General features: G+C 61.5%; 4 protein-coding genes across 9 annotated transcripts; 2 read left to right on the forward strand and 2 right to left on the reverse strand.

Moving 5' to 3' along the window:
- The first annotated feature begins 49186 nt into the window (after window positions 1-49186).
- TTC34 (tetratricopeptide repeat domain 34) lies at window positions 49187-65433 on the forward strand. The gene is made up of 8 exons (XM_046017281.1): window positions 49187-49967; window positions 53913-54771; window positions 56160-56385; window positions 57812-58016; window positions 59206-59372; window positions 60222-60492; window positions 61297-61502; window positions 64103-65433. Exons 1-8 carry the CDS (start codon window positions 49187-49189, stop codon window positions 64640-64642), a joined length of 3255 nt encoding a protein of 1084 aa, XP_045873237.1. The 3' UTR covers window positions 64643-65433.
- Window positions 65434-66189: 756 nt separating this feature from the next.
- MMEL1 (membrane metalloendopeptidase like 1) lies at window positions 66190-97135 on the forward strand. The gene is made up of 26 exons (XM_045985051.1): window positions 66190-66456; window positions 68218-68268; window positions 71083-71207; window positions 71324-71487; window positions 80798-80875; window positions 81543-81602; window positions 82543-82704; window positions 82971-83051; window positions 84322-84417; window positions 84750-84868; window positions 85367-85432; window positions 86769-86903; window positions 86984-87073; window positions 90133-90269; window positions 90622-90715; window positions 91971-92099; window positions 92557-92655; window positions 93111-93194; window positions 93498-93601; window positions 93871-93929; window positions 94314-94433; window positions 95334-95467; window positions 95585-95650; window positions 96124-96219; window positions 96626-96702; window positions 96790-97135. Exons 1-26 carry the CDS (start codon window positions 66190-66192, stop codon window positions 96887-96889), a joined length of 2793 nt encoding a protein of 930 aa, XP_045841007.1. The 3' UTR covers window positions 96890-97135.
- Window positions 97136-98206: 1071 nt separating this feature from the next.
- On the reverse strand, window positions 98207-101157 carry PRXL2B (peroxiredoxin like 2B). Its single transcript, XM_045980153.1, has 7 exons — window positions 101012-101157; window positions 100639-100843; window positions 100019-100070; window positions 99443-99506; window positions 99283-99358; window positions 98885-99003; window positions 98207-98384 (listed from the first exon to the last, which is right to left on the reverse strand). Exons 1-7 carry the CDS (start codon window positions 101072-101074, stop codon window positions 98358-98360), a joined length of 606 nt encoding a protein of 201 aa, XP_045836109.1. The 5' UTR covers window positions 101075-101157; the 3' UTR covers window positions 98207-98357.
- A 12678-nt stretch (window positions 101158-113835) lies between these two features.
- Window positions 113836-119881, reverse strand: TNFRSF14 (TNF receptor superfamily member 14). 6 transcript variants are annotated; one of them, XM_046015607.1, is made up of 8 exons: window positions 119548-119876; window positions 118706-118814; window positions 118168-118293; window positions 116782-116937; window positions 116500-116590; window positions 115701-115782; window positions 114559-114623; window positions 113836-114335 (listed from the first exon to the last, which is right to left on the reverse strand). In XM_046015607.1, exons 1-8 carry the CDS (start codon window positions 119614-119616, stop codon window positions 114197-114199), a joined length of 837 nt encoding a protein of 278 aa, XP_045871563.1. In that variant the 5' UTR covers window positions 119617-119876; the 3' UTR covers window positions 113836-114196. The 6 variants fall into 6 exon arrangements, with proteins under 6 accessions (XP_045871563.1, XP_045871583.1, XP_045871556.1 ...); XM_046015627.1 differs by having other exon boundaries at window positions 114592-114623; window positions 119548-119872; XM_046015600.1 differs by having other exon boundaries at window positions 115619-115782; window positions 119548-119869.
- Between the last annotated feature and the right edge of the window lie 2015 nt (window positions 119882-121896).

Below are 121896 nucleotides of genomic sequence, written 5' to 3' on the forward strand. Positions count from 1 at the left end.
GAGCGGCAAGTGTCCCCGTCCCCGGATGGCCCGAGCCCCGCCCCATCTCTGCGACGTGCAGTCTGCCGGACACAGGCTGGAAGCCAGCTGTCACTTGCCGGTCACTCCAAGACCAGCTGGAGGGCCCGAAACCACGATGTCACAGAACTCTGGGGATTCAGGAACCCCTCACCCTGTGCCCCCACTACCCGCGTCACTCACTCCGCCTGGACCTGTGAAGTGACCCGTGGGGCCGGGCCGTCCACAGGGCCCCGTCCTGGCACCCGTTCCAACAGGATGACCCGATGTGCGTCTCCCGTCGCCTTCCTCACCTGCATGTCCGAGCTTTGCCCACAAGGGTAGCGAAGGGCCCTCCCTCGTCACCCCGGGCTCACGCGTCCTGAGGGAGGAGACGCAGCAGACAGTGCAGAAGGAAATATCTAGGCCGCTCCTGAGCTCCAATGCTGCCTCCTCCAAGAAGCCCCCCTGGTTTCACAGCACCAAGCCTGACCCCTCGTTCCTACCGCGAGTTACTCTGTGCCTTGTCACTTACTCCTCTGTGGCCCTGCCGCGCCGTCACCCCCGCCCGTCCCTGGCACACAGAAGGTGCACCCCACGGGGCCTGCCATCTTCCAAAGGAAAGTGTTTAATGCATTTTTAGAATAAAATAACCAGGATGAAACATCTCTGTCTTTGTCACAGGAAGCTCTGCGCCGACTCACGGGCGTCCTGCCAGGCCGCGCGTCCCCTGCCACAGAACCGACGTCGCCCCGTCCGGAGCTCGGACCACACCAGGCTTCCAGGTCCCGACTCCGTGACTCTGGCAAACTCCCCAGTGCGGGTCACCCACTTCCATCTTCCGAGGTCTTCCCAGTCTCCGGGGGCCCCTCGTGTGAGCTCTCACGGCGCCCGCAGCAGCGCGGAGAAGGGCTTCCGTGTCCCCATCGCAGACAGGCTGGAGACGGCGCGGGCCCAGCGGGCTCTTGGGGATTAAGCAGGGCGTGCTGGCGGCCGTGAGCCCCGTCGTAGGCGTGGGCGAGCTGTCAGCCCGATGGCTGCCCCCTGAACCCCAGAGGCTCACATGCCCCCAGTCACCCCTCTACCCTCATACCCAGGCCTAGGGGGCTGGAAGGGAGTGACCACCCCTGTCCTCCCCGTGTAGGCAGCCCGGGAGCAGCAGAGAGGGGGTTGGCCCTCACCCCCAGGGGATTCGCAGCCCTGTGGGGACTCAGAGAGGAAGTCTGGTCCGGTCTCAAGGCTGCTGGGAGGGCTTCCTGGAGGGGGTGTCCTCACAAGGATAATCCTCCTGGAATAGGAACCCTGAGCACCTCCCCCCGACAACTCCAGGACAGGAAGAGACTCCAACCCCAGGCTCTGCCCCAGAAAGAGGGACTGGCAGACAGATGGACAGACAGAGAGCATGGATGCGTCCAGGGTACGGCTGGGCCACCAGAGGGCAAGGCCAAGGCATGGGTATAGGGAGGATGGGGAGGATGGGGAATATGGGGAAGATAGGGAGGATGAGGGATGGAGGGATGAGGGGATGGGGGGATGGCGGAGAGGGAGGTTAGGGTTAGGGGGATGGGGATAGGGAGGATGGGGAGGATGGGGAGGATTGGGGTGGGGGGATTGGGCAGATGGAGGATGGGGGGATTGGGCAGATGGAGGATGGGGAGAGGGAGGTTAGAGGGATGGGGGACGGAGGGCATGGGGCGGACCCTTGAGCTCCCCCCAGGGCAGAACAGCAGCCTAGAAGCCAAGTTTTCTATTGTCATGCCACCCTGGGAATAAAACTGAGATTTGGGACATTTTTCAAGACCAAAAACCTCTGCAGGGCGGTCAGCTGGGGGAATGTCCCAGGGAAACCGGCTGATGTTGAGGTGGGGTCTCAGCACCTGGGAGGGCCCGGGTAGCCCCTTGAACCTGCTTCCAGGCCAAGAACACTTCCAAAGCAAACACAAGTATGGTCAGGCTTGACCTTGACCCTTCCCTCCAGACAGGCTGTGCTCCCAGGGCCTGAGGAGGAAGGCAGCGTGCCGGGCCCCACCGGGCGCCTCTCCATCCAGCAGAGGTCACACACCGTGGGAGGAATGAGCTCAGTTAGGGAAACCGGGCGCAGGGCCAGCATCAGCATCAGGAACACCTTGGCCTCCGCGTCCCTGATTTGCAGGTGGGTCGTGGCTCAAGAGAAGCCTGTGCAGAGCCCCTTACCCCTGCCCCCAAAGACCTGCCCCTCCCAGCCTGGCTGCAGCCTCCTCCGAGAGACTTCCCTGGGAGAACCCTCTGGGGGCCACTCTCCCGTCGCCCCACCTCCATGTCCCCACCTTGTCCCTCGGCGCCTGCGACTTGCATGGGGGAAAGCCTCCTTGCATGGTCTTGGCTCACCCTCTTGGCACCTGGTCAGCCTCACAGAGGAACCCCAGGCCGTGACCAGGGTGGGAGCCCCCAAAAAGCTTGTCCAGGATGGGGATCTTCTAAGAGAGGTAGACCCTGTAATTTCTTGGAGATGTCTCAGAACTAACTCAGCCTCATGGGATCAGGGAAGGCTTCTTGGAGGAAGAGGCATTTAACTGGAGCAAGAGCACAGCTGGCTGGGCCCACGGGAGCAGGGGAGGGAGGGAGGAGGGCGGTCAGCCTCCAGAAGCCTGGAAAACCCAGGGAGGGCCAGCGCCAGAAACAGCTGGACATGGGGGCAGGTGGGGGACCGGCAGGTCCGCACAAGGCCCTACAGCCTCCTAGCAGGTGGGGGCCGGGTCTCACCTCCCCTAGAAAGGGGTCGTCCGGGATGGAGCAGAGTTGAGCCCAGCATGCAGCAGACACACAGAGAACACTTGTTGGAGGGAAATAGGGACCCTCCTGGGTGAGAGCCGGGCTGGGGGCTTCACACACACAGAGGAAGGGCCCCCGGCCCCGTTCCCTGGGCCTCGTTTCCAAGGCTCCTCACGCCCCACGTTCCTCCGCACTCCCCCCAGGTCTGCCCGCTCCCCCCCCGGGGTCTGCCCACGCTCAGGGCAGCAGGTGGGCTCTCCGCACGTCCAGGTACACGGGGTGGGCTGAGCCCTCTGTGGGTTCTGAGGGTAGAGCCCCAGTTGCCCCCTGCGGCCCAGTCCTTGGACATCGTTTTCAGCAGTAAGGAGCGGGCCCTGGGACCCCGGCCTGATGGGCCCTGAGCTCGCCAGAGCCCCCTGCTCGGCTGAACATCCCTCCCACGGCCGTTTTCCTGCGGTGAGGCACCGCGCTGACGGTGACGGCTGAGGTGACTACTTGCGGGAGGTCCTGGGCAGAGAATTAATGAGCTCCTGCCGCGCGGGGGGCCTCCACCTCTTGCCCCTCTGAGCAAGAGGACAGCACGGCCCCCGCGAGGCCAGCTTGGGCCCCAGGAGCTCACCCTAGCCTGTAGGAAAGCGGGGGCCGGAGGGGGGCATGGTTTGAGCAGAGGGAGGCCCTCAGGCCCCGGGGGAGGCTCACAGCCCGTGACCAGCTCTTTCACACTCTGCACCAGGCCTAGCTCTCGGGGCTGAGAACTCGAAAAGAAGCAAGGAAGCTGTCCCTGGGGCACAGAGAAGCTCCGGGGCACGCCCGCCCCTGCTCGCCCCACGCCTGCTCCGGCTCTGCACGACGCCCCGCCTCCAGCCCCTTCGGCAACTCCCTGGGGCTCAGGCCCAGCTTCTCCGCCTGCACCCAGACGCCCACCTCCCAGGGCTCCGCGACCCCCACCCCCTTCCACTCACAGACCCCTACCCGCCCACGCTCCTGGGATCCCCACGCTGTTTCTAGACTCAGGCCTTTGTCCACTCCTGTCTGGGCCGCCCTGGCTCCCTCAGCCCCAGGGAGAAGCAGGCTCCACTCCAGGCCCAACCCGGAGCAGCGGCACCAAGGCGGGTCCACACAGACACACAGAGCTGGAGGCGCTCCCCGGCCACATCCGCTCCCACCCCTGCTCCCCATACCACTCCCCAGGGCGCCTTCTCCCTGGGGCTGGGGGGCTGCGCAACCTGCAGGCCCGTGTCCCCAGCCGTGAGAGCCTGCCGGCAGGCCCAGGGTCCAGGCCCAGGGTCCAGGGCAGGGGTCCAGGGTTTTGTCGATGAGCCGCTCCGTAAGCTCGGCAAGCTCTGTCAAAATATTTTTAGCATTTGTTCTGTTTAAAAACCCTGAGGTATTAGAGTGCACTAATCTTTAAAAAGGTTAATTTATTCATAGAGATTTTGACAGAGATGTATGGCGCGGTGCAGCCGTGCCCGTTCCCGGGGGGAGCGCGCTCCAGAGCAGCCGAGCGGGCGCAGGTAGCCGCCCCCACACAGCCCCCACTCAGCACCGCGCCCCCCCACCCACCCTGGCTCCGCCCCGCTCAGGGGGAGGGGCTCGGGCCACATCTCCTCCATAAAGGCCAGGCCCCCATGCAGGCTCAGGCCCAGGGGTCCACATCCAGCCAAAAAGGCCTTGTGGCCTCGAGGTTGAAGGGCTGCAGGCCCCCGCCCCTTCCTGTGATCCAAGGGCCACCAGGGACCCCCTTCCCCACAACAGTCCTCCATCAGCCCCCGTTGCCGCCTGGGCCCCACCAGGATATCCATGGCTCGTGGACCTAGCAAAGGCCCATCCTCCTCCCTGGCCAGACCCCCGCGGGGGCAGCCAGGGGTCTGAGGGAGTCCCCAGGAGCAACCACAGGCATGCTGGACCCCGTCACCCGTGATGAACAGCTAGATGGAGCCCCCCCGCCCTGCAATCAGGGCTGCGACTCCAGGTCTGGGAACATGGGGCTCTAGGCTTCGTGTGTTTTCAATACTCCGGGGAAACTGTTTTCCTCCAGCACCAAGATAAGTCCCACCCCAGGCCTTGTACACGCCTGCGCAGACCTTCCCATGCACCAATGCCGCCTCCTCCGGGAAGCCCTTCTTGACCACCACCCAACCCAGGCCCCAGCATTTCCCTGTCTGCTTTCCTTCCACCACCCTCTGAAAGGTGTGGGTCCGCCCATCCTTCGCATGCTTGCTGTGTGCCTGGTCCTGTCGGCCCCCCGCAGAGGGCCAGCCTCGGGCCGTGCCCTGCAGGGGGCCCAGCACCAGTGTGGAATCCACAGGCAGAATCGCATGTCCACACTGCTGCGCGGCCCCTGGAAGGCCCCTCTGATGCCCAGCTGACCCCGGCCCCGATGGCCCGCAGGGGAGTCACCAGGGCCCTCAGACGGGGCTACGGCGTGTTTCGGCTAACTGCCTCCTGCTGGCTCCGTTGCGCAATCTCCCCCCATCCCGTGTATCCCCTGCCCCCCGCGCCTGAGTGGCGCGACGACGACGCTGAGTTGGCTGCACCTTCTGAGCCATCCGGCCCGGGCCGGAATCCGGCTCTGGTGCGTGACTCTGAGGGAGGGGCTCTCCTTTCTGCAGAAGCTGCTGCCCACCACACATCCTCGGCGCGGGCGGCCCAGAGCCCCGAGCACGGGGCACGCTCAGGGTAAGCTGTGGGGGGCAGGGGGGGCTGCTTTCACCGCCCTTGCCCGGCCCCCACCTGCCCCTCTCCTTCCCCACCCGGTGAGGCTGGGAGGCTGTGCGGGAGCCGAGCCCCCTCCTGCTGCTCTTGGGGCACCCGGAGGCCTGGCCGCACCCCACATCCAGAAGGGAGCCCGCATGGGCCTCCCCAGCCGAGCTCAGCCCCCCCGTGCCCCCCACCCCGGAAACCTCCCTGCTGTCCTTGAACCGAGGGCAGCGGCGGCAGGGGCGTTGCAGGAGACAGATGTGCGCGCGGCCCGTAAACAAGGCGGGAGAGGGCGGGGATTGGGTTACGCCGGTGAAGTATCATAAAATAAATACAAGGACGGTTGGTATACTTCAGGTAAATTAGCCTGATTCAAGCTGTCAGCTTTAGGAAAAGTCTAAATAAACAGAGCTTGCCGTCTCTCCCCAGCATAGGAAGGGGCGAGGACACCGAGCCAGGCCAGGCAGCCCTGCTAATCTGTCAACCTGCAGGCGGGCCCGCGGGCCAGTGACCTTGGCCCCAAGGACTGAGGGCACGGCAGTCCCCCCCAACCACAGAGGCACCATCTCGGGGAGCCGACCCTGGGGATGCCGCAGGCGGCTTCCAAGTGCATCCTGGGGCCTCTCCGAGCCGCCACCTTCCCCTCTGCAAGGCGGGCGTGGCGGTGTCCTGGGGCGCCGTGCGGTGGGATGGCTTCGGTGTCCCCACTCCCAACTCCGTGTCAGAGGACCAGTGTGATGCTGCCCCCAGCCGGGCGGCCAGCAGGTCTAGGCCTGGATGGGGCGGGGCTGGCCGAGGCCCCCAGACCCCTTCCCACCTCACCACCGCCTCCCCGCAGTTAGATGTGGGGGTCCACCCTCTCCCGGGGAAGCCCCAGCCGCAGCCCCCGACGAGGCGGGTGAACCCCAGGGCTGGGCAACCCTGAACGAGGGTCCTAGAACCACTGTCCGGGCAGCCTCCTTCCCTGCCCTTTCCTGTCTGCCTCCCCTCGGACCGTGGCCGTGCTCCAGCTCGCACGTCCGTCAGCCACGGGCACACCCGAGGTGAAGGTCAGCCTGGCATCACTCCCACGCGGTCTTGGGGGGTCACCCCTTTCTCCCGAGTCCTGCATGAGTCATGAGAAGGACCCTCTGCAGTGTCCCATGCACACAGCCCCTTCCGGGGCCAGTCAAGACGGAGCCCACTGTCCTCATCCTCCCGGGTCCTCAGTGGGTGGCCATTCTCCCCTCCCTCACCTCGGCCTGTCCCCAGGGTCCCCCGGGTGGGAGATGCAAGCCCTCTGCCACACTGACAACACGGGTCCAGGGGTGCCTCTTCGTCCTGCTCAGAACCCCGGGCCCGAGGGGTCGAGCGGCGGTAGGTGCCCCCTGCCCCGTCCCTGGAGCTCCGCATACAGAGGTGGGGCCTGGTTTGGCCAAGCTCACTGGGCCCAGGAGGAGACCTGGGAGCCCTCCTCCAGGCCAAGGGAGGCGTGTGAGTGGGTGGAGCGTCTTGGGTCGGGCCCACGCCCCCCCAGGACCCCGCCAGCACCCTGCTCTGACTTGTGTCGGGGACGCCCTTACAACACGAGCACCCCCGGCGGGGTGTGCCTTCCACACTCCCCACTCGCCAGCTTTCAAACAGGGCCCTGGCCTGACGGGCAACCGGAAGTACCCTGCCCCGCACCCCCACAGGTGACGCGCGTGTCCAGGAAGCAGACAAGATCCGAGTCCCCTGGCTTCGGATCCCTGCGTGTCTGTGAGGGACGGCCTGGACCCCTGGGAACCGCACGCCCAGGGACAGTGACAGCCCCCACAGCGCCCGGTGCCGAGAGTGGGAACACAGAGTCCAGCGGAGCTCAGTCAGGCCTTTCCCAGGCCGGGTCTTCAGAAACCCCCGCCCCCGCGATGGACGTGACCCTGGCTCCAGCCCACTCGCGGGGACCCCACACACTGGCCGTAGGAGAAAGGAGGGCTGGGCCGGCTCCCTTACCTACCCCCCGCACGCAGGGCTGAGAGGCCAGGGGCACACAGGCTGGGGGCAGGGGCCGGTCGGAGGAGGCAAGAGATCCTTGGGGCCAGCGGGAGGAAGCGGTTTGATCTTCGGGGAAGTTTGTTGATATCCATTTCCCTTCCTGGAGAAACTGCAGTCCCTCTGAATTCAGGGAAACAGGCTAGAGTCAGCAGCCCGGCCCTCACCCCCCAAGTGGTTCAAAGCCAAGGTGGGGGGGGCTTTGGGTGAGGCGCAGGAAGGCCCCTCCACGAGACCCCAGGGGCTTTGCCCACCTCAGCGGGCCCAATTAAGTTCCATGGGGCCATGCCCTGCCCCCAGCCCCACCCACGCCCTCCTAAAACCCGGCACCTCCGGGCCCCCGACCCCTGAAATGGGGTACACACTCCTGTGCCCTTATTAGGTTGGCATTTTATTTTCAGAGCCGTTCAGACCATTTTCCCTATCGCCTCTAGGACTCAGGTTCTGCTCTTGTCCAGTCCCACCCCGCTGAAGGGAGCCACGTGTCCTCAGCCGGGTCCTGGCTGCCCACTTGTAGAAGGCAGGTCACAACCAGGGTGGCCTGGCCAGGGGCCACAGACCTGGCCTTGGCCGAGCCCCAGCTCGGGGAAGGGGCGTCCCCGGGGACGGGATACCCAAAGGCAGGCCCTCCATCTGTAGGGGCTGGCCTCCCGCAGCCGGTCTGGCCGCAGCCCGATGGGAAACCACCTTCCAAACACCCCGACGGCATCCCGTCACCTAGGAAGTGGGGCGCAGGGCATGGGGCGGGGAGGCTGGACCTCCAAAGTCATCTGGCCAGATGGGGAAGCGGGCATTTCCTCAGGCTACCGTTAACCAAGTGAGCATTGCTGCATTGACTTTAAAGAATTCGCAGCTCAAAGCCTGACATGCTCTTGTTTCAGCCTCCAACGAACAGAACCTTTAAAATCACTGATCGATCGCACCTGAAAGTTGACACTAAATTGAACAAATGAAATCGGCTCCAGTCCAGCGCGCCCGTGGACGGCGAGGGCCCTCCGGGCAGCAGCCCTGGCGGGCGCCGCAATCACACCCCAAAGTGTACTGGGGTCAGCCCCGTGCTCAGACGTCTCCGGTGCGAGTCCGGGCTCCGGCCGCAGCACCCACGGCCCCGGTGGGAGGCTCTCGTATCTCGTTTCTACCTGATAAAGAAATCAATGTCCCCCCATTTGGACACTGGCTGGGGCTCCCAGACAAGGCAGCTCCAGCCTCTCGAGCCCACGTTTATGGAGAGTGAATGAACACGGGGTTGTTGCCCCAGAAAACATCTGTCCTGGAGGCTCTCTGCCCGCGTCCTCTGACCCGTGCGCGGATACGGGCAGGCCCCCGCCGCTCCCAGCTGCCCACGCCCAGGCTGCCATTAACCAAGCCGCAGGTGGGGAGGGGCAGGTGAGTGGGTCTTCATCTGGGCTCACCCCCTCTCCAGCTGGCCCCCAGCTCCAGCAAGATGGACCGGGATGGTCCTAGGACGGGGAGTGGTGAGTGAAGGCTGGGCAGGCAAATCAGAGGACAGGCCCTACCTGCCCGGCAGCAAGGCTGGCCTTCGGGGGAGGGGAGCTGGCACGCAGAGTCCAAGTGGCGGGCTCTGGACTGGCTTGCGGCCCCCCCGGCAAGACAGCCAGCAGACCCCAAAGCAGCTCCTTCCACCAGCTCCCCGGGAAGCCAGGGGGGTTTCTCATGCTGTCCGTCTCTGCAGGCACTGACTGTCAGGAGTAGGATGTCTTTGGCCTAAGGAGGGTCTCCTGAGAGCCAGAGCCCTGAGCGAGCCCCAGCATCCACCCAGGGAAGGGGTTTCCTGGGCCTGGCTGTGACTCCCAGAAGAAAGGACCACTGTCACTAAGCATGGGGGGAGGGGGTCCTAGACCTCACGGAGCCCATATCTGGAAACCCCACACCTCCCTCCGGGGAGACCTCGCCCTGGACCAGGCCTGGCCTTCTGGAAGTTCCTTATTGGCTCTCCTGGGTCACCGGCCTGTCCCCTGAGCCGGCCGCTCCCAAAGGCCACGGTGGGCAGCCATGCCCGGGCTCTGTACCCCAATGTCAGCCTGCCCCCCCTCCCCAGATTGGGAAATAGCCCCTGGCACAAGGAACGCTGCCCGTGCCCAAATAAAAGAAAAAAGAAAAACCAAGCTCTTTGACACGCAGAGACGGTGACAACTTGGCAGCCACCCATGTCCCAAACACGAGCACACCAAGCACCTGGTTTGCTTTAACAGATTTTCAAGATCTCTGAGAAATGAGACTCCGAGAAAGCGCTTCGTCGGTCAGCTAGAAGAGGGCATGTTCCGGGGCCACCGTCAGTCCGAGAGGCGGAGCCAGGTGTCCGTGGGTCCCTGTTCCTGACCGTCCTGGCCTCGCCACCAGGAAGAACTCTGAGGGAGCCGCATCCACCCTGGTCTGGGGTGGAAGTCGTGGTTCTGGTGATTTCCCAGACACAGCAGAAAATGTGCCGGTCACTGCGAGCATCTCACAGCGTCCCCTCTGCCCCCACGCACCCTGGGCGAGACACGGTCCACAGGGGAGCGCTGGGGCCGAGGCGTAGATCCCCGCTCCCAGCTGCGTGGCTGCCTCCTCTGGGCCCCTTCCCAGGGCTAGACAATGTGACCAGTGGGGGCCAGGCTTTCCCGGACCCTGTCCCTGTACGGACCTTCTCCTCCCTCCCCGGACAGACAACGGTGGGACACGCCTTCACTCCCTTTGCAAAACTGCTGTTGATGCCGTTACTTTGTGTCAACGTGAACACATCCCCGTGTTTCAAAGACCCTGCCCCGGGCTCTGCCCCGCTGTGCCCCTGGCTGCCTTGTGGGCGGGTGGAACAAGCAGCAGCATGGCGGCATGTGGATGAGGAAACCAGGCAGACACATGTCCCACAGCCCATCTAAGGTTGCCCGGGGAGCAAGGGGCCAAGCCAGGACCCCAGCTGAGGCCCCCGACTCAGGACCGTGCCCCCCAGCCCCGCATCCGGGTGGTCCCTGGGCTCTGGAGGCGCTAGTCACAGGCCAGACCCAGAATGACAGGGTATCGCCCTGCGCACAGGAAATCTGCGAGCTGCAGACGCTGAAGGAAGGAGCCAGAGCCCTGTGGTCAGTGGCCGGATGGGGCAGAGGGACTGCCAGACGACTTGCTGCATCACCCCAGCCAGGCAACTGTCTCAGGGCTCTGTAATTGTCCCCACTGTGGCCTGGTGGCTGTGTCTGACGAGACAGTGGCCCTGAGCATTGCCTGCTGGGTGCTCAGTCTGGAAACCACTGTTGTCCCTGCTGGCGAGAGGAGGGGCAGGGGGTCCAGGCAGATGCCTGATGGGCTCTGAACACCAAGGGAGACCAACAGAAGTCAGCCTGCTGCCCCTTGCCCCAAGGACCTGGGCCCCGACCCCTGGGCCCCCGTGGGCCAAGTCGAGGGCTCCTCTGTGGGAAGCCTGCTTCTTCCCCCCTGTCGTCCTGTCGGGCTAACGAGGACCTTTTGGCCTCCCACCTCAGCCCCTCCCCACCCCAGCGGCTCCCCCAGGACCAGGGCAGTGCCCGGCCTGGGACAGCAGTGAGCCTTCCTGAGCCGGGGTGTCCCACCCCCGTACCCAGGCTTGAGCCACGTCTAGTTTGTGTCCCACGGCCGTCCACTCACTGACCTCCCGATGGTCTTCCTGGTCCCGGCCCTCCCCCTCCCCCTCCCCAGATCCCCCATCACACCTGCCTCACCCTCCCCACCCACCCTGAAGGGTCCGCTTAAACCCGCCACCTGCGAAGTCACCCCTGGCCCCCGACGCCACCGGCCTCCCCACCCTGCACCCTGTCATGCGCGACAGCGTCTTTGCCCCCAGTGCCCTCGGGCAGACCCAGTCCCTTGTGGACCTTTTAAACCGCAGCCCGGTGGCCACAGGCATGCGTGCATTTACGGGTTACTGTGCACACGCCTACATACGCGGGTCCACACACGTGTGCGTGGCCGGACCCACAGGTGCACGTGTTAGCGCCGCATGCATGTGAACAGCTGCACACGGGCGGGTCAACACACACATGCGTGTGACTTACGGTGCGCACATGTGTGTGCACGGACTGGTGTCCGCTGGTGTTGCAACCAGCCTGGGCTGAGAGGCGCAGCTGGGACGCCCCAGCAGCGACGACCCCCCCCGCCCCCCCGATCTTCTAATTCGGGTTCCCGGTTAAGGAGCCAGGACTCCGTGGAGGGAGCCTGGGGGGAAACACGAGGGGTGCCTGGAGTGCCTCTGGGTGCCAGAGAGAGGGAAGGGGCTCCTAGCAAGGACAGGCGCGTCCAAGGGACACAGGGGTCAGACTGACAGCCAACTGGAGGTAACATGGTAGGGATCACAACGCAGCGTGTAGAATAAACATGCACGGGTTCGAGCGGATATCAAGGAACCATCGAGGGAAGGCTGGGCGGGAGGGACAGACTTTCTTGCTGAAAGACAGCCATACAGACACCACCTACAGGACGCTGGATCTTCCCCGCCCCCGAGGAGCCCTACGGAGGAGCAACCCTGGGATGCCACCTGAGCCAGGTGACCCAGCACGACGTCCCTGCGATGTCATACAGGCCCCAGGGGCCCCTGTATGATGTGACAGAGGGGACCCTCACCTCGAGGTTGTCCTTTCCCAAACCCACAGCCCAAATCTAACCATGAGAAAAACTTCAGACGAACCCGGAGTGGGGACATTTTCCGGGAGACCTGGCCATTCCCCCTCAAGACTGCCAAGGTCAGAAAACCAAGGAAACCCAGAGGAGACCAGAGGCTTCATGCCCCATGGCCCCGGGCTGGCATCCTGAGACAGAGGACAGCAGCAGGTGCGTCAGAGCAGAGCGAGGCGCTGGGGACCCGTGGCAGGCCCTGCCGTGTCCTCTGGCATCTGCTCAAGGTGACGGTAACAAAGGAGCTGCTGGGCACGGGGCGTGAGGACGGCCTCCAGGAAGACTGACCAGGTGTCCCAGAGAAGGTCCCCAATCTGGGCTAGTCTGATGTTTCTCTCAAGATGACCCTGGAATTACAGGGTTTGGGAAAGAATCCGGAGAAGGAGGAAGTATAGGGACACTCTGTTCTCTCTTTGCAGCTTTTCTGTTCATCTAAAATTATTCCAAAATGAAAAGTTTATTTTAAAAATCACCCTAACACAATGCCTTAATAGAGCCAATGTTCAAATCTAGAAGCTGCCTAATGGCCCATCGCTGATTCATTCCATCTAATCTCGGAGCACATACTATGTACCAGCAGAGACCATGAGGCCGGGACCCACAGTGGCCCTGGATTCAAAGGACACCGAGGCCCCTGGCCACAGGTCGGTGAGCACCCCGCAGACACTAGGACAGTGAAGGCCTGTCCCCTGGTAGGGAACCAGGTGTCACCAGGACTACAATGTCCTGACTCCTGAGACAGTGGTGGCTCTCAGCTACCGGGGCGGGGGGGCAGAGTGTCCCTGAAAATCAGAGCCCCGCACATACCCAAACACAGTGACCTCGAGGTGCCCTATAGTTAGCTCAGCCCTTGGCCCCCAGCAAGGAGGCTCCCCAAGTATGGTGTAGAGATGAATGATGGGTCCCATTTCAAACGAATCCCGCTAATGACTGTTTAGCACGCCCATAACTTCCCCAACAAAACTCAGCCTGCGAATCCCCAACGAGGCCGGGTCCTTGATTAATGCTAATGGCTTTTCTCACCAGCTGTGAAAATGCATTTTCCATAATTTAGCTGTCATTACAATGGGAAGGATTTATAAAACACACGCACACACTACGTGCTTGAAGGGCCTGGAGGGGAACGGCCCGAGGAGGGGCCTGAAAGCAGCGGGCTCTACACCCCCCAAGTGCAGGCGTGGGCTCGCGGCCACCGTCCAGGCCACCTGGACGCCGGCCTGGCTCCCAGACCTGGATGCACTGCTGGGCGCCTTGCCGTCCAGAGCCTCTGCCTGGGCCAGGCTGGAGTGGAGGGACCCACTGGCTGGGAACAGGATGTCCCCCCTCTCCTGGAAGGAAGGAAGGAAGGGAAGGTGCACCCCTAGTTCTCAGTCCTGGTGCAGCTTCCATGCTCCCCCACACCTGGGGTCCAGGCCCCAGGAAGAAACGGAGGACCCCAGGCCTGGCAGCGCCCAGAATCCCCTTTAAAGACACAAGTGAGACCTCTCTGGGGCATGGGCTGTGGGAGGGCTGGCACCAAAGCCAGAAAGCGACCCCAACTCCATGGTCTGGGTCACAAGGTGGCCCCGGCCAAGGACAAGAGCCCCAGGTGAGGGGCCCGGCGGCCAGCAAGGGCGAACCACTGACCATGGCCCCAACCCAGCCCCCCAAGCGCACATCTAGAAAGGGCAGGGGGGTCGGGGTGGCAGGGGACAGCCCAAAGCAAAGCCAGCGACGAATCAATTAGCGCTCGGCCTTCCGAGCCCCCAGCACGCTTCGCTTCAGTGAGCGGGTCCCGGCGGCCGCGGCAGGCCCAGACCCCACCGCCGCGGAGACTTTCTCCTTCTTGTTTTAATCTTGCACCGAGCCCGGCCTTTCGCCTCCAGCCCGTCTAATTGAAACTAATCTTCGCGGGCAAGGCCTGTCTCTTCCCCCTAATCCTCCTCGGAGGAAGTTCACATGGTCCCAATTACAGCCACACCGGCCCTTTCATTCCCGGCCGCGCCTCCCTCTGCCGGCCTCCGTTCTTGAAAGTCTGCGTTATTAACTCCATGCTTGCGAGTTCCTGCCTGTCACGGGGCCGCGAGATGCTATCGCGGGCTGCCACGGATAAGGTTACCACGAAGGCATTTTACGGATTACATTTCGCACAAAGGCGATAGAGGGCATGATAGCGCAGAACCGGTGAGCTCCGCGGGCGGGGGCGGGCGGCTGGCTGGGGGCCCGGGCTCTCCCGCTGGCAGCCCGAGGGCCAGAGTCGAGGGGGGTTCGGGAAGCTTCTGGGGGCAGAGGGGAACAGAAGGGGAGCAGCTGCGCGGCCTCAGCTGACCCCCGACGAGGGCGGCCGCGAGCGGGAGATGGGGGCCCTGGAGCCAGCCTCCGTAAGGCCACAAGCCAAACGGAAATCCTACATTTCCAGGCTGTCGAGAACGTCAAGTTTCCGTGCTCAGAGCAGGAAGCCCATCGCCGTGCGGGCACGCTGGTGACTGTGGTCCATCAGACCTCGGTCTGGCAGAAGGGACGTCGCTGATTAGTTTTTTGTTTTGTTTTGTTTTTAAGAGAAACTAAAATAATCACTAGTTAAAGAGAGCAGTGTTGTGGCTTTTTGTATTTTGTTTGTTTGTTTTTTTCAAGTCTGCAAACCCAGAGACGGCGGGGGGAGGGGGGGAGGGGGGGAGGGGACACAAGGACAAGGCGTCCCCAAGTTCTGCCCACTGCCTTGCAGGGTCTCTGGCAAGGGTCTGTCGTCCTTGACTTTGACTTAGGGCCTGCCGCTAGTTGGGGGCTGAAAGCTAGAGATGCGTGAATCACTCCCCCCTTCATCTCCAGCCACAGCTTTTCTAGAACAGTCCATGGACAGGGAAGGAACTCTCCATGGGAAAGTCCCAACCAAGGCACCACTGGGTGGGACCCTCCCGGCACACATGCCCCCCCAGAACTTCCACACGTCTCTGTCCCCTGAGTCAGGATGCAGAGGCCTGTGTTACAGGTGGCTGTGGGCCCATCCCTCAAAGTTCTGGCTCGTGGGCTGAGCTGTGGGACAGCCACAAGGTGAGCCCCAGCCAGGCGGCACACCCAGAAGCAGAGACCTTTCTCAGTCTCGGGCACCCAGTGCCCCCATCGGCCCTGGACCCCAGCCCCAGCCAGCTGGCTCTGCCTGATGTCACCTTCCTGCGGCCTCTTCTCCAGAAGTCCCCAGGCCCACCCAGACAGCGGCTCCAGGTCTGGCTTTCCCACCTGCGGTGTGAACTGTCCCTCTCAGCCCAGAAGGGTGACAGCAAGATCAGAGAGGGTCTGCCATGCCGCCGAGCCCTGGGCCTGAGCCGGACGTGTGTTGTCCCAAAGAAGTCACTCCCCTCCTCCGATGTCTGTCAGAGACCTTTGCTGAATTTGGGCTCAGCATCCTGCCTGCCTCCTCCGGGCAGCCCCTCAAGAAGGAGTGGGAGTCCAGCCCCCCAGCCGGGAGTGAGCCCCCAGCAGCAGGACCAGACCCCCAGCTCCGGCCGCGTCTCAGGCCCCTGCCCTTGCCCAGAGCTTCCCCGGCCTGGAGGGGCGGGAGGGGGCGGGGCGGGTGGCGAGGAGGCCAGACGCGAAGGCGCAGGAAACCACGGAGGTCCTGCTCAAAAGCAGAATCACGAAATAAAGGGACACAACGTAACATCAGGATGACGGACGAGAAAGAGGCTGAGGACGGCCAGTGCCGGCAAGGGTGAGGAGCGTCTGCGGTTCACCGCGGCGGGGACAGACATTCTGGAAAATGCTTGGGGGGTTCCTTTAAAGTTAGACCTAAACATACCACAGACCCCGCCGTTCCACTTGTAGGTGTCCCCCCAAGAAACGAACACGTGTGTCCACCCAGAGACATGTCAGTTAACGTCCCGAACAACTGAGGTCATGTAACCCCACAGAGCGAGCCACCCAGACGCCCGTCCCCAGGGCACAAATCAGCGCCCCGCGTGCTGCCCCCGCGCAGCCGACCCTGAACGACGGGGCTGTGAACTGTGCGGATCCACTTAAATGCGGGTTTTTTTCTGTAAATACAGTGCAGTCCTAGAACGCACTTTCTCTTCCTTGTGATTTTCCCAGTAACACGTTCTTCCCTCTATAGCTTCCTTTGTTGTAAGATCACGGTATATCACACACACTACAGAGAAAACACGTGTTAACCGACTGTTACCAGTAGGGCTTCTGTAAGTTTTGGGGGGAGTCAAAAGTCATACACAGATCTCCAGCCATGCAGGAGGTACGTGCCCCCCAAGCCCTGCCTGGTTCAAGGCTCAACTACAATGGATATAATGTATTAATATTCACAGCGTACATGCGCGGTGGATACAATGTAGTCATGTCTGCAATGGGTACTGCGATAGATACGCTGTATCAGTATTCACCGTGGGTATGTGCGATGGATGCAACGTAGTCATGTCTACAATGGACGGGCGCTGGATACAATGCATGGATCCATTCAGCCCCCCACTAGCCAGCAGTGCAAAGGGCCGGCATGGGTTACAAGGTTAATAGGCCAAGGGACAGAAGCCAGATGGAACAGGACGGGACTGTGCTGCACTCACCGATGGTGAGAGGAACCAGATCCTAGTGCCTTGGAGGCTGAGGGCCGTGGTCTGCAAAGGACGGGAGAGAACTTTCGGGGGGCCGTGCTGTGCGCCAGCGTGACCTGGCCAGGTGCTCATATGGTTATACATTTGTCAAAACTCATCTAACTGGACACTTCGACTGGGTATGTTTTCTTTCTTTTTTTTTTTTTTTAAGATTTACTTACTTATCTTGGGAGAGAGAACGTGTGCGTGTGTGTCCGCGGCGGCGGGGGACGGGGAGAGGGAGAATCTCAAGCAGATCCCTGGCCGAGTGCAGAGCCCAATGTGGGGCTCGATCCCGCAACCCTGAGATCATGACCTGAGCTGAAACCCAGAGTTGACGCTTAACTGACTGAGGCCCCAGGAGCCCCAACTGGGTACATTTTCTAATTGCACTAAAATATACACAGCTTAAAATCTACTATTTAAACCATTTTAAGTGTACAGTTCAGTGGCATCAAGCACATACAACTTAGGCGAACTCCCCCGCAGTCCATATCCGCAACTTTCCACCTCCACAAACGGAAACTCTGTCCCCGTTAAACACTAACCTCCATTCTCCTCCCCCAGCCCGTGGCGCCCCTCTTCTACTGTCTGTTTCTGTGAATTTGATGACTCCAGGGACCTCGTGAGAATGGAATCCTATAGGATTTGTCTTTTTGGGACTGGTTGGTTTCACTCAGTGTGATGTCCTCAAGGTTCCCCCATGCTGAGGCCCAGGTCCGGATTTCCTTCCCGCTGAGGGATACGCAGCAGCCATTGTACGGGACGCCGCAGCTGGCTTAGCCGTTCGTCCTTCAGGGAGCGCTTCACTTGTTCCCGCGTTCTAACTCCTGCGGGCCACGCTGTCATGAACACGGGTGTGCAAGTGTCTGTCCCGGTGCCTGCTTTTGAGCCTCTGAGTGTCCACCCAGAAGCGGATGTGCTGGGTCGTGGGGCAATCCCATCTCTAACGTCTTCGGAGGAGGCGCGATGCTGTCCGGGCGCCCCGACGGCTCTGTTCTACGTTCCCACCGGCGCGAGCGCACGAGCCGACCAGCTTCTCCACATCCCCGCCGGCACTTGCTGTGCGTCGTTCTAGAACAGCCATCCTAATAAAACCCATCCTGATGGACCCGTTCTAGCAGACACAAGCTACGCCTTGTGATCTAAAATTTGTGAAATGAAAGAGACGCGATGAAACCACTGTCTTCTGTCCCTGCGCGCCAAGAGGAGGGTGGGTGTCAGAATGCGCTGGTCGCATGGAAGCCCGGGGCCCCGGATGCAGAGGAGCGGGGGAATCCAGGCGCCACCGTGGGCGCCTTCCTCAGAGAAGCTGGGCGGCCGGCTGCCTCCTCTGGGTCCCCTTCCTCCTCTCAACACTCAGCCCTGTTGAGACTTTTCTCTGGGAACCGCCCCCGCCCCGGGAACCGCCACCCCCCGCAACCACCAGTGCTCAGAGGAGACTTTCCAGTGGGACTGGGTAGGCAGCTGCAGAAATGAGGCTGACTGGCACTCCGTGCCCGTCCGTGTTGGACCATGGGGCCCTACACCAAGCATTCAAGACCACTGCCAGGCACAGCTCGGCTCGGCAGACGGGGGTGGAGGGCTGCTCCGATGGAGAGACCCCTCCTCCGCACCAGAGACATGGGGCAAAGGGCAGCACCCAGGGGTGGTGGGGACAGCACCTTGGACCCCACAGCATTTGAAATAGAGGATTGTGGCGTTCCCGAACATATCTCCCCCTAAATTAACGATGAAGGTCCTGGGTTATGCGTACCCCACTGTGTGCCAACGAGACTGCTGTTCTGCGGAAGTCGTGAGCCTTGTCCTGGAGAAGCCAAGCCTCACTCAGGCAGGTGTCCCGGGAGGGGACCGGCGCGTCTGGGGGAGGTGAGACCACAGCAGCAAGTTGGCGCCACGGCTCTGCCCCAGGGAAACGCCGGGCCTGCGACCACCTGCCTGCTTCCTGTTTTTAAAAATGAAACCGTCACAAGGGTGCGATGAAGCAAGTTTTGGGAGCGCCTCGTCCTGCGCAAGGTTGGGGAGGCTCCAGGCAGGAGACGGCGGGACCCAGGCGTCCCACCAGGGGGCTCCCAGGTTTCCAATATTTAAGATCTCTTTCGTAATGAACAATGTCTACGGCTTTTTTTTCCGTTGTGGAACAGACAAAAGCATGACGAGCGTCCCATGATGCTGCCGCTGAGGCCATGTACTCTGGTGGCTGTGCCGTGGCCCTGATGTGTGTTGTTAGTCTGCTAAGGCATCACAGCCAAGTACCCAGACGGAGAGGCTTAGACAACAGACATTTCTCCTCTCACACTCGGGAGGCTGGACGTCCGAGACCCAGGTGTGGGCAGGGCTGGTCTCTCCTGAGGCCTCTCTCCTTGGCCTGCAGACGGTGGTCCCCTCTCTGTGTCCTCACGCCGTTATCCCTCTGTATGGGCCTGTGTCCTGATCGCATCTCCTTTTTTTTCTTTTGAGAGAGAGAGAGTGAGCACACGGCCGGGACGGAGCAGGTGGGGGCAGAGGGAGAGGGAGAGAGAGCACCGAGCAGGCTCTCCGCCCAGCGTGGAGCCCAATGCGGGTTCAGTCTCACGACCTGAGATCATGACCTGAGCTGAAATCAAGAGTCGGACGCTCAACCATCAGGCCACCAATCCCTTCCGCTCATAAGGACGCTTGTCCTATTGGGTCATGACCCACCTGACGACCTCATTTTGACTTAATGACCCCTTGGAAAGACCCCGTCTCCAAACACAGCCCCATACAGAGGTGCGGGGCTCAGGACTCCAACACAGGAGGGTGGGGCGGAGGCCACAGTTCAGCGTCCACCTCGAAAAACTATGATTATAGTTTTTCTCTTTCTTCCTGGAACCTGGAAACACACTCTCTTGCCTCCTCTGCCCATTTCTATCATTGTACCAGAGCAGCCCTTCCTGTGTTAAAAAGCCCAAAGCAAAAAGTGGCAGAAACTGCCACCAAACCTCCCATCCTGGGACCCCCATCTCCCAGCCCACATGCCAAGCCGGTCACATGACTGGGTCGATCAAAACCCAAGAGGCGTGAGGTCATTGAAAGCCAGTGACCTGGACCGTGCCTAGAAGCCACGTGCCTGGGTCGTGTGTTGCAGAAGGAAGCAGACTGGGTCCCTGAGACACCCCCTGGGGACACCCATTAAGGGGCCCTCCTGCCCCCCCAGATCTCGTAAGACTGAGACATGAACGAGGAACAAACCTCGCCTGTGGTAAGCCGTGAGAGTTTAGGGCTTACTTTGTTCATCTTCGGTAGCCAGCTGATGCAGAATGATACCCAGACTTAAACTTTACATAAAAAGAAAGAAAGAAAGAAATATTAAGGGATTCTTCCCAACCAGCTCTGAGATTAGACCCTAGATGCCACTCCCCTGTCCCGGACGCTTCTGAAAGCATCGTGGTGGAGAATCTGGGTATCGTCCGCTCAGGCTGAAAAGAAAGAAACTGGCCTGTGTGAGCGAAAACCAAGCCCCACGTGGGACCCTCTCCGGGGATTCGGTTTCAGCTCTGTTCTCCACGATACAAACTCCCGACGGACCCTGATTAAGTCTATGTCTAGACCGTAAAGCTCTCGTGTGGTCGAAACTATTGCTAAGGTAGAATGATAAGTGAGAGGTGAAGTCATTAGTGGAGCAGGTGCGGAGGGGGGAGGGGGTCAGCCGGGGGCAGTTCAGCGAGAGCTGGTGGCGTGCAGGGCAGCCGGGCGCATGGGGGACACTGCCGGTGCGTGGGTGCCCAGCACGGCCTGGACGGAGGCGTGCCTTACAAGGTTTCTGTCTTTATTTCCACGAAATCAGAAATTCGTCCTCAGGCCGCCGGTCATCAGGATTGATAGCTACACTTGGTGGTTCTGAAGGAAAGTTCTGGACTTTCAGACAAAAAGAGGACCTAGAATGTTGCCGAAACTGCCGGCTACCTTTTACAGGGCGCTTCCCGAGTGTGGAGACCCCGTTCTACAAAGGTTTTGCACACACTCAGCCCCCACAGGAGCCCTGAGAAGCAGGACCGTGGTCATTCCCAGCTCAGAGCTGAGGAGGCGGAAGCCCGGTCAGTCATGCAGGAGAGGCCGTGGCATCCAGACCCCGTGCCCACTGTGAGTGCCTGCGTCGCACTGTGCGCGATGCGGCGTTTGAAAGAGGCAGGTGAAACCATTCCCAACTCTGCCTCTGCCCCGAGGCTCTCAGCGTGTCTCTCCACACACTGCCTCGGGTCATAGACGCGTTCGTAAAATACACCAGGGGCCTGTCGTCAACTTAGTCCTCAGACAACTGAAGATACCGGAGATCGACCTTTGGTACTTGCATTGTTTGTACCGCAGCTCAATTTTGTAAATGACTCTTTCATACTCAGCATTAAAGTACTTTTAATTTTGCTAGACTGTTACTGTGTGTTACGGTACGTCCCCCCTTCCCTGTAGCTTCAGCAGACGAAGCCCCCCGACACAGATCTGAAAACTGCAGTGTATATATTTGAGACGCCCAAGAAGGTGAGTCGTGGACATGACCATGATCGGAGATCAGAGAGATGCGGCCACAAACCAAAGAAAGCTGAAGGACACGAGGAAAGAAATACCCCCAGAGCCTCCGGAGAAATGCGCCCTGACGACACCTTGGCTTGGGGCTTCTGATCTTCCAAATGAAGGTTCTGCTCCCGTAAGCCCCAGGCCGTGGTGACTTGTGACACTAAGACGTTAGGCCACCCAAAAGAGGAAAAATAAGCACAGACCATAGAAACAGACCCACAGACGATCCAGACACCAGCTTTCTCAGGAAAGGCTAAACAAAGGCATATTTCAGAAAAGAGAAAGTTTCGCCAGAAATCTGAAATCTGTGAAAAATAATCAATGGAAATTTCAGAACTGAAAAAAAAAATGTCTTCAAAAGAGCAGTAATACGGACAAAGCATTTCTCAACAGACATGACAGAAGCCAAGACATCGAGATGTTCTATCTCAGGGGTTGGAATAAAGGAACGGTCGACTTAGCACTCTGACGCAAGGGGGAAACTTCAAACATAAAGACCAGTGCTTCCTCAAAATGTGAAACACAGATCACGTGCGTGACCAAAAATTCCACTCCTGGGTATACTCCCACGATAAATGAGAACTTTTGTCCATGGGAGAATTTATACACAAACGTTTATAGCAGCTTTATACCCAAAAGCCAAAAAGAAGGGATGACCCAAATGTCCATCAATTGCTGAGGTGAGTAAATGCGGTCTCTCTGGACAGTGGGACATTAAGCCATCAAAGTGCCAGTGCATGCTACAAAATGGATAAACCTCAAAAGCCGCACTGAAAAACCCAGACACAAAAGAACACATATCATTGTACAAAATGTCCAAACCGTCAAATGTATAGAGACACAACGTAGATTAGTAGTTGCCTACGGCTGGGGTGGGAAAGGAGGAGGGACTTGAAACAGGCAGGAGGTCTCTTTTTTGGGTGATGGAAATATTATAAAATTAGACTGTGGTGGTGGTGGTTGTATAATCCTGCAAATATACCAAAACCCAGTCACACCATGAATTTAATAGTGTGTAAATAAAGCTTAATAAGGTTGTTTTTAATGAAGACCAAAAAAAAACATTTGCGGACAAATAAAAACTGAGAAAACTGACATGGCGGCAACCCATCACACACCACGACACACACCATCACGTACACACCATCACACATACACACACATCGATATTAAAAAGAGTTCTCAAGCAGAAAGAAAACTGATCCAAACTGAAGAAATGAAATTAGGTACAGAGACGATTAAATACAGAGAAAAGTTAAGCAGTTGAATAAATATACATGAATCTTGACGATATAAAACCACAGTAGCATTTTATCGGGCTTTGTATATATGGTGGGATTAACGTGTATCACAGCAAAAACACAAAACGCAAGAGGGGATAAATGGAATAAGATGTTTATTCTAAGGTGTTCCCACGGACTTAGGAGGGAGAAGTACTCAACTGTGGCAGATTTAACAAATCTAGCATGCATGTTTTAATCTTTAGGGTAAAGACTAAAAGCAGAAGAAAACATCTATATCTAACAAGGTAATAGAGAGGGAAAAGAAGAAAACAACAGGAAATAAAAAGGAAAGAGAAAAACAGATTTGCTCCATAGAAAAACAACGTAGTCACGCGGTAGAATTTAAACTCCAAAATATAAGTAATTACATGTAAAAGTACTAAGTGTTCCAATTAAAAGATAAAGAATGCCATACTGTACTTAAAAAAAAAAAAAGACCATGCATGCTGCTTGTGATACACTTTAACTATAAAGACGTGCAAAAATTGAAACAAAAAGGATGGAAAGGGGGCACCTGGGTAGCTCAGTGTTAAGCCTCTGCCTTTGGCTCAGGTCATGATCTCAGGGTCCTGGGATCAAGCCCCACATCTGGCTCTCTGCTCAGCGGGGAGCCTGCTCCCCCCCCTCCGCCTGCCTCTCTGCCTACTTGTGATCTTTGTCTGTCAAATAAATAAATAAAATCATTTAAAAAAGGGGGGAGGGATGGAAAAATCCGTGACTTATAAAACTAGCCAAGAGGAAATTCAAGTTTTGATACAGTAATATCAAACAATGCAGCTCCAGAGGGAAGCAGCTGTGCTCGAAATCAAGGAGATGGTCAGTGAAGGTACAACGGTCCCCCTTTCAGGAAAATACAATAATTTCAAATTTGTATGCATCTAATAATACAACTTCAAAACGTATAAGGGAACATTGACAGATACAAGGGAGAAATGAACAAAATTTTAACGATAATGGGAAATTCTTTACCTGCCTCAGCCTGCAACTGAAAGAACCAATAGGCAGAAATTCACGAAGAATATATGAGTCTGAAAATGTAATTAAAATGAGGCCTGGTGTACAGATATACACCACCATACCCAAAAACTGCATGATACACATTCTTTTCAAGCACATAAAGAATATTAACCAAAGTTTATCATATTTGGAGAGAAAAGAGACCTCACAAGTATCAAGGCAGGGCCAGGATGAGGATCACAAAGACAAAAAAGGTGAGGAGACATTGACTCCCGGTTTCTTGCAAATACAGAGTGAGCACTGGTCCGTGGAATTAAGCTGGAAATCAGTTTATGAAGATACTAGAATATAGGGAAAAATTATCATAAGGAAAAAATTCTCAGAAAATAATAGAAGGGACTTCCTTAGTCTGACAGAGAGCAAAAAGCTTAGATCACATATTGGGGAAGCACTGGTGAGGCATTGAAAGCTTTCCCCCCGAGATTAGAAATGAAACAAAGACTTCTGCTCCTCCTGCCTCACACGGAGATCCTAGCCAGTGTAATACGGCAAGAAAAAAAAAATAACAAAATGCATTTGATTGGAAAGGAGGAAATAAAACTTCCATTCATGACTTGATGTATAAAACATCTCTAAGAATCCACAGGAAAACAATGATTTTAATGACCAAATAAATTCGGTCTGGTGTCTGGATGCAAGGCTGATACGTGAAAGCTGGTCACATCCCCGCATGCTTGTGTTGTGGTCGGCACACGATTAGAAGCGAGACGGATCACCCCACCCCATGTAAAGTCTTCTTCAGATGTCCATACTGATTACCCCCTACACACACACCCAAGAGAATACGAGAAGGGTTACGACTCCCACAGTGAGACTCTGCAGAGAGGGAGGTCCTGGCTCAGCTGTCTGAGAATGGCTTGAAGGGGCTTGGAGAGGAGACGGGTCCGGGTTTCTACGCTGGTTCGGCCGTGGGAGGCGGAAGAGCTCCCACATATGGGCTGGGGGTCACATGCACAAAGAGCAGTTAGACAGTAAAACAACCAAAAGTGGAATGACATCAGTGACATTAAAAAAATCAAATACCTAAGAGTAAGTTTAAAATGTGCCCTGCCTCGCACAGAACGCTACAAGACCCGACTTTGCAAAGGTCACACGGAACCTAAAGAATCAGGATTATGCCGTGTTTGTGTGAAAATACAGCATCGTCAGGTGTCTCTGAATTAATCATGGAGTCAATATTAATTTTTTATTTGCAACAGGCTTTTATTGGCGGAAGGTGACAAGCCAGGTTTTTTAAAGGTTTTATTTATTTGTTTGAGAACAAGAGAGCACAAGCCAGAGGAGGGAGAGGGAAAGACTCCAAGCAGAGCGCAGAGCCTGGGGCGGGCCTCCGACCCACCACCCTGAGATCGTGACCTGAGCTACAATCAAGAGTTGGACACTCCACCGAGTGAGCCCCCCAGGCACCCCGGCGACAAGCCAGATTTAAAGCCTCCATGAAAATGGGCCAGGATCAGGAATAGCCAAGACAATCTTACAGGAGAACAAAGAAAAAGGACCGGCCCCACCAGACACCAACGTTTATTATGAAGCTCCAGTAAGTCAGGAGCAGTGACATTGGCACAAGGACAGACAAACGGACCCATGAAATAGACAGACACATGAACGGCCACTTGGTGTGGGTCCAATGCCATATTGCAGGGCAGCAGGGGACTATCGCCTCTTGGAGGAATAGTGCTGGGTCATCTGGATACGGAGAAGAAACCCAGACGGCCACATCACACCATCCATAAGCATCGGTTCCTAGGACAATGTGAGCTCTAAATGTGAGAAGTCGAACAACAAACTCCCAGGAGAAGCACAGGAGAAAATCCGCACGCGTCCGAGGCAGGCCAGTATTTCCTGAACAGAATTCGCAAACACCGGCCATAAGGCAGAAAGTAAAAAGGCAAACTGTGGACTGAAAGCAAGTAACAGACTCACATCCAAAACGCACACGGGTCATCTACAAGCCAGCAAGAGCCGAAGGCAGCCTAATAATTAATAATTAAAATGTGAGTAGGACTTGAACAGGTTTTTCATGAACCCCCGTGTTGGTGAGCACTCCGGCCTGCAGTGCCCCAGAAGGCGCGTACAGCAGCGTCCAAGTAGCACGACCAGCTGCAGCCCCGGGGCGGGGGGTGGGGAACGCCATCCTAATGTCCCTCGGCAGTAGATGCTAAGCCGTGGTCTAGAAACGACGGGACACCGCGTAGCAGGAAGGGTGGCAGATTACAGCTCCATGGGCCGTGGGTTTATGTCACAAACAACGCTGAGCACAAGGGTCCAGGTACACAGAGGCCACGCCTGGGACTCCGTGCATATTTATCAGGTTCAGAAAGGGGCCGCTGCAGGGCGTCAAATGATGTCTGCTTCGGGGAGGAACGCGGAGGAGTGACTGGGAGTGGACCCTGGGGCCAGGTTGGGGGGCGGGGTGCTCCGTCTCCTGATTTGGGCACCCATGCCTTGGTTTACACTAGCAGACGTGGGACCAACGTCGTCCGTTTTTACCCCTCGTGAACAGGTCCGCCGAGCCCCCTGCTAGGACCGAGTTCCTCGGGTTTGTTTACGTGACTGGTGTCATTACTCCTGTCCCGCCCCTCAGTCCACGCAGATCCCCGGGATCCCCCCCCGCCGTGTGGGTGACTGCATGCCGTGGGCCCTTTGTGTCTCCGAGTTCTGGCCGAGAAGGAACACGCCTCATCGCCGCGCGTGGTCACATTTGGGTTTTTCGGGTGCGTCTTCAGCTCTGCAGAGAGGCCCGACGGGCTGCTGCCTCTCTCCTCCGCACACAAACCAACGTGTCCACCGGGTTCCAGGGCTGCCTCTGGCCTCTGCCCGGGGGCACCCGAAACTGACTGGTCCAGTAGCGGCATTTCCGAAACGACAAGGAGTAAGTGAACCCCCTCCCGCCGGCGACGCCAAGGCGTTAGCCACAAGAGCACGGACAGCAGTTAGGAAGTCTCTGGATAATGCTGGCCGGCTCCAGCGCAGGGCGAGGCTACCCCGGGAGGCTCGTGCGCGGGAGCCCCTCGGCACCTGCCTTGGACGGCGCTAATGGCAGCTCTGGGCTTTGTCCCACGACCGCGTTGCCAATAAGGCACGGGACTTATTTTGTGCAGTTTTGATCTCTTCTCAGCCTTTAGCAACAAACACTTCCGCTTAAATCTGCAAAAGCTTTCTGCAGTTGTTCAGGGCAAGAAGCACACACATACAATCGGTTTCATCCAGAGGTCCCCGCGCTTTCTCTGGAAAAGGCGCAAACGCAGTAGGGCTCCAAGCCTGTATTTGACAAAGTCTCATAAAGACAATGCCCTGGGGTTGTGGAGACAGATCTCTGAGCCCTGCAGGCCTCCAGGCCCTGTAGAAGGAAATGATTATTATTTGCATAATGGAATTTCTGTGGAAATCATAATTAATCTTAAACTTCATACTAGCGGATGTTTGCGGACCGTTTGCTCCCCCCACGGTTTCATCCAATGCCCCCTCGCCGCCCGACGGCCCTTTGAGGAGGTGGGGCTGTGCGTGGCCCATGGCCAGGCCCCCAGGAAGCCCCAGGGAGAGGCTGGCAGGGCCCAGGGGAGGACGCCAGTGGTTTTCCATGCAGGGCCCAGGGTGGCAGAACCCGCACCCGGGCTTCCGCGTGGCCCAGGCTGGCAGGGCGGCAGCCAGGCCAAGTGTGGGACCACAGCGGAAGGACCCGTGATGGTGCGATGACCTGGAAAGCGCCTCTCCTGATGTTTCACGCCCTGAGGGAACATTTAAAGGGCTAAGGGAGCTGAACCCGTCCTGGTTGGGGCCGCTTGATTCTTCCCAGATGACTGCACCGTTGGGGACTCCCTGTCCCCCGCCTCCGCCACAGTCCAGCTCCAGCTCCGTCCTCCTCCCTCACCCAACGGTCAGGCCCCCTAGGGCTCAGCCCTAAAACCTGGACTCCAAACCCTCAAGTCTGGAAATTGGAGCCCCCAGAACTCCCAGGCTGCACGTCCCAGTCGCACAGCCCGGCCCGGCCAGAAGGCCGAGCTTCTGGAAGGCTCCGGGCGGTGGAATGCAGGGTGGGAGCCACGTGCGGCCAGGGCAGGGCGGTGCCTGGTTCGGGGAGAGGGCGGTGCGCACAAAGCCCCCATTCTCCTCGCTGCTGCCCTCCTAGCCAGGGAAGGGAGAGCCGGGCCAGATTTCCCCGTGAAGGTTTTCTGTCGCTGCTCGGGCACCTCCCCCCAACAAAGCCTCTTTGTCCCCCTGCTTCCTGGCCGGCCTCCATCTCTATAAACACCTCAAGCACTCGAGGTCTGGGGTCCTTCTCCCGGCCAGCACCAGCCTGCAGGCCTGGGGCGGGGGTGCCTCCTCCCGCTCTCTCTGCCCAAGACAGGCGGGCATTTGGGGGAAGCAGAAACAAATCGGTCTTGGGAGGGTGGGGCAAGGACATGGACTTGACCCCTCCGTCCCTGCCCAGGGGCCTCATCTCTAAGGCAGAATCAGAGTGTCTCCTTGGAGGTCATCGGAGGGTCCCTGTTCCAGGGAGGCATCCGGTTGGGGGTGGGGGTTGACTGACTCTGCTGGACGACCGTCCCTCCCTGGTGCGTGTGTCCCGTCACCCACCCGCGGCAGCCACACTCGGCACACAGGGGACCGTCTGAACGCAGTGAACCACGGAGGAGAACCACACGGCGCTGAACGTTCCACCTCCGAGACCACGTCCACCACCTGAGCAGAAGCAGGCAATGCGTTCCCAGCCACCTGCTCACTCCAAGCGCGCACGGAGTTCCACGAGTACTGGTTTGGGGGCCACGGGAACTGTCAGCAAGGAGGTGAACTTGCGAACGGAGCGCCCGTGGAGAATGACGGTCGGCTGCGCTAAAAACCACTGGCTCGTCCGCTCGAAGCGGCGGATTGTATCCGAGGAGACTTCCATCTGCTACAAGACAACCAAAGGAAAAGAAAGCCATGTCTGGGAGAAAGGAAACCTCCCCGTGGCGAGAATGCTCATGCTGGCGGCACGGGTCCCACAGCGCCTGCCGGTCACCCCAGACCCACAGGCTTCAGGGAGGTCCTCCTCCTGGACGGCCCCTCGGACACGCACTATCCCAGCCAACATCGAAGGGGGCCCTGCCCTCTCAGGACCGTCCCAGGCTGGACAAACCAGGATCAGCACCCTCTCGCGTGGACAGCAGGTCACAGTCCAGCTTGGCGACGGTGCAGGAGGGATGGGCACAGGGGTCTTTTCTCAGAAGGTGGGCTTTGGCACAGACACCAGCTCACTCCGCACCAGAGGCCACTGCTGCGCTCACAAAGGCTGGAAGGAGCTTGGTGCTGCGAGGGGAGAGAGGGGCCAGGGGCGCCCGGGGAGCTGCCCCTGGGCCCTGCCCCCACGCCCAGCCGGGCAGGGAGAGTGCAGAGGACGGTCACCCAGGGGCCATCCTCCCGCTGGCTCGCTGCAGCCTCGGCTAGCTCTATTAGGGAAAGTATGTTTTATTAATATTGGATATTAAAGTTTAATAGTGTGATTACAGCGGAAAAATGGGACTTCACCTTCGAGGAGTATTAGAGGATCCCGAGGAGAGCCTGTGCGTGAGAGGGACATCCGTCACGGCCTCGCAGGACGGCTGCCTCCATCCATCACGCCCCGGGCGCCCCTCCGCAGCTGGTCGGCTGGCCGCACTGTGAATGCCCCGTGGTGCCAGCTTCCAGCCCAGGAGCTCTGAGACCCCCAGGATGGTCGGAGGGTGATGTGGGCTCCCCGAGACCCCCCAAAGAAGGGGCTCCCGCTCAGCACCCTGCGCCTCGCTGCCCACCCTGGCCACCCTCCCAGACACTCCTCCTCCACTTTCTCAGTGCGAAAAACCCTGGCGTGACATGGGGGCCTCTCGGACCCTTCTTCAGGGCCCCTTGTGCAGGTGCGAGGACCAGAGGGCAAGGGGAGCGGAGGGTTCCGGGACGTGGAGGGCACAGCTGAGCCCCAGGATCCCTCCTGCCCCCGCACCCCGGGCAGCTCAGAGGCTGGTCAGCACAGCGCGGCCTGGACCTGGCAGCCCCTTCGGCTCCCGTGCTCGCCACACCTGCCGTGACACCTGCTGCTCTCCGCCGGGCACCACAGCGGCCCCACCCACCTGTCCCCTCCGGGACTCCAGGCACCCAGCCCCTCTGACCCAACGCGCACCCAGCTTCCTTCTGCACAAGATGCTGCTGGACGCGTGTTGGGGGGGTGGGAAAGTTAATGAACACTTTGGGCAGACGCCGCGGGTGATGGACAGATCTGGTGACCGTGGGCTGGCCAGGAGGTCGGGGTCCCGGCAGCACCCACACTCCCCAACTGAACACCCAAGGGCCAGGAGGGCTGGGAAACGGCCGCGTGGCAGAGGGCGGACCCCGGCCCCTGGTGCTCACTCCCCAGCCCGTGCGGATACCACTAACAGACTGTCTGTCCCCAGCCATCCCCGCTGCACCCAACCCGGGCAACCAAGAGTGATCAGAGCCGCACTTGAAGGAAATGCGGGCCGCGGCGCAGGGCGGGGCAGTCCGGAGTTCCCGGGTCCCCCCAAAAGGGAGAGAACCCAGATCTCACTCACCGCCCTGCTCTTGGCTGAGCTCAGGGTTTAGCACGGGGCTGGCACAGAGCAAAGGTTTAATGCATGATCTTGAAAGGCCACTCTGAACCAGAAAGGCCCCTTTGGGCTCAGCACCCAAGAGAACAAAGAAAAGCGGCTACAGTAAGGACCCCACCAGGCCTCCCTGGAGAGCTGAGGTCACCTCGGGGCAGGAGCAGCTCATCCCGGCTCCTCTGGGGAGGGCCGGACAGAGCGACGGAGAAGCCGCCCAGTAGCCTCCCAGACAGGAGCCATTTGCAGGGCTGCTGGGCCCTTCCTGGGAAGGAGTTAGTGGGAAAGTGGCAGAAGAAGTGACTGGGAACGGACCCTCCTGGCAACGTGCCCCACGGCACGTGGGGCCCCACCCAGAGGTGACCACTTGGCCACCGCGCGTGGATGGGTGGAGACCCCACCAGGGGGCCCATCCTGTGCCCAGCTGGGGAGGGTCCTGAGAGCCTGGACCCTCCAGGGCAGAGCCAAGGTGGGGCGGGGGAGGGGGCAAGTGTGAGGATGGGCGCAGCCGGCATCACCCTCCAAGGGGTCCGGGGCGGGCGTCGCAGGCCTCACCCCAGCAGCTTTCCACGGCACAGCGGCCCTGGGCCTCGGTCAGCCCTAGAGGGGACTCCACAGCCCCAGAGCCCAGAGGCAGACAGAATGGGGGGTACACACCCAGGAACGCCTGGAGAAACCCCACGAGGCCTCAGACTGTGCCCCCGTTCCTGGGTGCACCCCCATGGGAGGTGATAGGGACGCACGGGAAGATGTTAGCTGACCGCCTGATTCCTCTGTACTGGGGTCCCGCGGGATAGTCCAGGAGGACTAGAACCATGGGCACCTGCACCCCTGCTTTGTGACTCTTGGGGGTGAGGGGGGACTCAGGGCTGGGGAGCAGCTGGCGGCCAGGCAGGGGGGGACCTTGTTTCTTCCCAGATACCGTTGTACATTCTGAACCTCCTATTAAGTTAATATTTTCCAATCAAAGGTAAATATCTTCACGCGTGTCTGACCATATCTGTCTCTCGCCCAAGAAACGCTATTCTCCCCCAAAACGGAGGAGGGCATGTGCGTTGCAGAGACACGGGGGTGGGGGTTCCTCTCTGGGTTGGAAGAGTGTATCGGACTCCTGATGATGTCGCGAGAATCTCAAACACTGCTGTGCAACACGGTGGCCACTGGCCAGAAGGACGATTTCAATTTAAATAAATTAAAATAAACAAGATTTAGAGTCCAGCTCCCAAGTCACACTAGTTACATCTCAAATGCTCAACATGCACACGGGGCCACCCCCGGACCACACAGGTGTGGGACACTCCCAGCATCGCAGAATGCTCCGAGGCAGGGCTCCGGACACCCTCAGCCTCCGAGGCAGGCCGTGCGCGCCGCGGCCTCCAGCCGGATCTCCTCAGGCTCTCCCGAGCACAGAAGGACGTCAATAAACGCTCAGAGAACGGCGTCCTCATTTGTACCCAGAGCTGGGCACAGTGAGATGTGGCAAGGAGGGGCTGGTCGGGGAGGGCTTCCTGGAAGAAGTGGAGCATCCGGCAGCAGGGTGAGCAGGGACTTGAGGAAGGACTCAGGAGCACAGTGGAGGCACCGGGTCAGGGACCACAGCGCAGACCTTGGAGGAGGTGGAAGCCCTCCTACGGGACAGCACGGACGACGCTGGTGGGGACACAGACCGGGGACGCGGGCGCCCCAGAGAGGTCTCCATGCCCCACACCTCCCGGCCGGCAGCCTTCCCCAGGGTTCTGATGAGCAGAAACGCCTTCTTCAGGGAGGCTTGGACCCCACGGAACTTGGAGGGGAGGAGTCGGCGCCGGCCACAGGGCAGTCCGGGCCTCGTGGGGCCGCGCGCGCAGCATGGCCCTGGTGGGGGGCGTCTCGGGGCCTCGGGGTCTCGTGCTGCCACACTTCCTCCGCCCCGAGACCCCGGGCACAACCCCCCCCCCCCCCCGGCGCGAGCCTAGTGACGGTTACTTAAAGCTCGAGGAGAAAATAATGCACCCAAAGAAACTCCTTTCCTCATGTTGTGTTTTTTATTTAATTTTCCAACGAACACCCTCTTTTATCATCCAAAACCGTGAAAGTAAATTAAGAAGAAATGGGTTTCTTTCAATTAGGCTCAGCGTTGCTTTGAGTAACTGCCTATAATTCTATTTAATGAAAAAATAAAATCATTATTCCACGTCTCCCCCTGCCCTGTCACAGGCCCACAGACGGGCTCCCTTAGCATGCACCGTAGATTTATTTAATTAGAAAAATATTTTGTTTTCTCTGATTCTTTGGGAAAAGAAAAAAAAAAACCCTCCAGGCACAAAATTAATCAAATCTGTTACCTGGTGGTTAATGGCTCCTGCGCGGGCATCTCTCTGTCCACGCAGCAACTCCCACCCTTGGGTCTCCCCCCGAATCTGGCCGCGCACCACCCACGGGTCCCACCACGCCCGCCTGCTGCGTCTGGCAAACTCCGATGCCAAGACCGTTGCTGCGGGGTGGGGAGCCCCCCCCACGGCGGTCACACAGGGAAAGGAGCCAAATTCTGCAGTCGCCGAACGCCAGTCCTCTGGGCGAGCGCGGCGCGCAGGAAGCCGGAGCCCGGACGCACACGTGCTGCTCGTTAAGCCAGGGCCCCTGTGACCGCCCCGTCCCAGCCTGGCCCACCAGAGGCTCATCCGGTCCCCGGGGGCCCGCACGGCGTCCAGAGCTGCCAGAGGAGCGGGGACAGGGACCTGCCAACCAAACACAAGAACCTCCCACTCCAGGAGACTAATGACCCCACAGGGTGACCCCCCACCCCGCACCTCAGTGCCCTCGACTGCCCAGCAGGAGCGTATCCTGCAGGACATGTCCCTCTCCCCGAGGCAGGCCAGCACCTGTGTCCCTGAGGCCTCGGGGCCCCCTGACCTCTGTCTAGGCTCTCGTGCCCTCACAGGGCTCCAGCTTCTCACGACTGATGTGCTGGGTCCCCTGCCCAGCCTGTGGGGCCACCTCTTGGGCTCTGTCCATCCTGAGTGGACAGGAGGGGGCCTACTCACGGGTCGCGCAGTGCAGACCCCGACTTTAGAGCACTGGTTCCTGCGGGAGAGACCTGTGTGATCGGAAAACCCAGCCTCTGCGGTTTGTAGTCAGACCAGCCCCATCCCAACCCCCACACTTAGAACCGGCCCGGGCTACCAGCTCAGGCTCCTGTCCAAGAACCGTGGGAGCAGCAAGCCATGTGGCCCTCTGCCCCCCTACCTGCCTCAGTCTCCCCTCCCACACTACGGAGCAGCTTGAGGGGCCCAAATACCTTGGTGTACATCGGCCCCCAGCCCAAGCTCGGGAGAACCAAGCATAGATGCTAAGAAGGCGGCTAGCGGGGAAAGCAGGGCGGGCAGCCCGTCACCCACAGCCCTCACCCCCGTCCACGATGACATTCTTAGAGCCCAAGCCCAGGTCCCCACCTCCCAGGCCCCCACCTCCCAGGCCCTGCAGATGGCTGAGATCCTGCCCTTTCGAGGCCTGAGGGCTCCAGCCCCCGCCCTCCTGGACACACCTGGGAGGGGGCCTCCCCGGCGAAAGACCAGGCTGTGTGTGGAACGCGGCCTCCCTCTGCTGGCGGCTGCATGCAATGACCACAGGAGGTAATCCCGGGAGGCCACTCAGGCAGGGGAGGTTGAGGGCTACGGGGGGCTGAGAAAGCGGGCGTTCTCCACCCTCCCTACAAGGGCTGGTCTGGCTGTGGCAGGCAGAGCCGGCACCTGCTGAGCACAGACCGTGAACTGGCAGGCCCTGGGCCCTGGGCTGCCCCAGGCAACGGTCTCCCTGATCCCCACCAGCCCAAATCATTGGGAAGAAAACTGAGGCCCAGACAAGGTCAGTGATCTGTAGGTGAGGTCACGCTCGGGGAAGAGCCCTGCCTCTCATAGGTCACTCCCCCCCGAACAGAGTCCTCCCCCACTGACCAGACAGGAAGCTGAGACACGAAGAACCAGGGTCCTCACTGGCCTTTCCTACCCCCCTTTGCTCTGCAGGCTGCCCAGGGCTGGGCTGTCTTGACTGCAGAGCCCTCGAGGGCAGTGCCTGGCAATGGAAGGGATCTCAGACGCAGGCCCCGCTGCTGCCTGCCCAGCCCACGAGACCTCCTTCCAGAGCAGCTGGGGGCGGGAGGCCGGGAGGGGCGGTGAGCCAGAGGCTCCAGGAGCATCTGGAGTTGGACCCGGCCCAGGGGTCCTCCCTCCTGCACACTGCTGCCCCCCCCCCGGTCCCAGCTCCCCACCCTGCCCACCCTTCATCAGCCCAAGGCCTGACTTCACCAGCGGCCAGAGTCCACACCCCAACTCACACACTCCCAGACCTGGCCTCTGGCCCCCAACAGCACCCCTTCCCTGGTGCCCCAGGGCCTGGCCATTCCTTCCTGGAGCTGAAGGCCAAGCCTGGCTCAGAGGTTACGGCTTCTGGGTCCCCCCGCACCGCCCCCCACTCTGCTGCCCCCTGCCCCCCGGCAGGAACCAGAGCCCGGGCAGATGAAGGGCTTCTCTCATCACCACCGCGAGCGGCTGCCCCACTCCAGGGCCCGGCCGTCTCGGCAGGAATAAACAGCAGCCCGACTGTTTATCTGTCCTGACGGCAAAGGCTGGGACATTTCTGTCCACGGGGCTGTCGCTCCTGGGAGGCTGCGGGCTGTAGCAGGAAGCTGGCTGGAGCTGGGCCAGACCCCGAACCCAAGGCAGGGCTCACCGCGGCCCGGCCCAGCTCGCTGGGAGCGTGGGGTCGCCACCCCTGCAGGCCTCCTGACCCTGACCCTCAGCCCCCAGTTCCGGCTGGGCCCACGCCGGGACAGAAAGACCCTCGGGGAGGAGACGGCGTCGGTCCCAGGCCCCACCGGCACCTCCGGGGAAAGCCAGGTGGGGCTGTGGCGGCCCTTGAGCCGGCCCTCCGGGGAGAGCGCGCAGCAGTCGGCGCAGAGCACGGCCTCTCCTGGTGACCCCGCGCCACCCTGGGCTCCCCGGCCTCAGCTCTGCAACTGGGAGTGGGGGCGCCGGGGGTCCAGGCTTTGCCGGCCCAAAGCTTCTCCGTGCGCTCCACGTGGGAAGAAAGACTAGAGAAGGAGGCAGAGTGTGCGGGGGAGACCCCGCAGGCTCAAAGGGCCGCACGCCTGTCAGCGCGTGGGCAGGACTGGACAGGCCCCAGCCCTTACCGCATGCCTGGGGCACACGCCTGCGCCTGTATGACTCACATGTGCGCCCGTGTGTCAACACGCGGGCGTGCATTGCACATGCCATCCTAATGCTTCACGTGCGTGTGCCCACGAACCTGAGCGCACACCCACACACCGATGCGAGCGAGCTCTCACACCCACACGCATGCACGCACTCCCACACGTGGCGTGTGCCTGCACACACAGACACGGGCACGCGCACACGCACTCACGGGAGCTCCTGTATTCCCAACACTCCGAAAAGCTCGGGGCATCCCGGCTAGGAGGCAGGAAGGGGCTCACGGGAGGGGGGCTGTGGGGTCGGAACCTGCTGGAGGCAGTGCCCGTCTCCCCCAGGGCACCCCGGGAGGGAGGGCAGCACAGAGGCTTGGTGGGTGGGCTGGGTCTCTGCGGTCTCAGCTGTGAACAGGAGCCCCTCGGCCCACAGCCCGGGGCTGGTCGGGGCAGGAGGGCTGCAGCGAGCGGGGCCCCCACCCCTGCCCACACCCCTTACCCGTCTCAGGAAGGGCCTGGGGCCAGAGGGCCTTCGGCAACAGCTTCTGAGGGAGGGAGGCCTCAGGGAAGACGGACACCGAGTCCCCCGCCAGCTCAGACAAGCTCGAGAGGTGGTTTTGTTTGAGTCCAAGAATAAAAGGCTTCAGATGGTTCTGATGCTCCCCAGTGTTGCGGGGTCAAGGTCAGAGCGCCGGCAGCTGGCCAGGGGCCCTCAGGGCGGAGTGTGTGCCCTGTCCCCGGGGTCATGGGAAGGAATGGGGTGGGGCTTCTCAGGGAGACAACCGCTCACAGAATGGGGGCTTCGGGAACCCACAGACTCTGGCCAAGCAAGGCAACACGCTTTCCGGAACTCCCGTGCCCTGGTACCCATGACATCCCAGGATCTTCAGCTTCAACCTCGGAAGGGCTCCAGCGCAGCGCCACGGTACCAGCATTTCTCCAAATCCGGATCTCACCGATTACATCCTGAGATCAGGGTCAGTGATTCCTTCGCTCGGTTCATCTAGAAAGACAGACCCGCGCGCTGCTGCCAGGAGTCTGGGCGGCCCGCCGGCGCGAGCCACGGCCACAGCCACGGCCGCCGACACGGCCACCGCCACGGCTGCAGACGCTTCTTGCCAGGAGCAACTCCACTCCCTCGCCACCGATTTCCAGAAAGACGGAACGGGCTCTGGATGGCCGGGGGTTGAGAAGTCTGTACTCGCGCTAGAAACCAGGGACAGCCCACGACCAAGGCAAACAGGGCGGTCCCTCAACAAATTATTTAGAAAGAGCCCCTCACAGCGCACAGTGGTGGGGCCTTCGCCCCTCGGTCCACGGCACCGTCCATGAGGCGGATGGGGTCTCTGAATCCGGGCTGGCCGGCGGAATCCAGCAGCTGCGCTCCCGGGGGCCAGCGTGTTCTGTGCTTTGTCTCCGAACAAACTCGGCCCGCGTGTGGCAGGGTGAGACCCGGGTGCCCTGGCCTGCAGCCAGCCAGGCCCCAGACACGGAAGCCCCCGCGGGACCTGCAGCCCCTCCCAGACCCACGGCTGCGCAAGGACGCGCGAACCGCGGCCCGACCGGATCGTTTCCAGCTTCTGGGGCAGTTTGTTACGTGGCTGTAGCTCCCGAGGGCCGCGGGGATGGCCACGAGACAGAGCGGTGGGAGGCAGATATTCGGGGACGAGAATGCCCTCACTGCTTTCTAACATACTGAGACTCCGAACAGCTTTCATGTTCTTCTATGGCGTTTCTGGAGTTCATTTATCTGCCGTACCTCGTTTGGGGACAACAGTGTCTGTCTTTGCTCACTTTTGTAATATGCATGAACATTTCTGGATCTCAAATGTGGGAAATATTTCATTCCTTCGATTTTCCTGTACATGAAACGTGGACGCCATTCAACGCTGCGCTGTCTCGGCGCTGCGGGGAACAAAAACGAGGCCGTGGGACGGCCCTTCGGCTGTGGCTTTGTGGCCGCTGCTCTCCCAGCCCCGACAACACTCCAAACCGAGAACAAATCCCGGGCTGGTGTTGTGCCCGACTCGGACTCCCGGTCCTCCCACCTGGCCTGGGGGCACAGGCTGCCCCGGGATCCCCGGGGTCCAAGCTATGTGATCAGACCCATTCATCTGACCTCTGGGCAGAGATCGAAGCCCGGGACAGGCTGGCAAGGGAAGGGTCACCACGTCCTCCAGTCCAGGACACCAGTGGCAACCAGGGTCCGGGTAGAGACACCTGCCACCAGCTTCCCTGACTCAGAAAACCCATCTCCCTCCTGCTGCCCCCGGGCCCCACTTGCTTCCAAAGGGTGTTGCCCCTTACAAAGTTAAAAGCCCGGCTCTTTTCAAGCTGTTGGTAACACAGAAATCACACTATTCTTTCTTTATTTTCAAATTGCAACCATCCTTTTTTAAAGCAGGAAGAGTCATTAAATTCACCTCAACATTTTAGACATTTATAAGAACTAAATTTTATTTCCTTTTTAAATTCTTCCACTCTGTGATGAAACAAACCTCCCCAAGTACTTGTTAAACTCTCCCAATTCTAACGAATTAAACTGACGAACACAGAAAATTCTTGAAATTATCTTCCAATGCCAGGGCTGCTCACACACTCAGCAAAGTCCCACTCAACTCAAAGTTCCAGGTCTAGATCATCCGTTAACATGTTCACACGAGATGCCTGAGGCTCGTCTGTCAGATCACGTAATATGCCAAACTCTCTTAAATTTGCAAGCACTTAAAATACCAAACACAGAGCGCCGGTTTCTAAATTCAGCAACACGACGCGCACAGGACGGCCTTGTTTCTGGTGTCATCTCTTTGCCTGACAGCCTTTCTCAAGGGGACAGAGATGGCCCCTCCGCAGGGAAGGAGGACTTGTGGGACCCCGCCTCCCTGCCCGTGACATTTCTCATGACCCACACAGCCGAGCTTTTTATAACCGCCGCGCAATGGACACCAGACCTAAAAAGGGCTGCTCTCACAGTCGGAGCCCGTGCGTTTAAATCGGTCAGCACTGAGTGCCCCTCGGGAAGCCGGCCACCCTCGTTCAGGCACGAGCCGCAGAGCCCGGCAGGGCTGCAGTCACGCTCTGGACCTCATGCACGTTGGCCAAGAGATGAGTGGTGGTCGTAAGCCCCCGAGATTCTGGGTTTGGTTGTTCCAGCCCCGAACGCTGACTAGCACACTTCTCTTTGCTGGAAACTTCTTCCCAGCTGGCGCTGTGGATGCTTAATGCCGTCCGTGCTGTGGGTCGGCCCCGTGCGACTCTCAGATGTGGTCCTTCCCGTCTTCCCTTTGTGGGATAGGACCGTGGCCCCTACAGGTAACAGGACAGCTTCGAATCCTGCCTCTGCCCTCGGCTTAGAGTCCAGCTGACCGTGGCCGGTTAACTCTCCAGCGACAGGCAGTCGTTTAACAACCACACACCGTACGTGACAGCAAGGTCTCACACACGGGCTCCAGAGCACGGAGATCTAGGAGTCGGGGACCGGAGGTGTTTGGGACCGGCTGTGCTCAGGAATCCCAGCACCTCCACTTTGTCAAGAGACGAGAACGGGACGGGGTATTTGACCCTGCGTGTTTCCAAACTGGTCACACGGTTCCATGCAGCCACTGCCGAGGACCTTAGCATCTGACCACAACCCTCCCCAAGCCCCGCAGCAGGCAGAGCTTCTCCGGCATCCCGACGTTGGGTTCAGCCGGTGGATCGGTGGGCCGTGCTCGGGCGAGAGCACGAGAGAGCGGCTTCTGCCCGCCAGCACCAGCAGAGCCCACCAGCTGCGACCCCAAGTGACCGGCTGCTGTGAACAGAGATGCTGGGCTCATTAGCTCCTGCAGCAAAAGCTGCCCGACATGGACAGGTCCTGCTCCAGCCAGGACGGCCTGGGGACGTTGGTTTTGGGGGAGAGAAAGCTCTCAGGAGGCTAGAAGCGTGGGACCCATGTCACAACACAGCACAGTAGTTCCTAAAACGGTGGCTGAGACGACTGGGAAGGCAGATTTGCTTCGAAAGAACACGCGTCGCTGGGGGAGGAGGGTCCTTGGTGGCCAGGTGGCCCTGACTGGCTACGTGTGCCCCAAGAACCCGTGTCTGCTCACGAGCGGGCAAGGTGGGGACAGGGCATCCAGAGATCCTCGGACGGCAGGGTCAGAAGATGCCTCCTCGGGGCAGAAGTAGGAGACGTCAGACGAAGACCCAGCTGGGGACACAGACCAAGTCGAGGAAGGGGCTTTGCGCGTTTGGTGAGGCCGCTGGCAGGTGCAGGTGGCCGCGGCCAGCTCTACGGAGGGAGCGCATCTGGGAGAGGATGGTGGGTGAGGCTTCCGGAATGGGAAGCTACCTCAACCCCGAACACACTTCTCTCAAAGACTTAAGACAGAAGGACTGGCCAGAAGGCCACCAGCCTGGACTGACCGTTAAGGATAAAATACAACCCTTTGCTCCTACCTTTCCGCAGGCAGGGACCAGGCAAGCAAGTCTCCTTGGCCACCAAAGAGGTGATCCTCTCAAGTTCCCTCCGACATGGGCCCGGGCGCCCAGCTGGCTCGGCCCTTAGCCTCCGACTTTGGTGCAGGGCCCTGGCGTCCAGCGCCTTGCTCGGTGGGGATCGGTTTCTCCCTCCCCCTCTGCCTCGCCCCACTCCTGCTCACGAGCTCACTCTCAAGTAAATAAAACCTTTCTAACAATGAATACAAAATTTAAAAATCATTTTAAAAAACAGGGCCCTCTCCCCAGGGAGGAAGCAAGGGCCCAGCGCGCACCAGCCCTGTCTCGGTGCCTGTGCTCCATCTGGCCGGCCCATCTCTCCCTCGGGGGCTCGCCCCCGGGTCTCTGGGTCGGGAGCCACAGCCAGACAAAAGGCTCATCCGGAGATCTTGCCTGACGGCTCTCAGGGGTTGGAGAGAGAAGCAAACATTTCTGACCAAACACGGGGACAAGTGGTGTCCCCACCATGGCTGGCTCCCTCCTACGCACACCCCACTCCCCATGGGAGAGGCTCCTGGCCCAGACCGCAGGTGCAGCCACGTGACCTTGGGGGTGGAGCACACCTGCGCCCCCCCCAGCCCCAGTGGCTGCCGCTGAACCTCACCAGGACGGGCTCTGCCCTCTGGTTCCCCCCCACCCCCCTTTATCCGTCTCCTGAAGCTGCGCAAAAACAACGGTCACAAACATAATGGCTTAAAACAATCAAAATGCGTTCTTTTACCATTGCGGGGCCCGAAGTCCAAAACGGGTCTCACAGACGCCATCCGGGCCGGCTCCTTCCTGAGGCTCCGGGGCGAGTCTGGGCCTGCCTCCCCCCGCATCCGGAAGCATCTGTGTCCCTCGGCTTGTGGGCTCACCTCCGCCACCATGGGCGGCCACGCTCTCGTCTCAGACCCGGACCCCGCTGCCCCCGAAGACCTTGTCGTGACCTTGGCCCACCTGTGTAAGCCACGACGTCCCTCCTCCCGAGGTCCTTCACCCGATGCCAGATGCCAAGTCCCCTTGGCCGTGGAAGGGCACACACTCGCCGGTTCTGGGGAGCGGCCTGCGGGCACGCTTGGGGCTCCCTACTCTGCCCGCTGCACCCCACGGGAAAGCGTCATGGCCCGGGAGGAGGCCGCACCTTCCGCCTGGGGTCTGGAGCGAGAAGGCCAGGAGCTGCCCCTGGCTGAGCGGGGCTGACCTCAGAAGAGCGCAGAAGAGCCGTAGGCACGGGGCGGCCATCTGTCTGCGGCGTCTGTCCCCGCAGGAGAAGCTGGCTGGTACGTCACGGCCACGGTGAGCTGAAGAAATGCTTTTATTTTAAAATATTGTTAAATGTTGAAGTTCTTTGAGTGGAAACCCCACATCATAGAACATTACACCCCGCAGTCCCCTCCTGACACTCAGGAAAGGGGCTGAAGAACCCCAAGGCCTCTCCCCACCCCCCCAGAGGCCCGTGGGGATGACAGTCACAAACACTGTCATTAATGGGGCGGGCCCCTCGACATGAGTCAGGCCAGAAGGCTAGGGTCCCCGTGTCCTGGGGGGAGGGCAAGAGCTTTCTGCACACCACCCAGCAGCGACTGCAGCCCCCAGATCGTCACCTGTCCGGCTCTCTGGAGGGAACCTCTTCTGTCCTCCCCAGATCTGCAGAGCTGAGAGCTGGAGCCGGGCCCTGGGCCGGGAGGCTGCGTCTGGCCTGGAGACTTCCGGCAGGGGCCTTGGATCCCCTGCGGGGTCTGAGGCTCTGAGCCACACTTGTCCCATGGCTGTACCCTCCCTGGCCTGCGAGGACTGGGAGCCCACACCCGCCCACCCTGCCCGAGACCAGGTGCTTCTCCTCGGTCCTGCTGAGCCCACCCCTCTGGGCTGGAGAAGTGGGCGCAGAACTTGTCTCCAGGGCCCGTGGGGACCCATAGTGGCCCTTACAGGAGGAGGGTGACCTGCCCAGCAGAGCAGAGGGCGGGGAGGCTGTGCAGAGGTGGGGCCTGGGACCCATCTGGGCCTCCAAGGGTTTCAGGTGGGATGACAGGGACAGCCCGGGGTTTGGTGAGAAGCAGAGGGAGGGTTCTCCAGGTGGGCCCCATATCTTAAGGACCCCTGACCCGCATACCCGTGTGGTGTCCTCCCCAGGGGGAGCCAGAAGTGTGCCGGATCTAGCTGGAAATGGTGAACCTCCCTAAATTCATCAATAAGCCCCCTCAAATACATTGTGTAGCTTCTTATTGGAACCCATCAGATTCTAAAGTTCATATGGAAAAGAAAACCTGAAAGACGGGCCGACTCTCGTCCAGCGGGTCACACGACCGAGCCAACTAACGATGGTTTCTTCAGCTTGTGATGGTTGGAAACTCTAACGACTAGAATTTTGTGACACGTGGAAATGATGAGATGTAACTGTCAGCGGCCATAAATAAAGCTTTATTGGCACACAGCCACCCCCACTGGTTCCCTCTCATTGGTGTTGAGCCCGAGGGACAGAGCCAGGCTGGCCGGCAATGTAAGCTCTTACTCTTGGGGTCCCCCTTGCTTTGGACCAGCACACGACCAGACTTCGCCCGCTCCCCAGGGCTTGCTGGGTCCTGCTGTGCGCTGGGCTTCTCCCGGCCCGGAAGATGGTGGGCAAGCGGACGTGTCCCTTCCCTGGTGAGCTGACATTCCGGAAGGGGGACAGACAGGAAAATGCAAGACCGGGTGGGCTTTGGATGGGTGGCCAGGGAGCCCCTCCGAAGGGCAGACTCCGGACACAGAGCTGAGTTCACTTGCCAGGCACGCGGGTCCTGGAGGAAGGCACTTCGGGAGGTGGGAGGGGCAGATGCCAAGCCCCCCGGGACAGAAACCACCTGGAGTCCAGTGCAGTCGAGAGGGGACCCAGGGCTCAGCCCACAGCATGTGGCCGCCTCACGGGGCCATTCTGCAGGAGCGGGGAGGGGTAAGGTGGGAGAAGCTAGCACGGAGCATGGCACGGGGGCGGGGCAGGCGCAGGCCGGGTGGGTCCAGGGCGGGGCAGGTGCCAGCACCAACGCTCTGCACGTGGCGGTCACAGGCTCCTTGACCCGCCATCAGTCGGGCTCCCGGGGCCTTCCCCTGCACTGGCCTCGTTCCTGGAGCCTGCCCTCAGCCTGCACGGTGCCGGGGCCAAGCAAGACCCCCTGCCCCTGCTGTCTCCTCTCACTCACCGTCTGCCCCATGAGCGCCCCAGCCCTTTTCCTGGCTATCCTCCGGCCTCACCCGGGCTGCGCGCACACCTGCCGGGATCTCGTCCCCCGCCGCAGCAGTCCGGGATAAAGTCTTCCTCGCCGTGTCAACAGCGCGGAATGATTCTGCTCTTACAGTGACCCGGGTCTCGCCCGGCCAGGCCCGACTTGGCTCCTCCCGTCCATCCCCAGACCACTGTCCGAGCGGGAGGGGGAGGCTCTCTCCCCAGACGGCACTGGGCGGCCTGAGCCTTCAGCCTCACGGGGGGGATGGCTCTCCGGGCACGCCGCCCATCTGCCGCACGGCATGAAGGCACGCGGCGACCCCTGCTAGCGCCCTGCTGGCCGACGTCACCCAGGCCGCGGAGGCCGCTGCGTGGCGGGCACCCCCGTCCCAGGAGGGGCAGCTCCGCCTGACTTCATTAATCTGACGCTGGCTCACGTGTCAAAGTGCACGCGATTTCTTGTAAAAATGATCTGGCCGCTAATTAGGCTGTTTATAACTTGTTCCCTGGTCACTAATGATAATCAACATGCAAATTAGCTTGGGGAGGGGAGGCTCTCGGGCCCCAGTTCATTACCCCGTTAATTACTGTTTGCATACTTAAACATCACAGATATAAATGGCGGCATTTAGTGTAATGGGCAGGATGATAATTACACCAACGACATTTCGAAAAGTCATTTCACTGTGTTATTTTTCTGTGTGATTAATGATTCTGTGCCTGGTTGATAAACTTGGCTTGTTCAAACCAATACAGACTCCGTACACAAACCAGCAGGCAGGCTCAGCCCATTCATCTCCGCGCTCCTCCCTGTTGGCTCCAAAGTTTCAGAGGAAGGGAGAGGCAAAGGAGAAAGTTGAGCTGCTCTGGGGAAAGAAACTTTCCAAACTTCTCCTTCCCTCCTCCCTCCCTTCCCTCCTCCTTCCCCTCCCTCCCCTCCCTCCTCCCTCCTCCCCTCTCTGTCAAGTTCCCTCTGGACAATGGCAACCCAACCCAACCCTGCTCTCCTGAAGCCAACATCCCAAAGAAAAAAGCCAACAACAGACAGGTGCAGGACGCCGGGTGTGAGGCAGGTGAAGAGGCAGAGAAAACCGGGGAGCTGTTTTCGATGAGGGGATCAGGGAAGGTCTCTCCAAGGAGGGACCAGTGAGCTCAAACCTGAAGGAAACAAGGGAGGAAGGGTAGGGGAAGAGGGGCGGGCTGTGCAAAGGCCCAGGGGCAGGAACAGGCTTGTGGAGGAACAGGTGGGGTTGGGTACAGCAAGGGGGCCAGGATGGCTGGGCTGAGGGATGGGCAGGAGACAGTGGGGCAGAAGCTCGTCATGTATGGACACCCCAGCAGCGTCCCTGATAGGAACATCTGAGGAAGAACCATTTCCATTGACATTACTCCAACGTGCTCCTCCCTAAACCAAAGATTCCCCCACAAGAGCACCCCCAATGCAGGGTGGCCCTGGGCAAGCCACCACGTCTGCACCTGAGATTAAAGCAACACAGGGCGACAGGTGGGCAGATGGGTGACGGGAATGGCAGGGGCGCTCCTCCCCTCCCCCGCCCATTGCATTATTGATCGGGAGATCCAATAGGAGGAGCCAACCTGGTGACAGGTGCGGTGCCTGCCTGCCAGGCTGAGGGAGGGGTCCAGGCCTGTGGGTGGTCCGCAGCGAGGAGGAAGGGCCCTGAGAGGAGGGGGCCTCCCCACACAGCCTCCAGGCTCCAGGGGACGGTGCGACTCCGTCGAGTCCTGCCGGTCTGGCCACAGGGACAAGAGGCTGAAATTTCACCTGGTGACAACCAGGTCCCCAGCCACTGCTGTCCCAGATCCCTGCCACTGTCTGGCTACTGCGGCCACAGGTGAGCCTCTCGGGGTGACAGAGCGGATCCTCAGAGTCCTGAGGGAGTCCCAGGCCCGGCAGCCAGGGGGCTCTGGGTGGGCTCCCACACCCTGGGTGACAGGATGGTGGGTGGATGCTGATCCCAGAGAAGTAACCAGAGCCTCGAATGGCTTCCTAGCCAGGGGGCACCCTGGAGAGAGCCCACAATCACCTTTTGGGGGCATTGGGTATCGTCACAGGCTGTTGCTAAGGGATTTCCCTCTCTAATTGGGGTTGGCTGAGACAGAATGTGTCTGCCTTCCGGCTGGGCACCCGGGGGAGGGGTAAGGGGCCCGGCGGCCCCAGGGAACCCCAGGGAGACAGTGCCATCACTGAGTGGATGCTTGGGCCTGGCCGTGTTGGCCTCCCCCCCCTCATGTGCCAGGAGGGCAGGGCCTAGCCAGCTTGCCTGCAGGGTCATGCCAAGGGTCCCCACCTGGGACCCCTGCCCTGGGCTCTGGCTGTGGTGGCAGCTCCTGGGCACCTGGGAAGCCCAGACGTCTCTCCTCACTGGGAGGGAGCCGCCTTCCAAGGCCCCAGCAGGGTCTGCAGCCAGGGCCGCAGGGGTGGGGCAGCAGGACAGGGCACGGCCCCCACTTTCTGCACTGGGACCTCCCCTGGGGGAGCACTTGGGTCTCTGGAGGGCAGGGGACGGGCAAGCGTGAGTAAAGCACTCCTTTTACGAAGAGGACTCCGAGCCTCGGGGCTTTCGTGGCCCAGAAAACAGCCTGGGCAAAAGGTTTGGGAAATTTCCTAATGAAATCGCCGCCTGCCGGAGCTGGGAGAACAGACAGTGGGGGCCGGACGGGAGACCTCGCAGCCGCCCACAGACAGGGCGCAGGGACACCCCGCCAGCCGCGCCGCCCACGAGGCAGAGGCCACGACACCGCAGGGTCAACCCCAAGGCCGAAGCCGACAGTCCACACCCCTAAACTCCTGTTTGCAGCTTCGCTGTTGTCCTTCGGCTCAAACCCAAGAACATTGTGGTAAGGCCTCAGAGCTCCCTGTCCAGCTGGTGGGGCTTCAGCCCAGAGTTGGGAGTGACTGGGATGACATCTAGAGCAGGACCCCGCGCTCCTGCTGGGGCCACAACACAGGTGCCCAGGTCCCTTAGAGCTCCCACTCATGGCTGTTTCGGTCTGCACAAGGCGTCCCGCAGGGGCACGCCCGTCCCTCCCTAAACCCAGCAGGTCTGACAGCATAAACCAGAGCCACCTCTGGGGCGGGAGGAGCAGCCCCTGGGGGCCCGGGCTTCACACGCAGCGGTGCGGGTTACACCACAGGGAGACCCCATCTTCCCTAAAGCTGTGGATGAGCCATGGACCCCCCCAAAGACCACCTGTGCCGTCCCGTCAAGGTCTGCTGGGCACAGCGGCGCAAAGGCACCATTCAGCACCCCTGCCACCTGATACGGCTCAGAAACGGCAAGAAACCGTTTGTGTAGGAAGTCCGCTTCCTTTTGAATGGGGATCACAGCAAGGTCTGATCAACACACGTCTGTGTCCATGAGACCTGCTCGTGGTCCTGCATCCTGAAACGTCCACCCTGGGGTTCCCTGCATCTGCCGGTGCTGCGCTCAGGTGGAGGCCGGGACCACAGGTGGTGACCCACGGAGACCACCGGCCCATCTGGCCTGCGCTGCGGGTCTGTGGGCACCGTGTGCTGGGCACAGAGGCGGGGGCCCATCAGGGCTAATGCGATGTGAATGTCAGGCAGCCCTCCCTCCTGCATGCCCCGGGCCTCCCTACAGCCCCGTGGGGCAGCCCTGCTCCATTATGGCTTTTGCCTAATTAGGGTTTTTGAGTGAAAGTGATCAGAACCACAGGAGAGCTCTTAACAAACTGTCACCACCACGCTCACTGCTCGGGTGTTGTGCCCTTGTGAAAGTCAGGGAGCCGGAGCCTGCCCCCTGCACCCCTGGATCCCAGACTCTGCCTCTGTGCCTGGTGCCCCCTCAATGGGCCAACTGGCCACAGTCCGCGTCCCAGGAGACCTGGACCCTGGGGAGGACATCGCAGATGCGGCAGCCCTTACTGCTGGAGCCTCCTACCCGCCCTGTCTCAGGGCACCCGTGTTGCCCCCACTCTGCCACCAGCCACTCCCGCCGTTTCCCTGAGCCCTCGGAGGAATGAGGGCTTACTGGGCATCTGGGCGCCTTGGCAGCTTGAACTGGAAGGGGCCCTCCCCCAAGGCAAGAACCATCTCTCCAGGGACATGCATGACCTTGCCCAGACCCCCCCACCCCCACTCGCTGCCGGTGGGAGGCTCAGCATCTCAGCCCTAACCGCAAAGCCCCTGCCCGCTGAGGCCTCCGGCCGCCTTTGCTTCTCGCTGCTGCTGCTGCGTGGGTCGGGGTGGCAGGAGATGGGGTTCCCAAAACAGTCACCGGACGCTGCACCTCGGCTACAGCGAGGGTAACCCCCGGCCAGCAGTCTCACGTCACAGCCCCTCAGAGCCACCTTCTGGGCCGTGTCCCAAGGAAGGCCGGCCTCTGCTCCAGACAGGTCGCCCCGACCGGAGCGAGCAAGTCAGCAGGAAGAGGCTGGACGTGTGGAAACGTCCACCTGCCGGGGGGTGGGCAGGAGCCCGTGGCGGGGGGAGACCCACGGAGGGGGGGCGGTCGGAGAGACCCACAGGAGTCCGGGCGGAGGGGTGGCCTGGGGCGGCCAGTTTCCCCGGAAACAACCGGCAGGAAGAGGGCTGGCGAGGAAGGGCCCCGACCAGGCAGAGCTCAGGAAGGGCCGGGCCCAGGGCTTCTCCCCCACGGAGCTCCCTCCTCACCTGTGCGGGTGCGGAGAGGACGCGGTGAGGGCTGGCCTCGGCCGGGAGCGGCCCCGAGACCCCCACAAACTCGGGGTCTCTCTCCCCCGCAGCTCCGCCTTCTTCCTCCCCGACCCTTCCCCAGCGAGGGCCTGCGGCAGGGAAGCGGGGTCCGGACCGGCCGGGGCGAGGTCGGGGCGGGGCGGGGCAGGGCGGGAGCAGGAGCCGGGACGGGACGGGGCAGGGGTGGGGCCGCACGGGGCGGGGGCCGGGGCGGGAGGAGGATTCGGGCGGAGCGGGGGGACGGGGCAGGTCAGGAGCGGGGCCGGGGGCGGGGTCCGCACGGGGCGAGCTCCGGGACAGGGCGGGGGCCGGACGGGGGTGGGGGGGGTGGGGAACGGGATTCGGGATGGGGCGGGGCCGGGGCGGGGAGGGGCGGGGTCAGAACGGCGCGGAGTCCGCATGGGGCGGGGCCGGGGTGGGGCGGGGGCCGGGGCGGGGAATGGGATTCGGGCCGGGGCGGGGCGGGGGCGGGGTCAGGACGGCGCGGAGTCCGCATGGGGCGGGGCCCGGGCGGAGCGAGGGCCGGGGCGGGGCGGCCGGGGCGGGGAATGGGATTCGGGCCGGGGCGGGGCATGGGGCGGGGCCGGGGCGGGGAAGGGGCGGGGTCCGGACGGCGCGGAGTCCGCATGGGGCGGGGCCGGGGCGGGGCGGGGGCCAGGCAGGGAATGGGATTCGGGCCGGGCCGGGGCGGGGCCGGGCCGGGGCAGGGGCGGGGCAGGGGCGGGGCAGGGGCCGAGCCTGGCGGGGTGTTGACGGTCTCCCGGGAAACCGAGCCCCGGACGGAGCCGCACCCACCGCCGCTCCCCAGCGCCCGCCGCACACACCCCGCACGGCCTGGGAGCGCAGGCGAGTGCGCGTGTCTGAGTGCACGGGCGTGAGCGTGTGTGAGCGTGTGCGCCTGCGAGCGTGTGCGGGCGTGGGCCGTCTCTGGGCGCTGGTGCGGGCGTCGGTCTCACGGGGCGTGCGCTGGGCAGGCCTGGGTGCCGGCGCTTCGGGACCCTACAGATGGTCCCCGAGCAGGGCAGTTCGTACTGAAGACCCGGTTTGGGGAAGGGGAAGGGAGTGGCAGCGGCTGGTCCCCAGGACCAGTCTCAGCGACCCCCTGTCCTGGGCCAACGAGGCTCCCCACCCCCGGCCAGGAGCCAGGCAAGGGCGCCGCGGTCGCCGCAGCCCCGCGCTCCCCCCGGAACGGCGGGCAGTGGGAGGTGGGCCGAGGCCGGGCCCTGACTTTGCGCGGATCTCCGGAGCCTCGGAGCTCGGAGAAGGCGCCTGTGTGACTTGGACGTTCCCGTGGGGTCGTCTGCTGGCGGTGGTGTGGGGAGCAAGGGCCTGGACCCCCTGACCCCGCAGGCCACCCGGCTCCTGCGTGGGCCGCCCAGCGGGGTAAGGGTCGCGTTCTGCAGGGGACCCTGGCCGATGCGCCAGCCCCACCGGGCTCTTCGCTCCAGGGCGCTCTGCGCTGGTCTGGGGTCTCCGCGGGGAGAGGTGGGGACTAACCACGCCCCCCCCCCCCCCGCCCCAGGTGCCCGCGAGGACGGGACATGGACCCGTCAGGGGCGCAGCCGTAATGTCGGCGCGGAAGCTTGTGGCCAGCCTCTGCCGGGAAGGAGACCAGCGCCTGGCCCTGGGAGAGCTCCCCTTGGCCACCGCCTTCTACCTGGCGGCCTTCAGCTGCCACGCCCCCTCGGCCGTGCGGAGCGTCAGAACCGCCCTGGCTGAGGCCCGAGGGGCACCGGTGCTGGCCACCCTGGAGGCCTGGTGCCGCGGAGACAGCCAGATCCCCGCCATCCACTGGGACGGCATGGCGGTTGTCTCCCTGACGGGGACCCTGGCCTCCGCGTTCCTGGCCACCCTCTGCCCGGACCACCCCGCCGCGGTCCTGCACTCCCTGGCCAGTCTGCTGGCTCAGGGGCGCCACCAGGAGGCGGCTCAGCGCTGCAGCGCCTTGCTGGATGCACGCTCCCAGCAAGCCCTGGAGCTCCAGCTGACCCGCGCCCTGGCCCGCGTGCTGTCGGGGGTGCAGGTGGACGCCGGCGTGGCAGACTACCTGCAGGCCTTTGCCTCCAGTGCAGACCGCACGGTGGCCTTCGTTCGCACCCACCAGCAGCCCCATCTCCCCGTGCTGATAAGCACCCTGCAGGACCATATCTCAGGGCGACGGGAGGCTGAGGACAGCATCGGCCAGCAGGAGGCCGGCTGCCAGGGACTCTTGGCAGCCCTGGACCCCGAAGGCACCTGGAGCGATGCCCTGTCACCAGAAGCCCTGCTCCGCAGTGGCCGGTATGAGGACTGCCGGGCGGTGTGCAGCCGGGCCCTTGAGTCTGACCTGACAGGCAGCAGACTCCCAGGTAAGAGTGAGGCCAGGGTGAACGTCACTCCCGTCGTGGCTTCACAGCATGCTTAAGTCCTGGTTATGGTAGGGTGGGGGGTTGTTCCTGGGCTGGAGACACCACAGTGACAAGATGGACAAGCCCTGTCCTTACAGAGCACCCAAGTAAAGGAACAAACAAAATATATGCTTTGAAAAATGGACCCTGCCAGGTGCTGCTCTAGCTGGGTGGTCAGGGAAGACTTCTTGGAGGAGGTGTCACTTGAGTTAAGGCTAAAGGATTCCCAGCAGCAGAAACAGAACACATGAGGTCCCTAAGAAAGAACTTGGGGTGTCCTTTCCAGTGAATGGAACCATAGTGGCTACTGGGGGCCAGGAGCAGAGGAAGATGACGAGGCATGGAAGAAACAGATGTGGCTAAGCCCTGCTTACCCCCAGAACAGCGAGGAGCCATGGGAGGGTTTTGCTCTAGAGCACCTCTGGAGTGAGGTTCTCTGGGTTGTATTTCTAGTTTCTTCTGTCTGCTGTGTGCAAAGTGTGCCAGGAAGTCAGAGTGATGACAGGAGCTGCTGAGAGCCTGGGAGGCTGGGAGGCCGGGAGGCTGAGAGCCTGGAGGCCAGAAGAGCAGTCCTGGAGAGACAGCAGAGGCCCACGTGGAGGAAGAAGGAGGGTCAGGAATGATTTCAGGAGTTGGACCACTGGATTGCCAAGGGCAGGGGAGAAGCAAACAGGGAAAGGGAGTCAACAGGGGCTTTAGACACACCTGGTTTGGGCTACTGCTCCTGTGTGGTCCCTTTACGGAGTCCTCCTTCCCATGAGTGGGCGGCGAGCCAGAAGCCACACGCCAGCCTACTGCAGACACCCCAAGATCCCTCCTGGCCCGGCGGCCCTCTCTGGGCTGCTTCCCCACGTGGACGTGGCGATCGGGGCTATACCCACTCCTGAACGCGCTGTTGTGATCTCAGTGAACGTGTGTATCAAACCCTTAAAGTGTTGTCGCCCACAAAGTGTTCAAAAAGACGTCCTTGAGCCGATCGTGTGGACATGTCACTGGGCAGCTGAACACATGAGCCTTGAGGTGAGAGGGGACCTGGTTTGAGGAAGGGATTGCAGAATCCAAACCCACAAAGAAGAGAGTCAGAGTCAAGGGTTTAGATGCGGAGGGAGTGGGCAGCCACACACCCGGAGGTGGGGAACGGCCGTGCGCACAGCACTCCCCGGGTACGAGGCGGGCAAAGCGTCATAGCGCTCATGTGCATTCAGCGAGGTTGGACGCAGCTTCCACGCGCCACCGCCTCGGGCGCCTGGAGTGTTCGTGTAGGCTCCTAACCACCCACCACACTGCCCCCACGAGGGAGGACCCAGCAAAGCGGACAAGAGGACAGGCAGAAGGAGGGAAATGGGGAGCCTGCAGGGTGCTGACGAGAGCCAGAAGACACAGGAGTTTGCAAGAGGCTAAGGCACGCGAAGCCATGTGCATGACGAGAGGACAGACGGTGTCTGTTTTCTGTGCACATGGGGTTTGCTGGTGACCCTAGTGTGTGTGTGTTGGGGAGGCAGGGATCAGACAGAGAGAACCGAAAAGTGAGTGGGCAAATTTGTTTCTGGAAATAAGCTAGATCAGTAGCCCGAAGTCCTCCTACTATAAAAGGTACAAACAGGCTCAGCAGAGTCACCAAGAATCCTGAGCTCATGAGAAAGTAGGGTACCCTCCATGCCCCACGCATAAATGTGCAGTGGCCTGTGAGCGGGGATACTGAGGCTAGGGCACCAGCAACTCCCAGGGGAGAGGGGCCCTCCACCAGAACGACCGGCAGAGACCCCCATGGAGACCAGAACTCCCAAGGCTACAACCTCAGGGAGCCAGTGTGCTGGGTAAGCCCTTCCCGCCCCACCCCCCAACTCCAGGAAGCTTGTCTGGGCTGCCTTGGCTCCGCAGCGGACAGGACACTCTCCCTAAGAGTCGCTGCATTAATTAGACCCAAGTCACTTATGTCACAGGGAGTCAGCTTATTGCCACAGCAGCACAAACGTGGCTCACAACATGACTAAGTAAATGGCCTCTGACCGACTTTAACAAACACAATTTCCTGTAACAAGTGTATTCTAATCCCAGGGTTATTTATCAGGGTCCTTGAAAACACGGAAGAAACCCCGTGTATTTGAGAAAGTGCTCTGCCCTTCTCCGCAAGCAGACATTCAGGGACACTCTGCATGAAGACAAGGATAAGTACAGTTTTAACTCGCATCTCCCATGGGTAAGCGTCCAGGCACCACGGCTCCCTCGGTGCCCGGGACAGCCATAGCTCCTTCATTCAAGGTCCTTCATTAGGAGCTGCTGCCGTAGTGGAAAGCATGGCCCTGGTCGTTTTGGGATCCTTCCAGCAAGGGGGCAAACTGGCTTGGCCTCCAGACATGCTGGGGTCAATGAAAGAGTGGGGTAGACGTGATGCCGTGTGATCCTGAATTAAAGATTGTGACAGATACGGGAGGACAAAAAATGTATCCCATTGTTCCGCTGTTGTTTTAATTTTAATCTTCCTGATTACTAGTGAGGACAAGTTATTAAATTAAATTAATTTAATTTAAACATTTTTCCAATCTGGTGGGTGGGAAGTGGTGTCTCATTGTTTTAATTTGCATCATTACTGTGATGCTGAACATTTGTCCCATCTCTTTGCCATCTGTGTCTTCTCTTACGGGAAATGCTTTTGCCAGTTCTCCTACTGGATTTTTTTTTTTATTGATATGTAGGAATTCTTCAAATGCTCTGAGTATTAATCTTTTGCCCATTGTATGTTTTGTATATATTTTCTGCATATTTGCTCTACTGGTTGTTACGAAGCTGTACTGCCCAATGCAGAAGGCTGCTGACTTAAGGCATTGATAGGAAGACCAATAAAACAGATTAGAAAGGCCGGAGACAGATCCATAGGCATCCAGAACTTAATATGTGAGAGAGAGCATCACAGATCGGTAGAGAAAGGAAAGGACCATTATTCAGTGGATGGTTCTGACTCTGGGAGAAAAAAATTAATTCCAAGTGGATTGTGTGATAGTTAAGTTCTATAGTTTCTAAAGAAAATATGAGAGAATCTCATTAAGATTTCTGTGGACAGCTGGACTTCTTAAGATACAAAAAGTGGATAGAGTAAAGGGAAATTTGTAGTATTTGATGGAATTAAGATTTTTAGACTTCCACGTCGCCCATAACTACAGAAAGCCCCCATCCTCACGAGCACACTCAGACAGCAAGTGTGAGGAGGTGGGATGATGCTGTTGCTGATGGGACCCCCCGAGGAAAAGACCCCCGGGCCCTGTTCCAAGCACTAGATGAGCATTGATCCATTTCCTCCTCATGGCCCTGTGAGCGCAGACCATTTTAAACCGCATCATAAAACAGAAAAGGAAACTGAGGCACAGTGAGACCCGGTAATCGGCCCAAGCCCCCGTCGTGTAAGCAGCAGTGGGTGTGCCTTTCCCGCTTTCCTGCACCTGAGGGCGTTCCCTGTTTCAGAGGGTAGCGCTGGGCCCCAAGAAGGCCAGAAGCAAAGATGCTGGGGTAGCAGCCAGCCCCTCCCAAGGTCACAGGGTCAGAACCTCAGCACTGACCTGGGGGCACTGATCCCAGAAGAGGGAACTCACTCCCCAAATCCATCATTAAAAAGTAAGGAGGTTTCGAAACTAAATTTCCTTGTTGGCCAACCGGTGAGGCTGACCTTGAGCCCACGGGACATAGCGCTGTTGGGTCGGTATGTGTACCACACCCGCCCCGGCTGTCCCTTCTGATCTGCAGTCGCTGAGGGTCTAGCATCATGATGCAATGTCCTGGGCTACTGGGACACTCTAGGGAGATGCCCTGCCATGCTTCAGAGGGTCCAAAGCGCTGGACCGTCGCGGCTGCAGGTGGTATCCGGGAGAATGTGGGCCTAGAGGCAGGACCGGAGCCTGTTTCTCTCCCCAGGTGAGCGTCGGGCTGCTCTGCTGGTCACCCGCGCAGCTGCGGCCTTATTCCTGGACAGTGGGGGCCGGAACCTGCTTCAGGACCTGCACGAGGCCTTCCACCAGAGCCCGTCAGAGGCGCGGAGGCAGTTTGAGGCGGTGCTCTCCGCAGAGGACCGGGAGCGCGTGCGGGCCCAGGCACAGGAAGCAGCGGACATGGGCTTCGCCCACTTCCAGGAGGCCGTGCGGAGCCGCGCTGAGCTCCGTGAAAACTCGGGCCGCGAGCTGCTGGCCCCAGTGACCCGCGCACTCCGTGTCCTGCTGCGCATTGCACCGCCCGGGGTGCGCCCGGCACTGGGCACTCGCTTGGCCGAGTGCCTGCTGCTGGCTGGGGATGCAGCGGGCGCCTGGGCGCTGTGCGAGCGCTTGCTGCGGCCTGTGCGTCCTGGGCACCGGACGGACTACCGCGTCGGCGCCCACACCATGGACCGTGCGCCCCTGTTGGTGCTGCGTGGCTTCTGCGCGCTGCACACCAGCGACGCGGGGCGCGCCCGGGAGGACTTCCAGGAGGTGGTGGAGCACGAGCCGCCTCACCTGGGCAGCTGCGTGCGCGCTCTGTGTGGCCGCGGGCTGCTGAGGGTGCTGGAGGGTAGCACGTTCCTGGGAGCGCTGGACTATGTCACGGCCTGCCGGCTGCAGCCCGAGGAGGCACTGCTCATCGCCAAGGCCTACGTCCCCTGGAACCAGAGGGGCCTCCTGCTGACCGTGCTGCGAGAGGAAGGCCGCAGGATGCTGCAGCGGAGGCCGGACCTGGGACTCACGGGCGCACCGGGCCGCCGGAGTAAGGCCGTGGAGATGGACAGCCCCGAGGCGCAGGAAGGGTAAAAACTAGCCCCATGCACCCCTGGGGCCACTGCTTCATTCTGGTCTCCCGCGAGGTAGCTAGGGGCGCGTGTCTTCCTTTTTTACAGATAAGTAAACTGAGGCAGGAAACGGCTGGGTATTTCCCTGAATCGTGGACAGCAGGTTTAGCGCTGGAGCCTGCTTCTTAGGACTCTCAGTCACAAACAGTGTGCTGCTTTGTGGGCCTAATTATCATAGAAAATTAAGAACTTAAAAAGGAATGAAAAAATACAACCTTCCAATCACCCACAGGTAGCATTCCCTTCTGGTTGTTTCTCTCTGCACATAGGAGCTAAACTGAGTGTGAGCTCTATGGGCAATGTATGACCCACTTTTTTCACTCAGTAGATCACAAACATTTCCTTTGCCTCTGGATTCCTCCTCGGGCAGCCCAATCTATAGCCTGCCCAGTGAACCTGCCATCATTCCTTGTCCATTCCGAGAGCCTTGCCCTCTGTTAGAGCACGAGCGCCTCCACGATGTTCTGCTCTGAGTGTGGACACAGAGGTGGTGTTTCCGGGTCATGGAGCACAGGCCTCTGTTAGGTCCTTGACTTCCTCACCTGTCCGTCCACCTGTCTAGCCACACGCCCAACCCTGATGTTCACTGGAATTTCTCTCGCAGCCTGATGGGTGCCCCTGTTTGGATTTGCACTTCTCTGGCTGCCAAGAGGTGACAGGAAGTGTTTTAGCAAAGTTCAAAGCACTGAACGGTGGGGTGGGGGGGCGTGCTTGACGTCAGCTCCCCACCCTGCATGTGCACACTTGTACGCGCGCACACACACACACACACACACACACTTCCTCTGCCTGCAGGTTGCACAATTCAAATTGCTTTGATGTGCAGGTGAGGAGGATTTCATGTGCGAGATGGGTTCCTTTCTACTCTTTTTCTCCGGGGGGCTGCAGTCCCTCTCCCAGGGGGAGTCGTTCGCTCTCCCAGCGCACCGGGAGCGTCCAAGTGAAGCCAGTGTGTTCTCTAACTCTGCCTACAGCACACCCCTGAACCCTACAAGGCCAACACTCTTGTCCCACTTCTACAGAAAGGGAAACTGAGGCAGGGTTGGCTTGTGGCCAGCCCACAGCTTCCACCTCCAACTGCAAAATGGTTGCCACACGGGGCAGTAGGAGGATGGGCTGGAGAGTGAGCGCCGAGGGACCAATGTCAGAGAAGGCAGCTGTGGCTTCTGGAGACGGCGTGTGTGAGGGTCTCTCAGCAGACCCCAGGGCTCTGTGGTTGGATGGGAAGGGAGCTGCCCGGACCAGGTGCCCGGGGATAGAACTTTCCTGGGGCTCACCTTCCTGGGCCACTGAAAGGGGTGCAGACAAGGGCCAGGCTGGCTATCCCCCAGCTACTCTCTCCACAGGGATGCCCACGGCGTGTACCAGCTGGCTATGCTCCTGATGGAACTGGACCGGGAAGATGAGGCTTCAGGCCTCCTGGCAGCTGATGCCCTGTACCGCCTGGGCCGTCTGGAGGACACCCACAAGGCCCTGCTGCTGGCCCTCTCCCGGAGGCCCCAGGCGGCCCCTGTGCTCGTGCGACTGGCCCTGCTGCAGCTGCGGAGGGGTTTCCTCTATGACGCAAACCAGGTGAGGACACCGGGGGTGGGGGGGGGGGGTGCAGCTTGGCAGATGGAGAAGGGCCACAGCCCTGTGGAGGGCACAGGCCTCTGGGCCCCTCACTCTGCACCCCACAGCCTGGACTTTGGAGCAGGTCAAACTTGTCCCAGCCCCGGGCTCTGCCACCTCCAGCAAGGCCCCCCTCACTTCCCTGACCCTCAGTCTCTTTGTCTGTGCCCGGCCCTTGTGGGCTGTCCTGAACTAGCTGGAGCAGGTACCCCAGGACCCAGCAGGCCTCCAGCACGCAGTAATCCCTTCATATTTGCTTTCCATGTGTTACGAAGGAAAAGGGCCAACAGTCCGGTGTGGACTGAGCTCCGTCCCAAATCTCCCAAGTAAACTAGGCTTGGAGGTGACCCTGCCCAGGGAGGGGGGATGACAGAGGGGTCCCCGGGTCCTCAGGTCCTGCTTGCCTCATCTCTCCACTCTGCTCCCAGGAAAAGCAGAACTTCAACCGGATGTTAGGAGACCATCCGGTTGGAACCCGGGTCAGAAGGTTATGTTCCAGGGGAAGATGTCGGGCTTTGGGGTCTTTCAGCTTCCTGCTGTGCTCGGATTTGGGTTCCTGGTCTCCCTGCGCAGGCGCAGGTGGGAGAGGGGAGGATGCCCGGAACCGGCCGGTCCTTCTGCTCTGGGACCCGTGTCTTCAACGAGGGGCCAGCAGGGGCAGCATCGGGTCCCTGTGGGACCGAGCCGCTCGGAGAGCCGAGGGTGTGTCCCCCCGGGGTCTCGCTCCACCCAGACCAGGCACTGGTACCAGCGCATTTGCTCCTCGCGCGGTGCCCTCGGTCGCCCTATAATTTGAAAGCCTTCTTTCCCCGCGCTTCTCCTTGGGTCTGCAGCGTGCAGGCCGGCGAAGCGAGATCTCCACCTCCAGGCCACGGAGGAGGTCCTCCGGCTCCGGGACACTGGGATCCCCCACCCCAGGCCACCCCCAGCCCAGACGAGCTGCCAGACGCAAGCTCATACCTCCCGCCCTCAGCCGTCCGGGGCTCAGCGCCCGCGACGCGCACCCTGTCCCTGAACTCACCACCCCCTAGCCCCGCCCCGAGCCCCGCCCCCGAGCACTGCCCCAGCACCGCCCCGAGCACCGCCCCGAGCACCGCCCCAGCACCGCCCCCAGCACCGCCCCCTGAGCACCGCCCCGAGCCCCGTCCCTGAGCACCGCCCCTGAACACCGCCCCCGAGCCCCGCCCCTGTTCCCCGCCCCTGTTCCCCGCCCCTGAACACCGCCCCCGAGCACCGCCCCTAAGCGCGCCGCCCCTGAGCCCCGCCCACGGACGCCCAGCTCGTGGGCCACGCCCCGTGGGCCACGCCCCCTCAAGGGGGAATGAGGGTAGGATGGTCTGGGCGTCCGGCACAGGGAGGAACCGGGTGACTGCCGTGCCCCTTGCAGCTGGTGAAGAAGGTGGTCCAGTCCGGGGACACGGCGTGCCTCCAGCCCACCTTGGACGTCTTCCGCCCCGAGGACCGGCAGCTGCTGCGGGGCCACTGCCACGCTCGCGCCCTGGCCATCCTGCGGGCGAGGCCCAGTGGGGCCGAGGGCACAGCCCACACCAGGGAGGCCATCGCCTACCTCTCTCTGGCCATCTTCGCTGCAGGTAGGAGCTGCCCGCCGGCCTCCGGGGCTCCCACCCTGTGCCAGGTACCTAGGGGCAAGAGAAGCCATGCGGGGCTCAGGGACCTGGGGATCCACGCCCACCCTCCGGTCACGCGACTGTGCGTGCGCCGGGGCCCCTCGCGGAGTCCGCCTTGCCCCGAGCGAGGCCCTCGCTGTCCAGGTGAGTGTGCTAAAGCGGAGAGGGGCCAGACCAGCTGAGACCTGAACTGGGATCCTCCTGGCACGCTGGCCTGCCATCCCACACCCCCTGGCCCTGTGGGTAGGAGGGCCACACTTGACGGAGGCCTCTCCTAGCTTGGCCCCCTCCACCCAGGAGAGGCCGTGGTTCCCCTAAACACTTCCTGGGAATAGTGGGGTGTCTCTGTATGGTGTCCCCATGTGCCCAGCCGACCCCCCAGCACCATCCTGGGTGACAGAGCCTCCTGGAGTTGGGCCTTCTCAGCATGGGGTCATAGGGCACCGAGCTGGAGGGAAGGGACTTTCCCAAGGACGCACCGGATCTCCTGGGGTGCGTGGGATTCAGAGTGCGTGCTTTGGATGGAAACACCAGGCGGACTCCAGGCCCTCCGCTTACTGAGCAGCTCCTTGCTTGCCTTTCTCAGAGTGGGTGACCGAGACGCCGGCGAGGGGTGGGAGTGAGGATCCCGTGAGCTAGTTCACGGACAGCGCGGGGCTCGTGCCTGGGGCGGAGCTCACGCCTGCACACATGAGTGGGGAGGCGGGCACGACCCAGAGTGTGCGCTGTCCTGTCCGTCACGGGTCAGACACCAGAGGGAGCGGGGTGGCGCTGTCCTGGGGGAGGGACCTCTGTGCCCAGCATTCAGAGAGCTCCTCCCGGCCCACCTGGAAACTTCCCACCTTCACCCGTTCCCTGTCCAGCCCCAAGGAACCGGCCCCTCCTCCGGCCTCACCCCAGATGCCCCTGCCGTGGCCTCTCCTCTTGGAACCCCTCTCTGACTGCCCACCAGCCTAGATGCCGCCCTCACGGTTGGACTCCCTGTTTCCCACGGCCAGTGCCCCCAGGTGAACCCCAGCTGCCCTCCAAGGCTGTGTCTTGGCTTGTCTGTAAGCTCCCCAAGGTGGCCTCGAATGCCGAATGAGGGCAGACGCAGGGCACCCACCGAGGCCCAGCAGCGGTCACGTCCCCATGCCCCACCCCCTTCCTGCAGGGAGTCGGGCCGTTGATTCCCTGCTCACCCGTGCCCGCTGCTACGGGCTCCTGGGCCAGAAGAAGACGGCCATGTTCGACTTCAACACCGTGCTGCGCGCTGAGCCCAAGAACGCACAGGCGCTGTGTGGTCGGGCGCTTCTGCACCTGGCCCTGGGCCAGCAGAAGGTACCGGGGCCGCCCGCCCCACCTGGGATGGGCAAGAGGGTTAGGGGAACAGTGATTTAGGGGAAGAACCAGCACGGCCTCCTTCCCTCTCAGCTGGAGCACAGAGAGAGCAGGGCCGGGCCGTCCTGAGTGTGGGACCCACTGAAACCCTTTCTGCTCAGACCTTTCACGGGAAGAGGCTTGCTGATGCCCGGACTCGGCAGGGACTGCGCAAACCCTGGGGGCTACTAGACGCCCCCTCCCCCCCCTTGTTACTTAAAATAACAAGACCCTGGCTGCCTTTTGGGTACGACCCCCAGAGCTGTCTGCGCGGAGCCGGTGGATTCACGCGGTCGGCTTGCAGGGACAGGAGTGGGAGGGGACCTGCACTGTCCAGCCGCAGGCAGGCGCTTTTCACCGAGCAGGCGGCCACAGCTGCACAGCTGCCCAGGGGCCCTTCTCAGCCAAGAGCAAGGTCACAGGCAAGTGGCTGAAGCTGAGTGTCTGCCCTGAGGCCCTGCACACAGAGGTGACCTGCCTGCCCGGTCTCTTAATGACATAAGGGCCAGAGTGCGAGGGAGTGAAGACAATGGGTCTCGGGTGCTGCTGAGGCGGGGTGGTGTCTGTGGGCGCCGGCGGCCTCATTTCTCTCCCAGCCCGTCGCGGGTTCTTTCTCAGTGCGAGCCCTTGGGTGCGGCCAACGCTCCCTTCCCACAACTCCAGCACCCTGGCCGCACACAGCTCACCAGGCTGTGCCTCCTGTCGTGGAGGGCAAGAACTGGGCCATCTGCCTCTTCTGGTGTCCCCAACACCCAGGCAGATGCCCAGCGGGGACAATTCTGCCGCCCACCCGGCCCTCCTCCCCCCCAGGAGGCTGTGGACGACATCCTCTCAGCTCTGAAGCTCGACCCTGGGACGGTGGTCCCTGAGGTTCGCTCTCTGAAGCCAGAGGCCCAGGCCCTCATCACCCAGGGCCTCTGGTCCCGCTGCCGGGCCCTGCTGAGCGACGCAGGGGACACCGGGGCCCCCCTCAGTGACGAGGACGCCCGGGGCCTCCTAGCTGTGGGGGAAGCGCTGACCAAAATCGATGCCAGAGAGCCGAGCGGACACATCCTGCAGGCAGACGTGCTCACTGCCATGGGTATGCCTGGCCCGGGTGTCGGCCCTTGCCCCTCCCACCCTCGATTCTGTCCTGTAAAATGGAAGAGAGACACCCTACATTCAGTGCCCCCTGGTGTCCTTTCCACCCCAAGTGCTGGTCCCTGTGACCTGGTCCCGATGTGGGGCCGGGGGTGCTAGTGTCTTGAGCTTTCGTCCACCTGTGTGCTTTTGCCTGCAGGGAAGACACATAAAGGAGCAACTTGGGGTTCCTAAAAGGACCCAGATGCTTGGGGCTTCTCATAAACTCATGCATTTACTCAACAGCTGTTTACGGAATGCCTGTGGACAGCAGGCCAGGCTGTAGGTGGGCTTGTGTCAAGCCCCCATGTGCCAAAACCCTGAGAATATTCCAGTACTTATGTGAAAGGGGAGGGCTCTGGGCAGCCTGCATTTCCCTGGCCTGTCCCTGTCGCCTCCAAGCCTGCGGAGCACCCCTGGCAAGGCCTACGCTGCCCAGCAGCCGAGCACATGTTCACGCAGGTGCTCAGGGCAGCCCCTCGTGGTGACCTCAGTGAGTGTGCTCAGAGCCGTGCTGCTCAACCTGGGGTCATGCAGCTTAGTGACACCCACCCCCTTGACGGGGTCAACAGGCAAGCTGGGACTGGCGTGGCGTCACCGTGTCCCTCTGCTCCCGGGGCCAAGCCCCTCCCCCTGCTGGCCTCTCCCTGAGCCAACACCGAGCAATAGAGGCTCTGGCTGGCTTCCCAGTGTGGTGGCCAGTGTCCCCTCTCTCCTGCCACCAGCCCCAGCAGCCCCCTGACTGTCCTTCCCGGATCATGGACAGGCAGCTACGAGGAAGCTGGAGACTGCCTGCGGAACACCCCGCAGCCCACCCCGGGGTCCCGCGCCCGGCAAGGCCTGCTCCGGCTCAAGAAGGGAGACGTGCCCGCCGCTGCGAGGGACCTGCAGTGCCTGGCCGAGACGGACGCCCAGGACCTCTCCTTCCTGCTGCAGCGCCTGGAGGCCTCAGAGCGGCAGAGCCTCAGCCAGGTGTGCTCCCGGGTCCCACCGTGCTCAGGGCTGCTCCACCCTCCCCGATGCCCTGGTTTCAGTTGCGGGTCTGGGGGACAAGCCAGTCTGGCCGTCATAAACCCCAGCAACCTCCCAGCTTCTTTGCAGGAGGCATCCCACAGGTGACAGGACCTGGGAGACAGGGCAGACCCCTTCTCAGACCCGGCTGAGCCAGTCAGGAGCACCTGCCCTTGCAGGAAGCCCACACCCACCCTCAGGTCAGGCAGAGAGAGGCACCCAACACCCCACAGCGAGAGCACGGCAGGAAGGCAGCGGGCCACCGCATCGGGCTGGCTGACTTTTCGTTCCGCTGTCTGTTCGGCAAGAACACGCTGACCACCTTCCACCAGTCACTAGGGAGCCGCTGCTCTAGCCTGTGGGCCTCGTCTCCGGGGAGACAGGGTGAGGGTGCCCCTCTGAGTGTCCTGGTATGGAGAAGACCCTAAATCAGGGCAGTAAGGAAACGAGCCAGCACTCAAGGCGAAACCATGATGGGACAGACAGGCCAGGGTGAAGGCCTGGGGGAGGACGAGAGTTCAGAAAGCTCAAGAACCGGGCAGAACGTCGGTGCAGCTGGTGTGGATGGAGGAGGGGTGGGACGGGGGACAGAGGCCTCTGGGCCCAACATGACAGACCAGGAAGAGTGGGGGAGGACGGGGGCAGGAGCTCCAGCACTGGGGAGGAGAGGGGATTTCCCTGAAGTGGCTGCGTTTCACCTGTGCGCAGGGGCGGGAAGGGACCAGCAGGAAGAGGCAGCCACCAGCACAAACCCACCTCGGAGTCGGGGCTACTCAGAATCAAACCCCCTGTGGTTTGGGGCAAGCCCCCTACCTCCTCGCGCTGGCATGTGCCCAGGACTCTAGGGGGTCTTCTGGGGACCCCCCGCAGAACAGAAACCACGCTGGTGTTCGAGCCACGGAGTTTAATAGAGCAGGTGGCTGCACAGGCCTTGGGGGCCGAAAGAGCCAAGACAGCCCTGGGTAATGCAGGGAGACCGGCTCCCACCAAGGGGAACGGGTCATCAGGACCTGGTGCTCAGAGGAGCAGAGCCCTGCGGAGGGGACTGGCTGGGGTCTCCGGGATGGTCTGGTTCACAGCACCAGTTGGGTGGAGTCTCAGCCCTTATGGGCGGGGCGGGGGCGGAGACAGGAGGAGGGGCGGAGCGGGGCCAGAGACAGGAGGAGGGGGCGGGGCGGGGGCGGAGACAGGAGGCGGAGCGGGGCGGAGACAGGATGAGGGGGCGTGGCGGGGGCGGAGACAGGAGGAGGGGCGGGGCGGGGCCAGAGACAGGAGGAGGGGCGGGGAGGGGCGGAGACAGGAGGAGGAGCGGGGCGGGGCGGAGACAGGAGGGGGCGGGGCGGGGCGGGGGCGGAGACAGGAGGAGGGGTGGGGCGGGGTCTCCGAGCGGAGAGGGGGCGCCGGCGGGAACGCGGGCTTAGCCGGGGCGGCGCGCAGGGTGGTTTCCGCGCGGTTGAGACCCGCCGGGCCGTTGCCGGGCGACGCGGGCCGACCCGGAAGTCACCCGGAGAGGTCACGCCCCGCTTCCGGCGCGCGCCCCGCCCCTCCGTCCTCACTGCGCTTGCTCCGCGGCGGCTCCCTCCGCGATCTGGCGGCGCTCGGTGGTCCGAGGGGTGCGGGGACCCGCTCGTCCGGCCTGCGGGCGCCCGAGGCTCGGCGCTCCTGCCGGGGACCGGGCGCGAGTGCGACCCGCCGCAGGGCGGAGGGACAGGCACAGCGGGGAGGCCGGCCCCGGGACCTCGTCCGGCAGCGGGGAGCGGAGCGGGCGCCGGAGACCCGGGGTCGTCCGAGCGGCTGCGGGAGGGGGCGGCCGCCATCCCCGGCAGAGGAAGTGAGCCTGGGCCAGAGGCCAGTGGGCTGCGCCGCGCCGACGGGGTCCGGCAGCCCCCCGGGAGGGAAGGGCGAGGTCGGACGGTGCCCGCTGACCTGGGACTCCGCCCTGCGGCTTCCTCGGAGGCCGGGACTGGGGGGCGCCCCCACAGCCCTCAGCCGCCGGTCCGGGGCGCGAGCACAGCGATCCCGGGCCCCGGAGGTCGTGCTGGCAGATGCTGGGCGGGTGGCCCGTCGGCGGCGCCGCCTCTCCCCGCCGCTCCGCTCTGCGGGGTCTTCCGCTCCCTGCCCTGAGACCCAGCCGTGCTCCGCGGACCCTGCCCTCCGGACCTCAGGCGGAGGAGAGGGTCCAGGGACCGAGCTGGGCGGAGGCGGTGCTGGCTCCTGCCCTCAGGGCCAGGGCAGCCTTGGCAGCTGCCCATCCGTGGGCCTCTGAGGAAGGCAACCGCAGGGAAGGGCAGAGACAGGGAGGACAGAGGGAGGAGGTCACCGGATGACAAGCAGTAGGGCTGGGGGGGCAGTGAGGAGGAGAGGGGAGTGCATTGGGACCCCGGCAGGGCTGGGCTTCCAGGGTGGTGGGGCTGCAGGGCGTGCCCTCTACCCTGTACTTCCATCCCTCCGAGGAAGTGGGCAGCGCCCTGCACGGTCAGGAACAGAGGCCAGCTGGCAGGGGAGGGGCCTGTGTCTCTCTGGGCTGACCCACCCTGCGTGGCTCTGTCCCCTCCGCGCAGGCTGCAGCCCAGGAAGCCAACACCCTCCTGAAATCGGGGCAGCCGGAGCAAGCTCTGGGCTACTGCTCACTGGCGGTCCTCGCCGGGAGCAACAGTGCCCATCACCTGCGCCTGAGGGCCACCTGTCTGGCTGAGCTGCGGGAGTTTGACCGGGCACTGAAGGACCTGGACCAGGTCCTCCGGGGAGACGTGCGGGACCGCGACCTCCCACCCTCCACCGCGACGCAGGTGGAGGACCTGTGCTCCCAGGGCTGCCTGCTCCTGAGCCTGGGGGATGGGGCCAGGGCCACAGGGGCCTTTGCCCAGGCTCTCAAGCTGTCACCCACCCTAGCCCAGAGCAGCCTGTGGGAGCGGCCAGGTCGGGGCCCCACTGCCAAGGCGTTTCTGTGCCATGGCCAGACCTGCCTGGAGGAGCAGCGCTATGCAGAGGCCTGGACGGCAGTGGAGAGTGGCCTACTGGCAGATCCCGAGCACAGTGGCCTGAGGAGGCTGAAGGTGAGACTCCAGAGGGAGGCATCCTTGGGCTGCCGGCTCCACTGACCCCGTGCTCTCAAGGCCCAGACGTGGGCCCCCGGCCATTCCACCCTGGATGGGCTCCTGAGCCGCGGCATACAGTGGGCCTGATGTAGCTCAGACTCAGCGGAGAAGAGAGACACCAAGAAGCGTTGATGGTCGTGTATAGATCGTGTTACCTCTTCTCACGACAACAAAGCTATAAATCAGTCTTGTAGGGTTCCCTGCATGTGAAACGGCTCTGGGGTCCAAGAGGAGATCGCAGCTGAAGTCAAAGAAGGCTGAAAATCTAATCATAACAAAACCCACACAGAGAAGCACTTGTGGGACGCTGCCCTGGCGGGTCCGGCCCCAAGCGATGGAAAGAAAAAAGTACATGTTCAGTTCCAGAAGTTGGAGAGAGACAGGAACACTAAGGAAATCCGGAGATAGGAATTGAGGATAAAAGCAGAAATTAATAAGTTAGGAACAAAAGAAGAATAAATACAAAATCTGGTTCTTCAGAAATAAAGTAGATGAACCAACAGCGACTCTCTTGAGAAAGCACCGGGGCCGTCGTGTTCACCGCAGTGAGCCCCGTGCGCCTCCCGACGGGCAGATGGCACGGCTGTGCCGGCTCTCAGGGCAGCCGGTGCCCTGGGGGAAAAGGTCTACGCTCCCACGTCTGGAGGGTCCCCAGCGGGCTCGGGGCCGCACAGCCCGTGACAGGAGAGACCGTGAACCTGGCGTTCAGCCTTTAGTAGGTCTCAGGGTGGGGTCTCTGGGGTTTTGCGGGTCACTCTTGATTGGCTAGCTTGAAGCAGAAGAGTGGGAATGGGGTCTCGGAGAGCAGAGGCAGGGTCCTCCAAGCAGTCCGTTACCGAGATAGCCGAGGGCTTTCTGAGGGGGCACCTCACGGGTGTGGGCGGCCCACTTCCTTCTCTGGTCGTTTTGCTAACAGCCGTGTCCTACAGCTGGCGACACACGTTTTCCAGATGGGATGTTGTTTGAAGCGGACACCCTGGCAATCAGAAGCTTGATGTCAGGCACAGCAGAGAGACACAGTTTCGAAGTGACAAGGACAAAGTAACAGAAACAGGAAATTAAAAACATAAGAAATTATGTTTCTCTGAGCAAATAAATTTTGAGGCCTGGATGAAATGAATTGGCTCCTAGACAAATATTTAACTAAACTGATCAGAATAGGCCTAAAACTTACGCAGGACAGTTGCAAGGGAGGAAAAGAGAAGGTTGTCCAGGAGCTTCCCTGAAAGCAGGCTCAGTTCCAGATGGAAAAACCTGTCAGCCTTTAAGGAACAGTCAATTCCCAATGTCTCTAAACCCCTCCAGGCCGAGAAAAAGAAGCTTCTAAGTTCTTTGCGGAGGAGAGCATAATCCCAACCAAAAGGAAGCTACAACCAGTTTACGCGGGTCAGGCAGCATGTTAGTGACACCCAGAGCAGCACACCCAGGAAAGCAGGGATGGATGGCCCAGGAGCAGGACACGCAGCCCTGCAGCTCACCACAACCAGAAGCTGGAGAAATACGTCCCGTGATCCCTCGCGGGGGCTGCGGGGTGGGGGGTGCACCGTCGCATGGGAGAGATCCTCCCTGCACCTTTGGGTGCTGCTCTGCTCTGCTCGGGAGGCTCCGGCAACCGAAGTTCGTTCACGGTAGACGCCGGTGCGGAGGGCACGCAGCCCCGTGGCCTGGTGGCGTCACTGCCAGCCACTGTGCACCGGCGCGTTAGCTCCAGCGTCCGCGGTGGGCGTACCCCCAGCCCAGAGCGGTACCCCCCGACTCCGTTCCCGCACACAGTTCGCAGGTCCCAGTGCGGATTAGCCGAATCCTGCCGTCACGGGGTGCGTGTGCCGGTTCCTGCAGGGCCAGGCTTCGCGCCTGAGCCCCTCGCCCCGAAGACGCGGAGATGAGATCCCTTCTGGGGGTCCAGAGTCGGTGGGTGGAGGAGGGGCATGGAGGTTGGACAGAGCCAGCACCCTCCTTCCTAAGCCCTTGAGGCTCTCCGGACTTACAGAGAAAGAAAAGGCAAGTCACCAGCTGTGCCAGCTGCACCCTCCGCAGAGGGGCTTGGAGGACTCGGCGGCTCAGGTTCTCCGCTTCCTCTGAGCCCCTCCGAGGTCCAGGGTCCCGTCGCATGTCAGTGCCCCAGTCTTTCATTAGAAAGTTGGCGAGGCTCTAAGTGCAGCCGACCTCGTCACTGCACGGCTCACGGCGTTAAATGCCGTGTTTGAGCCCGCACCACAGCCCTGTGCCTGTCACGGAATTCTCGGGGGCCACGGAGCCCTCTGACTCCCGGGCCACGACCCGAGCTGGCTATTCCCTTCCTGTGTGTGCTCCAGGACGTGTGGGAGAGCCCGCCCCACGCCGCGGCTCCTGCGGCCCCTGCCACTGCCTGAACAGCCACGTGCGGCGGCACCTGAGCTCCCACAGCCCCTGATTCGGTGGGTGCGCCACAGCCCCCGTGGGGAGATCACCCCACACCGTGACTCTCCCTTCCCAATGAACACAGCCCTGCAGCCAGACCCCAGATCCATCTTCCAGCGTCTGGCGGTGGGGACCGCGCTTGGTACATCAGACGCATCAGTCGGGCGCGTGGAGATGGACCACACCAGTGATTGAGGTAGTGACGGTTTAATAGACTCGCTCGTCAGCCTCGAAGGTGTCGGTTAGGTACCGGGAGAAGGAACTCCAGGGACCGCGGAAGTGGCGACGAGAGAGGTGGAAGTCGGGTCAGACAGCCGCCAGCCGTCACCGACGTCCCTCCGCGTGGTGGCCGAGCTCCGCTGTCTGCCCTTGCCCCACGTGGTACTTCCTGGCCACACTTTCGTGCCTGACACCGTGCCTCCCTTCTCTCATCTGACTGGGGTTGGCTTGGGGGCTCAGGGACAGTCAGACCACCCCAGCCCCTTCCCTCCTTGCCAGGATACCCAAGGCCCAACATGAGGAAGCAGGTATTGGGAAGGTGCGTAGAGGGGGGACTCCCACGGGCCAGACTCTCGCCCCAGCTCTCTGAGTGTTCCGGAGATGTCCAACTTCCTCTAGCCTTTCCCTTCTCTGAGCCGGGCCCCCGATGCCTGCCTGCGGCACGGATGGGCAGACCCAAGGAGAGACCTGAACCCTGCCCTGCAGAGGCCCAGAGACACCTGCCGGATGGGGCTGGCCTCCGTGCAGAGGACAGCAGATGGCCCACGACCGTCCTGCCCGGCAGAAGAGGGGTTGGCCCAGCAGTCGGGGGCAGGTGTCTGCCGGGCCTGAGAAGAGCCCCCTGCCCATAGCAGCAGTGACCAGGGCTAACTCCTAGACCTGCCCTGGTCTCAAGGTTGTTAAGGGAGGTGGTCCCCCCTTCCCCCCCATGCTGGGCCTCCGCCTTCACACCTCACATCTTTTGTCCAAGCAACAGGGAGGGGTGAGCAGGGAGCGTCCACCAACCTCGAGCTCACCTAGAAGGAAGGATTAAAACCCACCCTCCAGAGTGTCCCAGGCAGCAGTGGGGCTGGGACTCACTGCATCCAGGGACCTGACTGGGGCTGGGGGTCTGGAGCTCCTTCGCTGGTTTCTCTCGGCCGCCAGGTGTCTGAGTGCTGCCTTGCTTGGTCCCACAGGAGAATGGGCAAGCCCAGCACCCCGGCTCGCTGGGCCCTCGCTTGCTCACAGTGAGCCTTGCGCTACAGCCCTGAGCAGGGCTGGGGCGCGAGAAGCAGGCTGAGCTCCAGCCCTCCCCCGGCATCTGCCTCCAGGCAGGCTTGTGGCGGCATAAGGAGAGGCGCTCTGGCCGGCCTGAGCTGCCTGCGGAGTCGGGGGCCACCACGCCCCACGGAGCAGCTTTTGGCTGGCCAGGCTGGTCCCTGGCCCGCCCCAAGCTCCCCAGGAAGAGCCGTCCTGGCCTCTTACTCCCCCAACCTCGACTTCCTCCCATTCCAGGCCAGCAGCCCAGGCAGCCTCCAGGCCAGGCTACCAGCTCCTCGCTCTGGGTGGGGTTCCCAACCTTCGGGTGGGGTGGGTGCCAGGAGGCAGACAGCGGGCTGGGGCTCCTGTCTGGTAACTGCCCCCGCAGAGCTGTCTTCCTCAGGGTGGGGCCAAAAGGACAGGCTGCCTGAGCAGGGTCTGGGCACCGTCGACCCTACCCTGTCACCCTTCCAGAGCCCCGGGGGCCTGGGGGGACCGCTTGTTCCGTGGGGTTCTGAAACAGGAGCAGAACTGCGCTGATACGCAAGTCGGGCCTGAAGAAGGGAAACCTGGCTTCTGGCCGGACCTGCTCTGCCCGGAGTCCCCAGCCCCCATCAGCAGGGCACCTGATTCACTCCCCGAAGCACTGGGATGCTTCTGTGCCCAGAAGGGTCTCTCCCAACCCTCACCTCTTCCAAAACTTCCACCTGGCATGGCCCCTGGAGCCCACCAGTCTCCCTAGAGAGGGAAGTGATGGGATCCCCTGGCAGGGGCTTTGCAATCCCTGTGGCCAGTGTAGCTCTCTGGTCCCTGGGTCTCAGGTAGGGTGGGGAGAAGGGTCTGGCTTTCCTTCCCAGCGCCCCTGCGGCCCCTTTGGACTGTGGAATCGAGGAGGGAGGAGGGGTCGGGACCGCAGGGAGCCCCGTGCTCCCTCCCCCGACACCAAACCCAGATGGAACTCCCCACCTATGCGTGGACATGTTCCCCGCCTCCAGGGAACCCACGCCTGCATCACAAAGGAGGCCGGAAGCCTCAGTGGGGCCCCACCTGAAGCCACTGCACTCCCGCCCCTGGGAGCCCTCCCACCTGGCCCCCCCAGCTCACCAAAGCCCTTGGCCACCCCGACGCAGCCTTCCGAGACCTGCCCGTGGGGGGCGGCCGTTCCTGAGTGACCCGGAGGTGAGCTGAGTGTGGGTCCAGCTCACGGGCCAGCTTCCCTAGGGAGCACCGGGGTGCTCCCCGCAAGCACCCAGCCTGTGCCCCGGGGGGCCGGGCAGAGTGTTTTCGGGGCAGTCCGGACCCTGGGGCAGGCATCCCCACACACACGGCGTTCTCCTCCCCGAAGGAACCCCCTTTCCTGGCCGGCCACCACAGACCCCTTTCCTGATTCTCTAGCGCTGGGCTGGGCGCTCAGCCCTTGGGAGGAGATAGCGTGCGCACCTCTCAGCCTTAGCGGGTCCCTGGAGGCCCGCAGGACAGGAGTGAGGGAGTCCACGAGTTCTGATGGGAGAAAGACCTCACTGGTGAGGCCGCGGATGGCCAGGCCAAAGCCCACACCCGTCCGGCTGGATTGATTCAGCCAGCAGATGGTGGTGGGCAGCTCGCAGGCTCCACTCTGGGTGCTGGGGACCTGGGAAGGCCGAGCCCCCCGTCCCCATGACCCAGACATTCCCCTCGGGGAGGGGACAACAGGGACAGAAGAGGCACAGAGGCTGAATCGCCCATCCAGTGGCAAAACCGCCATCAGTCCTGGGGTCAGCCTGGCTCCCGTGAATACGGACCCAGGGAAGGCTTCACTGGGAAGGTGACCTTGAGCAAGGACTTTTGGAGAGTGAGGGGAGAGCAGACAGGAGGCTGGGGGAAGGGCGAAACCCTTGAGGCGGGGTGGGTCTGGGGGTGGGCTGGGCAGAGAGGGGCTGCAGAAGCCGGCCCTCCTGACCCCTGGGGTTGGCAGGGAGGAACCTCTCCTCTCCCCCTCCCAGGCAGGACTGGGGTTGTTTTCCTCAGGCTTCTCCCCAACTCCCCGCCCAGCCTGGTGCAGGTTAGGCGCTGGGACTCCATAGCAGAGCTGTGGTGGGTTCGAGGACCCGGAGTCTGCCACGGGGAGGGGCAGCCCCTGTTCTCCGGCCCCAGAAGCAGCTGTCTGGGACGGGGCTCTGCACAGCGGCACGGAGGCGAGCGCACACACATGCACACACAAGCACAGGCCGGTGCGTGCACTCACTCACGTAAGGGAGAACACCCAGACCCCAGAGCCTGTCCCACAAGCAGCAAGCCCCCTCTGCACACCGTGGCAGCCCTGAGCGTCCAGCACCAACACCCACCTCCTGGCGTGGTCCCTCAAAGGACCAGGCAGGGGAGGGTGGGAAAGGGAGGCACGGGAGCGGCACACCCCCCAGGTGACCGCTAGGGCTGGTCCTGCCTGTTCCTGCCTGGCCTTCTGGTCACTGCCTGCGTGGATGCAGGTCCTTCTGGTCTCCCGCCCCCCGTTTCCTGGGCTCTAGGCAGGGAAGGTGGGCAGGGGGCCCAGAGGCCCACACCACCTCCCAGAGGGTTTTCCTGACCCGGTGCCCAGGGCCGTAGCTCCAGGACCCCCTCCCCCAGCCCCGGGCAGGCTCCACAGCAGTAGCCATTGGCAAGCATGGGAGCCGGGCTGGCTGGGCCCCTAGGGCCCCCCTCCAGCTGTGGCAGAGGGGTCCCCGGGCCTCCCTCTAGCTGACCTTGGCAAGAGATGCCACCATGGCTGGGCACCCGCCCCCCCCACTGTTGCTCGGGCACTCAGAGACTCTGGCCCACGGTAGGTGCCGCAAGCCAGAGACACGGGCTACGCCCGAAAGTCCATGGGTGTGGACTTGGCAATGGGAGAGCGAATGTCCTCCAAGGACCAGCACCTGCTCCCGGCTAGCATCAGGCCTCCCAGCCTCAGGCAGGGCCTCAGGGGCTCCTCACGCATCTCCCCTGCCCTGGTGTCCCCGCCCTGGCCGGACACAGCCCCCGCCCTTGGCCTTGGGCTTTCTCAGCTGTGCACTTTCCCCTGGCTAGAGACTTGGTGATGGGGAAGCCTGAAAGCCCGGTGGGGATGGTGGAGATTGCCAGCTGGTCAGGACAGAAGCGAGGCTTCCTGGAAGGGGGGCTGCTGCTGCTGCTGCTGCTGGTGACAGGCGCCCTGGTGGCCCTGGGCCTCCTCTACGCCGCCAACAGCAGAGGTAAGTGACGGCGCCTCCCCCACCTCTGCCTCCCCCAACCCTGATGAGCCAGTCTGGTCAAACTGGGCACGGGGGCCTGCCCTGGGCGCTGACAGGCAGGGGTCCGGCAGCCCCTACCAGAAGGCCCTGCCCAGGGCGGGCTGGCTCTGCGCTGCGGCCGCTGCGGGACTCCTGAGATGCATGGACCAGGTCCCCCACACATTCCGCGGGGCCCCCTCCCCTCCCGCAGGCAGCGACCGCGCCCCACAGGTCACAGCCCGCCCAGCACAGCACAACACCCCACCCCCGGCCCATCCCCTCGGCTCACCTGTGTCTCCGCCGCTGGTCGGGAAGGACCTGCTGGGATTCCAACCCCCACCCCCACGCCCCCCCTCCTGCTGAGGGTTGCGGCCTCCCAGACCGGCTCTGCTTACTGTGAGATGGTGGGAGAGGTCAGCTTGGGGTCCCAGAGCGACGGGGGCGTGGCCAACACTGCCTCTTCTGCTCCCCTCCCCCGCCCAGCCCCCGCCCCAGTCCCCGCCCACCCGCGTGGCCCTAGAGGGGCTGTCCCCGGCTTGGGTTCCGGGGTGTGCAAGCCGCGCCCCCTGCTGCCTACGGGCACCCCCTCAGGCATGGACTCCGGGGTTCACGGGACTCAGGAGAGGTGCTCCCCTGGCACTCTCAGCCATTGGGTGTCACAGCCTCCGTCCCTAGAATGTTCCCCCACTGGCTGGGCCAGGGCTGTCTGCTCTGCGGTGGACCGTGCCTCCTTCGCTAGTCTGTGGGTGTGACCGATGTCCCAGCCCAGGGCAGCTCCCAGCCTGTGCGCTGCCTGCCGGCCCCTGCTGGCTGCTCTGGTCTCCGGCCCCTCAGGGTCTCCTGCAGGGTAGATGGGCTCTGCTTCATGGGCAGGGGACAGGGAAAGGACCGTTGGCTGCATGGAGCCTCCGGGAGCCTAGACCTCCAGGAGCCTTTGTTCAGGGCTCACTGGGCTGGATACACCTTGTTTGGAAGCTTCCAGAGGACGACGCTGGCCCCCGAACCCTACCCAGTCTGCCTTCTTCTCCTCGTGGTCTCCTAAGTACAGATGGGGACTCGGCCGGGGCTCCTCCCTTGGAACCCGTGCCCCCACCCGCAGATGTGACCTGCTCATCTCGGCCCGGGCGTGGTGTCCACGGGGGGTTTACACGCAGCGTCACTGTTTATGTCTAAGCGCTTTCTCACTTCCACGAGGATCTTTTCCACTGACTCATGAGTTAGTCCAAATATTTTTTTTTAATCAAGATGCATGGAGATCTTTCTCGTTACCCTTTTTGTATTGGTTTCTGCGTTAACTGCGCTGTTGTCGGAAACTGTGGTTTATGGGGCCGGACGGACTCCTCGGTATTTGCTGAGTCGCTGCAGGACTAACCCGTGGTCCCCGCTGCCAGCATCTGCGCGAGCTGGAGGAGGACGCCTGACCGTGACCGTTAGATGACGCCGGAGATGCAGGTCCCTCCGTGACACCAGTCAGGTCTTCTCCCTGCCTGGGGTGTCTGGGTGTTAAGTCTTGTGCCGGAGAGTCGTGCCGGGTAGCCACTGGCCCGCGTTGAGGCTACACCGTTGTGAGCACAAACCTAGAATTCGCGCGTCTTCCAAGACCGTGCATGGCATAATGACCCTTCCTACCTTGATGCCGTTTGCCTCGAATTTGTTTCGTCGGGTACAAGCCTGACGGCCTGGGCCCGCTCGTGAGCCGGTTTTCTTCCATTTTTCTTTCGAACGTTGTGTGTGTCCTGCTTTCGCTGTGCCTCTTGCAACGGTGCGGAGCCGGACTGGGGTCCTCGCCTCCTACCTGAAGCAGTCTCTGCGCTCACCATGAGTCCCGCAGAGTCCGGTTTTTCTTCCGTGTTCTTTCGTGCTTCCCCGTCTGTTACTTTGTTCTCTGCCCTCCCGGAGCCAGCTCGTGGGTTCTCGATCGTTGCCCTTTAAGGGGCTATCTTAGATTTTTTTTCTTTGTTTAAATAGTTGTTATTCTGAAAGTCAGAGACGAAGCCTTTTCAGAACATCAAACTTTTCAGAGAAATTACAGTGGGCGATAGAGCCCCTCCTGGAATCCTGCTCCCACGGGCAGCGACAATCACTTTCCAGCACAGCGGCCAGCAAACCGTGGCCCATTTTGGCAAATAAAGTTTTATTGGAACACAGCTGTGCCCGTTTATTCGTGTACTGTCTTTGGGTATTTTCTTGCTATAATTAAGTTAAATAGGAGAGATAGGGTCTCTATGTGGCTCACAAAGCCTAAAATATTGATTACTTGGCCCTTGACAGAAAAATACTGCCCACTCCTGGACTCGTGTGTCTTCCCGTCCAAGCCTTGACGGTGAACCTTTTACTGTCGCCGCTGGGTGGTGAGGAGGCATTATAAGGTTGTGAATGCCCAGGCGTGGCTAGGCATGCCGGCTCCCCCAAATCTACCTGTGTGACCTTGGCAGGTTTCCTTCATGCCTCTGTGCCTCCTTTCCCTATCTGTAAAATGGAACATAGCAGAGTACATACGTTAGAGGCTGACTTGAGGGCCCAGGATTTAGTACATCAATAACACTTGGAAAATGTCTGTCTGTCATGCCGTTCGCGATCAGATGTCATAGCAAAGTGGTGCGTTTGGTCATTTCCCAGGGTGGTGTTTGACGTGCTGAAGGGAAGGCAGATTGAGCTCCCTACGCCAGCGAGGTCCTGCCCGCCCAACAGCGGTGCGTCTGTGCTTTGGGGTAAAGCCACCCACATCGTTTACGGTTTTCTCCTGAGTATTATTCACAGCTAAGCTCTCTGCCACGGTCCGGTTTCCTCGGCCCGAGTAGCTGCCTTGTTCAAGAGGTTTCCTCGTTCACTGTCAAATTATGTTATTACGAGCCTGTCTTTACCCCTCTCCAGTACCAACCTCTTGCTCGTGAGATGGATTTTTAGTTCGTTATGGGACGCAGCTTGAGGGCAAAGTCGTAAGCGCTCACTGCCGACTCCCGGCGCGCGAGTCTGCTCCGAGGGACGTTCCTCAATCTTGAAGTTCTTTTCCGAACCTCTCTGGTCTTTTCTCCAAATAATTCCTGAGAGTGAGCAGCGTCTACTGTCTCACAAGTGGTGATACTCGCTGTCGCTGTCCGGAACTCTCCGTCAGGTGACCTGCCGTCCCTCGGGTCTCTGTTCTCTCTGCCTTTGGTGTTACTCACTTTGACCGTTGAGGCATCCAGCTGTGAAAATTCGTGTTGTTCATTTGGCTCTGGAGAGGCTGCGATCCCTGAATCTCAGCCGCGATGCCTCGTGCTTACCGTGGGACGTGGCGCACGATCTTTCTGGATGTTGCGTCTCTCCCTCTCCTCTCCCGTTGTCAAATTCTGATTCTGTGCGTCCTCGGTCCCCCGCCCCATCCCGTGGGTCTCTGGAGAGTTTCCGTCTCTGACTTTGTCCTGCGATCTGGGTCAGTCACTCCGAAGCACATTCCATCTCACTAAACATCTCTTCCCCCGTATTCTATCTGCAGAAAATTTCCCCCAAAACCCTGCGATAACCTGGAACCCATACACTTTAGGACACTGCCTTTTCTCACACGTATGAATTAAAATGTTGATTGTGTTTTTGCAAAATGTCAATTCTTCAAAATACATCTGAATATTTCTGTACTGCAGTGCAGTCAAGGTTTAGACAAAACCCCGTAATCAGAGGGGTAAACTGTCACTCTGGTTTCAACCAACAAGGAAACTGCAGCTCAGGGGAAAAAATCTATTTTGGATTTTTTTTTAATTTAACCTCGGTGGGGGCACTGAGTGGCTCAGTGGGTTGAGCCTCCGACTCTTGGTTTCAGCTCAGGTCATGATCTCAGGGTTGTGGGATCGGGACCTGCAATGGGCTCCCTGCTGAGCGCAGAGTCTGAGAGTCTTCCTGGCTTCCTCTCCCTCCTCCGCTGCTCCCCCTCCACGGGCACTCCGTGTGCGTGCGCGCGCGCGTGTGTGTGTCTCTCTCTCTCTCAATCTCCCTAAAAAAAATAAAGAAATCCTTAAAAAAATTTTACCTCAGCAACTACATTCTTCTGTGTTTCTAGAATTTATCATTTATTCTTTCACAGACTTATTCTTTTTAATATCTCACGACCTTGTTTTCGATGTTTTCTTTTACTTCTTCAACACACTTGGACTGTTTTCTGCGTCAGGGAGGCATTGCTGCCGCGCACACCCGGCGCCGAGGGGTGGCAGCGGCCCCTGTCTGTGGGACGTGCGGGCACACAGCTGTGCGGGGGTCAGCGGCGCCGGGTCGGCTTCACAGGGCGACTCTGTTCCACACGAACGGACACTGCCCCCCCCACCCCCCGCCACGAGCACCGGCGAGCAGGCCTGGGCAGGTGCGCCTGCTGGCAGGAGTCTGAGAGGACAGCAGGGAGCGCGCAGGCCGCCGGGGGTCTAGCCCCGGCACTGGAGGAGCGTCCAGGAGCACCACTGCAACCCCAGTCTGTGGCCAAAGCAAGCCGTGCGGCCAACGCACGGGCAAGAGAGGGAGAAGATGTCCTCTGGCAAAGGCATGGGGCAGAGCAGGGTCTGGATTTGGGGCCATCATGCCCCACACCTTCGGGTCAGAGAGTCCCCAAACATAAAATCCTCGGGGATCACGGTTCCGCGTCTGTTTTGCGCTCGTGGGAGCTCATCTTGGCGTCGGCGTGAGTCCATGCTCGCCCTGGCTGCCTCTGTGGGGACCCTGTCTCTCGGGCCGGCAAACTTCCCTCCAGGGAACATGTGTGTTTGTTTCCATCGAGAACCTGGGGAGGCCACCAGCCTGGGCCTGCTGGAGCGAAGGGTCTCAGCCCGAGGTTGCCTTGGCCACACTCGCACCCACAGCGGCACGACGGCCAGCCCGCTTCCCCAGGGACGAGGGCTCCTTTCCACCTGTCTGAGATTTCTGCCGCTGCCTTTGTTGAGAGAGGGACATGAAGAAGAGCCAGAGGGAACATAAATTATTCAAATCAAGGCCAGAAGAGCAAAACTTGCAGACAAAAATGTCAAAAACCTTTTTTTCAAAAGATTTTTTTTTTTAATGTGGAGAATCTGGGTGAAAATAATCCCCGTATTACAGAAGTTATGGGAGCAGGAGAACAGAGTGGATTCTGTGTCAGTGGGCGTTAGGGACAGCCACTCCCATCTGAACTTAAAAAGGAGGAGGACATCCTTCCTGGGCTCCGTCTTTCCCAGGGATCGCACGCTGGCACTATAGGAAGCTTCGTTTCTATTCGGTCTTTGTGCCAGAAGGGTCTTGCTGGTTTGCTTCCCAGTTAATATGGGGCGCCTGGGTGGCTCGGTCAGTTAGACATCCGACCCTTGACCTCAGCTCGGGTCATGATCTCAGGATCGGGAGAGGGAGCCCCGTGTCGGGCTGTGTCCGTACTGGGCGTAGAGCCTGCTTAACATTCTCTCTCCCTCTCCCTCTGCCCCTCCCTCCCTAATAATAATGTCCCATAGGTCCTAGATTCTGTGTTCCACTTGTTTTAAAAGTAATTTAAAAGTTTCCTAGAATAGCTTTGGGCTCAGGCAATATTACGAAGCTGGCACAGGGCGGTGTGGACCACTCCAGCGTCCCCTGCTGACGGGTGCTCCGCTCACGGAGATACATTGTTGCAAGTAATGAGCCAATGTCACTATCTGACAATTAACTAAGGCTACGCTTTGTTCTGATTGCCTCTGTTCGTCCCTCACACCCATCCTGTCCCAGGATCCTGCAGGACGGCGCGTGACATCATTCATCAAGTCTCCTTAGGCTACTCTTGGCCGTGATGGTTTCTCAGACTTCCCTTGTTCATGATCTTGACAGTTTTGAGGGGTCCTGGCCTTGTATTTTGTGGAATGTCCCTCGGGAATTGCCTGATGGTTTTCTCCATGATTAGACTGGGGCGATGTGTTTGGGGGAGGAAGCCCGGAAGTCAGGGGCCACACTTCCAGCGACTGCTCACTATTGCTGACCACATAGACTTCATTCGGATTCTCCACGACCCCCCTTGCCATTCTGTCTCCTCGGAAAGGAAGCCGGGGGGGCAGCCCACTCCCAAGGGGTGGGGAGTTAGAACCACCCCCTAGAGGCCGGGCACCTACGGACACGCTTTGGAATTCTTCTGTATGGGAAATCTATCAATTTCCTCCAGTCCTTTATTTATTCAGTGATTTATTTGTGTCGGCACGGACTCAGGACGTGTGCTTTATGCCGTGGGTTATAACCCAGTACCAGTGTATTTTGTCGTGCCGATGGTTGCGGCTTGGGCCACTGGGGGTTCTGACCCTCCCCCATCACGGTGGCCTGGGGATATCGGAGGTGGGGAGCACTTCCTCGCTTTCTAGCCATTGAGATGTTCCAGGCTTGTCTTGTACGCTTTCTGCCCACCGTTTCTCCAAGGACCCCTGGTTCCTTTTACGGGGTAACTGTCAGAAGCCACAGTCGGGTTACTAGGTGTGATCATTACCACGGGTCACTGCGGGCAGCCACTCCCAGCTGACAGTGCGAGGACGTGTGTGTGTGCACACGCACGCTAACCCACGTGTGTACACGTCCTCCGCAGCGCTTCTCGGAGCTACCCTGTGTGTCTACATCAGTCGACACTGGTACTTCTAACCCATTATCACCGGCTTCATCCCAGCCTCCCGCCCTGGCTGGTCCAACCTCCCGCTGCAGTGGTGGGGAGTCTGGCCGTCTGCCTGCCACTTCACACTCCCTCAATCCCAATGCTCACGCCTGGCATTCCCACGGAAACAAGTCCACCAATGACCGCACAGCGCGGCTGGACAGCTCCCCTGCCTTGGGTCTTACGCACCATTCAGGGCCAAGGTGACTTGGGTCAGCACCCTGTCCTCACCCCCTTTCTGCCGGGTGACTGCGTACACGTGGGATGCTCTTTGATTCTTGTGTTCCGTTCCGTCCTGGGACCCGAGACCACCTCAGGGATTTTCACACTTGCGTACATTAAGCTTCTCTCTCCGCGCTGCAGGTGTGTGGGCTTTTGCAAATACTCCAGATACCGTTTCCCACCCGCCGTGGCCCCACAAAACAGCGCACTGCCCGGGAATACCCCTCATGCTCCCCGTTCCCTGTCCACCACGCCTACCCCGCACCCCTGCCAAATGCCTGGCAATCGTTGCTTACCGCCTCGGCAATTTTGCTCTTTCAGAAGGTCGTCCACTTGGAATCACACCAATGCAGCATGTTGGGGGCCTCTGCACTTAACAGTACCCACGTCGGATCCATCCCTTCATCGTTTTGTGGCTTGATGGCTTCTCACTTGCTATCGCTCAATTCAGTGCCGTCCGTCGTACCGACGTAGTGCAGTTTACTCATTCACTCCCCCATTAAAGGCCATCATGGTGCCTTCTAGTTTTTTGGGATTGCAAACAAAAATTCTATAAAATTCACATTCGGGTTTTCGTATGGACGTAAGTTTTGAACCAGTTGGGGAAACACTTAGGAGCCGAATCGTAAGACTGTGTTTGGTTCTATAAGAAGCTTTCACACTGACTTTTGGCGGGGGAAGGCTGCATCGTTTGGGGATTTGCAGATGTTTTCCTCTGTGCCGTAGTCTGGATCACCCACGGTGACACGGATTCTTTCTTGTTCGGGGTGTTGTGAAGCCTGTAAAACTAATTCTTCATTTCAGTTCTTTCTTATCACTTCCGTTTATCTGGACGATCACCCCATACCTAGATCCCCTTCCCGTCTTCTGTACCAGACCCTTTACTGAACTGTCATAAGCACTGAACGTTTCGTCTGCTGTCTGACATCTGGTCACCCGAGTCCACGTCTTCGGACTATCCAGGGCTTTTCTGATGCGGGGTCACATTGGCCTGCTTCCTCTTGTGGGGAGATATCTCTCGGCTTTCCTGCCCCGCCTGTGCCCTCAGGGAAGGTCCTGTGAGAAGGACCTGGCAGGCGGGGGTGCCGTGCGGAGCCCCACCCCCGGCGCCACTCACAGCCTCTGCCCTCACAGGCTCCTTGCCCAGGGGAAGGCTGCCACAGGCCACGGTCTCTGGGGAGCGCACCTCCCTGTCTGGAATTTGGCTCTGTGCGTTTTCTGCGCACCGCGCTCCGGCAGGTCGGCATCTGTAGCTTGTTCCCCTCCCTGGGGAGGGAGCCAGGGTCTCCTCCGACTGTCCTCATCCTGATCAGAAGCAAAAATCCCTTCTCCTCCTCCTCATGTCTGTGGCCAGAGCTCAGGCGTCCTGTCCTTCCTGTCCACTGTCCTTCCTGTCCACTGGCCCTGAGGGGTGGCCCTTTGGGGTCCGAGGTCTAGCTCTCGTGCCAGGGCTCTGGGGTAACGAGCCTGACAAACGCCCGTGGGACAGCCATGCCTTGGCGCCGACAGACCACTTCATTTCCGCTGCGAGCAGCACTGTTCTGTGTCCGCGGGGCTGGGCTCCCTGAGGCGGGACCCGGGTCGGACTCTGTGTCTTCAGCGCCTGGCATTGGGGTTGGTAACCGAGAAACGTGGGACTGACAGATGAACGCCGGTGCGTGGGAAGAGCAGCAACACCGGGCAGGGGAGAAATGCCCACCCCGCTCAGGCCCCATGTTTCGCAAGCATCCCTTCCGATGGCCAGGACCCCGGCGAGTGACCCCAACATGTGGGCAGCTCCCTGCACCCTCTGCAGTCTCTGACCTGCGTGAGGCCCTATTCCTTCCTTCCCACCAGGTCTCCGTGTGCCTCCCCCGTGGAGGAAATCATCCGCAAGCCAGGTCTGTAGGTGGCCAGGCCAGGCATGCCCTCTCCCCAGACCTGCTTCTCCTCTGTCCCTCCCCCTCACCCCTTCCCCACCCCCACTCCAGGTAGAATTGACAACCACCCAGAAGATCCTGATGCTAACCAGGCCATGCCCCGATCCTGTGCAGGGGAGGGATGGAGGGAAGGTGGCCAATGGGTCAGAAAGTGAAAGTGACCTCCTTTCCCCGGAAATGAGTCTGTTGTTCCTGCCTCGATAGGACTCCAAGACTGTCCATATTGCACGGTGTGGCCCGTGGCCCCGAGATAGAAGAGGAAGTCAGAGGGGAAGGAGGTCCTGCCTCAGGAACCCTCTGGCCCCCGGCAGATAAGGGTGGGGCGGGCTGGGTGGGTTGGCTCTGGAGAGCAATGGGGCGGGCAAGCCAGCAGGGCCCCCTTCCCACGTATGTTCTGCCGGGTGACCCTGGTGACCAGGCCCAGCTACAAGGAGGCAGGCAGCAATCAGAGCAGCCTGGACCCCAGCCCTGCAGCAAGCTGCCAGGCCTGTCCCCAGCAAGCCCCAAGGTACCCCAGGGTGGGGCTGGAGGGAGAGCTGAGTGCCGTGTTTCTCCCCAGGGAAGCAGCTGACACTCTTTCCTAGCCGGCTTTGCTTCTCAAAGGAAGAGAAGACCATTGTAAAACGAAAACCCCGAGGTAGCTTTGTCTTCCTATCAAAACACGGCCCCAGCAGGTGGGCTGGAAACTGGGCCTCCTGTGGGCTGGGCGACTCCAAAGTCCAGGGTGTGCAGCTGGGGAGAGGGGCCTCCCCCAGAGCCCCATAGAAAGATGGGACAAGATGGGTCCAGCCATGAGCTGGATGCAGGGTGTTCCCTGGACTCCAGGAAACCAGCATGAGTCACCCCCAGGCTTGGGGTGCCGCCCCTGAGACTGCACGGGTGCCCCTTTATACAACCAGCTGGCCCCGCCCCACATAGGGGGTGTCAGGGGGCCACAATGTGCAGAGACGAGCAGCACGGGCAGGCTGCCTGGAGGAGGTGGCGGGGCGAGAGCTGGCTGGCAGAGAGACAGGAGGGCAGAAGGGCCAGCTGCAGTCCTGGGGATCCAGAGAAGCTCTGGGGGTCAGTGGAGGCAGAAGGTGTCAAGAGGCTCCCAGTTCCCAGCAGGACTGACGCCGGCATGAGGCTCACCTCACTCCAGGCCCCATCCTGGGCCACCTGGGAGGACTCAGGGTCGCAGATTGGACTGACCCTGGGGGCTGGGGGTGGTCTGAAGCCTGGCCCTGCCCGCCCCAGCAGACTGACCCCGCCTCGCCCCGTCCTGCTCTGCCTCCCCTCTTGCTCACAACGCGTCCTGCCCACAGCCATCCAACGGCCCAAGGAGACGGGCGAAATCTGCACCAGCCCCGGTTGTGTGATAGCAGGTGAGCCCCCCCCCCCCACAGCCTTGCCCGGGGCCGGGGCTTCCCATGACGCTGGTACAGGCCCCCCGAGGCCCAGGGAGCCACTTCCAGGTGTGGTGAAGGGCGGCAGGCGGACCCCGGTCCTGCTGGCCGGTGGGGCCCCTGCAGCGGGCTGGGAAAAGAGGGGTGCTCCCACTTCCCATTTCCGCCCCCCCAGAGGCCGCCTGCCCCCCTCCGAGGCCCCCGTGATGGGGAGGGAGGTCGTGCCGCGCTGGGCCTTCTTGCGGTTACAGAAAGAAAGGTCACACGAACGTACGAGTTTCCTCCCACAAATTCGTCAACAAATTGGAGTCCGTACGCTGCTATTTGCAGCCTGAAAAGAGTGAAAACGGCCAGAAGAAACACCAATGAAAACTCAGAAATGGGATTTTTCTGACCACACTGGGGGTGTGGACAGGCACTCAAGCTTCCCGCCAGGCTCCAGAAGGGACAGAAGGCGAGGGAGGGTCCCAGGTTCGGGGGGCCGTGGGAGGAATCCAGCCTGGCCGCCTCTGCTGGGAACCCCAGACCCCACCTACCCCACACACCCGGGCGGCTAGAGGCCAAGCCGTCTCCTCTCAGTGCCGACAAACCCCGAGTGGTGGGTGAGAGCCCCTCCCCCACAGACACACGGTGAGTGAGGGGCTCCACGGCCAGGGCCCCCAACAGAGCACCTCCTGGGCACCCAGACTGGGCGTCCCAGGCTTGCAAACGTGGACATGAAGAGCAGAAACGTCCCGGGGCCTCAGGTCATGTGACTAATCAGTCATCGCCGAGAATTTGAATTCCTGCTTTGAGCTCACGGAGGCTCAGAGAGGGTGACGGACACTCCTGGGGGCACACCGCCAGGATCGATTACCCAACAGTCCACCGGCCACCCGTAACTGGGCGCCCCCTCCCTCCCCACCGTCTCCACGAGTAGCCGCCCGGATCCTCCAGAACATGGACCCGTCCAGGGAGCCCTGTGATGACTTCTACCAGTATGCGTGCGGAGGCTGGCTGCGGCGCCACGTGATCCCCGAGACCAACTCCCGATACAGCGTCTTTGACATCCTTCGAGACCAGCTGGAGGTCATCCTCAAAGGTGAGAGCAGCTGCGACCTTGGGCATGGAGCTGGGGCGAGGCTGGGCATCTGCCCCACTCTAGGGTGGCCATGGGGCCAGCGGGACGGGCTGCTGGCCCCGCCTTGGTCCCGTGGGCACAGGGGAGCAGAAATCCCCCTGGATAAAGGCCTGCAGGGGCAGAGGGACCACCTGTCACCGAATGGGGGGAGGGGGCACTGCGACCTTTGACCTGGCTCTCCCTGCCACCGCCTCAGGCCTCCGTCCATCTTCCTCCTCTGCCCACAGGAGTGCTGGAGAATTCCACCACCAGGGACAGGCCCGCTGTGCAGAAGGCCAAGATGCTGTACCGCTCCTGCATGAACGAGAGTGAGTGGGGGACGGAGGGGTTGCAGGGTAGGGAGGTGCTCCGGGACCCACAACCCCTGTAGCACAGCATGGAGGGGGGCTCGCCACTCAGGATTCATGTCAGAGGGGCTGTGCCCGCCGTGGGCCACTGGGTTCAAGCTCCCCTGAGGACACGGCCTTGCTACCAGCTGCCTGTGACCCTGTCTACACCCTGACCCCAGCCTGGGGCCACACCACGCAGGCAGGGGGAAACAGTGAGGGGCCCGCCTAGAAGCCCGCCTAGAAGCACATGGGTGTGTGTGTGCGTGTGTCTGCGTGTGAACGTATGTGAGTGTGTCTGCGTGTGAGCGTGTGTGCGTGTGTCTGCGTGTGAACGTATGTGAGTGTGTCTGTGTGTGAGCGTGTGTGGTGTTCATTCCTTCGCAGGGACGTGTGGTGCGCGTGTGTGCATGTGTGCGTGCGTGTGAACGTGTGTGCGCGTGTGCATTCATTCGCATGGACGTGTGTGCGTGCACGCGGACATGTGTGCACGCATGCGTACGCGTGGGTGTGTGTGCACGTAGGTGTGTGCACGTGTGCGTTCGATCACATGGTTGCGTGTAATTCCTCGGGTAAAGAATTAGCACGACGCTCGTGAAGGACGGTGAGGCGGACTTTATTTGGGGCCGTGCAGATGGGCGCAGGGCCCACTGCAGCGGGATTTTCCGCGGGGGACACAGCGTGGGGATTTCTAGCCCAGGGGCGGGGTGGGGTCTATGGACGGAAAATTACTGGAACGGGAAGGTGGGGTGGGGGCCTCCGGCTAAGCTGCCCGCAGGACTGCTGCCACGGGCCAGGGAGAGGAGACGTCGCCTGACCCGCCCCGAGACCCTCCGTCCCCACCTCCATCTTCTGTGCGATGGAAGTTCCCAAGCTCCCAGCCCTACCCTCGCTGTCCCGGAGAACTTGTTCACGGCCTGTGTTCCATGGGCCGCGCTGCTGGGGCTCCCGAGGGGCCCCCAAGCAGGCCAGAGTGCCCAGGGCTGCCCACAGGGCCCTCTCAGAGCACTCCCGGCCCACACGGCCTCCCCCAGGCTGACTCACCCACCCACGACCCTCATGCTGCCCGGCCACCTGCTCTCACCGAGCCCCGGGCGCCCGTCGCAGCTGTGTCCGTCAGGCCCCTCTGCGTCGGACACGGCACCGTCTGGCGGGGACCCGGCTCAGTGCCAGGCAGGCGGTGTCCCCGCGGGCCTAGGAGAAGGCGCACCCCTGCTGCGCGTTTACGTGACGACCCCTCCTTGCCTCTCAGGCATCATAGAGAAACGAGACTCACAGCCTCTGCTGAACATCCTGGACCTGATGGGCGGCTGGCCAGTGACCATGGACAGGTGGAACGAGAGCATGGGTAAGGCCCGGACTCGCCCGGGGCTGCTCGTAGCTGAGCCCCTCCCGGCTCCTGCGGGCCAGCGTGTCCGGCTGCCGGTGGGGCCCCTGCCCGGCCCCTCAGGAGCCCTCCCCTCCCCGCACACGGGCCTGGCTATTCTCTGGGCCCCCTTGAGGGAAGCGGGTCCCTTGAGTCCCTGTGCCCCCTGGTGCCCACAGCATCCTTGCCACCACAAGCCAGGCGGGGGCTTAGGAGGCTGGTCCCGGCGGGATCCGGGACCAGAGTCCAACAAGAGCCGGGCTGGGACCCCAGGAGCCCAGCCAGGCTCCAGCCCGAGGCGCTGACGCCCGCAGGCCCCAGGTGGGAGCTAGAGCAGCAGCTGGCCCTGATGAATGCGCAGTTCAACAGACGCGTCCTCATCGACCTCTTCATCTGGAACGACGACCAGAACTCCAGCCGGCACATCATCTACGTACGAGCCGCGCGGGGGCAGGGGAAGGCCGGGTCCCTCGTGCCTGGCTGGGGCGCACTCGGGGCCGTGGGGAGCTCCAGGGGTGGCCCCGAGCCCTGCTCCCATCCGTGCCGTGCCCGGGCCCCGGGAGGGAAGCCAGCCTGCGTGCCGTTTCTTGGGGCCACCTGTCCGGGGCTCTGGCACCAGGGCCGGAAGGCCGACCTCAGAAAGCCCCCGCGGGCCGCAGCTGGGCCACGGTGCTCCGGGAGGGCAAGCGTGCCGTGGGGCCACCTCCGGGCCCACCCTGCCGTCCAGCCCCCGCCGCCCTCCACCCATGCCCCGCAGGGCAGGGCCGGGACCTCAGGGCCCGCACACACACCAGCGTGACCCCGTCCCGGTGGACGCCGTGTTTCCACCGGGCCCTGTTCAGGGGGAGCCAAGGGAGATGCTGTCCTCCTCAGCCGGGCTGTGCAGGGACCCCTGGCTCCTCGCCCAGCTTCGCCCCCTCTGTGCCTCCAGATAGACCAGCCCACCTTGGGCATGCCGTCCCGAGAGTACTATTTCAACGAGGGCAGCAACCGGAAGGTGAGGCAGGCTGAGCCCCGGCTCCCCCGGCTCTTTCCTGCAGGGCCCCCTGCCCTGCCCTCCCACCCATCACTTCGGGGCCCACCCGTGGTCCGACTTCCCCTGGTGACCCCTTGACCCTCACCACCCATAGCCTCTGTGGGCGCCTGCTGGGGGCTCTGAGGCCTGTGCACAAGCTAAGCGCGACCTTCGACGTCATCAAAGGGACCGTCCCCAGGCATCCCTCGCCATATGCGGGGACAAGCTCAGCTTGGCCCATAAACCCCGCGGGTCACACCCCGCGTGCCTGTCGCACAGTGCAGCCTGCTGAGATCTGAACACCAGCCACCCCCACCCAGGCCTGCCCCTTACGCACTCGGCTGCTGCATCAGGGTAGAAGGGAGACGAGGAGCCAGAGAGGGTAGAAGGAAGAGCCAGGCAGCAGCCTGTGACAGGCGGAAGTTGCAAAATGACCCACGTGGGGAAGCAGTATGGTGGGCTTCCTGGTGGAGGGGGCTCTGAGCCAGGCTGGGAAGGATGGGCCCCGCCAGGAGAAAGGCTGAGCGTGGCTGACAGAGAGCCCTGGGGTGGGGCAGTGTAGCTGACAGAACCAGACCCGGCGGCCGGAGCAGGGCCAGGGCATCCAGACGGCCTCGTGCCGGGCAGCTTGGACCTGACAAGGAAGCTGCGCCAGCCTTCTGCCGTAGGACGTGCCCCGTGGCTCCTCCGTGGGCTGAGGGAAGCCCGTCCCAGGATGGGGACTCGAGAAAGCAGGTCTGGGAGGGGCGTCCAGGCTCAGTACCCACTTTCTGACCCTCGGGCTGAGCCTGGCGAGGGCAGCCCAGCCGACAGCCCTGGGCCACCCCGGACCTTCACGAAGCACCTGCCGTGTGCCCAGCACTTGACACACGGCCTCGAAGCCAGACAGAATAGGTCTCGGGTCCTGCGGGAGCCCAGGAGCACGGGGTCGCCGGGCTGGCAGGGGTGGACGGGGGCGGAGCCGGAGGGCGCTCCGAGCAGGCGGGGCGTGGGCTCCGGTGTGGGCGACCATGCAGGTGCGGGGAGAAGGGCCGCTCCTCCAGGTCCCGTTCAGCCGATTCTGGGAGCATCAGCAGCAGCGGAGGCCCCGGCCTGGGGGATGGGGCGGGGGCTAGGGCTTGCGGGGGGGCGGGGGTGTGGACAGTCCGGAGACCCCCATCCCGGGGCTCATGGGCCCTGCCATCGCTGCCAGCCAGGCTTGTCCCCGCGAGCCTCCCGGGGGCCTGCTTCCTGGCATACGCCCACCCGCACCCCACAGAGAGCCCCATGGGGGCCAAGGCGGCCAGGCCGCCGGCTCCGTTCCGGTCCTTTGGCGCAGGTACGGGAGGCCTACCTGCAGTTCATGATGTCGGTGGCCTCGATGCTGCGGGCAGACATGAACCTGCCGGACAACAGCTACCTGGTGCGCGAGGACATGGCGCAGGTGCTGGAGCTGGAGACGCAGCTGGCCAACGTGAGCCGCGGCTGGCGGGGCGGGGATGGGCCCGGCTGCCCCGCCCCAGCGTGACCGCCTGCCCCCCCCCGACCGTGCAGGCCACGGCCCCCCAGGAGGAGAGGCATGACGTCACCACCCTGTACCACCGGATGAGCCTGGAGGACCTCCAGAACAAGTTTGGCCTGAAGGTGAGTTCCCGCCCCCCCCACAGACCCCCCCATCCGCTAAGCCTCAGAAGGATCCCGCGGGCACACACCCCAGGGGCACGCTCACACTGGGACAGCAGGTGGCCGCTGGGCTGTCCAAGGCCACAGGGCCCCCATCTATGAGACAGCTGCAGCAGAGACCCCACTTTTCTGAGCAGGAAACAGCCTGGGAGCGTTGCTGATCAACCCGAGCCAGGGAGACGCCCACCCAGGGGTCTCGGTCCCCACGTCTGTCCCACCGACCCGCCCACCCCAGACTGAAGGCTGCCCCACGCCACCACACCCTCAAGCCCTCCCTCCCTGCTGGCCAGGTTACACACGGGGGCCGGGGGCTGGAAAGAGCCAGAGAGAGGGGAGCACCCCACCCAACCCCAAACTCTGCCGGCGGGCCACCCTGAGCCCCCAGCTTGTCCGGCAGCCCCCCTCAGGAGGGACAGACGTGCGACGCTAGCCATCGCTGACCTTATGGCGGAGGCCACATCAAAGGGCGGAGAGGGTGGGTGAGGACAGAGCCAAAGTCAGAGGGCGGAGGGCCTGAGCAGGGATGGAGCCAAAGTCAGAGGGAGGAGACGACAGCGGGTGGGGACAGGGGTAGAAACAAAGCGCCGAACTCCTGATCAGAAAATGCTGTTTAGAGCCGCAGAACAGAACAGGAAAACTCAGGGGACTCCTGCCCCGGGGCTCATGGCACTTGGTGTTCCAGAAGGCTCTATGGTCCCCGGATCCTGCCCTCTTCCTTGGCAGGGGCTCCCAGCGGGGACCCGCTGTGGCCACCCCCTCAGGACAGCCCAATAACTGGCACTTTGGGGTCCAGGCCCTGCTCTGGCACCGGCCGCATCCAGGAACCACGCACGCGATCCCCCCAGCTTGTGCCCGCGCTGCCGTGCGGGCCGGGAGCGAGAAAGAGCAGGACTTGCAGGGCGTCAGAAAGCAGGGAGAGGATGGGACGATGGCAGCCAGGAGGGGCCACAACAGGCAGCTGAGAAGTCTTGGCGGAGGGACCGTCTGGGACATGCGGCCCAAACAGAGGGGCAGCAAAGACCAAGGTCCTGAGGCGGGAGCCGCAAGGCCTCTGGAGGGCAGATGAGGCCCGGGAGGTGACCGGGTGCACCGGGCCAGACTTCCAGGGCACTGGCCTTGATGCTGCGGCACCGACTTGACTCACACTGAGGACCAGCCTGCAGCGCGGCCAGGCAGGAAGTGGGGGCCGCCGGGCCACCTGTTAGTAGAGGCGGCGAGAGGGGCTGCTGGAGCCATATCGAAGGTGGACCCCGCGGGGTTTGGAACTGTGCTACATGTGGGGGTGAAGAACGAGAACTCCGATGGCCGCAGGCGCCGTGCCATGGAGATGGCCCGGGAGCAGCCCCGGGGATGTTCTGGGAGCCAGGACTTGGGGCATCTGGTGCGTGATGCACTTACAATGCTTAGACTCGCCTCCCCGTGAGCATGTGCACACGGGCCTTACTCAGGTCAGAACCGCCACAGACACCCCTCCTCTTGGCCCTGCGCCTGCCCTTCCCCACAGCAGCCACCACCCGACTTCTCCCACCACAAGAAGCAACATCCGAACCAGGCAAGTTGGCTCATTTGCACAGGGTCTCTCTCGCCCCGCGTTTTATAGGTGAGCCTCGCCATCCTTATACCCCATGTCACTGGGCATTGGGCAAGTTTCCCTCACCCTGACTGCTGTGTGGTCCATTCTGGAAATGCGCGATTACCCCCTGCTGTGCTCTCTCTAGACCTCTGGGTCAGATCCCATTCTGGGCTCTTCTGAAGAAAGGGGCCATGCTCATTCTAGTGCATGTCTTTTGGGGTGCACACGCGCGCACGGCCGTCGGGTGTCCACCTAGGAATGAGGTGGCCAGGCCACAGAACACACATACGTCCCTCTTCAGCAGACAGCGCCAGACTTTCCCTGCGTGCAGAGTTGCTGTCCCCAACAGCAGTATGGAATGTCCTCGTAAGACGCCTCACACATCTCTCCTCAGAGTCACTCTTAGCCGTTTGGTTTTTTTATGCTGTTAGGAAGGGCCTCGTTTTGTAACGTATCTTCGTATTTTTGGTCGGTGGCACGCAGAGACTCTGACCGTACACGCGGCGGCTTTACTCAGGGCGCACACGAGTTCTGACAGTACCAGCGGTCGTGCGCATCGTGTTTCCTTCCTAAGAGAAGAACCGCCCCGGTCCGCCGTCCTCCCATTGGCCGCCGACACGTTCGTTTCTGTGTCGCTGCTCTCGGACACAGGCCCCCTTCATCAGACGCGCAAACTCACCTCCTGCTTCTAGTCCGCTAAGAGTTTCTGTCCTGAACAGATGTGACATTGAACAAGTGTCCTCCTTTCTGCATCCATCAGAATTGGGTGGGATTTTCCTGCTTTATGTCGCCATCACAGTCAGTCACGGGATTCGATTTTCGAATATCGCACCAAACTTGAACCGCCTGACTACATGGAATTTGACTGTGATGTATTATCCATCTTATATAGGTCCAGAGAAGTCCTAATTCCTAAGATTTTCCTTAAGGTCTCTGTATCTACGACCCTCAGTGAGACAGGCTGTTCCCTTCTTTTTGTGACATCCTTCTTTTAGTATTAAGTTGCTCTTGGCTTCCTCATTCCAACATTCTCTTCCGGCTCTCTTCTGGGAAGTTCAAGGCGGATTGGCAGTGTGCCTTCTTTAAACGTCAGAGACCATCCACCGAAGAGCCAGATGAGCATGGAAATGTCTACACGGGAGTATTTCAAATTAAAGATCCGTTTATTACATATAAGACTGTATGGGTACTCTTTGGTCATGTTGCTACGTTGTGGGGTTTTTTCAGGGATTTTCCCACCACCCTGGAGTTTTTAAATACATCGGCATAATCTCTTGCCACGTCTGTGGGCACGGTGCTCTCACCCAACCTTCCCCCGGGGCTGCTCGTCTGTGCCTTCTCTCTCGTTCTCTGAAGATTCTTGGGTGGGAGCTGGATTTTCTGGATGCCCAGGGGCATGTCTACCTCTCCATCTCTCCCTCTTTCTCTCCATGCCCGCCTTCCCCAGGGGTTTAACTGGACGCTCTTCATACAATCTGTGCTGTCCTCTGTCAAAATCGAGCTGCTGCCGGATGAAGAAGTGGTGGTCTACGGCATCCCCTACCTCCAGAACCTCGAAGACATCATCGATGTCTACTCAGCCAGGTGAGGAGCCAGGGAAGGTCCCAGAGGCTGCAGCATCCCCGCCGCTGCGTCCTGTCCCTGACAGGAGAGGACCCCAGGGAGCATTTACTCAGGGAGTGAGGGACAGGAGCGGGTCAATGGTAGTGGCTGACAGAGCCCTAGAGAGAGAAGCGCACCCTACTCAAGGTGTCTCAAGCATCCGGAGCAGACAGGCTGTATCTGGGGCTTGTCCTCGAGGCTTTCTCCACCACCCTGCTTACGGCGAGTTCTCTGCTCGGCACAGAACCTGTCGACCAACAGCCCATAGGACCAGTAATCTCTGGGCATACAGCACGCCCCTGTTCCATACCCACGCTCTGCCCCCCGCCCTCAGGACCGTGCAGAACTACCTGGTCTGGCGTCTGGTGCTGGACCGCATCAGCAGCCTGAGCCAGCGATTCAAGGAGGCACGGGCCAACTACCGCAAGGTGAGACCCCGCAGAGGCAGCTCCTGCCCTGTCCTGCCACTGGCTCACTCGGTTTACGGTACGGAGCGCCCGCTGTGGGCCAAACACCAAGGTCCACCCTGGGGTCAGAGCCATGAAAGAGCCTAGCAAGGTACCTGCCCTCTGGGGGCCGTCGACAAGCTGGAAGTCCGCTCCTTCGAAAGCAACAAGTAGAACAGCAGGAGAAGGGGCAGAACAGGGAGAGCCTCTCTGTGAAGCTGACGCTGGAGACCTTGAGGAGAGAGTGACCGGGGCAGATTCCCAAGGCAGGGAACACCGCGGGGCCACGTGAGGGAAAGGACGATGAGGTCAGGGAGAGAGATGGGGCCAGCCATCACGGGACCGATGCCTGGATTCCCCACGCCCTGAAAGCTGCCGAGGCCATAAGAGTGGGACCCACAAGCTGGTGTCCTGCTGGCGCGGTCATTCCGGCTGCTCTGGAGGTGGAGTGGGGTACAGTCAGGGCAGAGCAGGGGAGCCACTGGGAAGCCCTGTGGTCTCGGTGGCTGTTCTGGGACGACGATCGGAGGGGGCGTGGAGTCAGAGTGGAGACAGGTGCCATCATCCGGGGGGGGTGACAGGTTGGTGCAGGGCATCAGCGGCAGACAGAGGGGCCACGGCAGACAGCTGAGGTACAAATGGGGGAGGGGCAGGGAGTCAGGGGACTCTGGGTCTTCGCTGGAGAATGGGACGGGAAGTCCTCCAGCACGTCAGGAAAACACAGCAGAGCAGCTGGGGGCAAGTCCGGAGCCCTGCTTGTCGCGCTGGGTCGGAGACATGACCGACCAAGCATCTCTCTGGTGATGGGAAAACTGGGGGACCGCAGAGCTAGGGCTCGCGGCTGAGCCGGATCGGGCCCCCAGGGCCTCCAGCGTCACCACGAGCCTGTGCTTTCGGGTGGGGCTGGAGTCCTTGTGGTCAGAATCCGGCCACACAGCCTGGCCAGGGTGGCAAGAACAGGGGGCAAGGAGGCGCTGGGGGCTGAGTAGGGCCCTACCACCGCCCCGGGGTAAAGGCACGACCCAGAGCCTGAGTCAGGGGCCCTCCCCCCGAAAACCGCATCCTCGCTCCTGCCCACACCTGTGGCTAGCCCTCAGAGGGGACTCTGAGTTCCTCCGTGCCCCCCCACTGGCTCCTGGGCTCCCCGAGGCCGAGGACAGGGAAGCAGGTGCGGGTAAAGGCAGCAGGGAGTGAGCGTGAGCGTGACCGTGGCCGTGACCGTGGCCGGCCGCCACAGGCGCTGTACGGCACGACGGTGGAGGAGGTGCGCTGGCGGGAGTGCGTCAGCTACGTCAACAGCAACATGGAGAGCGCTGTGGGCTCCCTCTACGTCAGGGAGGCCTTCCCCGGAGACAGCAAGAACGCGGTGGGTGCTCCGCCCCTGTCCATGGCCCACGGCCCCGGGGCCAGGTGCTTCTCCCCGCAGGGATGCTCGCCCACCATGTGGGGGGTGTCCCAGCCCCGTGTGGTGACTCCTGGCTCCTGGGGTGGGAAGCCCAAGGGCCGCCCAGCTGCCCGTGTGTGCTCAGTGATTTTGGGAGCTCGCATGTGCCCAGCGCCCCTCCCGTGGGGAGGCCAGAGGCCCTACCCCCAACCTTACAGGTCTGTCGGGGAAAAGGACCGGGTCCTACAGGCTGGGAGTCTAGGGGTGGGCAGGTCCCAGGCCCACCCAGGTGAAATACTGACAGCCATGACCCCTGTCCCCATGGGGGTCGTCCCTCATCCCCACCGCAACGCCACAGCAAGGATGGGGCTCTGGGCCCGACACCTGCAGAGACCCCAAAGCTGGTTGTGCAGGACAAGGGGCCATGCACTGCCGCCAGGTCCGAGAGCTCATCAACAAGGTGCGGGCGGTGTTCGTGGAGACCCTGGACGAGCTGGGTTGGATGGACGAGGCGTCCAAGAAGAAGGCCCAGGAGAAGGTGGGCGGGCGGCCGGAGCCCCGAGGACTTCCCGCCAGGAGAGGGCAGCCCCAGCGTGGGCTCCCGGGGTGACCACACATCACAAGCGCTGGGTGTGCCTTGCCCAGAAAGAGGCTGCGGGCAGAGGAGGGACCAGAAGCCAACTGTGGGAGACACGCCCCCAGCACCCCTGGGAACAGGTGTGGGTGGCCATGACCTCGGAGCAGAAGCCCCTCTGGGCCAGTGTGACAAAGGGACGCTGAGCGCCTCCGCCCAGCCTTCGCCCCGTCACACCCCGGCTGGCTGTCAGGCAGACCTCCGGCCTGAGCTGAGCTGGTCCACATCTGTCCCCATTAAACTCCCCACAGCCCGCACGGAGGGCCCGCGTCCCTGAGCCCCTTGTCCACAGGGCAGTGCAGCGGGGGGCAGCCAGGATCCCCGTGGGGAGGCACAGACTGGCCCGATGTCCTCCCTAGGCCATGCACATCCGGGAGCAGATCGGGTACCCAGACTACATCCTGGAGGAGAGGAATAAGCACCTCGACGACGAGTACTCCAATGTGCGGCCCGCCCGCAGCCCAGGAGCTTCCAGAGCCTCCCCGTCCCCTCACCCCACCCCGATGGGCCCCCGACCCAGTCCTGCGAACCAGGAGCCTCCAGGGCCCCCGCAGGCGGTTCTGGCACTAACCTGGGCCCCTCCCTGGGTGGGCGGCTCCGGAGTCGGATAGGGAGACCCAAGCCACCAAAGGCCCCCTCCCCCCACCGCACCCAGAGTCCGCTGGCCTTGCAGGGGACTACCCGGCCAGCCCCACGGCCCGTCCCAGCCGCTCCCGGCCCCTGCCCTCACCATCCCTCTCCCACAGCTGAACTTCTCTGAGGACCAGTACTTTGAAAATGGTCTTCAGAACCTCAAGGCTGGAGCCCAGCGGAGCCTCAAGAAGCTGCGGGAGAAAGTGGACCAGAACCTGTGAGTGGGGACGGCACGTGGGAGCGGGTGGGCTGAGGCCGGGCCAGCGGCGGGGGCGGTGCTGGGTCCGACTCGGAGCCCACTGTGCCTTTGCTCTGGGGCTCGGGGAGGATTCGGATCTGTGGACTGCCCAGACCTCGCCTGGCTGTGGGCGACGCGGTCTCACGGCACAGCCACCGTGACAGGGGCCCGAAGTGACACTGTAGCCGGCAGGGGGGCTGGAGGGCGGGCTCGGAGACACGGGCTCCAGGACCGCCTGTTCGTCACAGCTGGATCATCGGGGCGGCCGTGGTCAACGCGTTCTACTCCCCAAACCGAAACCAGATAGGTACGTTCATGCCCTCCGACCGGCCCCAGCCCCTCCTCCTGGGGGGCACCTCCAGCCCGTGCCCGGAAGGAGAGAACCTCTCCCCTCCCGTAGGAACGTCCCCCATCACCCCAGCTGTGGGGACGCTCCTCTCCTTTGTCTGTGAGCGGTGGGGGGTCCTGAGACGGGGCTGCACACCCCGCCCCAAAGGCAGCCGAGAATGGTGGGAAGAGCCTGGATCTGCTGGCCTCCGCTCCGGGCCCTGACTTTCTGGTCTGGAACGTGGGCCCGTTTGGAGCCCCGCCTCCTGGGCCATGGGGTCCCGAGGCAGGAGCCCCAGGGGGGCCACCCCGAGCTGGCCCATGGGGGCGCGCGCTCAGGGCTGCCCCACCTGTCCCCGAGCAGTGTTCCCCGCTGGGATTCTGCAGCCCCCTTTCTTCAGCAAGGAGCAGCCCCAGGCCCTGAACTTCGGGGGCATTGGGATGGTGATTGGACACGAGATCACTCACGGCTTTGACGACAACGGTAGGGAAGCTGCGTGGGGAGCTCCAAGCGACGCCGCCAAGTCACACACCCACGCACTCCTCCCCTCTGCACCGAGCCGCAGTTCCGGGAGGGGCTGGAGGGACAGGGCCCTAGGGCCATCCAGTCAAGCCCTTCGGGATTCAGGTGGGGACACCGAAGCCCAGGGCATGGGAAGGACTCGCCAGGTCCCCAGGGCAGTTGTGTTGGCAGGACAGGTCTTGGGTGGCAGGTCCCAGTTGGGCCTCTGGCGCTAGGCAGAGCCATGGAGGAGAGGGCACAAGGGCCTGACCCTGCCCCCACCTCACTCGCTGGCCCTCCCTGCGCCTGTGACATGGAGACAGGGACACCATCGCCCGGGTAGCTCGAAGCCGCAGGTCCTGCCCGGGAGCCTGACCGGTGTCATTCCAGGACAGCCAGCATCCTCCAGCCTAGGGATGTGCTGACCCGATGTTCCTGCCCCGCACCATGGGCTGGGGACACCTGCCTGGATCTAGGGGCCTGTGACCGTGCACACAGGCTCCCGCTGCAGCCCAGCAAGGCTGGCTTTCCCAGCGGGCTTGACCACTTGACCTTCTGAGGGCAGCCTCTTGTGCCCCACAGGACCACACGCTCCCCTTACCTGGGGTCCAGACCATTTGGACACCCCAGCAAGGGTCTTAAACCCGGAGACCAGACAGGCCAGGCCCTGACCTCGGGGGTGGCACGGGAGACTCCCACAGCCCCCCTCCCAGACCCGAGCAGCCGGCGACACCGTGCCGACCTCTCAAGCAGGCCGGTGTCCTTCCGGGGCCCCTCCCCGCTCACACGCGCGCGCTAGCTACCGGGGCTCCCGGGGGCACGTGTGGGGAGGCTGGCCCTGGGCAGGGACGGCGTGTGGGCAGCGCACCCGTGCCCGCCCAGGCCGGAACTTCGACAAGAACGGCAACATGCTGGACTGGTGGAGCAACTTCTCGGCCCAGCACTTCCGGAAGCAGGCGGAGTGCATGGTGCGCCAGTACGGGAACTACTCCTGGGATCTGGCCAACAACCAAAACGTGAGCGAGCCCGGCCGCGCCGCCACCCCCGGGGCACCCGCGCCCCGGCCCTGGGCCCCGGGGGAGGCAAGGCGGCTCCGGGCACCACCCCTCTGCCATCCCGGGTCCTGTGCACAGGTGAACGGCTTCAGCACGCTCGGGGAAAACATCGCCGACAACGGAGGGGTGCGGCAGGCATACAAGGTGGGTCGGGTGGTCCTCCATCGGTCCTGGGAGGCAGCGGGACCCCGGGGGAGCCGGCCTGGCCGTAGGCACCTGGCTGTTCTGCCCACCTTTCGCCCCGACCTCAGAGGAGCCTTCGACCTCTGGGAAAGCCGCTGTCCATCTCCACGTGAGACAGTGACGCTCCCCACGTACCCACCGGCCACGGCAGCCCCTACCCCTGCAGCCCCAGGCCCTGGGCCTCGGGAGCTCATTCCGGGTGGGTCCTGCGTGGCCGCCTGCCCGAGCCCAGCCAGCGGAGCCCTGAGACGACCGCTAGGCCATTAAGGAAGGAGCGACCGTCCCTGGGGGTGCTCAAAGGACCGTAAGCGGCAGAAGCAGGACCTCCAGCAGGAGGCATAGGCCTGGGCGCCAGGACTCCAGAGTCCCTGCGGGCTGGGGGTCCCCTGGGAGCGAGGGCCGGCCTGGGCCCAGCGCCTGTGTGGTACCTGCAGGCTTACCTCAAGTGGATGGCAGAAGGCGGCAAGGACCGGCAGCTGCCGGGGCTGGAGCTCAGCTACACTCAGCTGTTCTTCATCAACTACGCGCAGGTAGCAGCCCAGGTCCCCGGCCGGCCAGCCGCCGGGCCCCCTGGGAACCAGTCAGGGGCCTCCACTATGGGATGCTTCCTGGGCTGTGGAGAGCGGGCAAGCCAGGCAGAACCAGAACTTACAAGCCTGGAAAGGCTCCTAGAGGAAAAGGATGGTCGGGGATTGGAGCCCCGAGGGTTCGGATGGAGCTGGGGCTCCCTCCCCCGCACCCAAGAAGGGGCAGCCCGGGACAGGGGGACTCGACTCGCTCACGCCTAGAAAGGAATGAGACCACAGCCCGGCCTGTCCCCCCAGGCTCGCCCCACCTGCGCCTGGGTTCCCTCTGGGCCGCCCTTATGTCTCCGTACCAACCCCCCGGGCCCGCCCTTCCCCCAGGCCCACAGCCACGCCCTTCCTGCACCCATAGGTGTGGTGCGGGTCCTACCGGCCCGAGTTTGCCATACAGTCCATCAAGACCGACGTGCACAGCCCCCTGAAGTACAGGCAAGTAGCCCCCGCTAGCCGCGGGCAGACCCCCACCCCCAGCCCGCGCACCCAGGGAGGCCGGCTCAGGCCCCCGGTCGCCCTCAGGGTGCTGGGCTCGCTGCAGAACCTGGCGGCCTTCGCGGAAGCCTTCCACTGCGCCCAGGGCACCCACATGCACCCGCAAGAGCGCTGCCGCGTCTGGTAGCCACGGGGCGAGCCGCACTGCGTGGCCCACGCGCACCTGCCGCCCGAGGCCGGGCGTCCCTTCCGCGCAGCCGGAGCAGCGGGCGAGGCCCCATGCATCCCGGCCCGTGCCCAGAGTGCAGCCGCAGCCCCCGGGAGAGCGGCGCCGCCGGGGCCCTCCGCGCTGGAGGCCAGGGCCGCTGCGCCCCGCCCCGTAGACCTGTTTAACTGTCTGCACCCACTCTCCAGAGCGCCCTTGTCAGCTGTCCACGCGCTTTAGCCCTGAGCTAAGTAAACGCTTCAAAGAAGTCAGTGGCCTTGTCTGTTCAGGAGGGCCCCGGAGGCAGTCGGGATGGCAGTCCCAGGCCAGAAGCACCGGCTGCTGGTGGCCTCAGTGGTGGCCTCGGGCAGGGCAGCAGCCAGGAGGGGAAACAGCAGGGCACCATGTGGACGGGGGACCACTCTTGCTGACCGTCCCCAGGGCCTCGGGCTGTGGGCACAGCAGTGACCAGGACATCTCCAAATACTGGCCTTCTGCAATCCCCCCTTTCAGAGGGGAGGGAGGGCTGCTGAGCTTGGCAGGTGGGCCAAGGGGACTGGGGAGCCGTAGCTCAGAACTGAGACCAGCTTTTATGTAAATAGAGGCCCGTGCAGGAGTTAAACCACACAGGGACATTGTCACCTGCCCTGGGTTTTTAAATGACCCCGGAGAGAAGGACTGAATGGGCAGGGGGCGGTAAAGTGGGAGGAAGCTGGGAGGCCAGTTAGGAGGCCCCCGTGCTCACCAAGGCCAGGCCAGGGGGGGACGGGAGGTGCTGAGACGATCATCTGAACCCACCAGACCGGAGAGCCCCTGACAAGGGCGGCGGGGCAGGTTTCCACTCTGGACACGGCAGGCTCCCGGGCCTGCTGCCCGCGCCAAGGAGTGGCCCTGGGGGAGCCAGCTGAACCAGCTGGGCCAAGACACCCCGGGATGATGGATCATCCCATCAGGGAAGGTCCTTCTTCTCCCTAAGTCCCACTGTCAGGACGAGACCTCCTCCTCCCCGGAACCCAGCAGACATGAGCACTGAGCCCGGCCTGGAGGGGTTCCCCATCCCACCCTTAGCTCCCGCCCCCCGGGCCTGTCCTCAGACCCCTGACTCTCCTGTGCCACAGGCCTGACATCACCGGGGAGGCTACAGGGGCATTTCCAGCACTCCCCACCCCTCCCAGGGAAGCCCGCGGACCCCTGACCGCCCTGCGGACCCCTGACGGCCCTGCTGGCCCCCTGACCACCCTGCTGGCCGGAGGGGGGCAAAAACAGAGATAGAGGAGCCAAGGACTTGGGGCTCAGAGCCAACGAGGAAACCTAGTTTAATGCTTTCGGCTGCCCTGGGACCCAGCAGAGCTTAGCGCCCCAGTGAGCCGTCCCGGGAAGACTCTTCGCGTCTGGCTCCCAGCAGGCCCGAACCAGCAGCCGCCTCGAGATCCCCAGAGGCCTCAGGGGTTCACGTTGTGCACACTTCTTCATCACACTGTGGAGCAGCAGAGGCCCCGTCAGGCCGGCCAGCCTTCCCGGAATCAAGGGCCGCTGGTCCCACCCACCAGCCGTCTGGGGCCCAAGTGCTGGACACGTCCCTCATTCGAGCACAGGAGGCCAGCCCCCAGGACCTCACTGATGCTGGCTATGGTCACCTGGGATGAGCGCTGCCCCCACCCCTGCACTGAGGCTTGGAGGACAGGCGGCTTGTCTGCCCCGCACCCCTGGGTAGATGACTGTCGTCTGGGGAGGGCCCTGCTGTGCCCACGGGTGCACCAGCTGCCCCCGGTTCCCCACTGCTCTTAGCCCGTTACCCCTCTGCAGCCTGGGGTGACAGTGACATCCTGGGCTGCCACGAGCCAAAACGACCTAAAGCCTGCAAGGTCCAGCCTCACACCTGGCCACACCCAGCGCTCAACCCAGGGAAGGTGGGTGTGCGTAACAGGCTGTCCTCAGCAGGCAGTGCCCCCCCCCACCGCCCAGGCCCGAGCTCACCTGGGGCGACTCGCTGGCACAGCCCTCCGCAGAGAGGCCCAGGGCCTGCAGGATGCGCTCCTGGGGAACATAGTCGCCTGGGGACTTCTGAACGAAGTGCAGCAACACTCTGTCACCACCTACAGCAGCGGGGAGGCGGTCAGGGTACCCCTGCAGGCCGGGAGGACAGCGCAGCCCTCGTTGTCCGTGACCCCGCCTGGCTGCCCTGACCCGTGGGCCATTCTGACCCCGCCGCACCCAGCTAAGCCAAGAACTGCGTCACCCCACAGAGAAGACTGAACAAAAGAAACAAGGCCGAGGAAGGGAAGAGGAGGGTCAGGGCACACAGCCAACCTCGGCAAGGCCTTCCCACCCCGTGGGACCAGGCACTGGCCTCTGACGCCCCTTCCCCAGCCCACCTTTGGTAACTACCAACAGCCCTCCGCTCTGTAGCAGGTCCCCAGACAGGTTGCCCTGGATGCCGACAGCTTTGGCCTGGAGGAAGGGAAGCAGGTCCAGGTCAGCCCTAGAGGGAAGTCCCTCCACCCCGAGTCCCACCGAGCCTTGGCGGGCACAAACCTTGAGGGCCACATCGCGCACAGGCTTCCCCAGGGCGGCTGGCACGATGCTCAAGCTGTTGTACCTGCGAAGGGACAGCTGGCTTGTCCAGGCTCTGGCTCCTCTCCGAAGCCCCAGCGCCTGTCCCCAGACTCTCTAAGGTGCACAGACCAGTTCACGCAGCAAACGAGCTTCACCTCATCTCACCAGGGACTCAGGGGCCCTGGGGCAGCCAGGCCAGCAATCGGCCAGAGCTGGAGGACTCCCAGCGCGGGGTCAGCAGGTCTGGGGCCCCACAGGATCTGGGGAGGGTGGCCTGGCCGCCGGGCTGGGTGAGCGGGGAGGAGGTGGCTCAGCTGGTGTCACTAATCAGGCCGAGCGACGAGCAGGTGACCCAGGCACTGGAGAAGCTCTGATGGCTCCGGGCCCCTCTGCAGCCGGCCCGGGCTTGATCGTGGGTGAGAAGCCGAACCCACAGCTGTAACAGCCCCCAGGAGACAGCCCTGCGGGACCAGCTGAGCAGCAGACGCCGCCAGAGCCGCATGCCTGGGAAGAGGCCAGCAGGGAGAGGGTGAGGAGGCGGTGTCCCCCACTCACCGCCTGAAGCCCAGCTCCCTGTAGAACTGCTTGCTCTCATCCAGGTAGAGCTCTGGAAAGCAAACGCCCCAGGGTGCACTCAGGCCCATCCACCACCTGGCCCACCCTCCTGCACGCAGCCCGGGTCTGCCCTTCTTGCCCAGCCAGGACAGGGAGGAGGAGAGCGGAGCAGAGGGGAGCTGAGCGTCCCCACTGCTAGAGGAGGGGTGGAGACCCAGAGGGGACAGAGAGAGGGAGGCGCGGGACTCATCTGGACCCTGCCCCTTGGCCCAGGGCTCTGGGAGGGCAAATCCTGAGAGCCAGGGAGAGGAGGCCAGCACGGTGGGAGTGTGGGGGTAAGCAGCAGCCTGTCCTGGCTGCTCCTGCAGGCTCCTGGGAAGGCGGTGAGTACCCGAGGCCAGCGTCAGCACCAGGCCGTGCCACTGTGCCCAGCGGAAGGGGTGTCATGGTTGGGGGACGCGGGTAAGGAAAGCAGGTGCAGAACCCAGGAAAGACGCCTGGAGGTCCTGGAGCGAGAAGGGTCAGGGCTGGGCAAGGAGGGGATGACCAATGCGCTGAGCTTGAGGGGGGTCTCAAGGCAGCTGGCCCGGCTCTGGCTGTGGAGAGGAGAGCACAGGCACCTCCTGAGAAGTAGCCCCCGTCCAGGAACTCCTGCAGGCCCAGGGCCTCGGGGCCCACGCCCACCAGGCGCACGCCGTGCCGGTCCAGTAGCCCCTTGAGGCTGCTGAGGTCCCGCGCGATCCAGCGACACACGGAGCAGCCGAAGCGCCGCAGGCCGGCCACCACGCACGCCTGCTCGCGCCACAGGCTCCGCAGCTCCACGGCCTGCGTGGGGTGGACAAGGGGTGCCGCTGGACCACTGCCCACGCGCGTCCGCGCCCCCAGCCCCACCTCGACCCTCCCGGGACCCCGACTCCGGTCCAGGAGGCCGTTGCCAGGGCACACGGGCAGGAGCCAGGTGCCCACCCGCCGTCCGCTCTCGTCTGGCCTCACCTCCCCGGTCACCGCATGCTTCAGGACGCACGCGCCCACGCGGCCAAGGTCGACCGCGCTCATGTCTTCCTGCCACTCCGCTCCCCTGCGCCCCGCTCCCGCGGCCGCCCGCTCCGGACCAGCTTGGCCACACCCCTCCCCGCAGGCCACGCCCCCAGAACGCGACCGGGTACCGGCCGATCAGCCGGCCCCGCCCCACCCCGCCCGGTGACGTGTTTTGCATATGCATAAGCCGGTCGGCCAATAGCATCCCTGCGCTGGAGGAGCGGCGCGTACGGGCGCGGGCACGCGGTGCGCCTGCGCACAGAGCCGCGTCGCCAGGGCGCGGCCCCGCTGGGGTCCGGTGGCTGCTGGGGCGCGCGCGGATCCTGGGTCGGGGGTCGCGGGCGAGCGGCTTGCGGGGCAGGGTCGAGGCGAGCGGAGTGAGCGCCCGTGCGTGGCCCTGCGGGCCTCTCGCTCTTACTTCGACCCGAGACCCCGCGCACGCCCCGTCCCCCGACGGAGCTCCGGGACACGGGCGCGCCGCGGAGAGCCCGGTCACCCCTGGGTCACCCCTGGGTCACCCGTTTACCGATGCCGACTGTGACACCGGGGACTGCGCCTCGAAGACGGTCCCCCGGGCGGACGTCCGCCGCGACCCCGGGCTCCTGCGTTCGTCTCGCCCAGGTCGCAGGGCCGGCAGGGCGCGGCGCCGGCTGCAGAGCCCAGAGGGCGGAGGCCTCCCTGCGGCGGGGACGGGGAGCCGCCGCCCTGCACGTCCGGGCCCGGGGCCGGGGCTGCGGATGGAAGGTGCGGCCGGCTGGAGCGGCGCAGGGCAGGCGTCCAGCCCCGTCCCCCACGGACAGCGACCGTGTCCGGTTCTAAGGCAGGAGGAGCAGAGAGACGAAGGAGACCACCGGGGAAGGAAGAATCCGGGCGGCCCACAGCTCCAGAGCCCGGGAGTGCAGCCCCCGGAGGCCAGGGATGGTGCTGTGAGGAGGGGGCTGCCGGCCTTGGGGACGGGGACCCCACAACGGAGGCAGCCAGTTTCAGGGACACCGCTAGAGGGAGGAGCGTGAGGTCAGGGACCCCTGGCCGCCTCCCTTGCGTCTCTCCCTAGTGCTGCTGGCGCTGGAGCTTCAAGGAGGCTGCAGGCAGGGGAGGAGGAGACGGGTTTGCCGCCCCAGGCCCGCGACCACCCCCAGCAGGGACCGGTCTGGCAGCTGAGGGACAGCGACAAAGCAGCGGGCCCATGGGCGTCTTCGGAGACTGACTCGACCAAGGCGACTGGAGGCCTGGGAGAGGGCCTGGGGCTTTGACTGAGCGGTGAGCAGGAGAACCCCCTGCCCCTGGGGTCCCCGCAGCCACCCCCGGAGTCCCAGCCTCTCCGCGTGGGTGGGTCTCAGCATGCCCATCGCAGAGGTGGGGTCTCACCCACAGGCCGAGTCCCAGGTCAGAGTCCCACAGGAGCGCGTCCCCCCGCACGCCTCGCTCCGGGACGCTGCTCATTGTTTCAGAAGGCCCCGAGGTGCTCACCGGAAGCCCCCCTCCCAGCGGGCATGGGGTCACCCTTGGCTTGCTTGGCTTGCTGGACAAGCACGAGGCATGTCCTTGGCCTCTGAGCAAAGAGGGGCAGGTCCAGACCATCTCCAAGGTCGCCCTGCTCAACTAGTTCCTCCCAGCACCCCCAGAACGGACGTCTTGACCATCCCGCAGAGCCCCTGCCCCCGGCCTCGCTGGTCCCCGGCCATCCGGCAGAGGGAAGGTTCCCACGAAGGGTCCCGGCAGGGGACATTGGCCAGTGGGCCACTTGTGGGACAGGAAGCTGCCCCGTGAGTGCTGGTCGGCTGGATGAGCGAGCGAGTGGGGCGTCGGGCACATCTCAGTCCGGGCAGTGTCCCCTGTAAAGTCAGACTCGGAACGGGGCCGCACACCCCCCTTGGACTTGGTCTGTTCGACGATTTGTCGAGTGACATCCAGTGACCGTGTGGAAATGAGAAGGCAGAGTGCAGCCGTCCTTCGTGTCCCTGGGACAGCAAGGGGTGACCGTCCAGGGTGGGGCTCCCTCTCACAGGCCCTCGGGTGTCAGGGCGTGGCCTGTGCTCGCGGGGTGTGGTGGGTCTCTGCGTCCCGCCGGACCCCCGCCCTGCCTCGGAGGCTGTGCTGGGCTGGTCCTGGGGACTGGTCAGCCCCTACCCCACCCCCGTGACTTCACCCCTGCCTGCTTCCTTCCCTGGCACGAAGGCTGTCCTCCTCAGTGTCTCCAGCGAGTGGGATTAGGTAGTGACCCCAGGGCCCGTGGTGCCAAGGTCAGGACAAGGAAGGGACTCAAGGTCCGTCCGCGCCGGGCCCCCAGCGGTCAGCTGCTGAGGGGGTGGTTCCTGGTCCTGGCGAGGGCTCAACCTCAGGATCTGACCGGGACCTGCCCGGGGCCCGTGGAGCTGGCCACCCACAGCCGGGTCGGGATGGGTCTGCTGGGAGGGAAGCCGCCACGGGTAATGGATTTGCAGCCTCACGGATGAGGGAAGTCAGAGGGTTTCATGCCCATCGCAGGAGCTCCGGGGCTGAGCGGGGATGTGGGAGCCATGGGGCTCCAGGGGAGACTCCTCAGGACACGTCCCATCTCAGGCATCAGCAGGGGTGCGCTGCCTCTCGCCAGCGCCCCCGCCTGAGTCTTGGGGCCCCAGGCACGCCGGGGTCCCCCACCCCTAAGCTGCCCACAAGGTCACCAGCTCTGGGGGCCGCAGTGGTATGGGGAAGCCGGGCGGGGAGAACCCCTTCTGCGTGGGGAGATTAGGGTTAGGGTCTGAGCACTGCACTCCAGAGACCTGGGGCCAGGCCCTGTTGCTTACTAAGCTCACTGACCCACCGCCCATCTGTGAGATGGGAGCAGGAATGAACCAGCCCAGCCCCATCCCGGGGACAGGTGGGGTGTGGACCCAGTGGGTGCAGCTCAGGGAAAGCAAAGTGTCCCTCCCCCCCGGGTGGGGGGCACTGAAGTTGCTCCCCCTCCCACCCAGCCTCCAGCAGTCTGGGGAGGGACCCCTTGTGCTGCACTGTGCTCAGGAACGTGTAGGTGGGAGCCGGCCCCCATCCCTGGCAGAGGACAGTGCGTGGGAGACGGGGTTCCTTTGGGGGCCGGTCACCCTGCTTCAGTAGACGCTGTGACAGGGAGCAGGAAAGCAGGGGGGCTCCTCTTGTGGCCTTGGTGCCGGCTCTGGAGGGGAGCAGCCGGGGGGCTCCCGCGTGTCAGGGCAGCCGAGGAGACGCAGAAGCACAATTGGGGGGGCCCAGCTCTACAGCAAAGTCGGGGGCCGCTAAGGGACAGGGAGGCCTGGAGAGACTCCTCAGCCAGAACTGAGCGGTGCTCACTGAGTGGGGCAGGAGGAACTGTGCCACGGCTGTGCCTCTGTGGTCCCGCCTGGTGGCCTCCCCCTCCCTTTGCGAGCTCTTCTTCCTCGTGGTCACCTCCTGCCTCCTGCACAGCCGGGCCCGCGCCCCCTCTCCCGTCCCTGTGGGCTCCTGTGGGGTCCTGGTCACAGGCAGCTTGGCCCCGGCAAAGCCCGGTATGGACCGACTGAACCGACTGCAACAGCCGAGCCTCCCTCGCGGGGCCCCAGTTTCTCTTTCCCTTTCAGTTTAGACGAGGCAGGTTCCGGGTTGAGCGGGAGCTGGGCCTGCTGCAGGGGTGCTGGGACAGCAGGCGGGGAATGAGGGGTCCTGAAGAGGGACATGGAGCCTCCCGGAGGCTGGGAGCCGCCCCCCTGCAGCAGGGCACCCAAGCCTGATGCCCTGAGCCAGGTGAGTCCCCGAGCCTGTGTGTGTGTGTGTGTGTGTGTGTGTCCCAGCGCTTCCTGGTGTCCCCTGTCCTGTCTCCGGAGGTGCCCAGCTCTCTCCGCGGACCTGCCCTGGGCCCCGTCTGCTCCGGGTCCCACATGGGCTTTGTCCCCCAGCACTGTCGCTCCGGGCTGACCCAGCCCCACAGTATGGGGGAGCAGCTTGACATAGGCCACACCCACCCTCCCGTGCTGTGCTCCCCGCCGGCCACGAGCCACCTTTGGCTCCAAGCCTCCGCCCACCCCCAGCCTTCTGAGTGTCTGCTGCCCATCTGTAGGACAGCTGTGGGTGCCTTCCATGGGCTGGGTACAGTGGACAGATCACGAACGCAGCGTGATGTCAATGACTGTCACGTTGGTAAGTCATTTCTAAACGGCAGTTGCTCTGCTCAACAAATTAAAAATTAATTTTTTTTAATTTTTAAAATTAATTTTAATTTATTTTATTTTAATTTTAATTTTTAAAACTTAAAAATTACTTTTTAACTTATCATCAAAAAGTATATTTTGAGGGGCATCTGGGTGACTCAGTTGGTTAAGCCTCTGCCTTCAGCTCAGGTCATGATCTTGGAGTCCTGGGACTAAGCCCCATGTCAGGCTCTCTGCTCAGCGGGGAATCTGGCTTCTTCCCCTCTGCCCCTCCTCCCTGCTCGTGCCCCCCCCCCCGCCCCGCTTTCTCTCCCTCCCAAATAAAATAAAATCTAAAAAAAAGAGTATATTTTGGCAGGATGATTTGAGAGTATGTAAATACCCTGTTTCTCTGGAAACTTCCTGGGAAATCGGGACAAGCAAGGACAGCCATGTGGATGAACATGTTTGGAGGAGATGCTTTGAGGCTGTGTAAGTGCACCGTTCTCGACTATTCTGGACTGAACAAGGGCGTTCAGCTGGAAGCGGGAGAATTCCCCTCGCATTCATTCATTCATGCACCATCATGCATTGACGTCATGGAGGGCTTTATGGTTCCAGTTTTATCCACTGAGTTTTAATCTATTACTCTTACATATTTTGGTCTCCAAATTGTCCCAAATTTTTCTAGCCAGAAACCCTTTATCCTGGCTTATGGATTTTTTTGACTTACTCCTACCAATCAATAGCCCTCCTTTAATTTCTGACCCAAGAGAATGTGCCCAGCTCTCTGGGTCTTACCCAGCCCCAGTACTGGGAGCAGACATTTTCCCAAGAAACCCAAATTTTTTTTACAGAGAATGGATTTTTTTCAATTTTATTTAAATTCAATTAATTAAAATATACTATATTATTGGTTTTCAGAGCTAGAGGTCAGTGATTCAGCAGCTGAGTACAAGACCCAGTGCTCATTCCATCGTGTGCCTCCTTAATGCCGGTCCCCCAGGTACCCCACGCCCCCACCCACCCCCGCTCCAGCAACACTCAGTTTGTTCAGCCTCCCTATCTATTTTTATCTTATTTTATTTTTCCTTCCCTTTCCCCATGTTCATCTGTTTTGTTTCTTAAATTCCACGTATGATATTTGGTATTTGTCTTTGTCTGACTGACTTATTTCACTGAACATAATACCCTCTAGTTCCATCCACATGGTTGCAAATGACAAGGTTCCATCTTTTTGATGGCTGAGTAATATTCCATTGTGTATAGATACCACATCTTCTTTATCCATTCATCTGTCAGAGGACATCTGGGCTCTTTCCATAGTTTGGCTATTGTGGACATTGCTGCTATAAACCTTGGGGTGCACGTGTCCCTTCGAATTACTATGTTTGTATCTTTGGGGTAAATACCCAGTAGTGCTATTGCTGGGTCATGGGGTACTTCTATTTTCAACTTTTTGGGGAATCTCCCTGCTGTTTTCCAGAGTGGCTGCACCAGCCTGCATTCCCACCAACAGTGTAGGAGGGTTCCCCTTTCTCCACATCCTCTCCAACACCTGCCATTTCCTGACTTGTTAATTTTAGCCATTCTGACTGGTGTGAGGTGGTATCTCACTGTGGTTTTGATTTGTATTTCTCTTATGACAAGTGAGGTTGAGCATCTTTTCATGTGTCTGTTGGCCATTTGTATGTCTTCTTTGGAGAAATATCTGTTCGTGTCTTTTGCCCATTTCTTGACTGGATTTTTTTTAGGGGGGGTGTTGAGTTTAATAAGTTCTTATAGAGTTTGGATACTAGCCCTTATCTGATCAGACACTTGCAAATATCTTCTCCCATTCAGGAGGTTGTCTTTTGAGTTTTGTTGATTGTTTCCTTTGCTGTGCAAAAGCTTTTTATCTTGACAAAGTCCCAGTAGATATTTTTGCTTTTGTTTCTCTTGCCTTTGGAGATGTGTCTAGCAAGAGGTTGCTGTGGCCAAGGTCAAAGAGGTTGCTGCCTGTGTTCTCCTCTAGGATTTTGATGGATTCCTGTCTCACATTGAGGTCTTTGTTCCATTTTTAGTCTATTTTTGTGTATGGTATAAGGAAACGGTCCAGTTTCATTCTTGTGCATGTGGCTGTCCAATTTTCCCAACACCATTTGTTGAAGAGACTGTCTTTTTTCCACTGGACATTCTTTCCTGCTTTGGGGAAGATTAGTTGATCATAGAGCTGAGGGTCCATTCCTGAGTTCTCTGTTCTGTTCCACTGATCTATGTGTCTGTTTTTGTGCCAGGACCATACTGCCTTGACGATTACAGCTTCACAGTAGAGCTTGAAACCTGGAATTGTGATGCCACCAGCTCTGATTTCCTTTTTCAACATTCTTCTGGCTATTCAGGGTCTTTTCTGGATCCATACAATTTTAGGATTATTTGTTCTAGCTCTGTGAAAAATGTTGACAGCATTTTGATTGGGATTGCATTCAATGTGTAGATTGTTCTGGGTGGCATAGACATTTTAACATCTTCATCAGCATTCATGGTGAATAATCCTTTTAATGTACTGTTGGATCCTCTTGACTGCTATATTGGTTGGAAATTTTGCATCCATGTTCATCAGGGAATTGGTCTGTAATTCTCCTTTTTGGTGGGTTGTCTGGTTTTGGGATCAACTTAATGCTGGCCTCATAAAATGAGTTTGGATGTTTTCCTTCCATTTCTATTTTTTGAAACAGCTTCAGAAGAAAAGGTATTAATTCTTCTTTAAATGTTTGGTAGAAATCCCCTGGGAAGCCATCCAGCCCTGGATTCTTGTTTGTTGGGAGATTTTTGATGACTGCTTCAATTTCCTTGGTGGCTTTGGGTCTGTTCAGGTTTTCTATTTCTTCCTGTTTCAGTTTTGGTAATTTATGTTTCGAGGAATGCATCCATTTCTTCCAGATTGCCTAATTTGCTGGGGTGTATAGTTGCTCATAATATGTTTTATAGTTGTTTGTAGTTCTTTGGTGTTGGTTGTGATCTCTTCTCTTTCATTCATGATTTTACTTATTTGGGTCCTCTATCCCTCTCTCTTTTCTTTTTGATAAGTCTGGCTAGGGCTTTCTTGGTCTCATTAATTTTTTCAAAGCACCATCTCCTCATTTCATTGATCTGTTTTACTGTTCTTTTGATTTCTATTTCATTGATTGCTGCTCTAATCTTTATTATTTCTCTTATCCTGTTGGGTTTAAGCTTTATTTGCTGTTCTTTCTGCTGCTCTTTTAGGTGTAGGGTTAGGTTGTGTATTTGAGAGTTTTCTTGTTTCTTGAGAAAGGCTTGTATATATTTTGTATATACAAAGAAAGGCTTGTATATACTTTGTATATACAAGAAAGGCTTGTATATACTTTGTCTCTATATACTTTCCTCTTAGGACCCCCTTTGCTGCATCCCAAAGGTTTTGAAAAGTTGTGTTTTCATTTTCATTTGTTTCCATGAATTTTTTAAAGTCTTCCTTCATTTCCTGGTTGACCCATTCATTCTTCAGTAGGATGCTCTTTACCCTCCATGTATTTGAGTTCTTTCCAAATTTCCTCTTGTGGTTGAATTCCAGTTTCAAAGCATTGTGGCCCAAAAATATGCAGGGAATGATCCCAATCTTTTGGTACTGGATGAGACCTGATTTGTGATGTGCACTATTGTGATCTATGTGATCTCTTCTGGAGAACGTTCCATGTGTGCTTGAGAAGAACATGTATTCTGTTGCTTTGGGATGGAATGTTCTGAATATATCTGTGATGTCCATCTGGTCCAGTGTGTCATTCAACGCCGCTGTTTCCCTGTTGATCTGCTTAGATGATCTGTCCATTGTTGCAAATGGGGTGTTAAAGTCCCCTACTATTATTGTACTTTTTATCAATGTGTTTATTTAATTTTGTTATTAATTGCATGATATAATTGGTTGTCCCTATATTAGGGGCAAAAATATTTACAATTGTTAGATCTTCTTGTTGGATAGACCCTTTAAATATGATATAATGTCCTTCCTCATCTCTTATTATTGTCCTTGGCTTAAAATCTAATTTGTCAGATATGAAGATTGTCACCCTGGCTTTCTTTTGATGTCCATTAGCATGGTAAATGGTTTTCCACCCCTTCACTTTAAATCTGGAGGTGTCTGTGGGTCTAAAATGAGTGTCTTATAGACAGTATATTGATTTTTTTTTAATCCAATCTGATACCCTGTGTCTTCTGATTGGAGCATTTAACCCATTTACATTCAGGGTAACTGTTGAAAGAGATGAACTTAGTGCCATTGTATTCCCTGTAAAGTTACTGTTTCCATAGATCATCTCTGTTCCTTTCTGGTCTATGTTACTTTTGGACTCTCTTTGCTTAAAAGATTCCCCCTTCAGTATTTCTTACAGGGCTTGTTTATTGGTCACAAATTCTTTTAGTTTCTGTTTGTCCGGGAAGCTCTTTATTTCTCCTTCTATTCTGAATGACAACCTTGCTGGATAAAGTATTCTTGGCTGCATGCTTTTCTTCTTTCGTGCCTTGAAGATATCATACCCATCCTTTCTGGCCTGCCAGGCTCCACGGATAGATCTGCTGCCAGCCTTATGTTTCTAGCCATGTGGTTTAAGGACCTCTTGTCCTGAGCTGCTTTCAGGAATTTTCTGTTTGTCTTTGAAATTCGCAAGCTTCACTATTACATGTCAAGGTGTTGACCTAGTTTTACTGATGGGGAGGGGGTGTTCTCTGTGCCTCCTGGACTTGAATGCTTGTTTCCTTCCCCAGATTAGGGAAGTTCTCAGTGATGATTTGTTCAAATATATCTTTTGCCCCTCTCTCTTTTCCCTCTTCCTCTGGGACCCCAATTATTCTAATATTGTCCTACTTTCTGGCGTCATTGATCTCTTGAATCTTCCCCTCATAATCCAGTACGTGTTCACCTCTCTTTTTCTCGGTCTCTTTATTCTCCAGCGTTTGTCTTCTGTAGCACCAACTCTCTCTTCTGCCTCATTTAGCCCAGCAGTGAGGGCCTCCATTTTTGTATTTGTCTCAATAATAGCTTTTTTAAAATTTTTGACCTGATTAGATTTTCGCTGTTTTATTCCACCAGTAAGGGATTCTCTAGTGTTGTCTCTGCTTGTTTCAAGCCCAGCTAGTATCTTTGTAATTGTCGTTTTGAATTCTAACCCTGATGCCCTACGTATCTCCACAATGTGCAAACCCCCGGCTGTCAGTACCGCCGCTTTGTGGGCTGAGTTCTTCCATCTTGGCGTTGTGTCTTGCAGCAAGTGGTCATTTTCTATGTGTAGAGTTGCAGCAGTTCTCTTCTTAGATGCCCGTTGAGGTTGCAGGTGTTCAGAATGGTTTGATAGCTCGCTAGCTGAATTCCAGGGACGGGATGCAATTAGGGTCCCCTACTCATGCGCCATCTTACCTCTCCGTCCCGGAGAATAGGTCTTGGACCGAGCCGGAGTGGGCATGCTAACTGTGCTGCCGTGTCGTTGCTGCTAGGGCTTCACAGGGAATGCTTTAGAAAGTGTGTCCCCACCCCTCCCTCACTCGTGGGTATCACATGCACAGATGCGCTGAGAGACGTATAATCACAAGGTCACACCGAGAGCTCCGGTTCCAGACAAACCACAGTGTGCATCCCTCTCTGTTCCTGACAGGAACTCAGCTTCCTTTGTCCAGAACTTGTTTGCTCGCTGGCTCTGTCCTAGAAGACACAGACCCTTGTCTCAGGGCTGCGGCCATTATGAGAATCCTGACAACTTACGAGTTCGGTATTTGCTTGCCATGATTTTTTTCTTTAGTCCAAATATCATTCTCCGGAGTTGCATAGGTTCGTTTTCTTTTTTCTTGGTGGTTGTTTTGTTCATTTGAAATACAATTTTGTTCGTTGTTTTACAAGTTTGCATTCAACCCTTGTTGATTCAATCTATTGTGAATGTCAAAAAAATAAAACTGCCCGTTGTTTTACCAGCAAAAATGGTTTCTTTGGAAATAGCAATCTGAGACCAACAGGCTGCAGGAAAACTCTGCACGCGTGGAGACTGAAGCAGGGGCAACCACAGAGGGGACCTTGTCGTAGAGGAAAAGCTGCTCTCCTACAGTGCGGGGGGGGGGGGGCGTCGGAAATGTGACCTTTCATCGGCTGGGCTGGGATGGTCTCTCATTAGCTGCTATGACATTTCTCATTGGCTGCGCTGTTGCTGGTGGGAGGAAGCTTTCCTTCCTCGCTGGGGCAGTGGACGACAGCATCCTCCAGCAAGGTCTGCCTCTTCCTGCCCACGTGGACCCCAGTGTGGCCCCTCCCTGCTCCACGGGGCCTGGCCGAAGAGGGCAGGCCCGGGCAGGGTGGCGGCAGGGCTGGCTGCGAGCACCACCTGCTGCCCCGAGGCAGTGCCCAGCAGACCCCGCAGGCGCTCCTCCGGCCCCCACCACCGCGCCTGCTGCTCACCCTATGCCCTGGGTCGCGACTTCTAGAGTGTCCGTGACAGCCCTCGCCCACCATCTGCCGCAGCCAGACCTGAGTTCCGAAGGGTGCGGGAGGACGGCCCGGTGCCGGGTAAGAGCTCGTCAGCGTCCAGGACGCCCACCAGAACCAGACTGCGCTCCGCCCTCCGGGCCTCTTGGCAGGAGGAGGCCGGCGGGACCGGCTGCGGCCACGGTGCCCGTTCAGCGGGACTGCTGGAGGAAGCCCCCTCCCTCTCCTGCGCACCAGGACCCCTACCCCTGAGAACCCAGAGCTGCCCGGGGAGAGCACTCTCCTCCAGGGCGTGGGGCTCAGCGTCCCCCCCGCACTGGAAGGGCTCAGGACTCAGCCAGAGACTGGGGGAGCAGCGAGGCACAGGCCGGCGGCCCCCGTCTCCATTTTCCCATGGCGGGGACCCATGGGGGGGGCAGCTCCAGTCCTGGGGCTCCAGCAGGGAGAGGCCTGCTTTGCCTCCTGCCTGCACCAGCTTGGGCACCAGGGAAAGGACTCCCCGAGCTGGTAGGGCGCCCCGAGCTCCGGCCTCCTGCTGGCGGGGGCGGGGGGGGGGGAGCTGGGAGCAGAAGGAGCCGCTCAGCGCAGTTCTCAGGCTGGACTCAGGCTGACTCGGGCTGACTCAGGCTCGCTGGCTCAAATGGCCCTTCTTCACTCCCTCAAAACCCTGGGCCGGGGGGAGCCAGAGGAGAGGGGGTCGAAGCAGAAACAGACCCGGGGTGAAGTGGTCACAAGGAGGGGTGGGGTTTGCAGAGGGGAAGCCCACGGGCCTGCAGGGCAGGCAGCCACGGGGGCCTCAGGACTCCAGGGGCTGCCAGAGAAGGAAGAAGGACAGTGGGGAAGGGCTTGCAACAGCTGGGAGGTGGGCCTGCAGCCAGGCCTGGTAGGCTCAGGGCAGAGCTGTGTGGTGTGTCCCTTGGGGCAGAGACAGGCCTGTCCCTTTCTGTCCCATGACTTTCCTCCCGAAACTTCTGACCCAGGCACCCCTGGACTGGCGAAGAGGGGCCGCGTCTCGGGCACAGAAAATAAATGCCTCAATAGAGTCCCCGGGCGTGTCTGTGGAGGACGTGTGACGTGGGCGGGTGTGGGTCCCCTGTCTCCGACCCCGTGTTGTCCCCGACCCTGTGTTGTCCCTGACCCCGTGTTGTCCCCACCCCCGTGTTGTCCCTGACCCCGTGTTGTCCTGACCCCCGTGTTCCCGCAGTCCTGGCTGAGGTTCTGTGCTGCTCTCTGGAGCCCTTTGGACGTCCCTCTGGGGCCGTAGTGAAACCCCGGGATCAGTGGTTCTCAGAACGTGCCTGATGGCATGGGGGCAGGGAGTGTGCAGAAGGACTGGGAAGCGCTAGAACGCGGGGGCGGCTCGGAGCCGGCGCGTGGCTCGCGTAGCTTGTAAAACTGTGCTTGGGAGGGTGTCACACGTTGGGTTCTGTGGTGCCCTCAAAGGTGACAAAACGGCTGAGATGTGACCAGCACCTCACCCGCGCCTTCTGGGCTGGAATTCAAGTGTCCTCCTTGGTGAGCCCAAGGGCACCGGGACATCGCGCTGGTCCTCACTGCCCAACCTCATGCCGTGTAGACACTGGGATGAGACACCATGGTGGCCACAGTGGCCGTGGGCAGGCAGGACAGTGACCTAAGTGGACCCTCAGGTGGGACTCTCCGGGGCACTTTGGACGGACGGGGGATGGTTAGAGCGGCCGCATCCAGCGCAGGGAATGTGGAATGAAGGGAGGGAGGGTGCACTCTGACCCCTTCCCGAGGCCCTGGCCTGGGGCCCGCCGCCGCCGTGAATAGCCCAGCACTGTCTTAGAGGACAGCGTGTGGGCCTGCTATGCTCACTGTCACTGGGATGTCCCCCACAGGGACAGAGTGGGGACTGTGCTTCGGAAACGAGCCGAAGGGCGTCTTGTAAGACAATTCTGGGACCGCGCCAATCCCCAAAGTCAGGGCAGTAGCAGACTGGAACGCACAGCTGATCTAGGCGGCGAGGGGCACCGCGCGGCGGGCTACAGGGCGCGGGTAGGCTGTCCCGCCCATGGACGCGGACTGGCTGGTGCGCAGAGAAGGGTGGTCATGCTACAGGCTGGAAAGCCTCAAAACTCACCGTTCAGGCAAAACTCATCCGTGGGCAGAAGTTTCAGGAGAAACAGGGTGTTCACATACTCTCAAAGCATCTGCAAAGTACAGTTTCTAACAACAAATTTTAAAAAATGTTTATTGGTTGAGTCATCTTAATCCCATTGAGAAATCATCTGTGGCCTGTGTTGTAACACGGGGTCCGTGGTCTGTCCCGTGTCGCCGTGAGGTAGGAGCCGGCAGGCCCATCCTGCGGATGGGCAAGCTGGGGCTCAGAGGGCTGGGGTGAGCGGAGCTTGGAGCTGAGAGCAGTCATGGCTGGGTCCTCACCTGAGCAGAGGTGGGGGGGGGGGCTCTGGGCCCTTCATGAGATGGATGGGACACAGGTGGGGTCCCCAAGGACCCCTGAGCAGGGCCGGTCTCACTGTGCTGGGTGGAGTGTGAAGTCAGCCCAGGGAAGGGCTCCTGCGGACCTGGCACCTTCTAGCAGGCCCAGCCCAGGACGGCTTGGGTGTCTGCCTCCAGGATCCATCGATCCGTAAGTGGGTCATTCCGTCCCGGGGGACACGGACGTTGTCTCCTCCATAGCCACTGTGGTGATGTCTGGTGGGGCCCGCGGGACCTGGACGGGCAGACACAACATCCCCTCCTGTGTCTGGCTCATACATCCAGCACCGAGACGCTGCCCGCCCCGCGTCCAGCCCGGGGCCCTTGTGGTGCTCAAGGTCAGTCGGGCTTCTCAGACAGGACAGGGGCCTCCCTTCCCAGGTTGGCCTGGTCTCACTCTAAGGACTCAGGGCCCTCCGAGAACTGGACCCCCCCCCCGCCTGCCCCAACAGCATCACCTCCGTGGGTCGGTGGGGGACGATCCGGGATACCTGGTGAAATACTCCCGCCTTCGTGGGTCCCCCTGAAAAACAGAGACACTGTCACGTCGGGGTCAGTCTCAGCAGTCTCACAGTGACGGGGCTGCAGGGACCGGAGCTCCTGGCTTCTCCCTGTGTGGTCTTCCTTGAGAGAAGGACCCTCTGGGAGAAAGGCCGGACCCGTGTGGACAGGGCTTCTTGCTGGACTTGTCCAGTCAGGGGAACAGGACATGGGACAACATGGGGACACCTCCTGCCTGAGTCCCCAGCCGCCAAACCCTGTCCCTAACTCACTCCAGTGTGATGTCACCCAGGGAAAGGGAGTAAACACTTCACAGAGGACGGTCGCCCACCCCTCAGGGAGCAGGTGCCCCAGAATTGGGTGAGAAGGAACGAGAACTGGCCCCTGGCCGGTGTGCTCAGAGCCTGGGGCCCTGAGACCTGCCGGCAGCCTGGGGGCCCCGGGGTGAGGACCCAGGACACGTTAGCTGACAGTGGCCCGAGATGCTGGCTGACCTTCCCCGTTTGGACTCTACTGAGTGCCTGCTCCTTGTGGGGCAAGCACGGGGCTCCCCAAAGGCCAGACCCAGGTCTACAGAGCCAGGGCCTGGCCCGGTGTGGAGCCCAGCGCAGGCAGGAAGGAACGAGTGAAGGTTGTGTAACCTCCGGGGGGATGGGCCTTGCCCGCGGCGGGGCTGCTACGGCCGCTCCAACCCAGCCTGTGCCGCCCCCACGCTCGCCGCCTGCCCTGGGCTTCTCTGTCCCTGAGGGCAGATGGGGCCTTGGGGTCCCTGGTGGGGAGTGGGCCTGGGGGGTACACGGCAGGGGGTTCCCGGCGCAGGGCCCTGTCTTCCTGGCCCTCCGCCCCCAGAGACCCCACAACACCAGGACTCCCACTCAGTGGGAAGCCCGCACCCCCAGGCCGGCACAGCCCCCCGAGAGGAACCAAGGAGTCCCGGCGACGCTCCTGCCGGCCGCCTGCGCCCCTCCGAGGGAGAGAGCTGGGAGACGCCCGACAGGACCCCAGCGCGCCGCTCACCGGGCGTCCGTCTCCTTCTCATCCTTATCCCGAGGACTAGGAGGCAGAACAACACCCCTGCGGCAACACAGACGCCGCTCACCACAGCGGGCAGCAGGGAGGAGCACTTGACGTCTGAGCTGCTGGTCCCAGGCTCCGCTTGCGTCTGCAAAGGGCCGTCGCACCTAGGAGAGAGCAGCGGGGAGGGCGCGAGCTGCTCGGCGGGGGCCTGGCGCTCAGCCCGGAGGGTCCCCGAGGGAAGGCGGCTGCCCGTGGCACGCGCTCCGGCGGCTCTGGGTGGGAGCTCCCTGCCGTGGGCAGACGGAGGGAGGGAAGAGGTGGGAAAACAGGGGTGCCCAGGGAGAGGGACGGGGACGGGGAGGGGGTCACAGGAGACAGGGCAGAGAGAGCCCAGATCAGGGGGGCACCTGGGAGAGGCAGGATGGTGGGAGGACCCGCCCCTCCCCCCAAAGCAGCCACGTCTGGTCACCCCAGGTTCCCCTCAGGACCGAGGAGGGGCACTTGCGAGTTCTGTCACCTCTCAAGTTCCCTGAGAACCTCCTTGGCAGCCCTCCCCTGACTCCAGATTCGCTAGGAGCCCCCACAGCCCTGGCATCTGAGGATACCCCAGAACCATAGGCGCCCCGGGAATCGGGCAGCACCTCCCTTCAGATCGGCCCCAGGACAGAAGGTCCATCCTTGGCCTCCGGGAAGCTCACACCGGCTACCGTGCTGGGGGTGTGAGCCGCGGGGTCCCGCAGCTGCCGTCCTGGAGGCCAGCCCACTACGGGGAGCGGGGGAGCCCTGGAGTGTCTGCTGGAGGAGGGCCCTTATCTGCCAGGGGAGCATGGAGGAGGCCCCCCGCGGGGACACGGAGCCGAGACCACCCCAGGGTCACCTACGTGCTCCAGGGCTCGCACTCCTGCAGGGTCCCACTGGGCGAGAAGGTCCCGGGAGGGCAGTCTTCACACACCCTGTCCTGCCGCTCCGTGCCTGGGAAACGACAGGGCCAGGCAGAGGGGAGAAGGGGGCCCTGGCTAGGAGGGAAACTGGGTCCCCCCCCCCCCACACACACACATGGGCTTGGGTCCAGGGTCTGTCTCTTCGGAGGGTGCCAGGGACCAGGCTGCTCGGCTGCTGAGCAGAGAGGCCAGGGGTCGGGGCACCCAGGGTCTGCGGCTCACCTCTGGCCTGCACCCTCTGGCCGGGTCTGCAGGGCGTGTGGGGACGGCACTCTGCACAGTCGTCCCCATCCTCACTGACGCAGAAGTGGCCCTGGTCACAGACGCACACAGTGTTCTCTGTCGGGGAGCACTTCCGCCTGGTCACCAGGCCCATGGCTGAGACCGAAGAGAAGTTGCTGAGAGCAGCTGCACAGGCTGCCATGGGCAGTGCTGAGCCTCCCATCCCGGGAGGAGACCAAGTAGAGGCCTGGACAGCAGCCGCGGGCCTGTGGGCTCCTGTCCGGGGTCTGGGGACAGGTTGGTGACCAGCTCCCTCAGCCCAGCTTTGCAGCCTGCTGCGTGCATGTCTGGGTCCAGCTGCGCTCCTGCCGGAGGGCCCGGCCAGGTTCACGCCCTGCTCAGACCAAACCTGGGCCTGCGGGTGCTGGACACAGGGGTGTGTGTCCCGAGGGGCTCTGAGGGGCTGGAGCAGCGGCAGCCCGGGGCTGGACAAGGAGGGGCTGTCAGGAGGACGGTGAAAGGCTTGTCCTCAGGAGGGGAGCCAACCCGCCGGGGAAACGGCCTCGTCCCCGCGGGGCCCACACAGGAAGTGAGAACCACAGTCAGCAGGGGGGGCGGTCCCAGAAGGCAGGTCCCAGCCCTAGGCCACCCACGCCTGAAGACCCTGCCCCTCGGGCAGGCTCCCATGCTGCAAGCAGGCTAGTCAGAGCCAGGCGGACAGCGAGAGTCCCTTCCCCAGGCGGCAGCGGGGCTGGGGTCATGCGGGGCCTGGGCTCAGCCCTGAGCCCCTGCTGAGGGACAGCCTCTCAGCCACCCGCACACCGACCTCAGCCCCATAAGACAGGTGATTCCTTCGGGGCATCGAGGATCTGTGGGTGAGCCGGGGGCTCCAAGACCTGGCCCCTCCCTCCCCCGGCTGGACGCCAAAACACTGAGGCTCCTCCTGGGTCCCGCCTTTCCTCCTGGGGCAGCTCTGCCCCAGACCACCTGGCAGGAAGAAGACAAGGGTCCGAATGCTGAGCCACAAGCAGGGGCCCTCGGGGGTGTGCTGTGGGGGTGTGGACACTGGGGGCGAACAAAGTCCAGTCCCCCGGGACCAGCGGGATGGGCGAGGCAGGACGGGACCCGTGGCCCGGGGGCCCACGTGACGGGTTCAGGGTGACGGGCTCCCCGCGCTCTGGACAGCGCAGCGAATAGGGTGCTGTGTCGGTGCTGGCCCCCGGGGAGGCAGGTGTGGACGGAGGCGCGCGTCCCTGGAAGGGTTCCTGTGCAGACACCTGTCCTGCAGGCGAGGTGGGGTGCGGCACAGGGCTCCCGGCCCCGTAGGTGCCCACTGCAGCGGGCCGTGGGTCCCCAGTGTGGTGGCGGCTGTGGCCGGGGTCCTACCTGGGTCACACACCCGGCACTGTAGACACTCGCTCAGGCCGTTGAGGTGCGCCGTGTAGGTCCCCGGGTCGCAGGGGGCACACACCGTGCCAGTCAGCTCCCCGCAGGCCTCCTTCACCCGGTAACCTGCGCCCAGGGGGGCTGTGTCACTCGGGCCTGGGAGGGCCCTGCGGGAGCCCACCCTGCCTGCCACCGGGAAGCCCCCAGCGTGCCCCGGGACCGAAAGGCACCTGAGCTGTCCCCCACACCACCCTTCGTGTCCTGCCGCCTCTCACCCAAGAGGGCAGAAGGCAGTGGGAACATTCTGGAAGGAGGTGGAGGCCTCCTGGTGTCCTGTGGGCCGGACTGTGCCCCGTGCCTGCTCTGGGCCCCGGCTTCTGGCCTCAGTGGGCCAGCTGGGCCCCCGGGCCACTTTCCTGCACCTTGCAGCTGCGACAGTCCCAGGAGGGAGAGATGCAGCCCTCCCCGTCTGTGCCCTGCCCCAGGGCTTCCGCTGCGCCCGGGCGCTGGAGCTTGGTCCCTCCGGGGCTGCACCCACCTGGGCTGCACTTGGGGCAGCAATCGGAGCCCACCGGGTACTCCTCCTCTTTGCACGGGGCCACGGCCAGAGCACAGGGGAGGGACCCCAGGAGCAACAGATACACGGCCTGCAGGACACGGGATCCGCGCTGGAGGGGAGGGGCGGCCAGGGCTGCCCTTGGGGCCTCGGGCTCACCCCCGTGAAATGGGGGTGCAGCAACCCTTGGGGAGCCACAGGGTCAGAGAGGGACGGTCAGAGGAGTCACCGGCCTGGCAGCAGAGACCGGGGGCTTCGGGCCTGACGGGGAGGGGGCCTCCGGTTCCAGGGCTGACTCTGCCAGGCAGCGCGGGAGGCTTCCTGTGGAGTAACCAACAGCCAGTCCCTCAGCCCGCCCGCAGCAGGGGCCGGGAGCCGCCTTCTCTGCACAAGTCAGGGTTTTATCTAATCTAGTGTGGGCCAGGCTGGGGCGGAGGGCAGAGGAGGTTGGCTGGGTTACCTGACCACCTGCTTCCGTGAGCAGCCTCCAGGCCTGAGCGCCCTGGAAGGGGCTTGGGGGAAGGGTGTCCACAGAGGACAGGAGCATTTCCGCGGCCACTCGGTATGGCTTCCTGCCACTCTACGCCCCCACTCTCGGGGATCAGGGCACTGGGCGCCAGGGGCTGGGTCAGCCCGGAGCGACAGTGCTGGGGAACAAAGCCCATGTGGGACCCGGAGCAGATGGGGCCCAGGGCAGGGTCCGCAGAGAGAGCTGGGCACCTCCGGAGACAGGACAGGGGACACCAGGAAGCGCTGGGACACACACACACACACACACACACACACACACACACACACACACACACACAGGCTCGGGGACTCACCTGGCTCAGGGCATCAGGCTTGGGTGCCCTGCTGCAGGGGGGCGGCTCCCAGCCTCCGGGAGGCTCCATGTCCCTCTTCAGGACCCCTCATTCCCCGCCTGCTGTCCCAGCACCCCTGCAGCAGGCCCAGCTCCCGCTCAACCCGGAACCTGCCTCGTCTAAACTGAAAGGGAAAGAGAAACTGGGGCCCCGCGAGGGAGGCTCGGCTGTTGCAGTCGGTTCAGTCGGTCCATACCGGGCTTTGCCGGGGCCAAGCTGCCTGTGACCAGGACCCCACAGGAGCCCACAGGGACGGGAGAGGGGGCGCGGGCCCGGCTGTGCAGGAGGCAGGAGGTGACCACGAGGAAGAAGAGCTCGCAAAGGGAGGGGGAGGCCACCAGGCGGGACCAAAGAGGCACAGCCGTGGCACAGTTCCTCCTGCCCCACTCAGTGAGCACCGCTCAGTTCTGGCTGAGGAGTCTCTCCAGGCCTCCCTGTCCCTTAGCGGCCCCCGACTTTGCTGTAGAGCTGGGCCCCCCCAATTGTGCTTCTGCGTCTCCTCGGCTGCCCTGACACGCGGGAGCCCCCCGGCTGCTCCCCTCCAGAGCCGGCACCAAGGCCACAAGAGGAGCCCCCCTGCTTTCCTGCTCCCTGTCACAGCGTCTACTGAAGCAGGGTGACCGGCCCCCAAAGGAACCCCGTCTCCCACGCACTGTCCTCTGCCAGGGATGGGGGCCGGCTCCCACCTACACGTTCCTGAGCACAGTGCAGCACAAGGGGTCCCTCCCCAGACTGCTGGAGGCTGGGTGGGAGGGGGAGCAACTTCAGTGCCCCCCACCCGGGGGGGAGGGACACTTTGCTTTCCCTGAGCTGCACCCACTGGGTCCACACCCCACCTGTCCCCGGGATGGGGCTGGGCTGGTTCATTCCTGCTCCCATCTCACAGATGGGCGGTGGGTCAGTGAGCTTAGTAAGCAACAGGGCCTGGCCCCAGGTCTCTGGAGTGCAGTGCTCAGACCCTAACCCTAATCTCCCCATGCAGAAGGGGTTCTCCCCGCCCGGCTTCCCCATACCACTGCGGCCCCCAGAGCTGGTGACCTTGTGGGCAGCTTAGGGGTGGGGGACCCCGGCGTGCCTGGGGCCCCAAGACTCAGGCGGGGGCGCTGGCGAGAGGCAGCGCACCCCTGCTGATGCCTGAGATGGGACGTGTCCTGAGGAGTCTCCCCTGGAGCCCCATGGCTCCCACATCCCCGCTCAGCCCCGGAGCTCCTGCGATGGGCATGAAACCCTCTGACTTCCCTCATCCGTGAGGCTGCAAATCCATTACCCGTGGCGGCTTCCCTCCCAGCAGACCCATCCCGACCCGGCTGTGGGTGGCCAGCTCCACGGGCCCCGGGCAGGTCCCAGTCAGATCCTGAGGTTGAGCCCTCGCCAGGACCAGGAACCACCCCCTCAGCAGCTGACCGCTGGGGGCCCGGCGCGGACGGACCTTGAGTCCCTTCCTTGTCCTGACCTTGGCACCACGGGCCCTGGGGTCACTACCTAATCCCACTCGCTGGAGACACTGAGGAGGACAGCCTTCGTGCCAGGGAAGGAAGCAGGCAGGGGTGAAGTCACGGGGGTGGGGTAGGGGCTGACCAGTCCCCAGGACCAGCCCAGCACAGCCTCCGAGGCAGGGCGGGGGTAGGGCGGGACGCAGAGACCCACCACACCCCGCGAGCACAGGCCACGCCCTGACACCCGAGGGCCTGTGAGAGGGAGCCCCACCCTGGACGGTCACCCCTTGCTGTCCCAGGGACACGAAGGACGGCTGCACTCTGCCTTCTCATTTCCACACGGTCACTGGATGTCACTCGACAAATCGTCAAACAGACCAAGTCCAAGGGGGGTGTGCGGCCCCGTTCCGAGTCTGACTTTACAGGGGACACTGCCCGGACTGAGATGTGCCCGACGCCCCACTCGCTCGCTCATCCAGCCGACCAGCACTCACGGGGCAGCTTCCTGTCCCACAAGTGGCCCACTGGCCAATGTCCCCTGCCGGGACCCTTCGTGGGAACCTTCCCTCTGCCGGATGGCCGGGGACCAGCGAGGCCGGGGGCAGGGGCTCTGCGGGATGGTCAAGACGTCCGTTCTGGGGGTGCTGGGAGGAACTAGTTGAGCAGGGCGACCTTGGAGATGGTCTGGACCTGCCCCTCTTTGCTCAGAGGCCAAGGACATGCCTCGTGCTTGTCCAGCAAGCCAAGCAAGCCAAGGGTGACCCCATGCCCGCTGGGAGGGGGGCTTCCGGTGAGCACCTCGGGGCCTTCTGAAACAATGAGCAGCGTCCCGGAGCGAGGCGTGCGGGGGGACGCGCTCCTGTGGGACTCTGAC

Source organism: Meles meles, chromosome 1 (assembly GCF_922984935.1).
Source record: "Meles meles chromosome 1, mMelMel3.1 paternal haplotype, whole genome shotgun sequence".
Classification (NCBI taxonomy): Eukaryota; Metazoa; Chordata; class Mammalia; order Carnivora; family Mustelidae; genus Meles; species Meles meles.

Coding starts and splice junctions, on each gene's coding strand:
- PRXL2B (XM_045980153.1), bottom strand. CDS start 101,074: ATGAGCGCGGTCGACCTTGGCCGCGTGGGCGCGTGCGTCCTGAAGCAT. Junction 99,507..100,018: donor AGGGAGCTGGGCTTCAGGCG/GTGAGTGGGGGA, acceptor GTCCCTTCGCAG/GTACAACAGCTTGAGCATCG. Junction 99,004..99,282: donor GCTGTTGGTAGTTACCAAAG/GTGGGCTGGGGA, acceptor CCGCTGCTGTAG/GTGGTGACAGAGTGTTGCTG.
- TNFRSF14 (XM_046015600.1), bottom strand. CDS start 119,616: ATGGAGCCTCCCGGAGGCTGGGAGCCGCCCCCCTGCAGCAGGGCACCC. Junction 116,591..116,781: donor CCAGAGGGTGCAGGCCAGAG/GTGAGCCGCAGA, acceptor GTCGTTTCCCAG/GCACGGAGCGGCAGGACAGG. Junction 114,624..115,618: donor GAGAAGGAGACGGACGCCCG/GTGAGCGGCGCG, acceptor TCTGTTTTTCAG/GGGGACCCACGAAGGCGGGA.
- TTC34 (XM_046017281.1), top strand. CDS start 49,187: ATGTCGGCGCGGAAGCTTGTGGCCAGCCTCTGCCGGGAAGGAGACCAG. Junction 59,373..60,221: donor TGGCCCTGGGCCAGCAGAAG/GTACCGGGGCCG, acceptor CCTCCCCCCCAG/GAGGCTGTGGACGACATCCT. Junction 60,493..61,296: donor AGACGTGCTCACTGCCATGG/GTATGCCTGGCC, acceptor GATCATGGACAG/GCAGCTACGAGGAAGCTGGA.
- MMEL1 (XM_045985051.1), top strand. CDS start 66,190: ATGGGAGAGATCCTCCCTGCACCTTTGGGTGCTGCTCTGCTCTGCTCG. Junction 90,270..90,621: donor ATCGATGTCTACTCAGCCAG/GTGAGGAGCCAG, acceptor CCCCGCCCTCAG/GACCGTGCAGAACTACCTGG. Junction 96,703..96,789: donor CACAGCCCCCTGAAGTACAG/GCAAGTAGCCCC, acceptor GGTCGCCCTCAG/GGTGCTGGGCTCGCTGCAGA.